We start from the raw sequence: 144,179 nt of genomic DNA, 5'->3' as shown, positions 1-144,179 counted from the left end.
TGAATGAAGAATTGAAAACCCATAGTATGTCCTAATACATTTTTTATTAAAGGTATTATTATATATTATATTCTAAAAATTATTTAATATTGTAAATATATATTTTTCAGTTAGAGAAAATTCATCTAAAAATTTAAAGATCAAATTTATGTGTAAAATGTCTTTATATGCTTTCTCTGTAAGTATATCATCTAAACATTTATATTGTTTTAGTTATTGTTAATTAAAAACGAGAGTCTGATTAATAATTAATAGTACATAGATACTATTTTAATTTGCTTAAACAATTTTAAATTAAAAAATTAAGAACCAATACAAATTATATAAATGTAATAAAAAAAACACGATGGGCCCAATTATTTTGTAATTGATTTAATTTTTAACTTACACTTGGTTTATTCTGGGTTATTATTTTTTAAAGTAAAATACAAATATCTGATGATTCTTTCAAAAAATATTACAATTTTTTCAAATAATAAAGTCAAATACTTAGTTAAAGGAATGTGTTTTACTTAGGTGACTGATTATGTACACGGTTGCTAAATTCCATTATAATATGTTACATTTATTTTAGTCATTCTCTTCCTATAGTATTTCTTCACAAATTATTACTTTTGGCCTCACTCCCCCCCCACCAAAAAAAAAATTGATACAGAATTATAAATTTTAGTATATTATATTATCACTAAGTATAGAGTACTATAGAATTAATAATATACTTTATTAAAAAAAACTTAATATAATTATTTAAAAAATAAATAGGTTGGTTTTTTCCTAGATTCAATTTATTATTTAGTATTAAAAATGTATTTAATATATTCAGAATTCATAAATGTGATATAATTCACATATAATATTATATTTATACTTAAATATATTTTATACTCCACGTATCAAGTATTTAACTTATTTTCATCAAGACAATTATAAATTATGTTTATATTTATATTAGTTATTTATATAATTATTAATAAATTATTATTATTATTTTGTTTCAGGTAATTTTAAATTTTCTATTTGTATATTACAACTATCATAAAACTGTCTTGAGAGAACTTCCAACTAATTGGTTTATACCATTATCTTGGTTAGTTAGATGGCCTTCCTCGCAAGTTGGTACAATGAGTTTTGTCTTTTGGTATAGTATCACTAATTGTGTTGCTAAGGTGACAACTAATAATCTATTATGATTAAAATAATAATTAAAAATATTGTTGAGTGATAACTGATCTTGTGTAAATGAAGCATGTGAATTTACTAGAACATTTAATTTTGTAAAACTATATTAATCGTTAAGGATTTGGGATTTGTTTGTTATATACTATAATTTAATATTTTCCAGTTGTTATATTTGAATATTTCCACTTTATTTGCAATTTTTATAATTGAGATTTATTTATTCTTATATTTATCAGAGGAAAATAATTTTACATGGTATTTTATACAATATCTAGTGTTAATGTATTAAAACTATTTTTTTGATGATTGTATAAAAAAGTATAATAGTTGAATAATTAACTTTATTTAAGTTATTCAATTGAACTGATATGTATAATGTGATTTATTTATTAAATTTAAAGTTTAATCAAACACTTATTTCTGAAATTTGTTAAATTGTATTTAATTTGTTTTCTCATATACTTTAGAATATTATTAAATTACATATTTTACTTAATTTTGTTTAAATTTTAATCAGTAATAATTGTAATTCTTACTCATTTTACTTGAGTTATTGAAAAATTGTACCATGAATATTAACTCAGATCATAGACTCACTTAGGTAAATTCATTGTAGTTATTTTCAAGGTTTAAAAAAAAAAACTTCCTCCAATTATATAAAATTGTTTGTTTCTTAATTAGTAATTACTCATGCTTTTATGCTCTAAGAGATAAATTTATCTATTATATAATATTAATACCTATCTATATGAATTCTATACGGAATAGTACATACTCCATATCAATATTCTTTATTATTTATATTCTTTCAGTAATGCACCTCTTTTATTACAGTATTGATCCAATACTTGTTATTTTCCTTACAATGTAATAATTTTAATGTATGCATTTTATTAAATAAATGTTCATAAATTTATTTTTAATTTTTACCTGAAAAGTTATTAGGTTATTAAAAGGTTAGAATAATATTTTAGTAAATATTTTTTTTTATTGTACCTATTGGTTTTTCATTATTGTATATTATATTCTGTTTAAAGTATTTATTTGTTCAGAGGAGTAAACAACAAAATTGTTATGGAAAATGTATAACTTTTTTAATTGGGCAAAAAAAATGTCATGGATATTGATTGAAAATGGCACTGTACAACAATTTCTATTTAACCTTGATTTCCTTTTTGTTTTTTCCAATTATTTTTAAATTTACTGCGAATTTCAAATGTTAACCTCACAAAAGTTAAATATCAAATTGTTTTTTCAACTATAAATTGTGTACATTAAAAAAAAACCAACAACCAGGGGTGTTCCCATAGGGCAGTGGTTCTTAACCAGTGTTCCGTGGACTTGGAATAAATGTTCCTCAAAAATCTTAAAATCAGTAAGAAAAATATTAAAAAATTAAAAAATGTATATAATTACTGTTGTATTTTACGGCTATGTTCCGCGAAAACCTTATAAAATGTTAAGTGTTCCGTCATTCGAAAAAGGTTAAGAATCACTGCCATAGGGTATGCTACATATACACCGTATACTCTTAAGATTTTTTTTTCAATATTATGGGTATACTGCATATGCTCTCAAATCTCAATCAATTTGCAATTTTAACTCTCGAGATAATTTTACAAAATTATAAGTATAGTGCATATTATCAAATCATGTACAAAGGAAAAACGAAAGTGAATTTGATTAAGTAAATTTATTGGCCTAACTCCTATAAATCATAAAAAAAATATTTTTATTGTATTAAATGTTTATATTTTGGTATTTTATAACATAGTATACTCTCAAAAAAATTAATAAGAACACCTCTGCCAACAACTACATAATTTTAAAATCAATACATTCATTGTTTCATTCAGAATCTGTAATTAATTGATACATTTTTATCATTTTTAATGTCAAGGGTTTTTGAATTAATGTTTGAAATATTTAAAACAACATTTTGAAGCACAGATTATTTTCATAGATCCAAAATATTTTATTTAAAAATCATAATTATTTAATTATATAAAATATTGTTCGCATAAATAAAAAGTACAAAAAAGACAATATAGCTTTATAACAAATAAAGTTGTCCATTGAATTAAAAAAAAAAAATTTAACTTGAATTGTACAATTAACAAACAATATTTAAAAATAAATAAATAAATCAAAAGTAAAAGTACCTATTTGTGTTAACTTTTAAAACATCAAATAAAACAATAATAAATCTTTGAATTGGTTCATACCAACTATACACATTTAAAATAATTTGAAAAACAGGAAAGAGATGATAATTTTATAACTAGGATTAAAACATCTTTATTACAATGTTAATATTTTTGTCATAGGTCAGTCTCATACTCTCAAGGAAATTTCACTAGTATGTGTCTTTCTTATTAATGACCTAGGAATCTACTATTCCTCTAACTTATGCTTTATTCACCACATCAACATAATTGTATGTAGAGTACTAACAGTTCTCCATTTCATCAAACTTGTGTATGGGTTGTTCATTTGAAATCCCTACACTCAATCTTCTCTCTCTCATTTAATGATATACATGATTTTGATTGCTGCCTTATTATTATGATATGTTATTAACATGTAAAGTAATTTAAACATTACTTTTCATTTATATTGTACTTAACTATTTTCAAACTGTATATTGTAGTCTGGGTATTGAATTTAAAAATAAATAAATAAATATATTTTGATAAGTTAAAATATTCAATTTTAGGCTACAGTATCTATTTCAATTAATAATAATCAGCTCCTTTTAAGCATGGTTCCATGTTATCAATCAATTCATCCATTATTTCATCAACTTCCAAAATTTAGTCCTCTTCCTGAATAACACGCTGAATGAAATTAGACCAATGTTGTGGTGTTATGTGTGCTAATGACACATTCAGAAGATTCCTGACATCAGATAGTTTTGATGTTGTATTATTCTGTTTAACATACTGTTTTACCATTGGCCAGGCCAATTCAATAAGATTAAGTTCATAATGGAATGGTGGCAAACGTAATATGACCTGTATTCTGAGCGATGGAATCAATAATATATGTATTAAATTTTGATTTAATATGCCTCACTCGTTCTAATAGCATCGGCCTATCAAATATTTCCCCTTTTGACATAAGCCAGTTAAAGATTAGTAGTGAAACCCATTATTTCTAATGAATTTAATAGTTGCCTTCAAGTTGATTTGATTCAAATGCTGATACATTTTTTAAATTTATAATGGTTTATCAGGACCATTTAATTAAATTTGTCGTCATAAGACGACTGTTCTACAGATTGCCAATTTGTTGTTTATCATTTTATGAAATGCCTAGTTATTTGGACTATATATATATTCCCCCTCCCCTCTATGAAAATTCCTATCCATGTTGCTGCGGTTGGGGTCTGAACTCTACTGTTCCTAACTATATATAATGGTCTTAGGACAAGGGCACATTATTATTTTCAAAAAAGGATAATATCGTTTTAAACGGTATCCTAATGCATAATAAAAATAGAAACACATCGATGAACAAACATTTAATAATATAATTCAAATGTTATTGACACATATTACATTATTTATTGTTTATAATACGTAATAGTTTATAATATTTATTAAAATACGATAAATATATTTTTTTTAAACGGCGCTTTGTGTATGCAATTTTAATGCAATTTGCATGTTTGAGTTATTACTAGAGACTAGACATTTTATTGTACTTATAATTTATGTAAACGTGTTTTACTTAGTCATCAATGTAAAATTATCAAAAGTTTGTTGGATATTTAAAAAAAAGTAGTAGAAGGTATAATAAACTATAAAGAGATTCAAAATATGATTATTAAAACCTAACCTATGGTTTAACAGATTAAAATATTAAATTAAATTATAAATTAATGGAACTAAAATATTGACTACCATATATTTTCTGAATATTTTGAATCCCATCCAATTTATCTCAACAGACAAAACTTTACTCAAACAAAGGTTAGGCTTCTGGGAATTCGCACAAATGAAAAAACGGAATTGGTGTGCCATTTAGCTTCATGGTCAAGCTCTTTCTACTTCCTTATATATATATATATATGGCTACAAAACGATTTTTATTTTATGAATACAAATCATATATTTTAAGTTAAGATGAGTGAACAGAATATATAGATTTTTTCCAGAAATTTAGCTTTGTACCTATATGTAATGATTTCAAACCATTAAAAAAATATATATATTCAGAAATGTAATCTAACCTTAATTTTTCTAGAATATGAGTGTTTACCTTTATAAGAACTATTTTGTATCATAGAAATATTTACAGCTTGCGATGGCTTATATTTTAGCCGTGTAATTTATTTATTAATCTTGCACGTGTAATTATAGTTTTAATTATAATTCGAGACGTTGCTATGCAGTGAGATAATGTTGAGATGCGCTAATAAAACACAAAATATAAACATAATATATACATATCAAAATCCTCGTCTTGGTGGATAAGTATAGAGTGCACAAATATTAACATAATATCGTATGGCCGATGGTTGTTAAACGATTATGTACGTTATTATTATTTTATTGTCTGCCCGCGTGCGGCCCATATGGGTTTGGCGAGCACCATTATAACAGTGACACCTCCACAATACGTTTAATGATATATATCATATACGTATATAATGTGTTCGGATATCCTAATAGGTAATATTTCTACTATATAGGTGTAAGGACACCTCCTGTCGCCGGCGGCTAAATTAGCGATTTTGTAATTGTCGTGTTTTTTTCGTTGTTTTTAATTTCATTATTTACGTGTTACCTACGTATAGAGTACGTCATTGTCTGCGCGTTACTATATAGGTATAATAGTATAATACGCGTTTACACCGTGACCACAATATATTCACAAATCCAGGTATAGTTGTATTCATATAGACATTAGACAATGGTTATGTCAGTTTAATTGTTTAATATTATATAGTATTATATAAACGCGCTGTGGATTAACGCGCTTGTTTAAGGAAGTCGATTCGTGGATTGATTTCTCTTAATGAGCATATATATTATCATAATGACTTATCACTAATCAGATAGGTACACATTAAACACGTAGATGTGTTTGAGTACACTTTTAGGTTTACATCGTACGAGTAAAATTTACCTACCTGATAAAGTCAATGTAAACGAATAATACGTTAAAAATGGACTATTGTAATTTAAAGATGCCAATTTTTTTTGGTATTATTTCATCATTTCTAAAATTAAATGATGTAGTACTACAATAAAACGATTGCATTAAATGTTAAATACGTCATTATCGATATTAATTTAATTTATTAGGTATCATTTATCACTAATATAAACATAGTACCTTTACAGGTTACACTTTAGGTTTTAGTGTTCAATCAAAATTATATAGCTGGTAACGTATATAAGCACAGATGGGACTATACGGTCTACGACTGACTATACCTATATTCAGGCGAATTAAAATTGCTAAATGTATACACCTCTCAGTTTAATATAGCACATGAAATTTACTTTACCTTTATTGAATTATTAAAAAACAAATATATGTATAAATTATTAATTAAAACGAAGAGAATAATTTAATGTATAACACCTACACGGCTTCACCAATACAAAAAAACATTGTACTTTTAAAATTTCGATATGAATCAGATATCGTAATTCGTTATAATATAATACATATATTAACACTACAAAAATAAAAAATTTGTCCTTCATTTAAAATTTTAAAAGATAGATGAGTCGTGACTTCGTGAGTATGATTATCTCTGGATTTATTCAATATCATTATATTCACTGAATTATTACTTATTTTATAATTTAACTAATACACAATTACAATTATTATTATACGCTTACTTTAAATGATTACATTAATTATATCTAGAATAGTAAATGCACTCAATACAAATCACAATTAATTGTTTATATCTATTTGGTTAAACAATCACAATATCTAATATAACATAATACATAAAGGCCATGGCCGTAATTACTAATTTGGAATTGTCTATGTTGGATACGACTATGTACAAAGATGTCACATTTGAATGCACTGCAAATTTGTAATATTTTAAAGGATTACTTAAATATTTGCTAACTGTAATATTAATTAATTTTTCTTTAAAATGTTGAAGTAGACAACTAAAATATAATTGAACATATTGTATTCGACGTTTATATTTTATATTAAAATATTATCTATTAATAAATATTTCTTATATAATATTTTTTTAAGGAATGATGCAATATAATAAATGCTTGATCTATGAATTAATATAAATGTACAATTTCTTACAGCAAATATTGTTTTATTTCAGGATAAACTTGTCTAAATAATTAACATATAGGTAATAGGTATCTGTATTTTAATCTTGCAGTATTTCGCATCAATATTATTTTTATTTAAATACCTACCTGTAATAATATTTGAATAAAATTACATAGTTGTTTTCAAACTAAATTAAACTACTTTTATTTATCTGAAGAAAGACAGTTTGTTAAATATTTATCATTAATTTTTTTTAGCTTTCATGTATAATATGTATGTTGTATCCACTTTATGGAATTGTTCTTTTCATGAACTGCATAACTTTTCATAAAATGGATACTACAATTTCATATTGTGTAATTGTTTTCATCCACTTGGTGAAACAAAATGTAATATACAATTATATAATTATAACATTATACTGCCATTGGTTGTAATAATACATAAATAATGTATCACAATATTTATCTTATTATTATCAATATTTTAATATTATAATAATATCAATGTTGTGATACATAGTTTATGTATTATTGCAACCAATGGAAGTATAATAGTATTATATTTTGTTTCACCAAGTGGATGGTCATTTGATGAAAAAAATTACACAATATGAAATTTTAATATCCGTTTTGTGAAAAGATATCCATTTCGTGAAATTTTTAATTATTACACTAAGTGGAAAAAAACGGATGCGTCATTTACATTTTGTAGTTCCATATGGTATACAAAAACATATTGCAGTGAAACTCGATATAAAGATATTGTTAAAATTCGTTAAATTTTGTTCACATAACATTGATTTTAATTTCTTAATAACATTTTACATTTCATATTGTAATATTATATTGTTTTGTATAGAAAAAAAAACAATAAAACAATTTTAATTTATTAAAAAGTATATATCAGTTTAAATTAGTTAAAAACTAGTTTTCATATTATATTATAGTTTAATATAGTAAATTATATATTTATTTGAAAAAGTTTAAAACATCAAATGTATAATGAAAAAGGCTTGATTTATTATTACGAAATATTATAAACATGATAGGAAAAACAAATGAATGTCTTCAAAATCTATGTATACGATTGGTAATGAAGAAATAATAGTCGTGGAAAGATTTCTCCATAGTTTAGGAAATAGTGTACATTATAGTTATATATATATGTATTATGTACGTTGGTAGTTAAATGTAATAATTATTGATTATAAACATATATTTGTGATTGGTTTGTACTTTTCCCCTCATTACACCCTTGACCCATCGTTATGATATGTTGCTGAATTACCACGGTCGTCGCTGCGGTGATTTTTATAAACTCATTATTCTTCTTCTTTGCTAAAGTAGTCAATTGTATTAAATTTAACTAAAATTGTCTAATGACTGTATGATAAAGGTGAACAAAAAGAAAAAATGATTATGAAATTAAGGTTCCTCAAAAAAAAAGTTTTAGAATAAAAAGTATTTAATAAAAATTTATTAATTATCTTATTTATATCAATGATTACAAAAAGTCTTTACTAACGATTGTGTTCGTGTAATAATTTTTGGTTTTTAACATATAATTTTTAAATGGTGATCAAATAATAAAAAGTAACTACTTAAGTAAAAAACCCCTTCTATAGTTTTCGCTTTCTATTATTTGGTTTGGACATATCTTTTTTTTACTATTTTATTTTTCTATTTTAGATTTTAGAGCATTCTTTTTTCACTTGAAAGTTGAAAGCTGAAAGGATGATCAAACTTTACCGATCGTTGATGACTTCAAAGTTTAAAGTTGATCTTTAGTTAATTTCTAAAATTTAGTACCAATTTTTTGTAAATTGATTGTTTTATAAGATTTCATCAAACATGTGTAATGTAAATTATATATAACTATAGGTATATAAGTCCTACTCGTATGTAGGTATAACTTATATATCTACAAATTACAACCTATTTTTCCCATAAATAACGGGAAATATGTTATCCAAAAACAGCACACTAAAGCTTATTTGACAGAGTTCCACTATAAGTACACAGTACAGTGTACTTTTAGCGTTCAAAAATTTAAAACGAAATTCAAAAACTGTATGCGCAAGCAGAATAACGTTGTTCTTTAGTAGTGCGAACCGATTTTGTAGATGGCGCTGTAGCGAGCTCGTGTTGCACAGCGACCGCGTGCCGCCAAAACCAAACGCGACCAGTTAGTCTGTCTTGCACGCCGGCCGTGTGTCTTTCTATTTTACGTTTATTGTTTGTTTAATTTATTAATTTCCTTTTTTAATTGGTGTAGTCGTGCGTCATCGATCATATTGATAACTATTCATATGCACATATTATATAACATTTTTGTGATAAATTGTGAGTGACCACATGCTGTCGTCAGTATATCTAATAACACAATGGGTTAAATATTGGAATGTGTGCGTGTTACAAGAATAATTTAAATAATTATAATAGTAAATGCGCGAATGTGAAACGATGGTGATATTTGTGCGATTGTAGTGCGTTTTCTCGGATAACTTTTAGCCGGAGCTGCGTAAAAACCATAATGGATACGAGTAATGTCGACCGATAAGATGCAGTGCAAGTGCGGCCTTTGGTGCGCATTCCTCGTAATTTTGGCAGTGTCTGCCATTTCGGCCGCTCAACTAATCAAAGGTATGGTATTTAAGACAATATATTTAATCTAATACTAGTACCTATAGGTACTTACCACTATTTCTTTTAGATAATTTGTTTTGGAGCTAAGAGTGTAAGTCTGGAAAGCTGTACTTATCTCTTTGTTGGTTAGATAGATGTTTTTCAAAACACCTTTTAATAGTGTAATCATTAAACGGTATATATTTTGAATTAGCAATGTAGCATGTAGATTACTGCAGTGGTGTTATACATATATATATATATATATCACATGTGAGAAAGAGCGTCGTTATATTCTTGTCTGTGCATTAGGCATTGATAATATTAGGTAATAATTGTTACTAGTTCTGGATTCGAGTATTAGTATTGATTTCAAAATCAATGGTACACGGTGTACAGTAAAAACACTAAACATAGAAACAATATATCTACTATAATAGCCATTAGGTTTTTTTACTTCATAATTATAGTACATTATAGTATTATACAATATAATTATACTAATAAGTTATATTAATATAGTTTACTATATTATATATTTTTTAAGTACATTTAACCGCCAGGTATGAATATTTTAATATTAGACAAACTTTTTATACAACTATTACGCGGTAAGCCTCGAAGTCTGGGGTGTGGGAAAACACCTAGCGTCATGACTCCCGACGAGTATACCCGTGTTAAGTTGCATTGAAAATAGGTATTTCTTTATATAGGTGTAAAATCTTTATTATAATCAAACACAAGTACTTAAAATAAAACAAACATAAGATATATTTTTTTTCGTTCCGGCTTTAAGATCCCGCATCAAAAATATACATTTTTAGACATAGTTAATTTTTGCATAGAATTGTTCAATTTATATTGACATTATTCTCATAAACTTATTGACAAAAATCTACCATTTATTTTAGATATAAGTTTCGAAATATAAAATAATAAAATCAATGTATTCTGTTGTATAATTGTATGCATATTGACATACCTACTACACTAGTGTCAGTGCCGGCGCTAGGTATTGCGGGGCCCTGGACAAGGTATTAACCATTAGATACCCCAGAGTACCCCATTCTAATATTATACATATGTGATGTGTAGTAATATAGTATAGAATAATACATTTATAGACTTATAATTTGTTAATTTAAATTGTAACTATGTAAAATTTCAATGTGTCTCACGGTATTAAGATGATAATTAAAAATCGCGGGGCCCTTTAATAAGTGCGGGGCCCTGGACATTTATCCCATTTGTCCTCCTCCCCTAGCGCCGGCACTGACTAGTGTAGACTTAATATGAATATTTTATTTATGAAAGGTAATAATATAGAATATAGATTATAGATAGTCAAAATTTTTCAGAAAATACAACTTTTTATAAAAATATGATCTGTGGGTATTGGTTGCAGACAGATTGTTTACTTTTATAAGGAGAAAAATTCAGATGATGCAGTTCTTTTGTAATAATCATATAAAACTATATTAAGCTATTAAAATGTTAAGTATGTGTAGTACAGGTTTTTTAATTTTTCGAAATGTTAAGTTTATTGATTTCACCCATTTCATGAATAATTTATTCATTAATATATATTTTAAAAGGTGAAAATATAGTTAATATAATATTGGCTGTTTAAACTTTAAAGTTAGGTTAGGATAGTCTCAATATTTAAAATAATATTCCGTGATTAATAGTGATTTAACACTCTTACCCAATTCAGAGAGTATCTATTATATGAATACTTAAAATCAACATGGAAAATTTTTAATTACATATAGTTAATATATATATTTGTATTAATAAATGACAAGTACCTATTAGTATTTTAGTCCCATTTGACTTAGCTGTAATTGAATAATATATACTTAATTATTTAATAAATATATTAATCATTCTTAATTTTATTTGGATTATGACTATTACAGCGACATACTATATTATTATGTACTTTTAAATAGTGTAAAGATTAAAGATTAAATCATTTCGTTAGTAAAGATTTATAAAACGTATACAACAATTTTATATTAATTAAAATTCATTGATAAGGATTTTAAACTTGAAAATTAAAATACCTTTTAGTGGTATTAGTAAAAAATCGAGTAAAAATGTATTTTATAAATTATTTGCAAACATTAAAATGTATTTTTGTTACTAATAAAAATATAATGAATTATTATGTATTTATCTACATTTGATTGCTATATAATATAGGTAATATTGTCTTTGGACAATTTTCTATATGTAAATTGTACTGTCACTTTTTTGACTAAAAATTTGAGTGTTTTTTAACCACGATTTTTAGATAAGTTCGTCACGAAATAATAACTGTTCAAAAACTATGTATAGGTGACAGCTACATAATATAATAATAATAAATTATATGTTTACATTATTCTGTACATTCACTACGAGTATAACGGTTCATCAGATTCCATATAAAACGCACATAGAGACTAGAGAGGTTTCTATACAAGAATAGATTTGCTACAGTGTAATGTAATAAGGTTTTCGTACTAGAAACCAAACATTCAAGTTTGTCCGCTGCCGTACCGTAGAAGATGTCACGTCAAAACTAGAGTACAATATTTTTGCAAAGAAAATGACTTGTCAAGTCAGTGCGTGGTAACTGGTAACAACAGATACATATTAGATAGACGTAAAATATGTTAAGAACTAGAAAAAAACGTTTTCGATGAAAGTCAAATACAGTCTCGATTGATAATGGAAAACGACGAGAATTTATGGAAGGCATAAAATATATTACAATACAGTCAATATGCAATACGTACGCTCACACGAATTGTATTCCTTAGTACAATAATATAATGTTACCTTGACAAAACTGATTGTTTTGTCACTAGAACAATGCATTAATTCAGCCCGCAGTGTAGTCTGATTTTATTATCGAACTATTTAAAACTAGCAATGCGTATTTGTGCTTCGTCGAACTAAACTCGTTCAAAGATGGAAACATTCTTCTTTGTCGCTAAAACTATAATATACATTTAATACGAAGCAAAAGAAAATAATGTCCACTGGACAAGACGTTCCTCGCGCATACACTCATAGTATATTCGTTGTAGCTCTAATAAATCTCTTCTTTATCGCAACAACTATTCGACTTCATTATTGAATCGATTTGGTCTGTACCTGCCTACCTACCTGCCTACCTACATACGCCGTGGTAATAAACTACGTATCATTTTTCCATTGAATGTATAGAATATACACATATACTTCCAATAGGAAGTCACAATACCTATCGGTACATATCTCTTGCCATACATCTCGACCGCATTAAGTTCGTCGGCTATGTTCAAAGGAGCATTTCTCTTGCTAGTGATAGGCACGTTCTTGTATGTAATTACACCATGTGTGTATACAAAAGACTTATAAATATAAACACAGATCCGCCAGCTTGATCTGCGAAATGTGTTCAATATAAAACTGTTAAGTTTATAATATTATATCAATAATGGCTAATATGTTAAGCTATCAGCGGGAATCCACGTATGCGTGGCCTAAGAAGTTGTATTATGACAAGTGAAAATTTATTTTTTACCGCTGACTTAATTATACCTGTAATAGCTATTGTTAAAATATTCCATGCACATTATGAGATATCATAGTCGCTTATACGGGCCCTATTGTCTTTTTCATACTTATAATTTTTTAACTATTCCTCCCACATTTTGTCGTTTGCACCCTTGACCAACATGAATTGTATTTGGAGCTATCTTAAAAAATCAAGTGAGTTTCCATAATTTTAAGTTCGAGGTCTTTACAATTGTTTTCAAACTTTTTTTCAAGATTATAAAAAAAAATTATTTTTATGAAATTTATTTAACCTTTAGTTGTATTGATTTAAAGAAATTCCACCAAAGTTCATGAATTTATTTCTAAATTTCAATATTTTTAATGTTATATCATATTATATTTTATATTATATGAGTTATTCACATTTTTCTAAATAATAAGTGCTTTTTAAATTTAAACTTTAAAGTTTAAGATTTAAAAAAAGTTAGTATACATATTCTATTCCCATAGTATAAATAATTCAAAACCAAATATTATAATATTCTTAGTATCTTTGTAGAATATAAAACAGTATAAGGGCATGTTATATATATTACTTATAAATAATAGGTAAAAAATACATGTTTTGTGGAATGATTTCTTTTTTATCGTTATTAACGGGAATTGGAATAATATTTGTTCTTCACATTGAGGAAAACTACTCTTTACTGTACAATTATTTATCGGTTACCTTCAAATGTAATCATCACAGTGTAAGTCAGACTGTGATACGGCCATGATGTTCCTCATTGTATAATCATAGAAAATCCTTGTTTTAGCGACAATTATTGAAGCGATACATTTTAAGCATACAATTAGAAATCTACTTGTCACCAGAAGAAGATTTTTAGTATCGTTTTTTTATAGATATTATTTGTATCGTAGTTTTTACGATCCTGTTGACTGTTATAAACACATTGTTTATGTTGTAATACCAGCAATGTAATTAAAATATAGGACGACCTGATGGTTGTATATATACAGTACATTGAGGTTAATTGCATGATACTTGTATAGTATATGTATTTTATATTATTGTATGTAGTAGGTAGAACCGCTCTTCCATGACCCGTATCCGGAGGCTGAACTGATTCTATGCTTGATATTAAAACAAAATAATATTAGCTATTTAACATTTCGTTTATTAATTGAATTTATACATACCTATAATGTAGTGTGAACTTTTTTGCGTTACACACATTTTTACTCCATTAGCTTATTTCAATCACTTATAAGTTTATAGCTACATAGTTTTTGTACAGTATGCCTAGATAGTGATTGTTCGCTGACCACCTAATAAGTTGATACTTGGTAGGAAAAATCAAATTAAATTTAAGGTTTAAGGCTTTTTGAATTATATTTTATTATAGGTATATCGTAAATTTTTATTGTAAAATACGCCATTTAAATTTTTTGAAATTGTATATCTGGGAATTCGTATCTGTATTTTTCGATGACCATTATTGAACATTATAATATGTAATGCAATTAATAATGACCATCGATAGAAAGACGATGTTATCATTGTATTAATACTCAAACTTGACACTATATTGTATGCATCATTATATATAATATTATAGTTTGGAAAATTCGTGTGGGAAATACTGTGGGTCAAAAACCGATGTTATACCGTACACTTTACCAGCGTCCCTTGTATATTTGAGCGGAGTGATTGTGATGTATATTATATTAGTTTTATAATAATATGTTTTTTTATCTGACGCAGTGGAGAATGGAGAAAGGGTATGTTGATGACGTATCCTCTCATAGGTTTTTTTTAGACAACTAGTATATCAAAAATACTAGGTATGTTTCTTTTGGATTATTTATTTATTGTTTATGCACTAGTACATAATATATAATAATTTTATCACACGTACCCATACATGTTATACGTCAGCCTAAAATAATTGTAAACATTCACGTCTGTCAACTGTCATCAAGATTTGATTTGTATTAAATTAACCGTAATGGATAAAAGCGGGTCTAAACGTTTTAAGCACGATGGCACACATCTATTTTTTTTTAAAGAAGTAAAATTCCTTTGTGGTCTACAAGATTAGTGATAATAGACCTAGAAGTGTAGTATTGTATTTGAAAAAAACTATACAATACAGTAATCAAACTATTAATATTTAGTTACCAGATATTATAATTGATAATTGCCTATAAATAAAATGATAAAATTCATAATAATATAAAACACATAAAAGTTTAAGTTCCAACTGTTTTTAAATTATAACAAAATAATAAGCATCGTTATTTAGAGTTTAAATAAGTAATTTCGTCAAAATTTAAACTTTACATTTTTTAATCTCTGGTTTAAAACAAAAATTTGTATAAATTTTCAACTATAAAATAATTTACTAATTTTTGTAATTTTTATGAATTTTATTTATATTCTAACTTTAAACGTTTATAAAAAAATATTGCGACTATAGATTTTCGATAAAAATATTTTATATTTTATATTTTATATTTTATTTTATATTTTTTTTAATTAAAAAATTAACGACTTATGAGGAGTTTTTTTAAATTTTCAAGCTTTTTTACCAAGCAAATAATTCTTAAACAACATTTGAAAATGTTATAAAAAAACACTAAAAACGTCGAAAATTTCTAATAAAATAAATAGCTCAAAAATAGTCGAAATATTTCGAAAATTGTAATGTAAATAAAGAACAACAATATAAACATTTAATTAAAGAATCCGTACATAAACCGTTCGATGTGTGAAATTTTTCGTACGTTGGTATGGATTTATAAGTTTTAATAACAACTATAAAATTATATATTATTAATTATTATCATTATTTAATATTATTACATTATTATTATATATTATAAATATTTTAATTACAAAAAAAAAATAATTACTATACATTTTTATAGTATTATTATGTTTTATTGATTGCACAATATTTTTAGTGATAAATATTATTCGATATTTTTATGACTTTTATGTAACATCACATCCTGTTTAATTTAAAAACTATATAATACTTTTTTGTACTTTAGTCACCGTCAAAAGCCCTAGCTGCTTACTATATATTTGCTGTGTTACGCATGAACGATATTCCCATAATCAAATATCAATGAAAAACCAATCGTACAGTACTTACTTGCGAAACACAAGCGCAATGACTTGAGGCTAATGGTCTCCTCATTCAATTGTCGTAATAGAGCGGTGTATACGTATATAGTTTCCTTATAGTAATAATAACAATACTTAATGGAAGATACTTTTACGTAGCTCCGAGCCGTTGAATCTGCCTGGCTCATCCATGATTACTTTTCTTTGTGTAATATATTGTCCTTATTTGGTGTTGATAATTACATCACCTACGGGTCTATTGAGTATGTATGGCTGTATATAAATATATGTAGGTACAACTATAATATGTAATATACTAATATGTACAATATATATATATATATATGTATATGTATAATGTTTATAATGAACCTCGATAGTATTATCATGGTTAAGTTTTGACCATATTATAGGTAACATTATTATCGAAGATAATCAAATTATGCTTTGCACGTCAGGAATTTCGATGGAACAATAGACCTCGAGGTGAAAACCAGAGAAATTAAATTGATTTTTCGCCGAGGGTCCGTGCAATGATATTATTTTATATGGAAATTTTTAGTTTTTCAAGGTGACTGTTTATAAATGCATTCCAAAGATCTATACATTGTTTATATGTTAACTTATAAACCTCCAATGAACATGTCAAATACACAGTCTTAGTATACGTGACTAGGATTTTATAATCTACTACAATGGTTATAAATGGACAAAACGATGATTATGGATGCTGTAGGTATTATAATATAAAGATATTACTTAAGTGAAAGGTCGGACATCCGTATTAAAATATATGTATATAGTTGTTTGATCCGCGTTAACATAATAATATAACAAGGTTCTATTGTTAATTTTCATATTGAAATTGACTTCCTCATGAGTATATTATTTAAAATTTTAAGAATTTATGTTTTGAATTTATTTTATGGAGAATTATTTAAATCAATATTTTATAACTATTAAATTTTAGATAATTATATATTTTACAGTAAGCTATATAAAAACTGCGTGCACTGACGCATTGTGTGAACTAAACGATTACCATATTACATTATTATCAAATATTTTATGTAAAGCACATTTTGATAGCGTATTAATCATTTAGTTGTACGATATAGTTGACGTTTATTAGTTTGTGATCACGATTCACTAGCTACAGTTAGTTCAGATAACATGCATTACAGATAGTGGTTATCGTTAGTTTCAAGACATTATAAGTAAATCATTACATAATACAAAATGACAACATAGACTTAACTCGTAAAATAAAAACTTACTATATATATATAATACGTATATATTATTTACAGATATAATGTCATAATCAATGTATATTGTGTATATAATATATATATATAGAGAGAAAAAACATATTTTCTTTAGCTTACTCCTCGACCAACAAACCGCATTCGAAATGAAGTTATAAATATATGAAAATCGTATATGGACAATGTAATTGGAACATAAAAACTAACGTATTTTCTGTATATATTCATCTGTAGATATATAAGTATATAACTATATAAGTATTTTATATGTGACTGGAGCAGTTATATTATATATACTGTAAGTCTGTATCTATATACGATTCTGGTTTAAGAAGCGTCATTTGATTTCATAGAGAAGTTCTACGTAGTTATTTATGGGTTTCTTTTCTGTTGATTTATGCTGTTTTGCTACGTTAAAAAACATTACAAATGGCGAAAAACAACGAACGAAATGATAATGCTCTGACTAAGCGCAAACTATCTAGATTGTGTAGATTGTGATAAATGCATAACTGGTTGTATATATAATACTATGTCTGGTGCTCAACTAATATGATGAGGTAAGGATATTGAAAGAAAATATATTTTGTTTTGGAAGTTATAAAACTAACTTATTCAAATATTTAATTATTTAATGATAATTGCACCCATACTTTAAAAAAATATTAACAAATAAGTGAAATAAATATGAATTAAAACATCGGATACATATTTGTTAACGTAGATTTTATCATCGATATAGTGGTACTTAAATATAATATAAATGTATATAAAATAATTAAGTATATGTAGTTAAATATATTAATTGGTAATTCAACTAAAAAAAGTTAATTATTTACAGTCTTGCAGATATATAATATAATGTATGCATAATCTATATAATAAATGTAAAGATTATAGGATGCCGACTGTTTTAAAGTACGGTTTAGTACTGTCTTATAAATAAGCTTTATATTGTGAAATATTAGGTTTTTTTTTTATTCAAAACTTTTAAATGTACTATACTTTATCTGTTTGAAATTATAATATTGTTCTACTAGTTTCTGATAGCTATATAACTATCTATGTAATCTTTCAATATAAAACCTAAAATAATTTGTAATTTATAAATCATTTGTCTTAGATAGTTTCCCAAGTATAATTTGGAAATATAAAAAAAAAGGAATTTTAACAATACATCTAATAAAATTATTTGTATACATTTTCACGGAGTCTTTAAATCTAGCTAAAATTCATAATAATGTTAGATAATGCAAAAGTTATATGACTACTAGGTATAGTAAGTGACAGAGTTTAAAATTTATCTGGTGGTACCTAAATTTCAGTTAGTAACGCTGTGATTAAAGTATCTATTTATTAAGAACATGTACAAGAGTAGAAAAGGGTATTAAAAAAAATGTTTTTATATTAGTCGAATATTATCGGCAATTTATAATAAGTAAATTAATTTTTTCAGCCAAGTCAATTTGTGATTTAGAGACATTTCATAGCCACCTACATATTGCTATACATAAGGTTTTTATTTGTACGTTGTATGTATCAAATTTTCATAATAGAGTTATATATGTATAAAGATAATATATTAAAAATCAAGAATTATTTAATTATAAGTTTACTGACTTTTTTTGAAACTATTATTAATTATCTAAAGTAAATAAATATTCTTTTATCAGAAAAAAAAACATAAGTTAATTATAAAAGTCAAATGAAAAATTTTTAATATATGGTGTAAAGTTATGTGAGCGAAAGTCAATAGATTTTTCAAATTTAAAAACCAGTAAATAATTTAGTCCACTATCAACTATACTAATATGACGCACCGACGGTACCGTGTTAGTTTACCCACTCAATTTGATCAATTGAACCGGTAGACATGCGTTAATGTGTTCATGTCAAAATATCCCTTTCAGTACTAGACCAAAATTTAATTTTAGTGTTATTTCCTACTAAACCACACATTTGTGTATACAAATCGTTATCGTTTTAAATTCTTATATTATTTTCTATTTTTGTATTTACTGAAAACTAACATGCACAAATGTGTGGTTTAGTTTTGTAAATCGATATAATTGAAACTAAATAAAATAGAGATTTCAGACCTAAACAACACAATTGTGTAGATAACAAACTATATTTGGAAAAAAAAAAAAAGTAATAATATCAAAATAAACCGATAATATTCTATTTATAATGAATTGTAATGGGTTTCTTTGGAACTACATATTTGTCGACAAGCCCAGACGTTTAATTATTAATCAATATTTTATTTTTAAACATGTTTCTGGTTTAGAATTAAGCAAAGAATATAGTAGATACTATGGTAATCGTGTATTTATATTATATTGTAAATAATCACGAATATGTTTAACCCACACGTATGTGTACGTTGGTTTTATAGTATTTATTTTAGTTCGTTCACAACGCTGATCGTGTGTAGTACTTAACGTATTTCTGTTATAGTATTTTTTCGTGTATTAGTTACATTTTTATTTTAAATTATTAAGGTTTATTTTATTATAAATTATGAGACCGAAAACTATAACTGAGGGTGATATTTTATCATTTTTATCTGATGAGTCAGAAATTGATGGTTTTAGTGACGATTCCGATGCTGACAAAACGTGGCAACCTCCAGTTATTAACAAAAATATTGCAGATAATGAAGACGACGAAGAAGAAGAAGATGATGGGTTTGAACAGGTTAGTGATCATGATTTTATTGAAGATACCTCGAAAACACTACCTACTTTACCACTACGTAATCAACCACAAACTCCGATTATTGTAACAACTACTGGTTGGGCTCCAGTACCTTTTAATGGTATTCAATTACCAGATCAGCAATACGGCCCACATAATTTTAAAGTAATCGAATCAGCGTCTAGTTATATTAAAAAATATCTTCCAGACTCGCATTTTGATGAAGCAGCTTTATTTACGAATATGTATGCAATGTCGAAACTAGGAAAAGAACTTAAAACCTGTGCGAATGAAATAAAAGTTCTTTATGGAGCTCATGCCATGATCGGTATAATAAAGTATCCTCGTATTCACATGTACTGGCAAAGAGGTATCCAATTTGATTTAATTGCACAAGCCATAACTAGAGATAGGTTTTTTTTACTACGTTCTTGTTTACATTATGTGGATATCAACAATCGTCCGCCACAAGCAGATCGCTTTTGGAAAATTAAACCAATTATCGACAGCGTACGTAATGCATGTTTAAGTATACCGCGTAATGTAAGTTGTTTTTCGATTGATGAACAAATGATACCATTTTTAGGACGTATTCCATATAGGCAATATGTCAGAAATAAACCTAGACCAGTTGGTCTAAAAAACTTTGTGATCACAACTTCAAAGGGTTTAGTACTGGATTTTGAAATTTACCAAGGAGAAAATACACCATTAGACAGATCTCTTGGATTAGGCCCAGCGGTGGTTTTAAGATTAGCAAAAACTATTCCAGAACATTCTGTATTATTTTTTGACAGATATTTCACCACTGTTCCATTACTAGACCGTTTAAATGCAATTAATATAAAGGCAACAGGTACAATTATGAATAATCGTTTAAAAAATGTACATTTCAATGAAGATAAAAAATTTAAGCAAGGGAAATGGGAAGAACTTACGCGGTCTGATGACCAAATAGTTGCAATAAAATGGAAAGATAGTAAGTGTGTCACTGTTTTGTCAACAGCCACAGGTGCGGAGCCACACACAATGGTAACACGTTGGAGTAAGTCTGAAAAAAAATATTTAGAAGTTCCTTGTCCATCGGTGATCAAAACTTATAACCAAAATATGGGTGGCGTAGACGTGTGCGACCAACAACTCGAAGCTTACCGCACGTGGATAAAAACAAAAAAATGGACGCTAAAAGTTGCCCTACACTTTATCGACTTATCTATTGTTAATGCGTGGATGGAGTATAGACAAGATGCTTTAAATATGGGAATTCAAAAAAAAAATATAAAAGACTTGATGGAATTTAAAATGGAAATAGCACGTGATTGGTTAGCAGCTTCTATCAAAAACAAACGTCCCCTTGCGTTTGACTCTTCATCATCTGGTGAAGATAACCTTGAACCAACTGAACCACAACATAAAATTCAAAATTATAGAACTCCTTTTCCACCTGAGCAAAAAGCGAAGGACAAATATGAACACTGGCCGATTGTTGATGATTTGAAGACTGCGAGAAATTGCAGAAATAAAAAATGTAAAAGTCGTACTCGGGTAAGATGTAGTAAATGTAATATTTATTTGTGTTTAACTACAAAGAACACTTGCTTTAAAGATTTTCACGTATAAAAGAGTACTATATTATTTACTGTATTTATTTTTTTTTGTAATCATGTTATTTTTAAAGTTTGATAAAAAAGTGTATTAAAAAGTTCAATATTTTCTTTTATTAAAATTGTTATTTGTTGATGTGTTATATAAACAATGGATTTATTATTATTATTTTTATTATACTAATACAGTACTAACCTACACAAATGTGTGGGTTGTTTTTTAGCCAAACCGATGATCATTTTTTTTTTTAAATATTTTTCCTATGCATTTCAATACCTAATGAGTCCATTTTGAAACATATAGACCATTTGAAGAAAAAAAATAGTTCAGGATTTAAAGAGGGTAAAAATTTACCTACACAAAAGTGTAGATTAGTTGACAATGGATATAAAATTGAAATAATATTCAGTATGTAGTAACACAATTATTCACCTACACAAAAATGTAGGTCAGTGCTGAAAGGGATATAACTCGGCCATTCATCTAACGGAAGACTTGAGATCTAGGTCGAGCGGCTGTGTCATGCACATACAGCGTGTCTCGACAATCGACAGTACATGGTTTAGCATGTACGCACACATATACATACACACAAATACACATGAAATCCGTTAAGTAAATATGAACAACTTTGCTGGATAGGTACTGTTTACGTAAAAGGAATGCTCATGGTATAGTCAGTTATGATATTTTATGACGCACGTGTATCGGATGTGATATGTAACTGTACCGTGTAGGTACCTATAATACAGCTATACATCATATAACACTATTATCGTATAACATCACTAGAAAAAAAGATCCACAATGTGAATTCCACACACATAACTGTCCGACATCGCAAACTTTCGTGAAGTCTGTGCTGTATGGGTACGCATACGGGTATAGTGTACCTAGTATATGCGGGAGTCTTGTACACCGGATCAAGTTCAACGCCGTTTCAGTCATTTCGATGGGGAACTGGAAAATCGTGTTACGAGTATACCCTCGCAAATTAATAAGTCACTACATCTCAAAATGTCGTAAACCACGTATACAAAACCTGTTTCGGTAGATTTGTATTTATGGATGATGCTTTTTAGCTGGGATAACTCTGTACGGTTCACTATACGCACATAAATATGTCATGCTACTTAACTGTTGCAACACCGCGTGTCACATAGACATCGGTTATATGTATCGAGTGTACAATAAAATATGTGGAGACTATATTATTATGGACTGTGGGACTAGCGCGTGTATTTATAAGAGGGCACACCATCGCCGCTGCCGCCGTCGCATTGGCTCTGCATGATCGAGCGGATGTCGTGGGCTTAGTTATACAGGATGAAATATTGTATATTTACAAGTTGAGCGAACGAAAGAAAGAGTTCAATTGCGACGTGTGCATATACATGGATGTTATATATAGAATTATCTGATTGCATTGTGTATATATACATATACATATATATATTATTTAAACAATAAAATGGATGCTGTGGTTATAAAGGTAACATTTTATATACTGCCAATGATTTGGACTTAGTTATTTATTTGTTATTTTAATATAAAGATGGCGAATGGCTTTGATAAAATATTGATTTTGCTGCTGGTAACTTTTCAAACGGCTATTCAATGAGAAAAATTATATATATATATATAATATATATTCTATCTTGTTTTTAATTGGTAAATATAACATAAAAAAGTTTTCAGTAATTAAAATTTAAGAGGCCTTAATATTTTTCTATTTTAATCTCGGCATATTCATTTTTTCGAGATAAATTAATATATATATATAATATATATATATATATATATATAATATATATATATATATATATATATAATAGTTTTCAAGGATCTAATAAGTAATTATTTTACCATCTTTTAAATATATAGGTAAATATATTATTTAATCAAAATGTATATAATTATTATGATTTATGAATAAAATAATGCACAAATAATTAGTAGTTGAATAAATGTTATTACGAGCATATATACATTATAATTTTGTAAGTTTATAATTATCAGTTAAGAAGTAAAGTGATTATAAAATATAATTTTTAAATTTTGATATCTTTTTTTTTCTATTTTATATGATTTTTTAAAAATTTTGAAAATTTTGAAAATTTCAAATGCAAATATCTCCGGTTTGAAAAAAAAATTCAAAAATCTGGAACGAGATCATCTAGAGGAACTTCTCAAGTTTATTTTGGTGTATAAATCATGTTTCTACGACTATTGAGAGCTGAGGAAAATGGGAAATACGAAAGCATGTTTTTACGGTCGATTTTTCGCTACCAGAACGGCCTCTTAAGTTCGGAAATCGTAATCTTAACTTTTTAAGTTTAATAATATAGCCAATAGAAATTAAAAATCAGGACTTTATTGCACTGGATATTAATTATTAGTATAATATAATTATTGTTTGAAGTTTGAGTTGCTTAGTCTGATATCTCGAGTATCTAAAACATTTATTTTGAGCTTTAAATTCACAAATCTACGCCATTTACGTTTTAGTTTTTGTGAGGAAGTTATAGTGTATATTTAAATTGTGTAGAAATGTTTTTATAAGTTATTTAGACTAGTTCAGTAGCTGTTTTACTTTTAAGTCATTATGTAATGCAGATTTTGATATGTACTAAAGAGCGTGTGTTAGTAACCGCTGTGAAATAAATTGGAATGACTTAATTGGCCTGATATTGGAGAATTTGATTACAGGACCACAGATTGGAATACAATAGAACCAACAGCAGGTCTTATGATTGTTTTGTGTATTAAAGGTTTCTTATGTAGTGCATTTTGGAATTTAAAAGAGGAAATAAGAGATGTTAGCTAATTTTCTTTTTTTCTTTAATAATATACCTAAATATCTAATTTTAAATCGGACAGGGATAAATATAACCTGCTTTTGTATAAATAAAATACTTCTAAGGCAAGTTATATTTATTTATTTAGTTAGTTACATAAGTCCACAAGAGATAAGAAAGAGAGGGAGAAACATATTGGTAACAATTATAATAATACTAACTGGATGCGTTTTATTTTAGAAACATTTTAGCACTATATCTATATGCATGAAATAAAATATAAATATGCAATAGGTTTGTGACATTTCAATGCCCTCTCTCATCCAATAGCTTCTTAAAGCCGCTCACTTTTCTTCTCAGTTATCGTGACGCTTCGCAGGTATATGATAAGTTTTCGTAACCATTCCATTTGATATATACGTATACAGTGGCTGCTGCAGATTTAATAATATAATATGTATTGCCGAATACAATACGAATAGACAGAGAGCATTAGCAGCAATTAAGCGATAATTATTATATTTTCCATCGCTAGGTTAGTTACTCCCCCTTAAGATGACCTCAGAGGTTGCACGTTGGATAGAGTTGCCTCGTTACACAACTGCACGACGTTTGAACGGTTCTTTATTATTTATGTATACATAAGTAAGCACATGCATAAAAAAAATATTCACTTCAGAATTCTCGTGTGGATGTGATCGTGAATAGTATACACTTTTACACATGCCCCTAGGTTTTTAAATCGATCTACCGAGTCCCGTACGCGGTTTTCTGGATATTCATGTTGAAGGAGAAGTGAGTAGTAACTGCAGTTAACCAAACCCGACACGGATCGTAACGGTCGATGGCAAAAACAGGAAAAAACTTTATAGTGTTTAGAAAAGTAAAAAACAGAAAAAACAACAATAAATTCACGGATGAACCCGTGCGTGAAGCAAACTGCTAAAAAATCATATGAAAATTGTAGTGTGTGAGCTGAAGTGTGAAGGTTGAAATTACGATTATTATTACGAATCGACCGTTTATTATGCGAATAATAATATACCATTGATGGATGGATGCACCTGTAATATTTTAATTTTTTTTATAACTTCTATAGACACATTAAGTCTTTAGATTTTAACCACCATATAACTTCGAGTATATTAACATCTTCAAAAATAAAACGATTTTACTAACTAGCCAGCCAGTTTTACTATAAAATCAATAATATTGTTTTTAGATAAATACATTTTAATGTTCTGCGTTTTTTTTGTTTTTGTTAATGATTTAGTGTGAAAATTATTGCTAATTTAATTGAAAGTTTTTAGTTTTATAGATAATTTAAAAAGAATATAATCAATGAATATAAATACTTTATATTGGTGTTTGAGTTAATTATATTGCTAAACATTTACAAATTCATTGCATTTTATTACAAAATTATACATTATTTATTTTAATACGGTAATGTAGAACACAAACAATTAATATATTACGGTACATAAAACATCTTTTGAAATAACTGCTATCTATAACTTATAAGGCATGATGTTTTGATTAGATTCCAAATTTGTTATATTTGTTTATAATTATTTAAATTGTCCATAGAATCATCTTCGAAGAGAGGTTGTAGGTAATTAAATTTAAAATCGATAATAGTGTAATTTTTTTTAAATATCTTATTTATTTACACACCTACTTTTTGTAAATTTAAAATTGTTTGATGCTATTTATTAAATAAATAAGATTAAAAAATAAAAATAATATCAATATAAAAAATAAAATAGACCTACATAGGTACTGAGTAATTAATAAGAGTACATTTTTATTTAACTAAATATTTGTTTTTAATTTAGTGAATTTAATATTTCTAGTTTGTTTAGAATTAGGCATTTATAAATATATATAGGAAAATTTGTGTTTTGATTTATTATTTATTTATTTTTCTTGATGTTATTATACTATAACTAGCAGCCATTATAAGTATATTGTCATACTGATATCAATTTATAAATTGTTATGAAAATTATACATTACACTTTTTCATCATGAAAATGATGCATGTTCACTGTTCAGGTCTAATATTTAATTCAATAAAACTAAAATGAACTGATGCGGACATTTATGCATTAAACGAAGTATGAATCCGTAAAATGTGTAGGAGCTCGCAAAGTTTTATATAATTATTATAATCAATGCATACCGGATTCCCACGATATTAAATTAAAATTCGGAAAAATCTTTCACGTTCCCAGAGTAATCGTATGCGTTTCTTTCCGGTTACGTCGAATGTATCATTTAGTTTTCTTTAAAAATACTTACAGTATAATCGGGTCCATGTATGCTTTCGTAATGTTTTCTAAATACAAATTTATTAGGAGGTACTTGAATTTACGGAAATGTTTGGTTTTGGTATACTAAATATTTTACTCGTCGGAGTAGCGCAGCACTTGGGGCTGTTCAATAGGGTAAGTGGGTAACTATAACTTTACTACACATGTATATTATACTTTATAGAGGGAAACTCTCCAAGGTCATTAGTTGATTTGGTGCTCGTGCAAGACCATCCGGATAGTGCGTATGTTTGGCAATGTACTGTTGTACGCTTGTATTGTTGTTTTCTCTGCTTGGTTTTTTTTTTAGTTCGGTCAAATGAGCGGAAATTCAAATTTTATTCATAAATATCAACTTGGTTATTGAATATTTTGCTATGTACGTGCCTTCCTATTTCAAGGTCTGTATAGTTCGATTGTCAATTTCCTAGCGTTTACAACATACCGTCAAACGATTGTTTCGCACGAATCGATCCGATTCCCTCGATATGTCTGCACAATGCATGTATAAAATTATTTATTCTAATAATAATTATTTTTTTCACACATACATTTGATTTAGATGTAAATATATATAGTTTACGAACTTGTTTTTGAACTCAGTTTACCAAAAAATATCAACTCGAACTCATATTTGAAACTATATGTAAAAATAGTTATAAAATAGGTACTAAAAAGTGAGATAATTAATTTTTGTACATATAAAAAAAATCTTCATTGAGTAAATATAACATGAGATTAATATTTCTTGTTTATAATTCAATGAACCGTTCGACTCATTGGACATTCACACACCCATACACACGGAAACGTATTTTTACTACCTACTAACTACATTTGTAGAAAGTAGCTGCATAAAGATGTGCGAACTGCACTCTTACTTTTTCCGAAGTCAAAATAACACTCACATAATTACGAATACATACTATTATGATGACTATATATATATTATAGTTTAAATATATATGCATATAACATAATAATACATAATATTATATGATAATCCGCTTTACAACTGGTCTAAGCAGGACGTAACTTTGATTTCGTTTCGGACCTCACCTTGTCGCCGATTATCCTTGACGCCATAGTTTTTATTTTTATATTTTTGACGTCGGTCAATCGATTTTCATAATGACGACCCACCTACTTCCGTCATTTTGTTTATCATCCGTGTCAGTAAATCCGATCTGGTCCATCAATGCATGACATGCATAAACCATACATGCGAGTGTAGTGTATTTACATGAACGGTGCGCGACCGTACAATAAACGGGTGGTTGGAAAGAATAAACATTTTACAATACTACCTATTCTATATAATATATATATTAATACTATACCTACGTAGGCTGTAAGTATATGTCACATAAGAGATGTATGATTATTATTTTCACCGTCAAATCTCGTTTAAATATTATGTTGACGGAACGGAACATATTATACTCACAAACTGCCACTAAACGGTGGGGGTGGAAACTTTCGCCTGGTCTCTTTTCATAGTGTTATACGTTGTGATGATTAATGTGATTCATATTATATTCGCGTGTGTGCAGCGCGCGTGCGTGTGTTGCAAATGTAAATGTTTTGCAACCAGCGCAGGATCAGAAGTTAGCATGCACATAACCTTCGCTATCGTTTTCGTGACACACATTCAAATTAATAACGATAATAAACGGGCGCGTCTTACATTTACCAATCGCCCAGCAGACGGACAATGGCCTTCGTGTAAAAGTTTTATTGTCCCCTTTTTATTCTCTCTCTCTCTCTCTCCTAAGTAAAGCTACCATGTCGTAATATTGATATTATTAATAATAATAATAATGGGTATGACTGTTTGATGATATAATACGTAGAATTAGTATATTATGCCGATTTTACAGTGCATCTATATAATAGGCTGTTTTTATACAATTAATATACCGAACGAAATGTTTTAAATTTATCATTAATTGATCAATACACCTCACAACGAGTTAAACTGCATAGTAAATGTATTTTAAACATTAGGGCGTTATTCGTCAAATACTCTTTTAAAACACTAACACAACTCTTCAATCTAGAAACTGTAATAAGGTTAATTAACGAAAAATATTGGTTTTACTTTTACAAATTTATGAAAAATACATTCTTATTAATTAAAATAGAAAGCTCCATAAAAAAATATTAATTTATTATTTAATTAAATTATCTTGAATATATTAGGTAGGTAAATAATAAATTATGTATTAATGTTTGATTTATGTTTATTGATTGTTTCATATATATAATATATTATATTATTATTATGATACTCTAATATTTAGAATTTACGCAAGATTTTTGTTTTTCGATGAAGTATATTCATCGCATAACCTCTATATTATGTAAATATCTATTGGTATAATGTTAAAAATAAAAATTTTTAAAATTGTACTTATATATTATTTACCTCGACCTAACAACCGATTGCTATGAAATTTTACGTAGCATCTCCATTTTAGCATCAAGCATCTGTCAATATAAATTATTAGAAATCAATTCGCGACGCCACCATTAACCGCTGCCCATTTAATAGATTAATAAACTTTTCGTGTCACCCTGTCGTGTACGCATAATACCATTAATTTTAGAATGAAAACTAAAACAAATATTTCGACATATTGTTACAGTTAATATAACATGCTTCATTATTGTTTTAGTGAACATTCTGCGCGGTATCGTTGGATTCAGTAATTCAAAAACGTGGAAACAATCAATTGCGTAAAATTCATTGGCTATTGTATACATTATTTTAACAATAATATAATACCTATATTATTATATTAATAAGCATTGTAGTGTTGCCTTTGAAATAATATTTTGATCGTCATTCGAATAATGTTATGATTTTTGGTTCTGATTACATAAGTACTGGGATTTTAATTTGTGTTATAAAGTACTGTCAATAAACATTGCCATTCACTGAATGATTTTAAATTATAAGAATTGGTAAATTTAAAACTAAAGTATATGAATTTTTAAATAATGTTAATTTTATTATTACGTTGCCGTATTGTCACTTGTAGAATGTGATGCCTTCCGGCTTTCTAGGTTATAGGTTCTGAGCGGACCAAGCAAGCTATAGGTTGTTGGTTGATGTGTATATTTTTTTTATACGTTTTTGGGTAGTCAAAACTTTTATTTAACTTCTTTGAAATTGTTTAGAAAAAAGGACTTTTCAAACTTCATAAATTCACATAAATCATATTTTATGTATACAGTTTGAAACTGTAAAAATTAGAAACATTTCTATAAACATACTCTAAAATTGAGTTATAATTTTGAATTTTATTTACTATATTGTACTCTGGAAAATAACTACTAAAGAACCAAGAACGATGCTTAATATTTGAACTTTATGCGAATAGTATTAATTTATTATATTATATAGGCTGTAGAATTGATTGGTTCCTTCCTAAAAATTTTCCGATTATTATAAATTCATAATGATATGTTGACATTTTGAATAATATTAAAAAATATCTTTAGTTACTCTTCGAAGTACGACACGAATTCTGCGTATTTTATGTAGATTGTAGAGGTCTGTTCATAGAATTGATTTTTAAATACTGGAACTGGATTTTTTAATATAACTTATTATTGTTTACGTTTTGTTACATTGTTTTCATCTTCTTTTTTGGTCACGTACTTGTTGTTGTAATTTGTCATACATTACTTTTAATATTTTAAATTCATAAAATTAGTGAAAACGTCCAAATTAAAACATCAAGTATTCCTATATATGACTATATGTATATTATATTTATATATTATTATACATTTGTTGGTAATTTAAATTACTGAAACATTTTTGACATTTTATTCGATAATGACATTTTTATTGTTTATTAATGTTGAAAATAGCCTCATGTGTAATATGTTATGTGCATTAAAACGTTTGTTTAAACCGATTAAAATGCTTATGATTAAAAAAAAATATTTGTTCATTTAAAGTTATAATCGTTATAATTATTACAAATTAATCTGCTATACTTAAAACAAATACAATATTATAAAATATTGTAATAATATTGTAGTTATTGAATATTTAATATGTTTTATAGTTTTTATAACATACCTGTGGCCCTGTGGGTATTATACTGTTTTACTATAAATTGCAGCAAAGTCTTGTTGATACGTGTATATACATATTAGGTGCCTCAATAAATAATTAATTTTTTTGTTATCCAATATTTAGTAAATCTTTTACGAAAATATAAGTGTGTTATATTTTAGTGAAACGCATTTAACCATATTATATTAATTATAATTTATGATATCGTCACAGGCTATGGTACCAAGCTACTTACGGTGAATATATACGGGCAACTTTTACAATCGTTTAGTGAGCGTTTTGAACCAACTGTGACTACTGCCCTATATGTGTTCCCATCGTCCAAGGTTGTGCCATTGTACGTATTTTGAAAATATTGTAATGATATGTTATTATATTATATATGATATATTATATCGTACATGCGTACATGCAGCATATAGCATTTTTTCACACATCTGTCAATGTCCCCACAACATTCAAACGCATTATAATGCGCTTTATTTTTTTTCCGTTGTTGTTCCCAACAAAAATTCGGCCAATGTCTTATATTGCAATACAGACAAATTTTTAGCTAGCGCAGAAAAAGAAGAAGACAAATAATGATGACTATAATAAAAAACCTAGAGCAACGAAAATATATCTTGTCACGGTCCGCGGCTTCTCGGTCTCGGTCAGCTACCTCTCGCAATGTACTTACGTGTACGTACGAACATCGCGCAGAAAAACCATATAATAATATTTTTGTAATTTACAACTTTTTTCCCCTTTCTCAACCTCGCATACGTGTGTGTATTTAACACAAGGACTTCTGTGACTGTGCGTACAGCTTGGACGCGACCGCACACAATATGATCCGAATGCTAATTAGTTGCAGTAGCATAGTCAGTAGTAGTCTCCGGTTAAATAATAGAAATGATTTTATGCAAATACCTACATGAAATATTCCTATCACTGAATCGAAACAATTCTACCGTTCGCCAATATATTATCGGTGATTAACGGCGAACAAATACAATTACCATATCGCGAGGTATACAAGTATTTTCAATAAATTAATAGTCAGTATTATCCGTGTACATATATGATTGTATTATCTAACGATAATGGTAAAACAGTTTTTAAACTCAATTAAGTGCCTGTTATGATGCTTCAAAGAATGCAAATCGTAATCGTTTATATTCGAATTGGACTAAATGACTGTAATAAACTTTTAAATCAATTCACTATCGTCTATCCTATTAATGTGTAAACACCTATACGTATTTATTATGTGTGTAACTTCAAGTTACTTAATAATTATTTATGTTTATTCGTTTAATATTTAATGAATTTAATTTAATTTATTAGTTTAGTATTCCGTTAAAGAAAGTCTGTATAATATATTATTATATAAACGTATAAAATATGCTCAGGTAAATATTATTATGTACTTATGAATGAATTACTCATTCAAATAAACCTTATTTACTTTTCTTTGAATCAGTGTTAATATTTTTATAAATATTAAATATTTGGTTAGATTGTTTGGAATGAAAATAAATATGTACGCATAATATTTATTTGCATTGACAGATTTGCCTGTATTGATTTGTTTACTTATATATTTAAATCAAATAATCTACAATACTTATTAACGTTATGGACTTGTGGTTGACAAAAATATTTTTATTTGAAGTAGGTGTATCTAAGAATAAATTATGTATTTTATAAATTCAAATTTTATTTCATAAAATTAAATGTCAAGCCGATTCAATAATGTATATTAAATATTGCATTACCCACATCAGAAATTTAATTTTCAATTAGTTTCACGCTGGACAAGTAAAAAAAAATTGATAATAATAATTTACTTATGTGAAACATCACGTACACATTAAATTATAATAATCTTACTAAGTTGATGTTTTCTTTAGGAAGTGAAAGTATTAATAATTGTCACTATATCTATAAACTCACTAGCTACAATGACATTAGCATAAAAGAGGAACAAATGACAATATTATATTATGTAAATGTGAAAAAACACACCTTATACACCCTACGCATGTATACAATGTGAGCATTGGCGTTTGTGTGGTAGACTGCATCGATTAAATTTCACACTTAATATAATTTCTATAATATATGGGACGCTACGAAAACTCAGATGACAATCGCTGTAAAAAAAAAAAGTACACTAAAAAAAATATACGGAAAAAGACGATTCTATTACTAAAAACAGCAATTATAATATACATTTATATGTGTGTGGGTACGGTAGATCCATTGTTCAAGATCAACTTTCTCTCGCATACCTATACACGACAGTATAAAATACGCGTAGGAATTGTAAATGCGATGTGCAAGTGTACATCATTAAAACTACGATTTTAATCTAGAATACCTTTATATATTGTACTATTGGTTAACAGTTATACCTATTCTTTTAATCTCTATAGTCAATAATTCATTATTGTTATTAATATTAATATAGGTGCATAAATATGTTCATTTTTATCGGCATCACATGTGTAATATTATATTATTAAACAGTCGCTGATAACTATAGACATTATTATAAACGTAAGCAGGGTTTTTGGCCGAGGTATCGTCGTGACCGAATAATAAGTTCACAACCGTGAACCAACATTATACAATTATAGTACTTACCCGTACTGACAGAAATATTGATTAAATAACATCTGTTAATTGACTGGGTTTGTGGAGCGAAAAAACCGCAAATTTCGAATAGCCGACTAAGTTTATAATAAACGATAGAGCAATGCGTGCCTAGTTATGTTATCCAATAAAATCGATTACCCATTTACTTATATACTATGATATGGATCATAGACGGACTACCAGGTAGTGAGTTTTGAATTTTTGATACTTATAGTATCTATACATATTATACTATTATAGTGTCAAGCGAAAATAGGGATAGCTTTAAGTGTTAAGCCTCCCCTGAAAAATGTCCTGACATTTTTTTATACTTATTAATTATAGTTATTAATAATCCAAATCTCAAAACACGGATTGTGCCTATTTACAAGTCCCCCACTGCAGTTGTTGATTAAATTCTTGGAAGGAGGGAAATAGGTGTTATTAATTGAGTTTATAGTTTCTATACAATTTTAGTGTTTTTAGAAATTTATTTTATAAAATTATCTTTATTATTAATTTATAATAAACTAAATAATTTTATCTCAATGGCTATACCTATACGTATTTTTTTTTTTTTAGTACGATATGGTTTAATATAAAATAGCCAAATAAAATGTCAACACTATAATTGCATTAAATGTAAGTTTATGTGTATAATAACTAATAAATTACTAATATATGTTCACGATTATCTTAGATAAAGATAAACTATAGTAAAATCACGTTTTTCTTATAGACTAAACCATTCATAGTTGAGAGTAAAATAATATTATTACAATATTCGAAAAAAATAATGGTAAAACGTGTTCCGCGTTTGAGCGAGACATAAATAAACATTTCATTATTTTTTTCCTTAGATTTCGGATTATACTGAGGAATCCGTGAGAGAAATTCCATAGTGATTCCGTGACATTCCTATAGATTTTATATTTATTTTTCATAACATTTTAATATCGACAGCGCGTGTTAATGTCGCAGAGATATATTATTTTCTTCGCTATCTCTTTCGGCGTTGGATTTACGTGCGCCGAACTGCGGAGTCTTAGCGCTGTTTAATAGATATGCCTGCAGTATAATTGGATTACGGTCTTATGTAAATGTTAGAAAGTGACCGATTCCGTCCGTTTACAAACCGACAACTGACAAGTGTGAGCGCGTTTAACTACGCCACGCCACCTGCAAAATAATAGTAATAAACAATAATACAAATAATGTTAGCATGTGGGTTGAAAATCTAAAATCATATGGCACGAAATGGTGATAGAAATCGAATTCAACGGCGTAGCGTAGGGTACATGCCGTATGCGTATTAAACTGTAATAGTATAATCTTTTTCGTCGTATCGATTCCACAAGTGGATAAGGTCGTAAACTTCGTAACACTCGAGATGATCGCTGAGGGCGCAGTACAGCTATAGTTGACAGTTGCGGTCGTTTCATCGCCGAAACGACATTTTTTTTATGACATTATAATATGATATTAAATTATTACATACAACGTATATTTAGATTCTAGGGCTGATGCTATGAAAAAATAATTGTTAAGAGATGAAGGTGGAGCTTGAGTATGACTTCAGACTTCAAGTATCAAATTTATTATCTAAAAAACAGATAACGGATTTTGTAAAATATATTAATATGAAGTTTAACTAGTGCGCAAAAATTAAAACTGGTTTGGTATTAATGTATAAAATATAAAGTTAATTGCCCACAAGTATTTAACGAGTAGATTGACCACCAAAATGTATAATTAATAGTTAATAAAATTATTATTTTCCTCCGTGGGATACGTGTATCTAAGAATAACTATATAGAATAGGGCGCAAATTACAATAAAAAACGGCTGAATTTTTGAGAACTGAAAATCCTGTAAGTATACCGAAATATCCTATTCGATTTAAATGTTAATTCTTATGAAACTAACTGAGATTACAGAAAGGTTTAAGCTCCGTGGTTTTCAGCACATCTCCAGTTCGTTTCAGTTAAGTTTTATAGTGCCTGTAGTCCTCGGTAAGTAGTACCTATATATATTAGAATAACGCGGCTGCCCCGCTGCCCATTAACTGTCGAACCTGAACACCAGTAGTTTTCCAGTATGCACCTACATCATACGAGTATACATGCTTACTATTGAAGTAGACGTCATAATAAAGCATAGGCGGCTGTAAACTGATTAAGCACGACGTCTCGATAGTATGACGTACCAATATATCGTGAATATAATATATGCTGACGAAGAGACGCGTGTTGATCGTATATTATGTTTACAACTGAACACCTATAGCTATATCATCATACTGTGGTGTACAGTATAATACATATTATAGTGTAATATAATGTGTGTAATGGCCAATGGGTATATATAGTAATTTCGCCAACTGTTAGCGCGGGTTTGAATTGTCCTTGGAGAACGTCGATCACGGGTAAGAGTAAATTAAGGAAGGAATACACACCATCTATAATATATAATGGGTATTTATATGTATATATATATACATATGGCAAGAGATGATTTGCCGATCTCACTGATTATGCAGCGATGTATATATATATATATATATATATATATACATCATATATATTGTTTCTGATATAATGACAGGATGATGAACAATAATATATTTGTGTAATTATATACAAACGCATCATACTTGATCGCAATAATGCGATGAAAATTAATATATTATACACTAAATTGCCTACCTGATAATAAAGCAACGAATATATAGGTATACTTTACCGAATTATACTAACAATTATTATAATAAATTATGGTATTTTATCATATCTAGGTATATATACAACTTGCCATAGTATAATACTATTTTATAGTCATGGCCAAGCTGTCTAATGTCTGTCGGAGGTTTATTATAATTTAGTTAACAAACACGTTAGATATTAAACCAAAATTAGAGAATGAAACAACGATCATCATCGGTACCGTGATTGAGAAACATTGTCATTTGTCATCCGACAGTAAAATTTTTGTAATATGGCAGCTGCGTATATACTTTATGATACACATTTTGGTGTCGATGTATATATGATATAATTCATACATAAGTGATAACGTAAGGAAAAATGTGAAGTAAAATTAGGCTTGTGTGTTTATATACAACAAAAAATATATCTTTATATACGGAAAAAAATGCTAACCTAACTCAGTTAAAAATTATTTTTTAATGATTTAGCAATTTTCAACTATTTTATATCTATGTATTTTGTTAAAAATGCATCCAAGTATTCAAATTTGTTTTTTATTTTTGCATACTATAGCTGTGATGGTTTAGGCAATTACATGTTTTGTGTAATCTATAAATTATTAAATTAAGGAATATAACTTAATTGTTTGTGTTAAAAATCATAGTACCTACAGCGTGATGAAACAAAAAAAAATTATTTAATTAATTTTAACTATGCCTACAGTTAAAGACCTATCCATAAACGTTCTTCAATTTAACTGGAAAAAGATAAGTTAATATACTGGATTCTTGAACTAGCTAAGTCAATAAGAAAATTTTAAAAATAAGGTTTTTATTTAGCTCTAAATTTTTAACTGGTTAATGATCACCGTTGCATATTATCGTAAATTTTAGAATATTCTAAATAGAGTATAGTTGTAGTCTACCTACATATTCCTTGCGTAAACGTATTATATCTGCGTTTTTGATTCGTTGTCGGTCACATGTCACTGGCTGCGAAATCGCTACTGACCGTATCGAACTGTTTTTTTTTAAATTAAATTTTTTTTTTATTATATACAACACCGCCTGCCACACGTGGACTACAATAATAATAATAATAATAGTACATATTATTATATATAGTCCGATAATAAATTATTTCGAGTTAGATTAATCGCGTTAGACGGCTCGTGCGTGGATCCGTTATGGGCTTGCTCGGTGACAGGACTCTTAATTCGGGAGAAAACCTCTTACGAAGTTACGACTATATTATTATTATATTATACCACGTACAACACCGCAGAAAACACACCAAACGACCAAGCTATGCCGCGATCGCGTGGTTATTGTGTTTCCGCATACAGAGTTCCAACACGATGTAACTAAGTATATATAAATGAACAAACACAGAAACCATTGCGGTTGCTTGACGTATTCAAACAGTCAATATTGATGATCCATAATCATAATGGAACGTATAGGTTTAGTAATATCTACTATCTCCTTGTCGAGAATCTTTACATAAAGCATTTTATCGAAACAAGCATCATATTGATTATAACTTCCATTTGTAACACAAATTACAAATCGTGGTTGTTTGTTCATAAAATTCTAATATCATTCTAAGTATCTCAGTGGTAAATTAATATAATAGTTTAATGTTAATTTATTAGCAGTAGGTAATAAATAAAAAACTTACTATTGTATGATATAAAAATAAAATTCAAAAAAGAAGTTTTTATGCAATTCAATTTTTTTAAATTGTCCATATTAAACCAGGTTAAGTTTTAAATTTTTGTGTTAAATGAATAACATCATCTTATACCTATTTAACATGTTTTTATAGATTATTGGCGAAAAAACTACATACCTATATTGGTATATTTAGTTGCCACGTACTTGATATAGAACTTCTGTGTCGCGTTATAAAAATGAAAAAAATAATAGTATTGAATGAGCCTTTAATTTTTTTTATAAATATCAATTTAGTTTAAAATAAAACACATATACATATGTGTATAAATATAATATATAAACTCAACTGTGTACCTATGTAATTTGTATATACGAAGCATGTTGTCCAATGTCTCACGCAACGATTTTATGTATTTTTTGAATTTAATTTTTATATCCTCCGCGTAAAAATATTCATTTTTGGTTAATGGTTATAAATTATAATAATATTATATATTTTCTGTAATATTACGATAAATGTTTATGCGCGTGGAAGAAAGTATAAATTACTTGCCTGATACTGTACTACTGTACTACTTATACACGGGGTTGCTATTTGAGGAGGCTATGATGGTAGCAGTGTGTATATTGGTTCTCCTATTTTTTTCATCGTCTTATTGGCATAACATAAATTTACAAACTCTCCGATGGCTGATGCATTATGCATACAATTTAAAATATTTAAATATATCCCTGGTTTTTAACTCAAATGGTACCTTACTGAGTATACAGTAAATACATGTTTGGTCAAGAAGTTGTGTAGACGTTTTCACTGGCCCACAGTCACAGGCAATCGCGCACCATAGCAATCATCCGATTTAGTACCAATGTCGATCACTAATAATGATTATAACAGTACAATATTATTTATACGGTTTAACAGACGAAATGCAATTTGTATTTAACTCGCTGAATTGTTTACGTTTATTTGTACCGTAGTATTATCAATGTATACATATTTCGGGACGTTGACGTTTACACGTATATAAGACATTATAAAAACATATAGTGATTGTTGTTGTTGCTTGTCTACATACTATTATAATAATATTATAACGCTTACTTCGTGTACGCTGCAGGGAATATTATCCAAGTTTCCGGCACATTTCACTTAGGGTACGTATAGAGAGACATATCATTTTAATTAAAGTAATGAAATAATATATTATTTAGTATATAACTATATATGAGTGATAGATCACCGGTACACCACTTTCTAATAGAGCGCTTAACAGTACTTAAATAAACAATTTAATACGTCATACGTATATAAATGAGATTAAATTGTGTGTGCATGTATGTATATAAATTAGACTTTAAGACTTCTACTCAAATCAATAATTATTACATAAGATAATTTCTCCTGTGGGTAAATTGTAAGTATTTTTTAAGAGGCTTAAGTTTCATAGACTGACAATACCAAATATATATTGTGAGCATAGTCGAGTCTGTTGGTTCGTCCCAACTTTCGTTGACGTAATTGCGACGTCAACAGATACCTAAAGCACCCAATAATTTTTATTATCAACTAATTTAAACTTGTTAATTGTTATTGTTTTTATAAATACTTAATGTACATTTTGAATTTTAACGTATTGATTTCGGTATATACAGTTTAATAAAATATGTTTGTTTAACTTCTGGTAGAATTTGATTTTAGATATCATTGCATATTATATAAAAAGTAATATAGAGTTATATAGCTGATACTCATAAATTGTTATTTTCCTTACTCGCGTATACCACCTACGTTTATGAGAATATCAATACAACAACATTAAATAATGAATAATTATATTACTAAAGGTATAAAATGATTTATATTTCGCACTATATTATTATTATGGTATATGAAATGAATAACACACACACACATTAATGCGGTATATACCATCATAAATCGTGAAATAATTCGATACAGATGGATAAGCTATTAATTAATATTAGAAATTGATAAATTAAAAAATGAGATTTTCAAGCGTTAAAAATACTGTAAAATATTTTAGTGTACCATCAAATTTGCATTATATTTTACAAACAGATTTCACTGAGCCTTTATTTTTACATAGGTAGTTAAAACTATTTACATTACGATGACTTGTATTTATTATTTATGGTCAAAATTAATTAAACAATGGGGAAATCGCGTGACACGGTTCTTCTGAATTAGTTTTGGCGTTAAATATTGAGCGAGAATTATAGTTTGGTTTGATTATTGGTCATGGCCAACGACAATGGTAGTACGAAACACAAACATTACCTACACGTTCGTATTAAAATTCGATCTTCTAAACAATAAATTAAAATAGTATTAATTGAAAATCGAAAGTATGATGTTTGGTGATTATATTTTTCACTTTGTCGTTGTAAAAAGAATGACAGTGGATGATTTGATCTAAATAATTTGGACGTTACAGTTTCATTGTTCATCAGGATTTCGCTCGCAGGGATGTTCTGTATTACATAAATTATATAGGATAAGTAAGAAGTTCGAATGTAGAAACTATTCTATTTCTAGAAGACGTGTCGATTTCTATTTATTTATTATATTGAAATGAAAAGAATTAAGCTTTGTAATTACTTTTTAAAACTTATATTCTCGGCGCGGAAGATAGACATATATAAAACTAAAAAGTGTAAAAATAAAAATAATTGAACAGCATAACAAAATCTGACAAATATTCGTTATTTATATGATATGACATTATAATACACCTTTCAGTTGCATTAAACGCCGTTCGTAATATTATTATATACATATACACAAATTATTTGGACGTAATTTTATGTAAATTCCTGATGTCGCATAAACAAAAAACTGTTGGTTATTGAATTGTGTGTTGTTTATCCATCGAATGTAAATAATGTAATAAAATATGTATGTGAATAAAATTGAATACGGTTTAAAGTAAAAATTTCAAGTAATTTAATACGACTACATAATAATATAAAATTATAAGATAAATGTATATTTGTAAACGTAGTGTCTACCTATAGTATATAAATATATAATATAACCGTGTATAATGTTATATATAAATGTGTGAAAAATAAAGATAATTTTGGCCATGTTCCTAAGTATTTACGTAATATGTATTAAATTGATGACAAATGGCAACGTTTTTGGCCTTGAAACATTATTGTCATCGGTAACCGGTATGGTTTTTAGCGCATCCACTAAGTCTTATCGTATTGTAGAACCTACCTACATCAAGGAAAACAAAATATCATCGGGTACGTTTCATTGATTTCAAATATTATATGTATATATAAACGCTCAAATAGTATATCTAACTATTTAATATATTTTGACTTGTAAATGCAATTCTGTAAAATGGCACGATCCACCGTAACATGTTTACTTTATACAATTTGTCTATGTCAACAAATTTGTTGTTTATTAAATATGAATATAATATAAGACATAAGTAGTAAGTAGGTACCATTTAAACCATTCCCGTAACCCCGAAAACCACACATATTATACAAACAGTAAAACAATATATTATATTATTTATCGATTACACTCCGTTTCTTCGGTCCATGATTTCATATTTTTATCAATTCATCCGTATAATGTAATCTGCTTGGCTGAACGTCAGATGTATATAAATGACATTGCATACCCACACGCATTCAAATAATAACTTTTCGTAAAAAAATAAATAAATAAAAACTAATTATCGGTCGTTTATCGAACTGTACACGGTAATATAATAATAACTATATCCGTATCGATGGATCAGATTAAATAGCTAACGTCCCTCCAAATGGCCCATAGTTTGTCAATATGCATAATATATTAGGTATGAATCAAGGGAACTAAGGAGAATTAGCACCTCCCTCTTGGAAATATTATGTATTTATTTATATAAAATAAATAATTCATAAGTACATCTTAAAATCCACAAATTTAAAATATATATACAATTGTTAATATTGTTATCAAATTGTATTTTGCTCAAAAAAAATGTAGCCCCTATTTCAGGTTTCTAGATCCACGATTGTAGTCTGTTATATAAATATATTTTTTAATTTTTAACACGAAATAATTTCGTGATAAGGATAATATTATAATAATATTAGTGAAATATTTGTAGGTACTGTATAATAGTGAGTAGTGATACGATTTAATAAAATGTTTGTTTTTAAGTTGTAGTTTACGTTTATAATTTGTTTCTTGATAAAATATTACTATAGAGATGGATGTTTCATAATTTTACAATATTTGTTTAATATTTATATATAATATATGTCCCTGTCCACCACTTTCCGGGTAATAGTTTCGGCTAAGGAATTTGTAACGCGTTTTTTTTCCGATACACGCGAGGTCTAATATGAATCAGAGGTTTCATATTATTTGTGTGTATAATAATTAATAACTTATAACCATGTGGAAAGTAGGTAATAATTACTTTCTATGTAATGAATTTAGAGTCATTAATTCAATGATAATAAACACCTGCGACGAATAGAATAAAACGACTGCTATAGGCTATTATTCTTCTTGTGGTTTATTAAGTTTGAGTATTAGCTATTATATTGTTATCGGGATAACAAATATATAGAGCAGTCGTAGTCTTGAAATATATAACGATAAAAAATTAGTTTCACATTTTAAAATGATAAACTAGTTATTTAAATTACACTAAACGAAAATTATAGTCTAGTAATAGTTTCGTGAGTATAAAGTAATATAACGTTTTATTATGTAACGTTCAATACCATGGGTTAGACAAAAGAATATCCACATCTAATTGACATACCTAGACTACTTAGATAGAAAATTAAAAACCAAATGTTTGATGCATAATACTATAAATCTTCTCAACCGTTGCAGCTCAACTCTATAAGAGAATGATGCAATTCCTTGCTTGAGAAAATTCATTTATCGAGCTCTGTATTTTATTTTTGTATTCTAATGAAAAGTGACATATATTTTTTTCTGTGCCACGTTGTGTCGTTTATTTTGCTATTGCCCATCATTTGTTTTTGGAAAATCAACAAAAATCTTTTTTCTAATGGATTATACTTACCTAAATTTAAAAAAGTAGATATAGGTAGTCTGTTGCATTGAAAACCAAATAAATATAAAGCTATATAATAATTAATAATATATGTCTAATTATAATATTTCCGCATTTTTTTAAAATTGCATAATTTTATTTCAATAATATTATAGGTATTAGATATTTGATATTAAATCATACATGATACGTTTGAAATATTAAACAAGGACTTTTGTGTTTGAATATTATAATATATTTATTATTTATAGTTATATATTAAATATCAACTCAATAGTAACACAATAGTAATAATATGAAATATGATAATCATTTATGTTTTAAATTATATAATGTTGCTTATCGAAAATATAGGTTGGTATGACAGATACGCGCTGCAGTATTATGTCGACTCAATCAATTTAAAAGTGACAATTTTTGCTGAGTGATAATCGGAAAATCGAAACTGATTCAAATATTAAAGTATGTATTTCGGTTATAATACGTGCAGAGTATCCATAGTACCTACATCGGTTTCCGTGGGCTTTGAAATTGTTTCGAAACGATTATGTTTGCGTTCACGTTTGTGTATACAAAAAATACGAAAATATCTTCGCCGAAGCAATCGAAAAACGCTATGACTATAATTAATGCAGGACCAACAAGCGGTCCACGATCGACCGACACCATATTTTGACCACCACTAGTTATATAAGTACCTTTACGGCATATGCCTAATTTAATACAAGTATTATAATAAATACGCGATAGGCGTTTTCAACGACCGCTATATAGCCGGGCTAGCCGCAAAGCGGAAGAGGAATAAACAATAATAATAATGTATCGTACAGCGATTCCGGCAATAGGTACACCTAACGTGAAAAAAAAACCGAACGGATATACGAAATATGCATAATAAATACAGTTATTGGAATAATATTATAAATTATAATATGTTATATTTTATAACGCGTAAATTATCATCATTCTCATCGGCCGCCTACTCAGCACTGGCAACGAGACCGCGGAGACTCGTGCTATATACACATGGCGACGGACGCGTACAAAATCACATATAATATATAAAGATAAATAAATATATATAGGTACTCCTAAGTATTATATTACTATAGATATATATTGTATATTATATTTTATCTAAGTATATGTGTATATACAATGTACATCCAAAGACGGTCCGTCCGCTTGGCGACAAACGAGAAATAAGAGGACGAAGAGGCTATAACTAATGGACTTTGCCTGTTGTGCAGTGTGCATACATGTAATATATACCGGGTGTCTAGCTGCAGTGCCCTACCTCGTCAGCATAACATTTTTGTAATTAATAATTTTAAAATACGATTTTGGAAAGTTCTTAATTACCATACCTGCATTCGTCATAATTACTATTATTATAGTGCACCTATACATATATGTTTTTGTTTCCCTAAACCGGTAACGAAAAAACGATGTTAAACATTTGGTATTACGTTTCTCAAACACCTACAGAGCTGACCGATTCGTAGAACTATAATATCCTATACCTATAATATACCTATATTTCGTATAGGTCAGTGGTTTTCAAACTTTTATTATACACGGCACACCGTACACTTCAAAAAAATTTCACGGCACACTGACTTTTTTTTTTGATGAACAAAATTGTTTTGAATTAATTATAATTATATATACATTTAATAAGAAATATGTGATTGATGGGCTAACAAATATTTTTAATTCTTGAATGAATAGTTGACACATACCTGCATTTTCTTATATCACAATTTAATGCAATCGGTAATTTATGGAAAAACCATGGCACACTTAGTGGATACTATAGGTGTATACACAGTTGCTGAAAATATTTGAACAGTTTTGACTTTCACTGCATGTATTGTGATGTGAGTTTTTAAATACGAGTAGGCTTTGTCTTCGTTGAGGGCTGAGAGCAGGTTATTTTGGCTAAATCTAAGAAATTTCTACCTAAGTATATATATTTTTATGTAATGTGTTAGTTTTTTTATGGGACTTTTGCTTTTTATGCCTACGCAGGAAACAAATAAAGATACGCGGGTAATAAGTATTCAAATGCAAATATAGTTATAAACACTCTGTAGGTACGTGTACATAAGTATGTACACCGTATACACCGCACATAATAATAATAATAATAATAATAATATTATTAATACTCCTATACTTTAAACACACTTCACTGTAAGTACACGACCCTTTCGCGGTTGCAGCTACAACATTGGATATTACGCATTCTAATCGCGTAACGTTACGTAGTCGTTGTCGTCGGCTGTCGTATCACGCACGAGGGGGGAAATCGCCATTGTTTTACCTGTGCTACGGCGTGACGCCGTGATGAGATTCCTTAATGACTGCTGCGCCGAGCGCGGTCGTCTGTCCGACGCAGAGTCCCTCAATCGCATACATATTTATACCTATAGTATTATATATAACATATCATTATGTTCCTTTGTTGATCCGAAAACACTTTGTTGCACCTACGTCGTGTATATAATGCAGGTATATAAATATCAATATAATAGGTACCTATGTTTATATTATAATTTATATTATATTGTGTTTAACCTTACAGCACATTATGCATTATATTATTATATTTATATACCTACTTATACAGGAGCCACATATGTACTTTCGCCATATATACTATATACTATTTCGCTGATCGCGACATTTAAAACGCTGAAATAGATATAAGCCTTGCAAAATTATATAAGGTATAGGAACTATACGATTTTAAATTTTAAAAATATTGAATATTTGAAAACAAGCAGTAATTTTTTGTTTTATTCTTTTAAATATAGGTATAGTCGTAGTGAATTTTAATACTAAAATAAAATGTTCTAATATATATATATAGAATATACAAAACCATAATATAAATATTTTTTAGATTGGGAACTCTGCAATGATTACGTAGTACCTAGGTATTCCAAAATTCAAACAAATCGTGTTACAATAAATTTTAGTTTTTAAAATGTATAAGTACTTTAGAACATTTTGTGAGGTTGACATATTTTCAAAAATTGTATAAATAACCAGACATAAATAAGTTCAAAAATATTGAAAAACATATAATTTGAATCTCATTTATAGATTGATACCATAAATATATGCAAATGATAAAACTATATTATATTATATAAAAGTATAAGCAAGTTATCGTATATGCGTAACCAATGAAATACTGAATACATAATAGAGGTACGTTGACATCTTTTTACTACTTCTAACCATCACGCTTAGAATATATATAATTATAAATATTAAATAGTATACCTACATATAAACGGTATAGATAATAGGTTAATTAGTTTTATTTAATTAAAGTGTAACGAACCATTTACATTTTCGTTTACAACGAATAGACTCGATAAGTAGGTACAGTAGACATAATTATATATATTATTGTATATATATAATACAGTTTACATAAAACCGTACGCCGCATCAAGAGCCACCAGGTTTGAAGGTGCCAAAAATAAAAAAATATAATAAATAAATAAATATCATCTTACGACAGATTTATTGTCTCTCGGGTATTCTTCGTCGACTATTCGTAGATACTACGTTGTTTTTTAAAAACACAGGTGGTCAGAATAAATAGCGACAAATCAAAATTAGGAGCGGGCGTTGAAGTCTCCCGCTATTCAGCCACATAATATTATAATAATAAATAATATAGTTATTTATTTATTTTATGTTTATATGTTATACAGGAATGTGTTCTCAATTACGTGAATTTACAATGTACAAATTAAAATTTCATATTCTTATTTTTGTTTTTCTAGCTTTTATAACTGTGTGAGAGTTTTTACCACCACACTTGGCATTTTTCCCGATCTCAAATTATATAATATCTTCGATTGCTCACTTTTTAAACTCTTTCCTAGTCCTTTTCAACCACATCCAACCACTTGTTTCTTAAACGTCCTCAGATTTTACATTTCAAATTAAAAAATATTACCTACATGTAATAAATGTAACGTTTTTTTTTATTTCTACAACATTTTATAATTTATACTTGTCGAAATCATCATAAGCGAATTTACTGTAAGAATAATAATTTATGTTTATGAATCGTTTGACGGAAGTAATCACCATTTGATAGCGCTACCTAAACATAAAACTTACAAAGTTATCTTATATCTATTATTTGTTAACAATAGAAATTAGAAATATAAAAGAGTTATATTGATTAGTATTATATATATTATTATTGTCATAAAAATTATATTATACGTAAGCGCACATTTTATTGTTATTGCATGTAAATGGACTAAGAGAGGGCCAAGGCCCGAGGATGTCTTCTTTCGTCAAATGAAATGACTTTAATAAAAGAAAATTATAATTATTAATACATAATATGTAACAAAATATCTTATAATTTCTTAAATATAAGTAAGTTTACGTAAATATACATTATATAATTATAATATATAATATATGAAATATGAATGCTCATCGTATGTTATTCGTAAACCATACATCTTTTCGTTGTCCTATTGGCGTGTAATTATTATAGCGATTAATGTAATTATTAGTACATTATTTTTGTAAACAAAAAAATACTATTGAACGATGACTGACATCAATAAACAATATTTTGGGATTTATAAGAAGCAAAATTATTGTAAAAATATCTGTATAATACTCATGACGTATACTTAAGCTGCAGTGTGCAGTAATACGATATTATAATATTTCTACGTAGGTAGGCATGGTATGGTATAAGTATAAATGATTAGAATAATATTAACTATATAGGCATATAATATAATAACCACCAGCCGGTCTCACCGATGATGCCCGAAAAAACCGGTCACGTGTCGAAACGGAACGATTTCCAAACAACACCCACGGGCTTGCTGCCTGCCCCCGCGGTCAGTCACAAGTAACATCTTCACGGCGGATTATTCGCCGCCGGCGCGCGACCGGAGTTTTCGATGTTTATCAATCCGGCGAATTCGCGACCTGTCACGGTTACTCATTGCGTCATTCGTGTACATCCTGTGCCGATTGCACAAACCCCCCTCAACACCACACCAACACTATTGAGTATAAAAAAATAATATGTATTGGTACACAATGGACGTAAGCTGCACAATTATGTGTATTATACCGCGAGTATACATAGTACTGTAGTGCAGAGAGTATATTATAATATTATAACATAATATATTATTGTAGTTTTGCTTTCTAACCTCAAACGGATATATACCTATGGCAACGCATATGCGCGTATACACGCGACTATAGAACGTCAAAGGTTTCCGCGTCCGCGTCGTGTTGGATAATGATGATGATGAGTATACCTACATATATTATCTACTATATAGGTACATACTTTACACATATCACGCACGTAGAGAATGATAATTGGTCGGGTACGTAATAATATAGGTATACGCAGGCCTGTCCAGAAATATTTAGTGGCCCGAAGCTGCAGAATCATGCAAGCGGACCCTTATTTTTTTATAAATATTTTATTTCAGGATTTCAAATCTGTATACACACTTTTTACAAAAATGTGCTTCCGGTACTCGGTAGCTCTTATTATTGTTACCTTTATTCAGGTAATAAGTCTTTTTTTGTCAAATTAAGTAAAAAAAATTAGAATTGAAATTTTTGCTCGTGATTTTTTGTATTATTAAATACCTAATGATTATTAATGAATCATCATGATTTTTTGTTAATTTTTGAATTAATTTAGTTTTTAAAACTTGGTGGTTTGTAGAGTTTATTTTGGCTTTACTAAACAGATTACCCCAATAATATTTTAGTTGTTTAACATCAGCTTTGAATGACTAAAATACCTAATGCCTTCAGCATTATATATATTATATAGAGAGAATATCAGAAATCTTAGATATTTTTACTTGATGATAATATGTGAAATCTTTTATCTTTGCAATTCATAATGCTCCATTTATAATATCTCATATAAACATATAATATTATATAAACAATATAGTGTTATTTTTATATATTTTTTAAATTTATGCACCCCGTACGAATGTTAAAATTGTGACGGATTGAGGATTTTTGATTAGATAAGGAGAAATGTTTTTGCAGGCTTTAATCGCCTTAAAGCGTATAGGACCCCTTGATTAATTGGTAATCGGGAGTCTGTGGTCAATTTTGACCCAGTAACCTCCTCTTCCCCTCTGAACCGATCTAAGTATCACATAGGTACAGCCGGTACAGGTTAATGTTATATTCTCTATTAGTCTATTACTACACGAGTAGGTATACACTATACATAGTATATGTATCATATTATCGGCATTGCATGTATTGTAAAGGACGATTTTGTTATTTTCTACGTCAGTCCATCGACACGGTTTCGGTTATTACTCCCCCTCTTTTATAGAATATTATTATTCAACCGATTACACCGCGGAGTGCCGTAATCTCCTAATCGATATTTCAATTTTTATTGCATTTCTTACTCTTATTATTAGTAGTATTGCGTCAATGTACCTATATAGACACTTGATTATCATTGAGTCTGTCAAATTCATCGGTACGTCTTTTACCATGCATGCTATTTATTTATAAATTGGTATTTTATTAATTTTATAATGATTTGATTTTAATATAAGTATAGGTAGTATTTATTTTTATTTAATTTTTTTTTATCAAAGTTTGGTTATATGATGAATACATATTACGAGTGCTACGCATCATACTATTACTTTTACTTTAATTAGCTTAGTTTATGATATGTTTAGAGTGTTTTACTACTTATTAGTTATTACATATTTAAACTAGTTATAATATACTTTATAACCGGTTATAAAATAACGTATTCATTCACAACTAAAATATTGAAATTTCGAATCATAGTAATGACATAAAACGATTAAATATTCATTTATTATTACATGATTAGTTATGTTATAAAACAGTCAGGTATAACCAAGGAAGTATACAAATGAATGTATAATATGTTAGTACCTATATGTTATTGTTGCCTGTTGGTTTTTACTTGTTGGCAATATTAATGATAAAATTATTATTGATTACCTTTGCGCGTGACTATACTGATAATTGGGTAATGGTATTATGAAGGAGTTTCAACAATTTTTGTGGTTTTAATTTAGTGTTTCAATCATTAGTTGGGGTTTTCCTTTTATCGTTGTAAGTCACGTTCACGGGAAAAAAAATTGTTGGCTCGATAATTTGCCGAATCTAACATAAAACTATACAATACGGGTATATACTTTGTATACCTACATTATGCATGTATATTTATCTAATAGCTGGTGCGTACATATGGTAGTATATAATATGTATATACTATTTATGCAAATATATTATTATATCCAATTTTAGCACGGAGTTGCACAAACGCAAAATCGAATTTTTTTTTATATTATATGATTAGTATGATTGACCAATTTGCAGCTTACTCCGTAACCGTGTTTCCCGCAGTTTAAAGGTGCAGTTGCAAGTCATAACATATAATATAAAGTCAACGTACTCGATGATAGCTGATTTATCATATGTTATGTATAGACTGTATAGTGTATAGCACAGGAAGAATCATATAGTAAATTCGTACCTAACTTATTATTCTTATAGTACGTTAGTACGTATAATATTACCAAATACGAACAACTAACCGTGTACCAATATCATATTATATATACAGTGTTACTATATTTATATATTATACTGTTATAACGACTCATCACAATGTAGATAAAATATATTTTATTCAATTTTATTCAACTTTAATTATAATAAGCCGGAAGAAATTTGTTTATCCGCAGGCCCAGTCATATATGTTATAATACGGTAGGTAAATCGTGTACATCATGTCCTGTACGCGCACCTATATCTTTGTTTTGGTCGTCGTTAATTATCATTCAAATAATAAGTTAGGTAGGTATAATATTATAATATCGTTTGCTGGTTATAGTCATAATGTGTTTGTATTATTATTTATATTCATGTGGATGTGATGCATTGTTCATTGATTGAAAACATAAATTATGATACGGTGACGAGGTATGGGGACCCATTACCCATTACTCGATAATACGGTAACAACTAACAATGCTTACATCACACCTACAGTATATTATTGAAGCGCGTGAAACCAAATATTAATCAATCGATCTATTGTCGGGTAGACAATAATGTGATGTAGGTATATAATATATGTGTACAATATACATAATATGCATCTGCTGTATACCTTCTGTGCATAGATAATTCTTACGTTGTTCATATTATACCTACACATCGGTTTATTGTTGTTATTGTATCGTACACGCACACTATAGAATCAGACGACAATCACGCGTATATCGATGCCATATATACCTAGCCTGAGACAACAACCCGACGCTAATCTAATAAATCGCAGTGTTGCGCATGATCTACCGTAGCTGCTGCAGGTACACAAGACTTTATAATTTCAATTTTTTTCTTGGGTACTTGTATAGCAATAACGGATCGCGTATTTCACGCAGTCGTCCGTTATATTTTGAATTTACGTAATGTCTCACCGTTATTACGACGCTAATGTGCGAGTTTACACCGACAATTAATTCTATGCAGTCATTCTCTTCTGCTGATTATATTTCCGGTAGTCATCATCAAATACAATATATTATTTCGGAGTTGAGACTTTCGCTGTATGATGGCGTGTACAGTGTGTTGTTGTGTGTGGGCATCGTTACTGAAATTGCCGTGTTAATATTGTTATAATGTCTGTGTAACTATACTTACTATAATTATACTCGAATTTAATGTCTGACAAAGTAATATTGCTTTTCGACATCTAACACAGTTACCCGTGTTCCACAATAATACATTTCAAACAAAGTGCATAAATGCCTAGTAGCATTTTAGAGTGTAAAATCAATTTATTTTAAATAGTCGTGAGTGATACAGTGATAGCTGCAGATGTATTAAACGAACAACATCATTAGTCTGGAATTAAAATTCAAGGTTTTTGAGCATTGCGACGCATAATATAGCAACCAAAGTGGATGCGTTCCTAGAATGTTTTGTAATAACTAATAACTAATAAGACGTATTTATTTACCTAGAAAAAGAAAACTTGTACAAAACGTAAGTATCATAATATTAATATCATGTCGACGATTTCAGTGCGATACATATAATAATAATATGTATCGTAATGACGATATACGAATGATAATCATATACGCAGTCGGTCGTAAGCCAACGTGGTTCTGCACGTTTTGCCCGGGAACCGAATTCTAGCAATTAGAAAACAATAACAAGACTTATACGCGTATATCTACGAGTTTAATTTCTCCGAAAATAATAATTGAATTACTTATAAATTTTTGCGAGAAACAAAAAAAGTCCCGCGTGAGAATCGACGTAAATAAAAAAGATTTTCTCCGCATTTACCCGTTTCCCCCACACGCACGCGTGCACACGTATAGACGTGATATTATTATATTAGTTGACAAACCAGAGACCTTTCTCCTGCCAACAGTCGCCGGTCATCACGACGACGACGACGATGACGACGACTACTACACGATGGTCGTTCACCTGTGTGCCGCTGCAGATATAATAATACGCACTTCGGCGAACGGCGGCGGCGGCGACTATATCACTAAATCGATTAACCGGCTATTTCACCGGGCCGCGTGTCGTAATCCTCAGCCGGGACGGGGCCGTTTCGATATACCGCGCCGTAGTGGGTATTATATATTATTATTATATTATATTATGGATACGCGCGGCGGCGAGGACGACTACCTCTCTACCTACTGCCACATTATTCATACACGCCGCGGTTGCAGTGTACAGGTGTATCTGATATAATACGCGTCGTTATGCGTGCGCCATACCAGCGAACGAGAGAGAGAGTGATGTGGCGTGTTTTCGGACGCGGCCAAGCCGAGTTCTACGGAGAGCGGTTTTTTTCTCCGCATCTATCACATACAGGATGTAACAAATTGCGCGTGTATTTATCGGAGTTTTTAAAGAGTCTTATTCAAATATATGGCCATAACTTTAAATCCGACCATCACGATGATGATAACTTTTGCCGATATTTTTCCCCGCACATCGCCTCGAGCCGTGTATGTCCGCTGTAGGTACCCACTACGCGAGTAACCCTCACGATATCCAACCAATATTCTAGTTCATCTCAAACCCCCCTCCCCCAACATGAGTAAGAGGTAGGTAGTATATCCATAATCGGCGATGACAGTTATAAATGCTGCAGCCATCGACTTTTTATAACTGCACTAAATGTTTAAATTACCACCGTTGACTTTTCCCACGCTCACGTGAAATGCCGTTTCGTTACTTAAAAGTTAAAACTTAATGGTGATCCTCGAACCTAAATTGACGTCGGTTTCGACGCGTAAAATCCGACCGTCGTCGAAACGCCTGAACTAACCGCTGCAGACGCGTGATACGGTTTAATTATTAACCGGTGCTGTGGTGTCATAAGAATGCCTTTCATACATAACGATTTTTTGTTACAACACTGGCCTCATCCCCACCTGACGTTACTTGGTGTGACTTATATTTTCGGGGATATGTAAAAGGCTAGAGTTAAAAACAAAGATCATTGCTGCATTTTTTGTCACCTGATATATTACGTTTGAGAGAATTTAGGATGAACTGGAGTATCAGTTGAATATTAAGACAGTTACTCGTAGAGGAATAACTTTAGACAACGATTAGGAGGAATAAAAGTACAAATTAATCAAAAATGTTTTCAGATTTATAGTTTTCATAGTAAATCATTTTGAAACTGATATTTATTTCGTTACACCCTGTACCTATTTTTCCTACGACTCGTTTAAAAACAAACACGTGCGGCAGACTCGGACGTGAAATGAATTTATCTCGTTTTGTTTTATTAGTGTTATTTTTTTTCCTAGGTTTCTTCTTTGTTATAAAAACCTACCAATAAACCTTTTTTATCGGACGAGTGTTTTTTTTAATAATTGTCGTGCACTTGTAATTTGGAGGTGTACTATACATTAAACGATTAAACGCATATTACTTGTTAACTATATGGTGCTTACAGGCATGTGTTTTAAAATTAGCGGTAGTCATTATTATGGTTCTTTTATTTATAAACAGTCAACGATGTTGGTGTAAATATTTTATGTTCAACGGAAGTGTAAAGAATATTTGTGCTGTATATAATATATAGAATTATTATTATTATCATTTATCACCGTAAAATGTTTGTTTATTTTCCGTGCGTTTTAATAGTTATACGTCTTAACACTCTTAACCGAGAATACCACCCATGTTAGTATAATAGTATGTTACATTCTTTCTATTATATATTATTTGCATATTATTATGAGTTGTTGGATATAAACTATAGACTGTGTTTAGGTGTTACTTCTACTCGTTTTTAAACATACCTATGTATTTGTAAAATAAAAATAAAACTATATTTGGGTTTAAAATACTACCTATACTTATTATAAAAATATTTATGATTATATTTTATCGTCTTAAGTGAAGCTTATAAGTATTCTAATAATTGTAAATATTATCATATAACTATACACGCAAAAATAATTTAATTGACATAAATGAAGAAAAAAAACAAAAATGTTCAACATGTTAATATTTTTCGACAACTCGATGGTGGTCATCGGTATATTTTAGAATAATATATAGGCATTATATATAGGTACATACTTCTTCTTTATATGTATGGCATTATATTTATAATACCGTTCTACCTTGAAGTACCGACGATAATTATTTGATTCCGCTCGCAGATATCATACAAATAAATACACTGATAGTTGGTGGCTGGTGCATATATTATTATTATTATTTTATAGGTAGACCGTTTAATATGTTATATGTATACTACCTACTGTGGTTGAACTGTTTACCGAAACGCGATTGTATTGAACAACGTATAATATCCGCAATAAATAATAATCTCTCGTTCGTTTATATATTATATAATTATGGTAAATAATTGGAAATGTTATGTGTTTATTAATATAGTTGTTATTATTATTATTAGTTACCACTTTAAAAATATTACGGTGCCTATATATTTTACTTTTTATACATAGATATAGAAAATATTAACGTTATAGCGACATAATAATTTCTAAAATATACCATCATTCATCAATTGCTGGCTTGCGTGTGTCCGTATACACCCTAGATTTAAGAAAAACAAACAGGAGAAAACAAATTGGATCAATAATCTAGTGATTGAGAAATATTAATAGAATTATGTATCGAGTCGTCAACGTCCACCGTACGGTGGTTTTTCGATCGATCGAATTAAATTATTCGTAAAACAAGGTCGGCGTAGCTCCATAACAGACTAGGTATATATATATATATATATATATTATATATATCAGTATACTTAGCACAACAGTCGTATCGATCGGACAAATTGATTGTTAACGGAGACTATACAATACAGTGACGGTGGCACTCAAATTCACCAGACGAATTATTATTCAATGGCGATTACTATCGTAAGAACCGATAAGAGAAAATGAATTGCAAAATCGTCGAAAAATGACAGTCGCGTGTGACAACTAAAAAGTGTGTTGTATGTACTATAAAAATGGTATAGTTTTATCAGACTAAACAAAAAGATTGGAATTTAAACGATGTATTCTAATGAAAAGTACATTAAATAACGAAGACATTAAAAATATATCAACTGTGAATTATGATTCATTAGAAATTAGTATAGAAAATACGTTCCCAAATGTTTGGGAATTATTATTATATTACTGCTACTTATAGTGTCTTCTATATAGTACTTTCTACCTATAAATATAATCGTTATAATTTTATAATTCTGATTTGAGTGATACAGATATTTTGTTTTATAATATTCTGAAAACACTTTTTTTGGTAACTTTGATTAAAAATTTTCTCTACTTAAATTTTTTGAAATTTAAATAGGAATTGTAGTTTTTATAATAATATTGTGTGATTTTTTATATTGTCTGAAAATAAAAATGTAAACAACCTTTAAAATTAAATCATGAACATTATAAAATTAATCGAAATCTTCTTGAAATTTTTTATATGAATGTTATAATTACTTTTAGTGGCTTTAAAATTTAAATTAACAAAATATTGACCTTCACCGAGTTGAGTGAAGCGAGACGAGTGCCCAATGTCCAGTTCTGTAACTTGTTCGTATTCAGTTTAATCAAAGCGGAGCGAGCAATACAATGATGTACTGATTTCTTGTTAGAATATAGCTTAATGAAATTTATTTATATTAATGTTATTGGCAGTCACGACTTTTATACATTTTTTTGTCATCAAATATATGTTTTTATGTAAATTAATTTATTAATTATTTATTATTTATACATGACTATATTATAATGCTATATGTATTTTTCGATTCGGTGTATTCAAGGACATTAATCTAGAGCGTTTCAAATCGATCAATCTATACCTACCAAAATGTTATATTAAAAAATAATTTAAGCAAAGTAAATAGACAATGTTGAAAGTATAAACTAATTTATGTTTAGTCATACACTTCAAAATCAATTAAATACTTATTTTGAATTTAGTTCAATAAATAGCCTGATTGCAATGTGTTATTCCACTTTAAATCAAATATTATTACGAATTTAAATATCGAAAAAAAGGCAATTTAACATTTTAACATACTTTTATATAGCATAATAATAAAAAAAAACAGCTCTTAAAACGTATAAACTGGATTTTATGGAACTTGGTAAGCGTTGTTAAAAAAATTTCAGATTTAATGAATATTCTCTTATATAAAATATTATTCGACACAACTTCTATGATTAAGTTAAATGTATATTATTTATGTACAGTAATACAACTTAAATTAGCCTTATGGTTCTTATATAAGTAATGATTTATATATTATATATTAGGCTTATAATTTTATTACATAATAGAGTGCAGATAAACAGTAATATAGAGCTATTGACGCCGTCTTGTTTCTGTCTTACTCAATTTTTATATGTATATAGTAAATATTTATGTATTGTATATTTTGTATGTTCATTAATTTTGCATGACGTCTTTATGATATATAATATATTATATATGTAGTTACTATGATAGCGTTCACTAATTTATTACTACCAAAACTTTCTAAGTATTCTATTTCTGTTTGTTATAGCGTCCTGCATCCCTTTTTGGAGTTGATATTTACACAACTCTAATGTTTACTTTCAAATTGTAGTAAAAAAGATACAATTCATTGTTGCACAATTTTTGAATATATTTTAATGTATTGTATAAAACTTAATATGTGTTTTAAAATTATAGCATACATGATGAACAATTTACAACTTTGTGTAACGTTATTTCGCATGTCATTCTTTATAAATATAGGTATCTCCGTGCCGTCTATAGTATAAATGCGCAAATCATTAAACGCGTGTTTATCTTGCATAATTTTTATGGAAAGAAAAATAACTAAAGAAATGAAGTTAAACCTATTGTTACTCGTGTGCACCCAACTCGTGAACTATTATCGATATCCGGTTATCTGACGATTTTTTAAAAAAAAAACAAATATAATTTGAAATTATGCAATTGGATTTGAGTGCATTAAAACGTGCAATAACAACAATTGTGCGAAACCATTGACATCTGAATCCAGACGACAATTTCTTTTTGTCGCAATATTTATCCAATTCCAATAGTGCACCTATATAGACAGTTTAATACTATATGCAACGCGACGCACGACATCATGAAACTGATTGTATTCGTAGTGTATATGTGGTAGTAGTTGTTCGGTGTACTCACAACTCACAGGACAGGCAATTAAAAAAAAATGACAAGAAGGAAATCGTTAAAATTGAAATTTACTCACATATACCAAGTCGTTAAAATATTCGATTCTTGACAGCATTTGGCGTCTTCGTGGCGTTACTCCGATTTAAGTATATATATTTATAAGCATTATACGTATATATAAAGTTTTCTTGTCATAAAATTCCGGTTTTTTTTTTTGTTCGTGTATTCACTATTTTGACCTGAAAAGAAGATTACAACCAGTCATACATTTTTTTTAAAGAACCGATGGGTGTAAAGTTTTGTATACTTTCTATATCCGTATGTATAATAATAGTATATTATTAATAATAATAAGAAAAAACAGATCGCGGGAGAAAGTGTTATATGAGGCATAAACCGGTCGCACCCAGTCTCGATTTACGCAAAGCGTCACAGACCTGTTATCATCACAGTTGACCAACTAATACGGTTTCATTTGACCTATACGTTATGCATTCACCTTATGTACATTAAAATTGTTCAAATTGTTGAAGTTCCTCGGTTAATTGCTTTTCAACACGATTACTAGCAGTGACGGCTACGGAAGCTCGTATAGATGATGAGACATTTGAATAGGGCTTGTACCAGGTTTAATGACTCCCGCGTCTGTGTATTTTAAATTTATTTCCATAGACCAAACACATAAAAAATAAAATTATATTGATGATTGATTGAAACGATGGCATCGAAAACGACCATAACTAAAAAATGTTGTTCAGGGCCATACAAAACACAGCACCCCGGCCGTCGCCTGCCTGCTACTTACTATGGTCTATAACTAATTTAACGATTTACAAACCATTAGAATTTTTTTCTCACGCGTACGGATGTTTAATTATTTTTATGTTTAAATGCTAGTTATTTTTGTCACACACATTATAAAATACGTGAGTTGTAAGTATATAGAAAACTAGAGAATAGGGGCACATGCAAATATTGTAATGTATATATTAGTATCATCGCGTTTAACGAGTAATTTATTTCGAATGATTCAAAAATTTTATTTTGAACAGCTATATTAGTTTTAAAATGTGTTTTAATGTCTTCATTATATTACTAAAACACCTACTACTATAGTAATACTCGTATTTTCGATTTTCCGACAAAACTGTATTTTACATTAATTCCAGTATTTGAATTAACGAATAAAAGAAACACTTTATAATATCTATATTATTATGTTTATTAGTAGATCGTAACAGTTATGTGATGATTCATGGCGAATATCGTAACCAATTCATAATCTATATAAAGGACTGCGCTCTATAGACAAATACAGCAATAATTAAAATATATGATAATATTATACTACAGCGGATACAAAACTGTTTTTTCAAATATTTAATTGGTTTTTCAGATGATTTGATGGTGGTGATTCCTACCAGCATGCCGGCTGACGATGGGCGAACCACGACCGACTATCGACGGCAGCGCAACGCAACCTCTAAGCCGGTGGTCGGCGCTCTCAGGAGAACACCGATGCCAACACTTCGCCGAGGAGGAACCGGATTGGTTTCGCTGGACACGCTGCCGGACACCGACGAGACGTCGATGCCCCGGGTTAAGAAGAAGATCAAACACAAACGGACGTGGGATGAACCCGAGGCCCAAGGATCGGAAGTGCGAAACGCCACGTCCAAGAGACCGGACCGAATCAAGACCCGTAGGAGGTTATTAGTACCGTCGTCGAGCACAGCCAGGGCACTTCGAACAGCGGCCGTGTCGTCCCTGCAAGAAGACCCGTACTACGACTTCGGCAAAAAGATCAGAGGCCCACCGCAGCCGTCGTCCCCACAATCCACCGTAGACGGACTCGGCACGCCATCTGACTCAGAGACTAGAACGTCGCTCAGGTTGCCGGTGGTCGTCCAGCAAGTGCTGGACGCCACGCCCCGAACCAGAGCGCTACCACCACCTCCACATAACCGCAACCATAGTACTGCGGCAACGACCAGGCGACCCACGGAGAACTCGGCTGCGTCGGCAGCGGCAGCGGAGTGCCTGTATCCTAGATTCACCAGACGGAACAACAAATCGCGAGCTCGAAGAGACGTGCGGTGCTTGCCGGAATCGGACGTCAGGACCACGAGGATATTGTCGACCGTTGTCACGTCCGTGTCGGTGAAGGGTAGCCCGCAGAAAAGAAACGACTCTACTGCCGAGCCCGATCAACATCCCATCGAGAATCACCGTCTGTATACCAACAGTGGCAGCGACGCGACCGGCGCGTACAATTTCGGGCCGACTACGACGAGTTCGGAACCTGCGATCGCCGTGTCGGCGTACCCGAAATACCTCCGAAACCGGTACCGAAACATTTCGCTGCCCGAATACTTGGAGATCACCAAAGTCAACCAGAGACGGTTGAACGGCACGACTTTGGCTGGAATTGCGTCCATAGCATCCACCACTGCTTCCACCACCACCGTATCAACAACAGCCACCACTCTCACAGTTACGACAGCTTCCGATCTGTCGTCCCCGGATCGTCCAGTCGTCGGCACAACAGAAACGTCGGACGCGTCCACTACCGGCGACCGGTCTTCCACCGACACCTCTCAGCCGCCGCCCACCGACTTGCAAGATTTCATCTACCTGAACAACGGTACGTCGGAAGCACCTGTCGACGATATTGCCACCGACGTCGCCGCCACGATCGCCTCCACAATTGCGGTGGACACTGCCGTCGAAGCCCGCCAGAGGAGGCCGCTGCTACAGCGCAGCAACGTCACCAGACCCTCAACCGAACACGACGTTGGCGTGGTGTACCCGGATGGACTAGCCACTTCCGTTTACTTTTTAACGTTTTTAGCCATCGTGCCGTTGGTGTTGGTGATTGTATTCGCGTTCAAGCTGGCTATGCGGCGAAAAAAGAAGAAGGTGTTCGACAGTTCGGAATATTCGTCCGAATACAATCGCAGCCCGCTAGACTTCAATACGATCACTTCATCGCCAATCACCACCAAACTTCCCAGGGTGCCGCAGCACATCGTATGGGACGCTGAGAAGGCGCCCGTCGTCCCGGTGCCCACGGGCAACAGCCACTGGGAGTTCCCCCGGGAAAAGCTGCGGCTCCAGACCATATTGGGCCAAGGCAATTTTGGCCAAGTGTGGAAGGCCGAGGCGGACGACATTAGCGGACACGAGGGCCTAACCAGGCTGGTTGCCGTGAAAATGGTCAAGGAGGACGCAGCGTCCCGAGAGAGAGAAGATCTGATCAGAGAGCTGAGTATTATGCAACATCTCGGGTCGCATCCGAACGTCGTCACGTTGCTGGGATGCTGTACGGAGAAAGGTATACAATACACAGAATATAATCTTATGAATACGTATATTTTATCTTACTGCATGCTATTGCAAGTGAAAACCACGATATTATAATACTATTATCGTTTCGTGTTTGTTGCAGAACCGTATTTACTGATCATGGAGTACGTTATGTACGGTAAACTATTGGCGTTCCTCAGAGACCGACGGACACGATCGCATTATTTTAATTTTAGCGACTCTACTGCTTCGCTCACGTCTAGAGATTTAACCATGTTTGCCTATTGCGTAGCACGAGGAATGGATTTTCTAGTCTCGAAAAAAGTACGAAATGTGTTATTTTACGCTTATATAAAAATCAAAACGTTTACACCTATCGAATCAAAGCATGTATTAATCGGTGTAAATCCTTATCAATTTGTTATTTGATGTAATATGGAACGTATCTATAATGTATAATTTATACTTGATTTTAAAAGACTATGTCATGTAATTAATAGTTAAAGATTAACTTAAACGATTAAAAATATTTGTAAGTGTAATTCCATAATAAGTTATCTGAAGCTAATTAATTATCTCACCTCTTGGTGAGCTAAACTGAGCTTAATAAAACGTAAATTTTATCAAATAAATAATAAATTACATTTTGTTACAAACCGTTGATTCAGCTTACTTATATATTCATTAAGATTATTAATTGATGATATTGTTATAATAGATAGTACACAGAGACTTGGCCGCGAGAAACGTATTGGTTGACCATAATAAATTATGCAAAATAGCCGATTTTGGTATGTCTCGCAATGTTCGCGACACTAACCAGATTTACGAACAAAGGCATACAAAGGTATGACTCCAAAATCTACTAAGAATAATGTTATAACTGTTTTGTATAAAACCATTGTTTATACTAATATTTTCATTTGCAGGGTGCTTTGCCTATCCGTTGGATGGCTCCGGAGTCGTTGCACTATAGTATATTCACATACAAGACTGACGTGTGGAGTTTTGGTGTACTAATGTGGGAAATTGTCACTCTAGGTAAGTAAAAAGTGACGCTTGTGAGCTTAACTGACTACGATATTTTTTTAAAATTATTGGTGACAACTATTTAAAAAAAAATGATTTCCATAATTTAAAATTAGTTAAAAATAAAAATTATTGATAGATGTGAATGTCTTTTAGGCTTTATTGTTATTACTAATTACAGATAAGATGTCTGATATACTACCAAATTAAATGTTTAAATTTATAAAATATTACATTGATTTTGTATAATAATTTTGGGTAAGACAATTTCATTAAATCGGTTATAATATCACACTTATAATTGCAAAAAAAATAATCTTTTTTATAAAAATTAATATGATAATAATCAATCTATGAGAAAATTATTTTTAAACAGGTTTGATCAAAGTAACTCAGAGTATCAGAGTACTCTCAAAAATCAATTAAAAATGTATTTTTATTACCTAATTAATTTTATGTCCCGAGTTATATTCATACTACGTTACTTAATATAATACTCAATAGTCAATATAAAAATAATGTTTGCTCATTTTTTTTTATATATATTTGTTTGCTCATTAAATTATAAATTCTGTTAATGCGTTTTTTTCAAAAAACATCCATTTTGACCCCTTTTGTGTCGTTTGTCAACGCCACTACCATTTTTAGGGACGTATCTGTGACGTAAGACTATTATTATAAACATATTTTCACATCTTTGATACGCTTTAGGTTCAACCCCTTACTGCACAATGGGTGCACGCGAAGTAATGAGACGTGTGCGTGAAGGCTATAGACTTGACAAACCAGCGCATTGTCGATCCGAATTGTTCAGGGTGATCACCAAGTGTTGGGCGGCCGACCCGTCTAAGCGACCCACGTTCGCCGAGTTGAAACAAGAGCTAGGCGCACTCCTGGAAAACCCAGAATTCGAGGGCAGCTACGTGGACCTGGAGAGCCTCGTCGATGAGTCGGACAGTAACGCCAAGGATAGACAATAATAATATTATAGTATCGTGTACGCATATTAATATGTAGGCCGAAGTGATCTCGCTAGCTGGAACGTTTTTATCGATTTCTTCGCAAAAGAATCACAAAAAAATTACATTATTTTTTTATTTGTTATATGTTTTAACAGTTTTTATTAGATTCCTTTTTGATTTACACGGCATTTAAGTAGTTTTATACTTAGAACAAAAATATTGTAGACACACATGATTATTTTAGTCAGTTTGAATATGATTTATTTTCATTTAATCGTAACTGAAAATATCACGATTAAATACATACTTGTAGTATGTTATTTAAAAACCATAATGTTATTTAAATATGATATTGATATATATATTTTTTTTTACCTAAAAGTAGTGAAATGGAAAAGAACTGATTTGTTTTTGATGCAATATAAATTAATATGATTGTAACTTAATAAACATATATATATATATTATATATTATATATGTATATAATATACTACATAGTATTTATATCAATAGATTTTAGATTTAGTTGTTTATACTTTATGTCAGTTGTAAATGTATAGTAAAATTAAAATGTAACATTATTTTTTGTTTAATGATAAATATAACTATCTTTGATGTGTATTTATTGTTTAATTTGTTTCATCTGCTTCATTTCAATATCAAGTTATTCAAATTAATATTGTAATAATGAGAATTTTATTATTGAAGTACTCAAGTACAGAATTTTGATTTATAGTCAAAATTAGATTTTTTTTTTAAATTACATTTCAAATTCTGATCGAAGTAAGAATTGTATTGGTTTTGCTATGTCAAACAACTCAAACATAATTAGTAATAGCATTTTTTTTAAATGATAAATTTTCAAAATATTTTATCTACTTTGAGCTATTTAAAGACATTTTAAATTTTTGAGAGAAAGTACTAAAACAAAGAACAATAATTAAAAAAGCTCATTTTTCTGTACTGTAGGTATGAGGTAAGACTATAATATATACTCGTATAGTCCCGACCTCGTCATTGAGTAGGTTAAATTCAATTCAATTTTAAATCAATACATGCGTAAAACGATTCTATTAGTCTATAGGTACTAAATATATTTAAATTAATTTTAGTAAATTTATTGACTTATTGTTATAGACGTAACTAGAGCCATTCAATTAAGTGGGCTCAAGCCCATAATTAAAATGTTCAACAGAGAGAATGAGTTATGGTAGTTTTCAATTCATATATTTCATTTTAGGTTGGCTTGAGAGGCTGATGGGTGGGCTAAGCACACCTCAACCTCCCTCAACCCCCCTATTTACGTATATGCTTACTGTACATCTAGCTTGAATTTATTTTTGTAAAAAACATCATTATATTATTAATAATTATTATTTATTATTATTTATAGTTTACTATACATTAATATCATATATATTATTATTATTATTAACTTTACTTCTGGACTTACCGTAAAATAGCCACAGTGTGAATAAGTTCTTTTACTTCATAACATCATTAGTCAGTAGCTTAAACTGAATCTAAATATTTTGAAAATTATATTGTATTTAGTAAAATAATAACGTAAAAAAGTTTTGAGTCCTTCCAAGTCATATTTTTTAAATAATAACAGAGTAGTTAAAATCTTTAAAAATATGTGATGATGTTTAGGACACCCTCGAAACAGTCGAAACTACCCGTTAAAAATATTTTATCCACGACTATTAATTACTATTTATCATCGCAAGGTAATATATTTTTTTTTCCTATGCTTAAAAGGATACCAGCGTAGTATTAGTTATCTCCCTCTAACCCACGCGCAACATAGCAAATTTTACGTTCACAAAAATTATTATAACCATATTAATTTCTCAAATTAAAATGAAAATTTAAAGTTAAGAACATTATCTAGGGCATCTCTTAAGCGTTTTATTTTATTTTAATTTTAAAACGAGTTATGAGTATTTTAAAATTATAAATTGCTTATACATCTTAAAAAAACTCATAACTCGCTTTAAAATTAAAATAAAATAAAACGCTTATGAGATGCCCTAGATAATGTTCTTAACTTTAAATTTTATAATAGGTCATTTCACTCTAATTTGATAAATTAATATGGTTATACTGGTTATAGTCATTTTTGTGAACGTAAAATTTGCTATGTTGCGCATGGGTTAGAGAGAGATAACAAATACTACGCTGGCATCCTCTTAAACATGAACATTAGATATTATCCTCTAATGTTCATGCTCTTAAACAATAATTTTTAGATTAATATCCTTTTCCAATACTAATTCCTAATTCTATGTTATACATTATAATGTACCTATGTACTTAACCTAACCATACGGTCTATAGTAAATTAAATGATTAATGGTAGGTATCTATATGTTATATTATTGAAGAAAACTATAAATTGTTAATACTCTCTAGTGTCTGCTGTAAAATAGTAGATATATGGTACTAACATTATAACCAGAATTCGCCAGAAAAAAAATGATCAAATATAAAATACAGTGTTATATATATTATATAGATGTATCTTGATTTTGTGTAACTCAATTCACGGAAAAATCAGCATCGGCGTACCTACCTTACTTAAAGAATTTGGTATATACCTATTTTAAAACTACTTTAAGAACAATTTCTAAAATTTTTGTTAAAATCAGTCGAATAGTTTTTGAGTATATATAAGCTACAAATATATACATAGATACATATTTTATATAATATATAGATTATACGAGTATATGCCTCTTTTATTTCTGTAACCAAAAGCAAAAAAATATATATATATATCCAATTTTCATAAGCCAAAACTAAATTTCTATGTTAGCCACTTAGCCCTATATATGGGTTGAAAAACGAATCTATTACACTTCACGAGTCTTAAAGAATATGTGGTAAAATTTAGTTATAATAAAAGCCTGGATTTATAAAATCTATAAAATTTGCAGATTAATTTCATAAAATCATAACTATTTAAAATGGTTTTTTTTTACTAATTAATAAACTATATAATATACGGTTTTGAATAAAAATATTAGATACTAGCTGTCCCCGTGCACTTCGTCGCCCGTACAAAATGCACCCACGTTAAGTTTGGTTGCCTATAACTATCCCGCCTATATACAGTTGCATTTTTTCAACCGATTAACCGATTATGTATCATTTGTTAAAAATAATATATTATTCGAATAATCCATTCAATAGTCGCACAGCCCTAAACATAATAAAGAAGTAATATATTGAGGTAATTAACCGGGATAAAAACTATCCTATCTAGTATCTTATGAATTATGATGGAGATAAAATTACACACACACACATAGAAATGGGACAGTTGTTTTAACTACATACTATGTTGTCAAGCATTATAATTGAAGTAAACTGCATTTGTAGGTTAAATCAACTGCAATAGAGCGTTAATCTAAATATAATATTTCAACTATTTGAAGGTATTGAAATAACTCGTAAAAATTGTTATTTTGAGAATCCAGGTTATTTAATTTAAGATGTTTTGAGGATTAAAATGACTACAAGTTAATGAGTTATTCTGAATTATTTTTACTCTTAAAATAAACATCGATGCACGTTGTTGTGACTAGCCTAGTTGATATGATAATTGATATTGCACTAATTTAAGTTGTTCTCAATGTTTGTTTTATTTGAATCTAATCGCATAAAAAAGTATGCAATGAAAGATACCTGTTATATTATATTAGGCTTGTTATTTGTTATTTAACTTAATTTGTAACATTAAATTAAATTTTTTATCTGCATTTATTTTTTAACGATACAATTTAAGGTACCTATTATATATTGAGAGGCAATTCGTATTCGTTTAATTTTGCTTTATTAGCATAGGTGAATATTGGGGGCTTAATCCTTCTCAAAATGTAATCAAGCCACACCGCAAGGTTGAAGAGTTTAAAAATATATGTTTACATGGATCAGACAAACATGTTAAGCCCCCCCCAAAATGTGATCAAATATCTGCGTATGTTCATTAGTTAATTATCTACAACAATTTTTTTTATAATATCTTATAATTACATAGGTAAATTGTAGATATGACTTTATTTAGATAACAGTGTTTCCACAACAAATATTAAGATAGGTAGTGGCTCAGTAGGTTAGGCGTTAGGTTAGGAAAACTTAGAAAATTTCCCCAATCGAAGTTCAAATCTCTGACAGTTCTAAAAATTTTTTGCAATAGATGGATAAAAGTAATATTAATTTTAACTCCTTAAAATAGTTGAGATAACATTATTGATGTAGTTATACCGATACTTTTTATGAAGTAAATTAGAACTGAAACTGGCGTTGTATTAACTAACATAGATGAATTAAACCAAGTGGTTACTATTAACTACATAGCGTAGTCAAATTAACACTCCTTCATCCTTAGGCGAAATCTAACGCTCGAATGTGCACGGAATTGACTTATTTGGTGGTTAAAACAACTCCACAGTTTTATGTGTGTAACGGCGTATAAATGTATAATACATAACTTTTTATCGTTGTCGTTATAAAATAATAACGTATACCTCAATCATTTTAATTTTATTATAAATTTACAATACAAAATTCATGCATGAAGCTTAAATATTAGCAAACATAACACATTTTCTCATATACCTATCGGATATTCTGATAAGGAATTACGTTTTACATTTTATAATTTTCGCTAATAAATAACCTTAAAATTCTTGAAAAACTTTAAAATATGTAGGGGGCTAAACTCCCCTAAGTCCCCCCCCCCAATTTACGCCTATGTGTATATATACTCGTATATTTATAGGTATACGATTTATACAATTAACACGTTAATAATACATGTTTATTTTAGTAGATAACTCAGAGGTTTTTTAATTAGACAAATGTTATTGAGATAGAACCCTCCTCCGTGATATACTTTTTCGTTTAAAAAAAAAAAATCAAGAAGATTCATAATATAATTAATATATTATTAGTTGGATTAAGTAATTTTAAAGTAAACACACACAAAAGAAAAAAGATCAGGTTACAGGTAGCTGGAAACCTACTATCGCGGTCGGTCACGGGAATATCCGAAATACACCATGCAAATAAGCATGTAAATTTAAATTTAATATTAAAAAATTAATTCTGAACATTTTCATATTCTCTCACCTTTTAAACCTTCTCTGGACTTCCACAAATAATTTAAGACCAAAATTAGCTAAATCTTTAAATTAGCCGTTCTCGAGTTTTAGCGAGACTAACAAACAGCATTAGATTTTTATATATATAAGATAAGATAAGATACACAATCTAACTGAAAGTTCCTCGTCTTCGTCACATTCTGTTTACTTCGCCGTTGATTAGATATACCTACTATCAATTTTTTTCATTGTAGAATATCCACGATTTTTTGACAAAATATTTGTAAGTTTAGATCTAGCGAAATCTATCCCTAGCCAAATTTACCACTAGAAAATCCGATATTTTTCATCATTCGTTGCTAACGTATGGATGTACATTATAATGGGTTATTCATGATTAGCAGATGGTATTTTTACAGACAGCAGACGTAAATATACCTAATTATTTTAATGAATAAAGATAGAATTATAATAGTTATTATTATTATTATATTTGTAGAATACGCAACTTTTATGCAACTATCCAAAAATATGCAAAAAAAATAATACTTTAAGTTATAACTCACAATTTATTTGTCCGAACTTCAATTTTTATGTATTAACATACTCCAAAAAATATTCTATTTCAGATATGAAATTAAAAGTTAATATTTAAAAAAAAATATATGTGTGTAATATATATTTTAATATTTGTAAATGTCATTCAAAAAAGTAAAAACTTAAAAAATGTTTTATTTTGACTGGAAATTATGTAAAAAAAAGTATTTTAAAAAACATTAATAGATTTTGAAATAATAAATGTTGTTCGATAAAAGAATCACGTGGTATTACATTTATATTTTATACCTAGGTAATACGTCATATACGATATACAATATACATATTTAATAATAAGTTGATAAGTGATCAATTGATCACTCAAGACTTAACACTACTGATCAGTGTAGGTAAATGTGATATTGGATATTTGGATGCAAAATGATCACAAGCGAACAAACTAATGAGACTGGTAAATTGATGAATCGATATGTGTAAATGGGAAATTATTGACGTACCTAGTATTCTATTCTGTGTTAAAACGTATTTATTTTACAGGATTTCAATAAATTAAATTAGTAATTTCAACTGTTTTATAATTTGTACGGAATTTGTGGGGCGGCAGTCACCAGACACCACCATGCGAAAATTCAAAAAAATCATCAGTGCCCAAAATGCACTCCATGGCTAAGTATTTAGCCATGATTCACACGACATACAATTCAATATTGAACAAATTGCCAATATGGAACACCTTTAAAACAATAAAAACACTCATAATAGAATTTATTTCATAAATAATTTCATATTTATGTTGCGATCGTGACCCGGGCACACAGTAACGATTCATACCTAATTTGCATGACCGGTAGATAGCGCTAGTGAGTTATATTTAAAATGATTTTAAGATGATAAAGTGATATCGTTTCCCGCACAAATCATGAAGTAGAATGATGATAATATCTAATACATATATATGGTACAGAAGACTCAAAAGTTTATTTTTGATTAGGTACCGTAATAACATTATTAAATACTGGACAAAAAAAAAATTGACGAATACTCTATTTTGAACTAAATATCAGCAATATCACTTCACTTCTTTCATCGTTATCTGTAATTTTAAACACGCAACAATATGTCGTATTGTATCTTAGACCGATTCATCCGTTGTTTTTCGTAACTCATATTATACTTTCATTAATTATTATTCCGTTACAATAACCGATCAATTTATGTATAATTTTAAATTACATACTTATTTAATATTATTTAAGATTTAGTTATTCATCCTTCATCGCGTACGCAACCACCTTTCTCTTATTTGTTGTTTAGCGGTATTTATTAGTTTATTACAATTATGACATAAATATTTATACATTATTCTACAGTACGATTTAATGGAGTAGTTTAGTAATTTTGTTTAGATTGATAACCGTTCTTACTGCATAACAAAATGGCCAGTATGTCGAGTTTTTCTTCGTCTGTGAACGAATCGCGTTCTGAAGAGGAATTTCAATTATTTAAAGCCCAACTAAAAAAGGTTCAAGATCTCATAGAAGAATACAACAACAAAAGTATGTATACTGTGTTTATATTTTATGGTATTCTGGGTTCATTTGTATTATATTATAATATAATTATTAATTTCTAGTCGTTGACAAGACATTATGTGCAGATGATCTAGCTGACATGAAATCAGAAATGAAATATTTGACAGAACTTGAGCAGCAAGTGACTTCAGAAAAAATGAGTAAGTGCTTATGGTATTCAAATCATAACTTTTTCTTTGATTTCCACCTACAATTTTCAGAGTCCAGTTATGTGTCTTACAAAACTATGTCTTTGAAAATGGTCCAAGAATCTTATCGTATTTGTAGCTGGCTTATGGAAAAGCAATGCAGTGAAATGGATAATATGTTTGATATAGATACATATGTTGATAAAATTGTATGTTCATTTTATTACATTAATCAATCGTTTAACAATGAACATTATAATTATTACATTATTTTAAATTTTAGATTGAATCATGTGCTGATAAAGAAGATCCTTTAAGCCACATAAACACTTTATTCAGTGATGCTTTTAAAAATATAAATTATTTTAATCTAAGTTTCTACGGGACTATTAAATCAGAAGAAACTGCTGAAACCCAAGTATTAACACAAACAAAGAAAGATTACAGAAAATCACAAAAGAGACCCTTAGAAGAACAAGTGGTACCCGATGAGGTATATAGAATATTATTAAAAATAATATTGATTTTACTGTATTTATTTCATTGATTTGTTTTATTTTTATTTAGGTAGGGAGTGAAACTGGTGACAACGAATTACAAATAACTTTATTAAGAGTTAAACGCTGTTTGAAGAAAGCTGTATTTGATAATCAAGGGAATCCAGTATCATTTCATGCATTTGCTATTGATCCATTTAGTTTGACATATACAATAGAAAATTTATTTCATTTGGCTTCATTAGCAAAAGATGGTGTTATCGAAATTGAAAGAATTTTAGGTTACTATGTACATTTAAAAATAACTTATTATATAGGACTAATTTCAATTCACTTTTAAGTTTATTCCCCTACAAGTACTTTTAATATTTGTGTAATATATATGTTATTCTTTTTTTTATATAGATAATGAAAATGATGAGTTTTCAACAATAATATTAGCTAAAAAAAAAAGTACAAATGCTAAACCTAAAACAGATGATATCATATCTTCTTTATTCACAATGAACTATGAACTATGGAAGGTAATAGATGTTTTATTTTTAACTTATTTTCTTTTACCTTTTAAAATATCAACAATAATACTTATGTATTAATATCTTAATTAATGTTTAATTTTAATTTTTCAGTATTATATCAAAAAATATAAAATAACTAATCGAATGATCAAACAAGATGGTGATGAGTAACTATTTAAAATTATTATAAAGATATATTGATGGTTTCCTAAAATAAAAAAAAGTTTGTTTAAAAACCTTTTGTTTTATATTTTAAAGAATCATAGCAAGGTTGAAAATAACAGAATTTCAATTCTCATAAGATTTTTTTTGTTGATCTTGGTCATCCTACTATTTTATAATAAAACTCAAAATAATCTTAGTTAGGTATGAGTTGATAAATTTAAAAAAAAAATGAAATAAATAGCTTTTTATAACAAATATGATATATGAATTAAAATAAATATATTATTTAATAATATATTTATATTTATATACATAATATAATATGCAACATTTTTTAATTTGTTATATTATTTTGTGTCAAAATTCAATAATTCCATTTTTAAGAAAAAACATTATTTCCTACTTAAGTTATTCATGGCATTGTATTAGATATCATAAGTGTCCAACTCAATTTTTTACACAAATTATAATTTTTATAACTGTTTTTGAGAACCAAATTTTAATATCATAATTATTTCATTAAATAAAAAAATATGTTTTTATATTATTGTTATTATCCAAAACTTGAAATATGTATTCTCCACTAATATGAACAGTTTTTATTTAATGATAGTAGTAATTATTCAATTTATTACTTTTTAAATTAATTATAAATTGTAAATCAATATTTTAAGCAATGAGTAGTATTAAGATCTAACTCCAAATTTAATATTTAATAGTGTCAGTCAGGGACGTACACAGGGGGATATTTTGGGTGTTCAAACACTCCCCAAAATACTTGGGTTTTTGCATGGTTATTTTCATATTAATTTTGTTATATTAATGTTTGTATATAAAAAAACTAAAAAGTATTTTAAGTATACCTAATTTTCATAAAAATTCTTTGTATATTTATTAAAAAAAGTTCTACTTTTCATTAACTGATTTTCAAAAACACCCCCCTCCCCCAAACTTTTTTCTGCATACGTCTCTGATGTGAGTGGTGTTATGACTAAATCGATATACCACCAAGTATCTTCAATATTCCTAATTCTATTATTACTAATTCATTTTGCAAACCGCCTAACAAACTCTAGTAACGACCCTCTTTTATATTGTCTTCTCAAAAAGAGTAGTGGTCGTAGACACTCATTGTTATGGCTTAATTGTGGCGATCTCACAATAGCATTATGTATTCTGGTCAATCCTTTTCTATTTGGTATTTAAATGTTTGTGTTTCTAGTTGTCATTTAATTGTGTTGCTATACGTTTTATAAGTGGGTTTTAATATCAGAAATCTATTTGGCACCTATGTAACATTTTCTATATCTGTATGTTATATTAAAATCTAAAAACTAATTCTTTATTAAAAAATGTAACAATTTTTAATGAATTTATTGTTTATCAACTGTATATTCTCAGTATTAAGATTGAGGATTTCAAATACATTTAATCAGTTGCCATTGATTATTGAGGAATGTATTGAAATCTGTAATTTTGACTTGAAAATTCCTAAAAAAAATTTTACTTAGGTTGATATATTGTATAATATTATAAAAATAAAATTGTTTCCAGTTTTTAGTTAGTATGTTGTACATTAATTCATATTTGTACAATTACACTGTAATTAACAATTTAACTTAGTGATTGGTGGGGTGCGGAAATATTGTTTGCCTAGCTACTTACTACCACTGATTATTTAATTTTGATGTGAAATGTCTGAAATAGTTAAATGTGAATTCTCAAGAATTGATGTTTAAAAAAAAAAAAAAATTGATGGGACTCCTCGGATGGAGTCAGTTCGGCATGACAAAATAATTATTTATGCAGTTCGATTTATAAAATTATTATGAATTATAGCTGCTGATAAACGTAATTATACAATTATTTTTGAATTTATAAATACTTAAATTCGAGGAATAAATTGAAATGGGATTTTTATGTTTCGAAGTTAGTAGATCTGCATTTTTTATAGGCCCCGATATCATCGTTTTTTGTCGGTAGACTAAATTTGGTTGTTATCACGGGGCCTCACTGGCTTACGGCCAATATTCCATGTGGTGGGAAAAAGCGCGGGAAACCTTGTGTGTACAATGCATTATATCAATACAATATTATTATTTATGTTGTGTACTTGTGTCCGGTGCCATTCTGCATTTCTGCATCTGCTGTCTATAGTGTGTACCTGCTACTTCGGTGTTCATCGTTGTTGACTATTGTTGTGAATAACTGTTTGTCGTCTGGTCTTTGTTGGATAGCATATTAATTATTGTCCAGAGTATACAACTATTCTAGTTAAACGCCGGCACAAACGTTTTCTAAAAGTGCAAACTATTCCAGAGCCGCGTATTATTGTAATTGACTTTGTGTTGACAAACGCACATATTGGTAATCTATTTTTTTTTATTATTTATATTTTCGTGTTTGGTTACAGCTCAATTCTCTGATCACACGTTGAAGATTTTTAATCAAGTCTATACCTGTGTTTACAAAACTCTATAATCATGTCGAACAACGTTGGAAAAGCTAGCAATAAACTGTTTGTAAAAAAGCGCGGTAAGTCAAATACCTAAATTATGTTTTGTGTTAAAGACAGACAGATGTGGACATAACTGTTCAACATAATAGGTAATATTGCTTGAATATGTGAATTAGCCTCTTTCAGATATCTGTCTAACAATATGCTAACAGTAAAATATTGTTTTAATATATATGTTAACCTTTACATAAGACTAAAATTCTTTATAACATGAAATACCAAGTCATTAAATGTTTAATTTTTTGATTTATTTAGATGGGCGATTAGAAGAAGTAATGATGGACAAGATTACAATGCGAATTGAACAGTTATGTGACGGGCTCAATATGGACTTTATCGATCCGGTTATATGATATTTTATATTATTATTTTATAACATTGATTTAGGTATCATATATTATTTGAATAAATATTTTCAAGGTTATTTTAAACTTAAAAGTGAATCTATTTAATGTTTATTAAGGGTCAATAAGAGAGTGAGAAGATAATGAAAGTCATTGTTTTTTATTTTAAATATTCCTTAAAAATACAAGTGACTAAAGTATAATTTAAGCATTTAACCTCCTACTAAAATGCAATTAGTATAAAATAATAATAATTTTTTTTAATTTTAAGGTCTTATCTGCTGGTTAATATTAATTCAGTAAGAAACTAAGAAAAGTAATAATGTCTAATTATCAATTTATTATTCCCAAGTTTGGTTTATATTTTATTAAAATATGTTACTTATAATATAATTTGTAGTTAGTGTAGGTAATTTATTAAATTGGTAACTTTATTGCAATAAAATATTTATTATAAGAAAAATATAAATATTAATCCATATAAATTATTAAATTATTATTATTATTTTAAATTTTTATATTATCCTGCTCTTAGATTAATGAAGTTTGAAAATTGTTCAATATTTGTTTCAGTATCCTAAACAGAAAATATATTTAATTAGATAAAAAATTATCTAATTATAGATAGCTTATAAGTATTACTATTTATTTAAATTTTTAATTTATTTTTTCTCTTATCTTTATGTTTAAATATCTAATTTTATAATTTTTTTATAGTTTGGTTATAATTAAGTAATTAAAATATTAATTTTAGATAAAATTAAATTTTTCATTTTTAGCCTGAAATTACATTACATGTCATCGGTGATATATGCCCAGGTATAAGTACTGTACAAATTGATAATTTAGCTGCTGAAACGGCTGCTTACTTAACTACAAAACATCCTGATTTTGCTGTGCTTGCTGCACGTATTGCAATATCTAATCTTTATAAAGAAACAAAAAATAATTTCAGCGGTAAATTATTTATTCTGTTAAATAATCAAGTAGATTACAATATTAAATATATAATCAATATTGTTGTACTATTACAGATGTAATTTATGATTTGTATAATATGTCAAATGAACAAAATCAAAGACGCATGAAAATTATTTCTGATTTTCATTATGGTATTGTAATGAAACACGCGGACCGTTTAAATAATGCTATTAAACATGATAGAGATTATACTTACAGTTATTTTGGATTCAAAGTATGTACAAGGCTACTAAGTTGATTCTATATTAAACAATAACTGTTTTGTGTAAATGTAACAATTTTTATTTTTATAATATATTTCAGACACTTGAAAAGTCATATTTATTAAAAATTAATGGTAAAGTTGTGGAACGTCCTCAACATTTATTAATGAGGGTTTCAATTGGAATTCATGGTGAAGATATTGATGCGGCTATTGAAACATATGATTTAATGTCATCAAAGTATTTTACTCATGCTTCTCCAACAATGTTCAATGCTGCTACACCTAGACCTCAACTTTCAAGGTAAAATAATAAGAAGTATTAATAGTTTAAGTAATATTTAAATTAAAAATTTTCAAAATTTTGGTTTAGTTGTTTTTTGGTTGCTAATAAATCAGATTCATTAGAAGACTTTGGTAAAACAGTTAAAACATGTGCCAAAATTTCTCAATCTTCTGGTGGTATAGGTATAAACTTACACAATATTAGTGCGGCTGGTACAACATGGACCAAATATCCAAAACATGAATCACATGGTCTTGTGGAACCGTTAAAAGTCCTTAATGATTTGGCTCAATATGTTGATCAAGGTGGAAAGGTTAGTTTATTTTATTCTAAGTTTAATCTATTACTGTATTATGTTTGTTTTTATTAGAGACCTGGGGCAGTTGCTGTTTATATTGAACCTTGGCACGCTGATGTATATACTTATACGGAGTTACGTAAAAATACTGGTAATAAAGAAGAAAAAACTAGAGATTTATTTTTGGCTCTTTGGATACCTGATGAATTTATGAGACGCGTTGAGGCTGATCAGTCTTGGAGCTTAATGTGTCCCCGTAAATGCCCAGGTCTCTCAGATGTCTGGGGTGATGATTTTGTGAAACTTTACAAAAAGTATGTTTTTAGTATTGATTATTAATATTTATGAATTAATAACATCTACCGTTTGATATTATTAATTACAGTATGCAAAGAATCTATTATACATAAGTAGTATTACAAAGTTGTAGTCACAATTACCAAATAATAGACGTGATAATTTACTATTATTATAATATTTCTAGTCAACACTATATAATTAAACACATGTAAAATAAAACATTTATGTCTTACTATCATAGGTATGAAGATGAAAAACGTTACAATAGACAGGTACCAGCAAGGGAATTATGGTTCCGTATAATAACTTCCCAAATTGAAACTGGTATGCCATATGTACTCTATAAAGATGCTTGCAATGCCAAAAGCAATCAGAAAAATCTTGGTACAATTAAATGTAGTAATCTTTGTACTGAAATCATTCAATACACTTCACCAGAAGAAGTAATCATTTATTATATTTTTATTAGAATTATATTAGGTATATATTACTTGATAATTTGATATTTTTTATTAATATAAAAATAATATTTTAATTTAATAAAAATATAGGTAGCAGTATGTAATCTAGCTTCTATTGCAGTAAATATGTTTGTAAAACCTAATGGAGAATATGATTTTGAAAAGCTCTTAAAAATTACTAAAATTGTCACCAAAAATTTGAATAGAGTTATAGATGTCAACTTTTATCCTGTCAAAGAAGTAATAAAATATACTGTTTTATCTACCTGATGTTTAATAATATATATTTTTATCATAGGCTGAAACTTCAAATAAACGACATCGCCCTATTGGAATTGGTATACAAGGTTTAGCAGATTTATTTTTATTGATGCGTTATCCTTTTGGCTCTCCTGAATCACGAAAGCTAAATTTACAGATATTTGAGACTTTGTATTATGGTGCATTAGAAGCTAGTTGTGAATTAGCTGAAGAGTATGGAACTTATTCATCTTATCAAGGATCACCGATTAGTCAAGGAGTACATATTAGATAAAATTATAGATGTATCATGTTTGTTAAACAATTTTCATGGTTTTAGATTTTGCAGTATGATATGTGGAATGTAAAGCCCACTGACTTATGGAACTGGGATATTTTAAAAGAAAAAATTGCTAAACATGGAGTTCGAAATTCGTTATTATTAGCACCAATGCCTACTGCTTCAACAGCACAAATTCTTGGCAATAATGAATCTATAGAACCATATACAACGAATTTATACTATAGACGTACTCTTAGTGGAGAATTTAGTGTTAGTAAATTGTGTTATTGTATTATTATTTTATTTTAAATTTATTTTTGTACTCTAGGTGGTTAATCGTCATTTATTAAACGATTTAATTAAGCTTAACCTATGGAATGAGGATATGAGAAATAAATTGATTTATTACAAAGGATCAGTACAGGTATAAAATTATTTTAAGAATAATTTAATGATTGATTTTTGAACTTAATTTTGAAATATATTTTGTTATAGAAAATAGACCATATTCCAAATGACATTAAAGAATTATATAAAACAAATTGGGAACTATCACAAAAAATCATATTAGATATGGCTGCAGATCGAGCAGCATACATTGATCAATCCCAGTCATTAAATATTCACATCGAACAACCATCTATTGGTAAAATATCATCTGTACATTTCTACGGATGGAAAAAGGTAAGTTAATTATACATATTTAGAAATTTTTAATATTTTATTAATTTTTTTTTTTTTAACAGGGCTTAAAAACTGGTATGTACTATTTACGTACCAGACCAGCTGCCGATCCTATCCAGTTTACAGTTAATAAAAGTACAATATCTAATAATGTTGCAATTCAAACTGAAAAGAATGATGCATTAAATATGCAACAATTGGTATGTTCGTTAGAGAACAAAGATGCATGTACTATGTGTGGAGCTTAGTTTAATGTATTTGTTTAGTCTGTAAATTATGGATGCATCTAATAGTTTTATGTTAATCATGTATTTTTATTGTAATTCTCTTTTGAACTTTATTTCAAGTATTAACTTTAATTTTTTATTTGATATTAACTAATTTTTATCTATGCTAAATAGATAATTGGGAAATATATATAAAAAATCTCAATTCATAAACAAAATTGTATTTTTATTCTATTATTAGTTATTATTTTTTAAACATTAATACACCACTATTTTGTAATATAACATTTCTAACTAAAAGGATTAAGTTTATTTAACCAACTTTTGTCCTCTTCTACTGTTTCATTACTATTTTTCAACTCCTCTACCAATTCCAATCTGTATTTTGCCTTCAATGGAGCTTTCTTTTCGTTTAATTCATCTATATCTTGCATCTTGAGTAAAGCCTCATCAAATGTTAAACCATACCACTCAATTTCTTCGTGGGTGTAATCCTTCAAATAATGTTTATATTTGTCATATACTTCTTGTTGTTTTACACTATCATCTTCATATAATGTCTTGTCTCTTAGAGCCATTAAAATATGACGTTTAATTTTTAAGCTTAAAGTGGTTCTTAAATCACACGCAGCTGTTTTCAGTAAATAATGATCGAAGCCATAATTCTTATTAATAAGATCTAGGGCTTTTTCAGTCACTGTTGTTGACATATAGGTATTTAAAATTTCACTGTATACCACTGATTTCTTTAGTGTTGGTGTCCAAAAATGTGGTACACGACTCTTATATTTACCACTTTGTTTGAAACCTTGAACTACAGCTTCTCCTCCCCAAATACCAGAGTGCATTGTTTTAGGGTATTTTAAAGGAATTGGTATATTTTGAACGGGAATCACTGCTCCAGTTTTCTCATCTTTAGTCCATTTTCCTGGTTTAGGTTTGAAGTAAACTGGTTCAGGAACCTTATGACGCCATTCCTTATAAAATTTCTTGTATGCCTCGGGAAGCCGATCACCAAGACCAGAACTAATTTTTGTTTTTTTAGGTATGTATAATAATTTTAAGCCATTAGCTAGTTTAGACTCCATTTTGATTCCTAAAAAATTAATTTAATAAAATATATTATAAATCTACAATTTAATGTAAGTTAATAACATACAATCATGATTACAAGTTTGTTATTCAGAAAATTGTTTATTTTTTTGTTGAATTATAATGAAGAAAATATTAATACAATATTACACACATATAATATTGATATTTTTCTATAGTTAAGATCTAAACAATTAAAATTATTAATAATGATTTTGTTAATATGAACAATGGTTAAATATAATAATTATTATATTCTTATTTCTTAATTAGATATCATCATGGTTTAATGTTGTGTATATAATATATATATTTTTAATTTCAACATTTTTATTTAAGTACTTATTGAAAATAAGTGCTTAATGTTAAAAGTGTTTAGTTATGTTTTATTATTTTGTAAATATATTCAAAATAATAGGCATTTTATATTGAAGCTTTAATCAAATATTTTGCTTTTCTAATTAAACTATGTATAACCGTCATACATATTATTTAATGTGACCAGTGCGGTAACTAGATTACTGAAGGCCTGTGTGCAAATCAATATCTTGGGGCCCTGTGTGACTGTTTTTGAGGCCCCACAATATAGTATGAGGTCTGTGGCTCATGAGCGGTGCACACCCGATTTTTACGGCACTGAGTGTAACTTAAAATGTACCTACCTACAATCTATATACTATTAAAGTAAAATGACTAAAAGTTATTGAACAAAATTTTGTGTATATTTATCTGGAACTGTCATATTAATGGAATGATATAATATGAAGAGAAATAAATAAAACTTTTTACCGATTACTTTATATAAATGTATATGATAGACATCAGATGTGACTTTTATATGCAAATCTGTTTTAATAACCTCTAAATATTTATAATATAAAAATATAACGAATACAACAAACATTTTTTTTTTGAAAGATTATTACACGGCATTAATTGCATGTATGCTCTTGAATATTAAACAAAAACATTAGACTTACCTATGTCGTGCTTGGCACTATTCACGAAATATTATAAACTACTCGATAAATATAAAACTATAAAATTTAACTAATTTAAATTAAGTATATTAATGTAATACTCACAGAAAAATTCTTTTTTCCTGTAATGTAATAATATAGTAATAATGTAAAAAAATGTATCACAATAATCACAAATTCACACGATAGGTAGTTAATATTTTGATAACATTTATTTACTATCAGTCCTATGGATTTCTTAAGACTTTTCTTAATTTTAAAATATTGGTTATTCTTTTATTTTTATTTTATTAGATTTATAACCATAACAATTGGTTTTTAACTATTTTATTAAATTTATATAATATACATTAAAAAATATAAAATAAAATTAAGTGTGCCTTGATAAATTGTGAGTACTTAGATAATGTATTAATCTTAGACTCGAACAACAGTCAGGTTGGCCGAGCGGTCTAAGGCGCCAGATTTAAGCTCTGGTTCCCAAACGGGAGCGTGGGTTCGAACCCCACACCTGACAAATTAACAATCAAATTTTTTTGCCGTTTTGTTTTTTAATACTAATAATGTATTTAATTTATCATTCATATGAAACAGTTTGATTTATTTTATAAAACCATTTTATTAAACTTCAGATTTCCATGTTATATTTTAATTTGGTTACAATTATTATAAATCAGAATAATTTTCCAAAATTAAAATGATGTTATTATTAGCAATGGAATTTATTGATGGAAATAATAATAATTGTGATTTACAACAGTATTTTGATTCTGAATACGAAGATCAAATAGTTTACTACTTATATTCAATAATAATTTTCTCATATTATTATAAAATATTTATTTCAAAGATGGTAGAGTATTTGTGACTTATTTTATTATTTATTGTAAAAACGCCAATCGGCAATCGTGTAGGTAAATACAAATATAAAGCGAATATAATTGAAGTACAGTTTGGAATAAAAATAAAATTAAGTAAATATAACAGCAAGGAAAATAGGTAAGGCATAAATAAGTATCGTAAACCAAAAAGTTATAAATTAGAGTAAAAATGTGAGGGAGCTTCATTAAAGGAACGTAGCATTCGGTGCAACGGATGGTTGAAACCATAAAATGCTGACTGCTGAGTGAGGAGGAATATGGAAAAGATTATGGTTTCTAGTATTTTAATGAGAGGGAACACGTAGTATTATATCGGATAACATTTCAGGAACTTCCAAGGAACCATTGAGAACAGCTGAACAGACGAAATGAAATTAAGGTCAGCTTCAGAGCGGCGGTTGAGACTGTTGAGAGTAAGGGTATGTTTAATTTAGAGCGTTTATGTGAATAGCCGTGTTGTTGCTTTGTGAGTAAATATATGTGGCATATGAGAGAAATTTGTTTTGAACACGTTCTAATTTTTTATCATTTTTTGCTAGGTGCCAAATAATTGAGTCATATTCTAGAATAGACCGAACTAAAGAAAAATAGAGGATACCGAGGTATTTGGCAGACTTGAATATTGATGTATTGCGTTTTATAAATCACTACACTTTGAGAGCTTTACTGACAGTGGTATTGATGTGATGATTAAAACTTATTATGGGGAGCATGAAGGATGTAACCCCTCACGGGTTATAGTATGTATATGCATTTACCGATTGACCATCGTAAATATCGTTGTATTAGTAAATAGTAGTAAATAATCATTATAGTGATGATAACTGATGAGTTTAATGTACTGACATCTAATTATCTAAATATTAACAATATAATCTAGCTGTACTACAAAGCACGGTTTTTTTATCACTCAAACATTTTACATTTTAAGCCGAACGATAACGATAGATTTATTGATTTTACAATGGTTTTTAATTTATTTTTGGTAGGAAAATAATCTAGATTTAAAAGTAAAACATTCCTAGTACTTTTATTAGTAAATGTGACCCCCCTTTTTATTTGTCTTGAAGATTTTGTAAAAAAATTACGTCTACGTCTACAATTATCAATTATTAAAAATAAACTATTATATATTGGAATACTATGTCAGTACTCAGTAACTACCTATTGATTAAAATAATTAACAATAGAAATACGTCATTGCCTATAAAATGCCCATACAACACTATAACTAAGGATAACACTATAACTCTTATATTAGATACTTTATACAAACAGCATTAAACCAGCTTAAAAAATATTACAATATATACCTAATTAGGTACGCATTTCATATAGTGCGTATAGTAATATCAAAAAATAATAATGGTCTACGAAAAGTCGAAAAAACAAAACGGTGCAAAATCCAAATGCTGGTTGGCTGGCTACAGTATATACGTAGTACATAGTATAGTATTAGTATAGTGTAGGTAGTATTATAATAGTATATTTAATCTATGATGGTATAACTGATTGTATGCTGATTATATAACATGCCATTTAACTCGATGACTCGGTAACATCAAATGTATTAGGTTGCGCCGAAGAAAGCTACTCGGTGTCGTTCAGCAAGTAATCAGGCACGTTCTCCAAACACAGCTGTAAACGCACCACGCGCGAGCCACTCGTCCAGATCAGCGTCTATAAAAACGCGGTTTGGATGACTACGGTATGACGGTTAGCGGTACAGGCGCAGGCGACGCACAGTATCGATAAAAGTGATGGACGATGGTGATATATTTGTGTTGGAGTGGTTAGAGACAGTACAAGGAAAGTTGGATAAAAAAAAAGTCACAAATGTTGAAAGGGAACAGCTGTTTCCGGGTACGGTATAGATGTACGACGTCAGCGGTGACCGGATACAGACATGAGTACATGGTCGACAAGACGAATATTACGAAGAGTATCAGACAAGTTTCGTAATTAATTACAGTTAATGAAATTTATAATTATGTGATTTTATAAAAATATTTATTTTTTAGGCACCAACTTTTTACTATACGAATATCGAATGCTGCGCGCTCATTATTGGCACATTGTTTGTGTAAACCAGAGGTTACCGTTTTTCTATATTGTATTATTATTATTATTATTATTATAAATTATTATCATCTAAATTATATTAAACTGATGGGCTTTGTTATTATTATTGTTGAGTCGAAAGCCCTAAGGTTCATGTATTATTCCTATTATATTTATTTGTGAATATAATATTTGTTAATGTATTACCATTTACCAATATTACAATAATTTTGTACAGCAACATTACAACCAATTCTTATTTTTTAAAAAACATCACATTATAACTATATTTATATAATAATAATAAAATTAATATATAATATATATATATATATATATATATATATATATATTATGGACGAGCATACATATATTATCATCCACATAACGCTATATTATTTCTCAGGTTAATTCAAAGACTACTAATGATTGAGTTTAGGAATGACAATGACCACACTCACTGTAATTACATTGTAAATAGTATATTTAATGCAGTGCTATCATACCATTCACATACATACATACAGATACAGTCGAAATAATAAATGTAGAGCTATATATATACAACATACAATGTAAATAATGCAAATGAAACTATGTAATTGTAAAATTTATTTTATTTTATAATTTAGTAAGTTACCTGCCGATCAAAGAGCTATAATATCCGTTTCCCGAGTTCACGACATAATGTCTTGTGTTTCAGCACACATCGACACCGTTAGTTACGTATATATAGGTAATAGATCCTTATAGAACCTAAGTACTTTAAAACCACTTTTTTGAAAAAAACTCGTGTGCAAGTTTTTGCGGTGAAGGATTTATTTTTCGACCCTGAAACTTTACACGCATCGTAAGACGGGTTGCTTAAACAGTTTGCGCGCAAAAAAACACGAAATAATCCAGATTTTTATTTTATATTACGGCCCTTGGTCGTTTTTTGCCGTTTTTCACCTAAAAATCTAAATATACGCATTTTTAAGATGGAACCGCGCTCGCGATGAGTCTAAAAACGTAGTAGCGTGCATCAGGGGCCGTCGGACTTTCTTTCTATATCAAAAAAATGTCGAAATTCCAAGTATTAAACACCTAAGTACGAAAAAACCACTTTTTTGATAAATACTCTTCTGCAAGTTTTCGCGGTGAAGGATTTATTTTTCGACCCTGAAACTTTACACGCATCGTAAGACGGGTTGCTAAAACAGTTTGCGCGCAAAAAAACACGAAATAATCTAGATTTTTATTTTATATTACGGCCCCTGATCGTTTTTTCGCCGTTTTTCACCTAAAAATCTAAATATACGCATTTTTAAGATGGAACCGCGCTCGCGATACTTCGCACCGTGAATCCGGTGCTTCACCGCCTATCGACGACGTCGGTCGTCGCAGAGCATTGAGAACGTGCGACTCCGATTGCGATCGTCCGTCTTGTTTCGTCACGAAAAAACGACTGGATACATGTCGTCGCGGAAACCAGAACAAAGGGTATAGTATTTATTTTTTATATTTTAACGCGCGTGTGTTGTGCCTATATATAATCGTACATGCAGTAATAATAATCGCATAACATAATGATAAGCTCATTGAAACCACATAGTTTGTACTTTATTTTGAGCTAAGAACGGCTCAGTTGAATAACTATTTATACATTTAGAACAAACACACACACACACAAAACTAAAAAAAACGACATTTAATTAAAAATTACACACATATAATTAATATACATGTTTGGGAATGTTGATGAAATCATTTTCAGAGACTATGTACTCGATTATGACTAATCAAAATAGCGCACGCTTATTATTATTGCATTAAATCAATATTGATGAAGTGTGTGCCGCCGATTTTCTCGCTTACTCGTGGTCGCAAGCACTGCAAGTACTGCATATACGTTTATTGGTTTATTATCGTCGTCCGGCATCATCGTCGGTTACTGCAGTTCCGTTACCGCGCGCCCGCTTTACCGTCCAATGTCCATATACCATCGAGTCTGTCTCTGTTGGCTCTGTTACCAATTGTACACACGTTTCGCACTGATTAAACCATGTTCCAGGGTGCCGCGTGCCGTTACGTGCTGTTAGCGTTACGTTTTACGCCGTAACGCCGTCGAACTATTACGTAACGATTTATTACCGATCGATTGTACAAAAGTCAATCTGCGTTTAATTGAGATTGCCGCACCGCCGCAGACGACGCCGTTATTACACTTCGATAATAATTTTTTATTTATTATCCAGACATGTACCTACCTGTCAACCTGTGTACACGGACACACGATAATAATATTATATTATAATTATTATTATTGTTATTTCATCGTTAATTAATATTCATATGATATTCTATAAGTATTACGTTTGATACGTATCAAAGGCCCGCGCGCGGGTGCAGCAGGTTTACGTGCTGCGTCTGCGATTAAAATCTGCGAAAATCTGCATATGTTTGGAATGTATGAGAAAATCATAATGATTATTATTTCTTTTTCAAGACAAAAATTTAAACAATTTTACACTAATTTATAACTTTTTGGTTTATGATACTTATTTATGCCTTACCTATTTGCCTTGCTGTTAAATTTACTTCATTTTATTTTTATTCCAAACTGTACAGTGTACATATATTATATTCGCTTTATATTTGTATTTACCTACACAATTGCGGATTGGCGTTTATACAATAATAAAATAAGTCACAAATACTCTACCATCTTTAAAATAAATATTTTATAATAATATATTAATATGAGAAAATTATTATTGAATATAACGCTATATATATGTATATAAGCATTTTTGTTAGTAAACTATTTGAACTTCGTATTCAGAATCAAAATACTGTTGTAAATCACAAATATTATTATTTCCATCAATAAATTCCATTGCTAATAATAACATCATTTTAATTTTGGAAAATTATTCTGATTTATAATAATTTATTGTAACCAAATTAAAATATAACATAGAAATCTGAAGTTTAATTAAATGGTTTTATAAAATAAATCAAACTGTTTCATAAGAATGATAAATTAAATACATCATTAGTATTATAACAAAACGGCAAAAAAAAATTGTTTGTTATTTTGTCAGGTGTGGGGTTCGAACCCACGCTCCCGTTTGGGAACCAGAGCTTAAATCTGGCGCCTTAGACCGCTCGGCCAACCTGACTGATGGATCGATTAATGCTAACATTTAGAGTAAGGATAAAAACTATTTTATTTGGTTTTCTGATTTGGTGTATAGATGATATTTCCGACATATCAAATTTACATAAATGTCCCGCCTAACGTTGCATTTTTTCAATCGATTAACCGATTAGGTTAAAAATTCGTTAAAAATAATCTGTTATATTCGAATTATGGATTAAATAATTGCACAGCCCTAAACATAATAAAGAGATAATATAGATGTAATTATTCGAAATAAAGACTATCATATCTTATGACGAAGACAAAATTACACACATTGATCATAATTTCATCAAAATCGGTTGAGTATAGTTTCGGAATGCATCGAGAACATCATACCCGTCGAACATCAAATTTTTATATATAAGATAGGTATATTAGTTATAATTTTTAAATTAGGGATTTTTAAAATATTTCTACTTACAATAAAATTATTTTAAAAGTATTTTTTTTTTTTTTAGCTGACCCGGCAAACGTTGTTTTGCCATATAAATTAATAGCTAGATTTCTAATGGACTTATGAAAATATGTAAAAATATGTAAAAGACATAATAAACTATATTTTATATCAGTAAGCTATAATATTTTTTTGGTAGACTATACTATCCGTTCTTTGGTAAGGACTAAGGAACATATAATCTCATATTATTATTATTATTTTATTCTTAATTATTATCAATTTATACAATTTACACGTTTATTTCACTCAGGGTTTTTTTAACTAAGACAAATGCTATTGCGATAAAATCTTTCTCCGTGATATACTCTTTCTTTTTTAAAAAAATCAAGAACATCTGATAAGTAGTTCCAGAGTTTACCGTGTCCAAAGATTTTCATTTCACATTTATATAGTAAGATACACATTTCATATAGTATAGTTGTATCAATAATGGTCTTCTGAAAAACAATACGGTGCAAAATCCAAATGCTGGCTGGCTGGTACAGTATATCTATACAGTAATTATACTATAATAGTTTATATTAGTATAGTATAAGCCATAATGTCTATGTTAGTATAGTATATTTAATCCGCGGTATAACAGACTGCATGCTGATTATATATGACGTTTAACTCGATGACTTGAAAACATGAAATTAATTAGGTAATAGCAAGTAATCACGCACATTCTCGAGTACAGCTGTAGACACGCCACGCGCGAGACGCTCGTCCAGATCAGCGTCTTTAAAAATGCATTTTGGACTACTGCGATGTGACGGTTAGCGGTACAATTTTAAGCGATGCGCAGTATCGATTAAGGTGATGGTGATGTATTTGTATTGGAGTGGTTAGAAGGAGATTTGCATGAAAAAAAATGTCACTAATGTTGAAATGGAACAGCTGTTTCCGGGTACGGTGTAGACGTACGATTGTACGACGTCAGCGGCGACCGCGGATACGGACATGAGTATATGGTCGACAAGGCGAGTATTACGAAGCGTATCAGACAAGTTTAGTTACAAGTGAAATTTATATTTATGTGATTTTATATAGATATTTATATTTTAGGCACCAACTTTTTACTATACGAATGTCGAATATTCTTCATATGCTTCTGCGCGCCCATTGACTTATTGTTTGTGTAAACTCGAGGTTACCGTTTTTTATATATTGTATTATTATTATTATTATTAATTATTATCATCTAAATTACATTATACTGATGGGCTTTGTTATTATTATTGTTCAATCATGAACCCTAAAGTTCTTGTATTATTCCTATTATATTTATTTGTGAATAATATTTGTTCGTGCATTAATATATAATGTAAGACAAGGATATAACTTTTTACTCCTAAATTATTAACCTAGTAACTTTCAGTAAAATAGTTAAATTTTGACGAATGATGAGTATGAGAAATAAAAAGTTTGCATAGGTGTGTGTGTGAAAGGCGCAATAAAAATTTAACTAGTTTCAAAACAAAATATATTATCTATATTTATAAAATATATGTATAAATTAACGTGTTGTTCCCGCCTTACATACATAATTTTAGTTCAGTAGAAATTCATAATGTGTTGATATTCGAATGAATTTTCCTATTATCAAAGATAAAGGTTAGAACAATACCAGTATGTAGCCAGCATGGACTGACTGAGATGCTGGGATGCTATATTGCTATATCATACCTTGCTTTAAAATATATTTCCCATTATCGGTATAAATGGGCCTAGATTACTACCTAACATCAATGTAAATTTTTAAGGCGAAAGTTACTATTCTCTGATAAATTTGTAGGTAGCACTATTATTTATAAAATAACTATAACAATCATAATTAAAATAGCCAATAAGGAAATAGGTTAATCAGATTGAGTAGATTTTATTAAATTTGAATTTATTATTAACATAATGTTTAATGTTTATGTTATTATTAATTTTGAAACCAGCACAAGTTTATAATAAAAGTTTATTATTCAAATAAGATAACATTTACTCCATTTGTCGACATAATGTCATAATATATGACTGCAAGCGGGGAATGGGTAGGTCAATCTATTTTGGGTAGTTTTACAGCAGAGTACAACACATTTTGATTTATACACCAATCACTTTCCTTCAGTGAACACTGAACAGAGTGTAGAGTTATCAGTCTTTGAACCGAAATGAAATATTTTTTCTTATTCAAAAGCCAATTTTAAATGGCTATAAAATACATTATTTAGTTTTAAACAATTCATATTAATATTATTGTAGTTACCAAGTGCACAGTTTTGCACAGTAACATAGATAACTTTGGTAGCATCAATCGTCTCAATTTAAGTTCAAATATAATTTGCTTTTCATATTAGAGTGAAAAAAAACGTAATCAAATTAAGAATATTAAAATATTATCTATATGATTGTGTTTTTTTTGTTATTTTTAAAAAAAAATTTAAAAGCAAGTTAAAAATTGTAATATTTTCATATTTACTTATACCTAACTTAGAAATTAAAATATACATTTTAACGGACGAGTGATTAACTTTCAATAATATCAATTTACTTTAATATTGAAAATTTCAAAACTAAAAAGATTGATTATAAATTTGCTATGCTAAGCGTTTGTAAGCCATAGACAATAGGGTTATTTTACTATTGTGTATTGTTTTATTTTATTTCTGTAGTCTTTCATTATTTTTTGCGTTTACTCTTAAGAATTAATAATTGCAAAGAATAGTAAAAGATGTATTCATACAATCATACCATGGTTATCATTCATATTTCGATATTATTTTGAATACAATTATATATTAAAATCAATAATTATTATCATTAAAAAATAGCTTAACTATATTTAATGACTATTATTGAACATTGTCAAAAATATACATATATTGAAATTTGAAATATATATGTTTTTCAAATAACTGAGCTATTTACATGCATAAAATAAATCATTTATTTTTCAAGACAATTTTCCATTTCAAAAGGTAAAAATTTAATTACATTTCACAATATATATGAAATATGTACTTGTATAATATAAAATAGGTATGAGCAAAAAAAGAAAACTAACAAATTTTTAACTGTATCAAAAATATTTGACATTTAAAAAATTTATAACACAAGTGATGTTTATTAATATTTTATAGTTTATAATGCAAACAAGCTGAAAAATATATATTCTCCTCGTCGTTTATTTTATTTACATGATTTAATGTCAAGGAAGCATACTTTCTTTTAGATCATTTTATAGTAATTTTTCCAAATGCTGTGTCTCGGGTCTTTTTGAATTAAAAAACCAAACAATTTTGTTTAGTGTGACATCTAAAACAACAATTAACAAAATATTAATAATAGATAAAGAAAAAAACCTTTTTCTAACCTTTACTTAATGGATCATAGGTAGAAGTGGTTTTTGTCATCTATTTGACTACCCGTGTTATTCAAGCATTCAGTTAATACTTATTTATGTTCTAAAAATATTATTGTAGTATTATTCATTGGTTGAGTTTACATATAGAATTCGTTCGCGTTAATACAATACTGTTAAAAAATGGATACAAGGCACACATTTATCAAACAATTAATTTGTTTTGGCTAAAAAAATGTCTCCATTGCAAAAAAATCTAATTGTTTAAAAAACTTTACTAATGTTCATATAACACAATATGTCTAATAATGCTTGAATAACACGGGTTGTCAATAGCTTCACGCAAATAATGTAACTATGTATAATTATATACAGTATTACCTACTAATATGTTTATAAGCACATACATTTACCCAAAAATTCTGGGGGGGGGCTGAAGCCCACCCAAGCACTCCCCCCACTATTTACGCCTATGCTTCTACTACCTTATACGTTATACATACAGTTCATTAGTTTTATTATATAAATCATTTAAATTCATGTTCATTTTATACTTGAAACTTGAACTCATTATTAGGTGTTTACAAATACTTCGTCCGCAAGCTGTGCGTGGACCTAACTTAAGATATAATTCATTATAGCACCGAAATTCGAAACGTTTACTGTATTTTTCTCTATCGGCTTACGTAGCAATTAAACATATCATGCTTGGTCTAAACAATATGTAATCAAAATTAATTCTAAAAAATCAGCACAAGTCATCTTTAACTAGAAAACATCCCCCATCTTCCAATAATAGTGTCTATAATTGCTCTACAACTCATCATATTATCGTTATGGCAGAATCATTGACACAATGACATATAATGTATAAAGGAAAGGAATTAAAAAAACAAATAAATTATTTTATTGACAGAATAGAACTAATTTAATTTAATCTATTCTGTGATGTTATCCATATTCTTATCTCTTATCAATTTATCATATTCGTTTTCAAAACAGACAATATAATCTATTTTAATAAGTTTCAAAATTAAAAAAGTAAACAAAACTGTATTTATTGACTATTGTTTATTATTACTTCACTTACATGGCTACACGACTATAATCCATTTATATCTATACAGTATATTTACTACTTACTAGCCTTTTTAGTTTAGGTCATATAGGTACCTTTTTACGTACCGGCTATCGCTATCTACATTTTGATACATAATTTGAAACCGCCTTAAATCATTGATTACAAACAGTATCTAAATTATACATTTTTTTGTTATATGCGTTTGAAGTTGATCAGTTAGTGTTAAGTATATGCAAACTACTGTAGGTACTATTTTTAGTGAAAAATAATACAATTTGAAAAACAACACTATAAAACATGAAATATAAGAAAATATCTTTGCCTTTCGATGAAAGTTTTATCAGGTAAAAAATGTGTAATGTAAATAATATATTAAAACAAATTAACAACAGATTAACTAGATAATCATTTTGAACTTTTTATTACTTATAAGTTATAAGTTATAAGTTTATAACTATTAATTAGTAGATTGCAATATTGCTTTTGTTATTACCAAATTTATATTCATATAATAGAATACATTATTATAATCATAATTTGTAATTAAACAAAACATAAAATAAATAATAATGATGTAGAATCATATTTACTTTCTTATATTATTAACATACTAATTACTTTGTAATAAATTAATATAACTTTGTTATAGTTTAAAACTGTTATTAAAATTTGACAACGTTTTACTTCAAATTTTATAAAAATTAATTTTATTAAAATATATGTTTAAGAATGTTGAACTATAAGTTTTAAATAATTTTAATAATTTTTGTTATTATTCCAACAAAATGTTGAGAATCAAATGTTTTCATAAAGATGGTAATACAATTTTAATATTTAGCCTGAAATAGTTACATACATTTTTAGATAATGTTACATTTTTATGTTTGATTAATGCTCTATAACTCGTTTATTAATTTAGATTATCTTTATTTCAGTTCTATCCTAGACAATACCAAACCAATTATTGTTGTTTCTATTTTTGGAAAATCTTCATTAGCCTCTAAATCATGCAAGGCTCGCTTTGTGAATGAGTTCTATGATCGTCCAATATTTAATTCATCTTTAGTACAAGCCACTTCAAATTCAAAACTTCAGGTAACTTATTAATACTTAATATGCTAATATGTAAGTAGGTAAGAAATACTTTACTAGCCTCAAGACTTAATAATTTTCAAGTATATTAAATTTAAATAAGTTTCAATATAATATGTGACATGTATACTATATAGTTATAGATTACTAATTCATTATATTCATTATAACTCTTATTATAGGTTTTTTCAGTGATTTTTCTATGCCATTTGATATTCATATATAAAAATGATTAACATTTTAGTTTTTGATCAGGAATATACAGAATAGTTAGAAAAAAATGCTCCAATTTTCAACTTTGAAATGGTATCTGATAGAAAATTGGATCTAGTTGATACTTTTAAGAGGTAAAAATTGAAAATTACCAATATTTTTCAAAATAATCTAGGGAAAAAAAGAGAATTTATACACAAAACAAGTTTTTGACAAAATTGATTTTGTTTATTTGGTATCTAATGTGTAATACAATTTTTAAAATATTTTATGCATTTGATATTTTGATTTTTTCTATAATGTTGATATAAAATTGTTCGCTTGATCAATAATTTTGAAAATCTTATACCAAATTTTTCTTTTAATCAATAATGATAATTATTCAATATTATAAATAATAACACATTTTAAGTTATTAAAAAAATATTCACTTATAACATACACTTTTATTATTTCAAAAATACACAATAATAATTATTATATGGTTTATTTTCAGTCATCAATTGAGTGTTTTTATGATGATCCAGGCGGGATTGTTTATCTTCACTTAATTGGTTCTTTTGATAGTTATTCAATCACACAAAACATTGATGAATTATCTACAGAAATTGAAGAAAAAGTAAGAGTACTTTTAAATTCAACTTTTATTTTCTCAAATATTTGACTTTATTTTCTACTTTTAGGGTTTTTTGAGAGTTTGGTCATCACTGAAGTACAATTATGCATGTTCATTATTGTTTTTGTTAAATGTTTCACACATTCTTGTACTAACAAATCCTGTTCCTGTATTTGACACTAGCTACTTGAGTTATTTCAAAGCTCTTGATTGTTCACGGTTATTTTTTTCTTTTTATTGCATTTTTTGTTTAATTTCATCATATTTATTATAAATATTCTTTTAGTTATATTTTATTTTTATTACAGATCAAAATTTCTCAACGCAATAAAATCTACTTTGTCAAAAATACCTAATGTATCTACAAGTTGGATAGAGAATACCAGACTGTGTTCACCAAGATTGTTATTTTATTATGAAACATGTCCAGATGAATTTAAAAAAAAAAAGTAATATAAATTATTATAATAGTTTATAGAAATAATATACTTTTTGATTGCTTTACAGGCAATCAAATGGTCCATGTCACCCAGGTTTAAAAAAAGCTGAACATTCTTTAGAGGACCAAATTTATTGTATACTTAGAAAAAGACGAATTATTTCAAATATAAGGTATTTAAAATAGTCAAATTATTTTACAAAATATACACGTTGTACTTATCTATATGTATTACTTTTTAAAAATGCAGCACTCATTCTATATTTGCTATCCCAGCTAATCAAGAATATGTATTTATGGATGATTCGCCTGATCAGGTTTTAGATTGGGATGAATTTTTAACCAACTCTCTGATAAATTTGTGCAATAGTTCATCTGTTGGTTTGTATTCACAACACAAATTAAATATTTTATTTATAGATAGATATTAATAAATTAATTTTTCATAGAAATTAAAGATCGTTTTGTTGATTGCGGACTTAATGAAGATAATATAGAGAAAGACTTTTTAAATAAAAGTTAGTAAAATTAAAATAAAACTATATTTTTAATAAATAATAAGCAATTAAATATAATTTATATTTTAAAAATTTGTTTTAGATCATAATATAAAAAAATTTTTATTTGACCACATTGATGTAGCTTTCAAAAAAGGATTTGATGATAACATTGGTAGAAATTCTGTTACAATTCCAAACTATTTTGAGGTAGTATACTATTTTTTTTGATACAACCTATAAGTTAATTAAGAAGTAGAACAGAACTACTTTTTTGTAGTTAATTTATTGATGTAATATTTCTCCATTATTTTTTATCCATAGCAACTTCTTTTATTTCTTTATATGATTTTCTCCTGTATTTCACATAGTTTGCTTTATATATGGCTGTTTTGGTCGTCATCTTCCTTCAATAATAAATATTACCCATGCATTATTCCTTGTGATATGTCCTATTTGCTTCTCTCTTCTCTCCACGATTATTGTCTGTATTCACAATTTCTTTTTATGCTATGATGTACTTCTTCAATCTGTCCAGGAGATTCTTAACACTTATTGTTAATACCAAGTTTAAATGTATTATTCTTTTGTCTTTAAAGTTTGATCATCTTCTCTATTATTTGGAAAAAAATTTTCCAGCTCACATTTTCAAATGCCTTTTCTATCTAAGTCTATAAAATCTTTGTGTATGGATTTATTTATTCTATAATTAGTCTATGGCAAAGAATTGTTTCCTTGTTTTAAATCTAAATTTATCGTCTATCTGTTATGTAAGTGTACTACTTTTCTTTGAATCTTTGAAGTCAATGTGACATTAGACTTATTTTATGTTCTTCGCGTCTTTCTATTGAACTAGGCTATACCCCCTATATTATATTAACAAATACATAAATGATTTGTAAATTACATCAAATTGACATATTAGTTGTATTCATGTACAATAGAGTCTTATAATTTAACATATATGAAACCAATCAAGATACCTGTATGTTGTTACTTGATAATTTTTATTACTTTGTGAAATCAATAAAATAATGTATAAGTAATATCATTGATTATAAATACTATTTATAATACGTATTTATAATTAATGGTAATATTGTAAATATTACAATTTATTTATTGTTTTATTCTCAATAACTATTTTAGTGTTTATTTTCTATTAATAATTAATATTATTTTAATTTATTTTATTGTTAGTGGTTGTGTATTATTTAATATTTGGATTTTCAATAATTATTGTATTTAAAATTTGTTACTTTAGGCTCCAGCTTTTGGTACTTGGTGTCTAGTAGCAAATGAAATGTATAATTTATTTGTGTTGGCAAATGATCTTGACGAAGAAGCTAAAATTGCAATGGAAACATTAAGATCATTTTTAGATATAGATACAAATTTCAGTGAAAGACGCTGCCGTAAAGTTCAGCCTATTGCCATGGCAGCCTATCAGGAAAATTTACCATCACATTATAACAGAAACTATCATGACACTAAAGTATGATATTATAAGATGTAAATAATTGGTTTCACTAAAATATGTATTATTTCATGTGTTGTATAGGTAGCTCAAGCACTTTCAGTATTTGCTCAACATGCTCGTGGACCTTTACTCGATGATTATATTCAAATTTTAGTTCAAGACTGTGATAAATTTTGGCAATCAGGTCGTCAAATGTGTGAAACTCTATCATTGACTGGAAATCCGTGTACACAGCCTTTACATAAAGGGGGTACTGTCGATGGACCTATCAAGGAGCCAGAACAAGATGACAAGTAGTTTTTATTATTTAAACCAAGATGGTTAATAATGCTTGCTATAATATAATTAATTCTTTAATGTTACTTAGTATTTATACTTGCATGAAGAGTATTTAGAAAATTCAAAATTATATTATTTTTAAAGATATAAGACTCAATATTTTGACATTCAAACATTTTTCCATTATACCTACTAATATTTTCATACCCAGAGCATCTTCCACTCCTTAAATTTATTTACACATAATAATTGAAACACTACAAAATTTATATTTTTACTTGAAACAGGACTATTGTAAATGTTTTCTCTAAGGAGATAACAGTTTCCATTTATTTTATCTCCTATGGATTTATCTATCTCTTACACATAATGCTAAGCCATACAAATAATAATGCTAGGATGTATTTTATTTAGTTATTTCATTAACTATTCATCATAATACAATTAACTCTTCTAATATTATTGTATGTTATTCATGTACAAATATGTCATTGGACACAAAAATCAAGTGCAAATACTAAATGCTTAAAAAAAAACTTTCTACTTTAATTTTACGATGTATCAAGATTTTTTTTATTTAAGGAAAAAACTCGGCGCTGTGGACATTACCCAATATTATACTTATTATTGATCTGACTTTTTTTTTTTAATGTATATAGTGCTGCTATCATATTAAGTTTGATTTGTGAGATACAATATTACATACAAATACACTGATATTAACAACCCAGGTTTTTCCATACCAAATTTCATTATACTTTGTATTCTTTTTTCTGGTTATAAATAATTATTAACATTATTTTTAAATAATGTTATAATCAATTGAGTGTTTAAAAAAATTATATTGTTCACTAACTAAAAATTTGTTATAATATTTATGAGTTTATGACTATTTAAAGTAGTCTATAATTTGAGTTTAGTATTTGCTTAGTATTTACAAGTTTTTAGAACATTCGTTCATAGTAGTTTATTATTATATTTTTATATTATTGAATTTCTTGTTTGTTTGATAAAACTATTTAAATTCAATGTTATAATAAATCAAAAAGTTTTAGTAATTTAAAAATATTTTTTTTTACTTATTTTGCTTTTTTTTTATTAATAATGTTTAACATTTTTTAATTATAAGTAGTGAATAGTAATGGTTTTTTATATTTTAGATAATTTATTTTTATTGTTTATACTTCTTAATAGTTTCTAGTAAATAACATTTAATATTTCAGGGTATTAATATAAAGGCTATACTAAAATAGTATTATGTATTTATGTTTGTTAAAAATAAAACATGAAAAAATGCACAATGAAGTATCCATGTGATTAACATAATAATGAAATCAATATATTTAAATAATTCTTCTTTCTTTCTTTCTGTGCCTTCACAACTCTGTAAGAGTTTTGGCTGCCACCGTCACTACTCTCCAATAATCACGATCTTGTATCCTTTCCTCCCATTCTGTTACTTCTAACCTCTCTAGATCTTGTTGTACTCCATCCATCCATCGTTTCTTTGGTCTGCCTCTGGGTCTTCTGCCTGTTGGCTTGTATTCAATTGCTGCTCTGACTTCGTTTGTTTTCTCTCGTCTCATAGCGTGTCCAAACCATTGTATTCTCTGTCCCTTTATATAACTTGTTATGGGAGGTACTTTGGTGATTTCTCTTAATTCTTTGTTTTTCTTCTATGCCACCTGTTTTCTTCGGTATCAAAAAAAGGTCCACATATTGTTCTTAGAACTCTATTCTCAAAACTTCTGAGTTTTTGTTCAATTTGTACTGTCGTCGGCCATACTTCACACCCATAGGTTAGCGTTGGTCTTACAATACACATATACAGACGTAATTTTGTTCCTCTAGAGAATAGTTTCGATTTAAAAAATTTTATTAGTGAGAAAAAGGTCCTTTCCGCTTTGAGTAAGCGACTAGTTATTTCAATGTTCCAGTCATTGTTACCGGTGATTGTTACACCTAGTTATTTAAAGCTATGTGCTTTCTCGAATACGTAATTGTCTACTGTAAGGTCTTCCTCATCTTTTTCAGGCAACGTTTCCATTACTTTTGTTTTCTCCTCATTTATTTCTAGGCCAATCTTTTTTGCTTCCTGTATGAGTGTTTTGGTATTTCGCACAATCATTTCCTTATTTTCACCTACTAAATTCAGATCGTCTGCAAAGCCTAGTACATCTAGCGTGGTTTTGTCAATATTAATTCCGAGTTTATTACTCTGTACACTGCGTATTACTTTTTCTAATGCTATGTTGAAAAGTATTGGCGATAGTGCGTCACCCTGCTTGAGCCCTGTTATCACTTCAAATTCTTCGGACAGTGTACAATCCACTCTAACTTGATATCTTGTTCCGGTCATACACATTTTTGTCAGTGATATGAGTTTCCTAGGAAAGCCGAACTCATACATTATATTGTACAAGCTGTCACGATGTATGCTATCATAGGCTTTTTTGAAATCCACAAATACTTGCCATATGTTTTGTCTGTACTCATACTTCTTTTCTAGAAGCTGCTCTATAGTTGCGAGCTGGTCTATTGTGGATTTGCCTTTCCGAAAGCCACACTGATAGTTCCCTATACACTCTTCAGCCAGTGGTTCTAGTCGTCCTAATAAGATTTTTGAGAAAACTTTATATACTGTATTTAGTAACGATATCCCCCTATAGTTGTTGCAGTTCATCTTGTCTCCTTTCTTATGTATCGGGATGACTATAGCCTTGTTCCATTCTTCAGGTATTATTTCCTCATTCCATATTCGACTGCATAATTCATAGATCGTTTTGTGTAGTTCTAGGCCACCATACTTTATAAGTTCAGCTGGTATCCCGTCTGACCCGGGAGCTTTCCAGTTTTTCAGTCGGTTTATGGCGCTTAATGTTTCATCTAATGATATATCCTTAACTTCTTGTTCCGCTCTCTGATCTTCCCATGCTGGTATTGGTGTGACTGGTATCTCACCATTCAACAACTCTCCGAAATACTCTTGCCACCTCGATGCTTTCATTTGCGGGTCCAATAATATTCTATTATGTTTATCTCTTATGGCTTTTAATGTTGGGTTGTACTTTTGGTGTCTTTTTATTGCTGTAAAGAAATTTCGGACTCTGCCTTGTGTGTAGTCCTGCTCTGTGTTATGTATGATCTCGTTCATATACTTCCTTTTTTCCCTCTGTATAATTTGTTTGCATCTCTTAAATAATTCACAGTTAAATAATCTATAGCTATAATTTGAAGTTAACAATAAGTTTCAAAATTAATTTCATTGGGAATAATTTTAGTTGTTCATCAGTTGAAAGTAAATTTTTATTGGCTTTACAGTCATATTAATAGGGACGAACTACTCACTATGGAGCATTCAAGTAGTGTCATGTACTTGTCAGCATGTAACTGTGGTCACAAACAAGGCACTCGCGAAGACCCATTTACAATTAGAACAGCAAACTATGATTTTTATCAAATTATGGCCAGTGATTGTGTCTGTGGTTGTTTAGATAGAATTAATTTCCCAGTGTTCCAACCTAGTACACAAGATTATAGGTGAGATTTTTGAGTAAACTTGTACATTAAAAATTATCTATATTGATACAATTTTATATAGAGCGGCACAATTATTTGCAAAGCCTCCTGTGATTGCTGGTAGAAAAAACAGTGCTGGTTTGTTACACACACCAACTCAAATGGGCCACACACAAGTATTAAGTTTAGGAGGTAAATAAAAGTGGTTTTTATTTATAAATTATTTTGAAATCCTAAACTGTTACATTACTTTTAATAAAATATACTTTATGTCCCCACATATACATTCTATGAATAGGAGTTTTTGCCAGTTGTCATTCTGTAGATCCAATAAATGAAATTTTGGGCGAAGCATCTCGAAACAGGGATCTTCCTGACAGACAGGGCCTTACTTCGGTTGAATTGACAAACATGCAAAAGAATGAAGACACTATCTCGGGAAATCAGATTGTTATAAGGGTAACTGATACAGATGGTGACACAAAAGGTAATACATATTTGATAAACTGTTATTTGATATATTGAATATTAATATTTATGATATATTTATCTTTTCAGAAAAATCGTTAGTTCGACAACCAAGCACAACAGAATATTTACCAGGCATGTTACATACCGAATCACCTAATAGTTTGTTGCCTCAGTTCCCATCTTGGTCTTTAGTATGTCTAGGCTCGTCTTGTTTATATTCACATAATATAGGACTTCAAGAAACACAACATCCAGGATTTTTAAATTCTACAGCTTATCTATTACCTTGGGATGTTACCGTTCGATTAGAACATCATCCTAGAGATCGATACTGGAATTCTGATAAAAACAAAATTAATTCATCTCCTATTCAACGAGGAAGAAAGACTAAAGGTTCTCGAGGTGATATTATAAAGCAATAATTGTATTAAATCATTCTAGTATTATATTCTAGTAGTTTAAATAATACAACTGTTGATGTAGAATTTTCTGTTAAAATTTTTATCGGAGTTGAATATGAATGCCCAAGAGGACATCGGTTTATGTGTTCTGCACCTGACAAGATATTAACTACTGCAGGTAATGGTATCGTGAAAGAAAATGGAAATAAAGTTTCTAATTCAGATATGCCATTGTACTTTCCATGCCCTTGCAGGTAATACATTTATCCCAATTTTCACTATATTAAATATTTTGTTTAGCTCATTTAAACATTTGAATTAAAAATAAAATATTATTTATTTTATAGTTCAGCTCCTTTGATGGCTCAGCTAATGAGAATCCATGTTGTAACTCCTAAAGCACCTGTGCATGTAACTTTAAATCCCATGGTGCAACCTGATGAAAATGGTGGTCCTATATTTGTTACTGGATTTGATACACCTATTGAACTTACACAGAGTACTTATTGGGTACTTCGACTACCGTATCCTTTACACTTACAAGTTTTTATGATATTTGTTATTTATATTACAACATTTACAACATAGTGATATTGTAAGAAAAAAACTATTTTATTCTTTAAATTATTTTGAAAATTATTACAATATTTATACATATATTGTAGAGAATACCTTAATTTGATCACGTTTAGTTATGTGTATGCTGGTGATCGAGGTCCTTATCTTCCACCAAAAGAACCATCACAGAATCAAGGAAAGCTGCTTAAAGGGGTTTATAGTGTAGCAGAAGCAACAACAGATAATAACAAACTTAACATTTAAAAAAAATCAATATTTTATTTTTGAAAATATTTTTTTTTATTTGGCACAATAAATTATTAATGGAAGGACTTAATTACATGAATAACACTCAATTTTAAGCTTTTAAATTTTAAGTATAGTAAAACAAACATATTATTATTATTTAAAATTTATAATGTATTAATACTATTTATAGTATTTATAAAATAAACATAATTCAATTTTCAATTAAATATGATAATATTTGTTTTATTATTTTGAAGTGTGTAATGAAATTAAATTTGAATAAATATAGTTATAAATTTATAATGAAAGGTAAATTGTTTTAAATAGTTAAGAAGTTTTCTCCTTTGTATTTCTTGCAAAAAATTTAAAAATTTAAAGAATTATTTTAAGATGAAAATGCTATCTTCATTTAGTTTTATTTGTCATCGGACATAGCAGTTAAAATGCAATCACATGTAGTGCTTTTTGGTATATGCGAATTTTTATAAACTAGTTGTAAATGTTTTGACAGTAAATCAGCATTAGCACTCTCTAACATAGCCACTTTTTTATGTAATACACTAAGATGTCTTGCCATATTTCGTAACTCATTTTCTGACATTGCAATTCTGAAAAAACCAAAATATTTAACTTTAGACATAACATAATATAAAATTGGATTTTGTTATTACCGAAAATCGATATTTCGTTTTTCTTCTTGTAATAATCTATAATCTGTTTCTACTTGTTTGCGAAACTCTTCTTCTGTCTTTAATCTGCGTTTTTGTATACTTAATTGTGTCTTAAGTGACTCCATTTGACACTGACTAGCTTCTAAATTACCCCTGATAAATAAAAGTTATTTATTAAATATAAAATATAAATACATATATGAAGGAAATTAGATAATTCTGGACTGTTTATTATTTACTTTAAAGCTTCGATTTGCATTTTCCTTTTTGATTTGTACTGTAAATGTTTAAGTGCCAGAGCATTATATTTTTCTCCAAGAGATGACACCAAAGTTTTATGCACATCCAAGTCCGCCTTAAATTGTTATATATGTTATTAATATAGTAAGAAATAATCCAATTCCAAATCATTGAAAAAAAAAGAAACATTTCAGCTATTTTTTATTTTTTAACTATTTCTATTTTTTTGTTTTTTTAAATTTTTATATGCTATATTCTATATTCTATAAAATATTAAATGCTTATAATACTTTAATTTTTTTTAGTTCATCTGATTGGCTATTCAACATCCCATCTGTTAAAATAGAAATTTGTCGCGGAGTCGCTAATTCACTAGATAAAAGACTTGGTGGTGTTGATTCTGGGCTATAATTTTCATAAACGATTAATAAATTAATTTTAATTTAATTATCCTTATTTATAAGATAGTTTACTTTAAGGATACTTCTAATCTAAACCGAATAAATTTTTAGATAATTTTTTAGTTCTTATTACTAACAATATAACAATCTATCTTGTATCACTATTGTCTTAAATTATATATGCTAATAACTAAAACTTATGACTTTATTTTGAACAAGTATTCAAAAATATTAAATATATTGAAATACTTAAAACAATAAGCTGTAAAGATGTTTAGACTAAAGAGTGGTATGATTGATGTAAAATTTTAAAACGGTTTTTATTATAAGTACCTTAATATTATTTTAAAAATTAAACTATATACCCAAAAGTTCTTGTTATTTCATTAATATTTTGTTTTTGATTATCACTCTTTTCTTCTTGGTTAAAATCAGTACAAAAATTATTAGCTGACTTGGTTCTATCACTAAAAATAAAAAAAATGAGTAAATTAGACTGGAAACCAAAACCCATATACTAGTTAATTACCTAAATAATTGAATGCTTATACTTGATGTATCATCATTTGTTATATTTCTGTTCCAAGATATTGAATTATCTAAATAAAATTAATTAAAAAATATCAATAGCACATTATTACGTCAAATAAGAAGGTAATATAGTTAAATTGAGATAATATTAAAAACAACATGATTAGTTTTATAAACTAGCTGAAATTTAAAAATTACATGCTCATTAAATATAAGTTAATATAAATATAAATATTAAGTATTATACCATAAGTAATAATAATATACACCTGATTTTTTTTTTTTAGTTCATGCATCTTTTATTCAATACTACATGCTTTATTCAGAGTTCAATAATATCCATGTATTGGATATATCATTCAACAAAATATAATAATACATATAATTGAAGAATTGTAGAATATAAAAAAAGTATTAGTTATTTATTTGAAACTCTTGCTAATTTGATAATTGTACACTACTAAAGAAAAAACACTCGCATAGTAATGTAGTTACATAATTTAAATACCCAGCACAAATCAAAAGACATTATTTCTTATAAGCTTGTATCATGTATTTTTATTTATTATTTATTAACTGTTAAAAATATTTTTTATTACTGAATAATTATATAAATATATTCATGCTCATATTTCAAACATATTATACTTAAAAATTAATCACATATCATGCACAACAAATTAAGATTAAAATTAAAAATTTTTTGTTCAGAAGTTGATTCATATTTTTCCATTTTAATAAAATTTACTAAAATATATTATTAAACATTTTTATTATTCTTACAATTCAACAATGTTTACATTTTCATTCTATATAAAGATACTTTATTTTTAATAAAACTATTATTTTTGTACACAAAATTAAATGATGAAAACAATTTGTCAACTTCCAAACTTTAATAAGTAATAATTAATCTCCTATTACATAAACAACAAATTATTGTATAAAATTTATTTAAAACTCAAAATCAGCAACTTCAAAAATATAAAACTATCAATATTTATTTAACTCATCACAAGAAAGTGGTTGCAAAGGCACATCTAGAAAAAAATATCAATTACCCAATAAAGAATCTTTCCCATCAATTTTGTTTGAACTTTCTGATAGCTAAGATTAGAAAGATTGCATATTAAATAAAATTAATTAATGGCATTATTTAATTTAAAGCCAAAAATTTATGATTAATTTTACTGGTTTATACATTTAATATAATAAGCAATGTTTTAGTTTTTAATTTTATATTTATTTTTTAAGTAATGAAAAAAAAAGTTGTTAATTATTTATAATGTAGTCTTCTATATCTTACTAAGAATATAATTAGGTATTAATAGGTTAAAATTAATATACAAAAATAATACCTCCATAGATATCAGTTGAGTATTATATTCTGTTTTAGCCATTTCATAGACATTTATTCGATCTTCCAATTCTTTAACTTGTCGTTTTAAAGATTCTTTTTCAGCAGAAATCTAAAAGTAAATTAATAAAAAATATACTTATTTTTAATGTTGTAATTATTGGTACATAAAGTCAACTATTTACTTTAATCATTTCAATTATTAAAACATCATCAGATTCTTTACATATTCCATTTGCATCAAAACTTCTAAATTTTTTTAATACATTTACTTCATTTACAAGAGATGTATAACCAAGAATCAAATTTGAAACCTAAAAGCAAAATAAGTATTGTTAACAAAATAATTTTACATTTTATTTAATAAAACTTACTTATTTTTATTCTGATAATTCTAGCTTAAATTTTTTACATTAAAACTTGAAACTTTTTCTTTTCTACTAAAAACTCTTATTTATTAAACTTGTTTATTACCTAGTTATTTATATGGAAAATCAAACGTACAGAAAAAGAATTGCTAAGAAGTAGAAAAGTGATTTATTTATATAAAATTTAATTGAAATATATCCATTAGTTTAGAATATTTAGATGATTATAACTTAATATACTACTTTTCAATTTTTAATTTCATAGGGTTAAGTTAGGTAGAAGAAAATAATATAATGAGTAAACCAGAAATAGAATAAACTTTATAAATAGCAAAAAATACTAATTTCAAACAAATAATAGTAGGAATAAAGGATTTAATAATATTTACTTTGAACCTTTACTTATTTCATTTTTAAATATGCCATTCAAAGTTAAAAATTCTAATAGTAAGTTATTTATCATATAATAAAATGTATTTGCATATTACCTTGTCACAAACATTATCACCATCTATCAATTCTAAACTATTTAATTCACATTCAAGCCGTGCGACTTGCTCTGCAAAAATGGACATTGTTTTTTCCATATCATCAATTCGTTTATCTGCAAGTACTCGTACATGAACCATGTAATTTTCCATATCCTAGTAGTCATTAATTTATTGTTTTTGAAATTCACTATAAAAAATATAATAGAACTTACCTCCAATTCTTCATTTTGCTTTAAACGAAGTTTTTCAATCATTTTCCTTGCGTTCTGTAAATTGATATCAGCATCAACTAACCATCTCCAAACATGAATCAATTTCTCTTCAGTCTTCAGACGACTATAGTCAATACCTTCTTTTTCAAATCGTCTTTCAATATCTGACCATTCATCTTCACACTGGAATTCGTTGTATTAAAATAAAAGTCATTGAAAAATCAAAAAACTTCTTACCATGATATGGTTCCAATGTAACTATATACACAGTTATTTAAATACACTAATAAGCTACGTCTGAAAAAAATATTAGAATTATTTACACAAAGAAATTAAAGTACTAATTAATATTAAAATAATTATTAATATAGGTGGTATAGTTCTAATTATAATATTATCACAGTGATCAGTTTATCACTATTGTATATTTTCACGTCTTGTTTTGTACCTTTTTACTTTTGGTCACAGTTGAAGATACACCTATAACCGTGATTTTAGTCAATAAAAATACTAAATTACCAACCAACCAACCAGCCAATCATCAGTCCCGTCACGGAGCTAGATATTAGGTATATGTTAGTCCGTGTAACCCATGTTTTGGTTATAGATAATAATTGATAACCCTGTGATAATTGGTAGATAATAACGCGTATCACAGTTCATGATTTACGTCTCACTCTCAGACCGCTATACTGTTATACTAGCACGTGCTCTTTTTGTGTTGACGTAATTATTGTTTTTATAATTTAATTTAAAGTATTGTTTTTTTGTTGTACAATTCCATCAATCATGGAATCTCATATTAACTTTCATCAAATGAATATAGACGATCGTATACTCAAAGTGGGTTTTATGTTCACTGTTTACTATTATCCATAGATTCTTTTAAAAATCTATTGGAAACTTACAACAATGATTTATTTTACGACTTATTTTCCAACAGGCAATTGCGAATCAGGGATGGACAGAACCCACACTTGTTCAAGAACGTGGTATTCCGCTCATGTTGGAAGGCAAGGATATGTTGGTGAGAGCTAGAACTGGGTCTGGGAAAACAGCAGCATTTGTTATACCTGTAATACAAAAAATATTAGAATTCAAAGATGTAAGAATACAATTCATTGTCAATAATTATCAATAATTTATAAATTGTCATAAATTTATTACTAATTATTATAATTCTATAACTTACCAAATGTTTAAGATAAATCCTGATGGCTATTGTACACAAGCATTAATATTAGCTCCAAGTAAAGAACTATGTAACCAGATTTTTAAGAATATACTTCAGTTAACCATTAAATGTTCAAGAGTTGTTAAATGTGTTGATATATCTGATCAAGTAAGTAGTATCACAGTTGAAAATTAAAATTAAATTTATAGTTACATATTTTATAATGCAATTTTTTTTTTTTATAACAAAATTACTTTTAGATCTAAGTCAATAATATATAGTAGAACATTAATTATTTGTATTAATTGTGACTGAATGAAGTGCGGATAATTAATCAACTATTAAAAATATACAATTACCACAAATTTAGATGTTTTGCATGATTAAAAATAAAACTAACGTATATATAACATTATAACTATATAAGTATAATATAATAAAGTAAAGTATTATGTTAAAAACAAGAAATATATTTATAAAAAAAATATAAAAATACATATCCCAAATCTAAATATCATAAAGTTAATAAATCTTAAAATTTTGTAGTGTAAATAATCGATGCTTTAATGCTTTAACTGTAGAAGTTGTTCTGCTGTATATAATAAGTGTTGAATATTCTTCTCCAATGAGTAGGTAACCACAATAAATGTATTTAATTTAAATTCAATGATAAATTATTTATACAAAAAACAGTTCTGAATGGAGACAAATTGTTAACCAATAAATTTATTCTTCTATTGATAATTTAAAATATAAACTTACTTTCTTACTTTACTTAGATTGATATGAAAGAACAACAGCCATTATTAAATGTACCACCTGATGTTATTGTGGCTACACCAGCCAGAGCATTGCTCCATTTACAAGCAAAAAACTTTACTCTTAAAAAGCTTCAAACACTGGTTGTCGATGAAGCAGATTTGGTATTTTCATTTGGCTTCGAGGAGGAAATTAAAGAAGTTATAAAGTAAGTAAAAACTAAAAGTAAAATGTTGATTCTATTTTAAAATTTGTATGATTGAATATATCCCTGTTCTGCTATAGATTTTTGCCAAAAACCTATCAAGCTGTTATGGCTAGTGCAACATTATCAGAAGATGTTTTGGAATTAAAAAAGTTGCTTTTACGAAATGCTGTCATATTAAAACTGCAAGAACCTGATTTGGCTCCATTATCACAATTAACTCATTACAAATTGAATGCTGAAGAAGAAGATAAAGCAGTAATTTTATACTGTTGTTTCAAGTTAAAACTTGTGAAAGGAAAAACTATAGTATTTGTTAATTCTGTAGATAAATGCTACAAGTTAGTATACTTTCCAATTTTATTGAAGTTCAATTTTAATAATTTATGTATATATTTTTTTTTGTAAGGTTAAAATTATTTTTGGAACAATTTGGTATTCATACATGCGTCTTAAATTCTGAACTTCCAGCTAGTTGTCGATGTCATACAATTAATCAATTTAATGATAACATATATGACATAATAATAGCATCAGATGAAAAATTTTTAGATGAAGAACATGAAATTACTTCTACTAAGACTAGGTAAAAACAAAATCTAGCTTTTAAAAATTTAAATTTAAAATGCCTACATAAATTTATTTTTATTTTAGTAAACGTAAACATGATAAAGAATTCAGTATAGCAAGAGGAATAGATTTTCAATTTGTATCAATTGTTATTAACTTTGATTTTCCTTTAGATATTTATTCTTACATACACAGAGTTGGTCGTACAGCAAGAGGAAAAAATAAAGTAAGAAAGTCTTTTTTTGATACTTAATTTTCTAAATGATTAATTTCTTGTGTTATTTACTTAGGGCACAGCCATATCTTTTTTAAATATAAGAGAACAAAATTTATTAAAAGATGTGGAAGATTATATAAAACAAGGTATTTCAGAAGAAAACGACATATTCCAAGAATTTAATTTTAAATTAGAAGAAGTTGAGGGATTTAGATATCGAGCTAAAGATGCTTGGCGAGCTGTCACTAAAATTGCTGTTCGAGAAGCTCGACTTAAAGAAATCAAATTTGAAATGTTAAATTCAAAAAAATTAAAAGTAAAATTTTTTTTTTTTTAATATACCCCAATATTATTAAGTTTATCTAATTTATAAATGTACATTGTTTATACAGCGATATTTTCAAGAAAATCCTCGTGATTTATTGTCTTTAAGGCATGACAAAGCTTTACATACAGTGAAATTACAAGATCATATGGCAGATGTCCCTGATTACATGGTTCCTACTTCCTTAAAAGAATATATAAAAGAACAAGAAGAAGAAGACAAAGGGATTAAAAAGAAAGATAAAGCATATTATAAAAAAAAACAAGTTGGATATAAGAAGTATCATGCGAAAAAAGCCAATCCTCTTGTGGGAATGGAATACACTGGATTGAAGAAAACGTAAACAATTTGTAGTATTTATTTAATGTTGTCTTTCTCTTATATATTTTTAATTATTTTAAAGTATTGTTCTACTTTTTATTTAATGATTAATAAAATGGCTATCAATACATATTTTATACTTTTATATTAACATATTTAGTAATTATGATTTGTTATCATTTATTATATCAAGGGTTACCAACTAATTTCTATGAGGGTTCGTTTTGAAACTTACCACCGCCCAAAACACCTTAATGATTTTTCTACACATAAAACATTAATAACCAATAAACATTTTATTTATAAAAATGTAAAAACTACTATGTAACTATAATTACTATAATATAATAGTATAAATTACTATAATTACATGAATATCAGTCTGTTAAAAACGTGTCCACAATCCAGTTTTCAGACCATCAGTTTGTTTACTATCTAATAGTCAGTAGTCACAGCATCTAGGTGTGTGTTATTTGTACTAATTACATACTTGTCTTCTTCTTTAGTAATAAACTAATAATGTGTATGACATAAACTGCACAATTTATTATATCCTTAAATATCATAACCAAATACTGAGTTCGATTAGAATCAGTTACAAATATATTACAGGTAAAGTCTATAAGTCTATTGATTTATACTTAGTCCAAAATAATATTTAAGATTTATTGACTATATTTAATAATAATAGAGAATGATCATATATCATTTTTAATGGTATTTTTAATATAACTCCTTATGTGTAGCAGCATTGCATTGAAACAAAAAAAAATCGATCAAACTATGGAACAGATTCTGTCGAATTTTATTACAGACTTTCTCACTTTATTCCATACTAAGATTCAAGATTCATACCCTTTCACAACGACTTTCAGCCACTAAACCAGCATTTTCAATAGGTACTGCATCTTACAAATATTAAAAAGTATAGTGTACAGTGTACACCATAAATTATTAGTTGATAACCTTTTTGAACTCTTGGGCCACATTCACGAATTAAAAAGTTCGCTGGCCAGACAAAAATAAAATTTTTATATTCTTAAATTATTTACTATGAAAAAAAAAATACTGTCTAGAACTTTAAAATAATGAAATGTATAAAAAAAAAATTTCGTTGTTCTAAAATTTAAAGCGGTCCGTATACAATATTAAGGAGGGGACCGGTTACTGACCACTGCCATAAATGATTTTAAATTAAAAAAATTAAGGTTATAAAATATAATTAAACATCATCAAGAAGAAAATATTGTAGAAAAATTTGATATTATTGGTATCAGTATATATTGGATTAATAAAAATTTGATTGAAATCCAGCGTGATGAAGAAATCTCAGTTACCTATATGAAATCACCTTTATTTGTTTTTTAGTAAAAAAGCGGCTATGACTTAATATTTTGCTTTTTTTTTTTTTTAATATTTATAGTATACAAAAAAAAAATATTCAATAAAATAATCAAGTTGAGTATTGACTGTCAAAATTTATTTTTAAATTATTATAGTTACATAATAAAATGTTAAATACATTAAGATTTATAGACTATTAAGATAATTAAGACTAATTCTAAAATATTTATAAGGATGTACATACATACGTAATGTGAATTATTATTATATTTTTTTATTAATTTAAGAAAATATTTACAATTGGTACCTATTCAAATGATACAATAGGTAAATTTTAAAATATGTACAGCGTACGGAGGCGTGTAGAAGGGGCCATCCATTGATACTACTTCAATAATAATTCTTTATTTTTGTTTTAATTAAAAAAAAATTTTTTTTGGCTTATTATGCAAGTAAATCACGTGACCAGTTACGTTTTAGACGGCGAGGAGGATTATTGGGAATGGTGGCAGAGGAAAGATCAGAAATTAGAGGATTAGGGTGATTATGTGTATGCGCGTGTAAGTTTTAATAATAAATGCGGGCGAGAGTTTGGTATAGTGCAGATGTTAAGGTCGTTATGTAAAGTAAGGTTACTTCTTACTTACATACCAGTATACCACGGAGCTTTAGTTATTATCCTTAAATTAATTGATTGAAAATCTTGAAAAATATTTAGTTTTTGGCAGAGCCCCAGAGTTGGACGCCAATATATCATAGCCAAGCGAATAATTTGTTTGTATATTAGTAATTTGTTAGAGTCTAGAGAGTGAGATGTTGGATCTGAGAAGATGACGTCTAAATTTATGTAATTTGAGGTTTAAGGATTACATTATTTGTATGAAACTGTTGACAATCTGTGTTAATCAAGTATTATACAATTAAATATTAATATTTAAATTATAAACAGTTTGTCAAATATTTGTCATATTATATTATTGTATTGTATTGGCATATCATTTTTGCAGCTTCGACATCTAACACGCGCAACAACACCAGCATGCCGGTCGATAAAACGATATTTCGATCGATAATGACATTTTAAATTTTTAGAAAAGATTAAATGAATTTCAAATGCAATTATTGTTCATCGTTCAATATCTGTAGTAGTAGATGCAAAGCAAGTTTTGGACGAATTATTTACAAATAAACGTCGAGTGGATTTTATTTTATGAAATATTATTTATTATATATAATAAACTAATTACTAATAACTATAGGGCTAAGATTTTTATGTATTTGCATGTTTTTTCCCCATAAGTCCAAATTGATTGATTGTAAGATATCTCCGCGATTTGGCTTGTTCTCAATTAAATAGAACAATTTTTCTTTAAATACAAAATAGTTTTCGATATTTTATGATTTTGACATTAGTTGCTTTAAAATAAATAAATAAAAACAAAAAAAATAACGCAATTTCTGAATAGTTTAAATGAGACAAGCAACAAATAATATTGATTTTGTTAGGTAATTTGTTATTACTAATACTCTATATATTAGCTATAATGAAGTGGACCGTTACGGCTATATATATATAAAAAAAAGATTTGTCCAAAAACTATTTTTTTTTTTATTCATAAAATTCATCTCATCGTGTTTTTTATTTAGTCGTAACGGTACCGTTAGTATATTTGTACTAAATGTACCATTATTTTTTTCAATCTTAGATGAATTTATTATTCATTATTCTTATTTTTATACTATATTTTTAAAGCAGTACTTACCTACCTACACGGTTACACACATTTCCAAATCAATAATAGTTTTATAAGTTATTCGTTATTTATATTTAGTTTGCAATAAACATATACAATGCAATTATATGATGTAGACACTAAACTGTAAAGCATTAAATTATTTGTTCTTCTTTATTAATATGTATGATTGTATAATAATGCAAAAGAAAGAATGTTCTTTATTAAGCATTGGTATCCGACATACCCAAATAATTCATTAGTCTGATATTCTGATCCTAAGCCTTAACATATCGAATACTATTTTGTATTGAATTAGAATATTTGATTTATCTTTAATAAATACATAAGAAGTCGTTATAAATTATAATACATATAAATAGCCATTAGGTATATAATACATTATTATACTATAAAAACAGTCATCACACTGGGCAACTTATTAGGTACTTACTCTCATATGATCAAAAATTCAAAAACTTCAATATATTTTATTGAGATTTGGTATGTAACTACATTTTTTATTAAATTGTTCATGGGCCCCCATCTGCGGCGCCCAAATATTTCTCACTAACCCGTGCAGTAGACAATTTTTAGTTTTGATCACCCACCACCTGCTATCACTCAATAATAAAATAATAATAATTTCACAAATATCTAATTTAGTATATTTGTTTAGCTATTTATAATTCATAATTTTTATTAGGTTTATAGCCTATTGCTTGATGCTTATATACATATTATTTGTATCTAAATGTTGTACACATGCCTGTTAACGGAACCCATCACCCACCGGCCATCATCATTGAGTAATTATTGCGTATTTAAGAATTAAGTGCACTAGTTGGTAAGCCTTGCCCTATTATTCTGTCGGAATAAACAAAAATATGGTACCTAAAGTATGCGTTAATATGAAAAAAAAAATGAAACAATATTGTGTTGTGCGGATAAACAGTAATTTTATTGTTGCACTCATATATAACAAACATGAGTCATGTAAACATGAAAATAAAGTTTTTTTGATTTATTTTAGATGTGGTTCAGACTTTAGAGTGGCTAAGATAGAATTATAGAAAATGTTAGATTTCAGAAGAAATGAGGAAATAGATAATGTCATTAGAACGTGGTTCAAAATTAAAAAAAAAAGACATTTCAGACTTCATTGGGGTAATGCAATATTTGAGCTCAGGTATAGTGGCACATATTATAGGTAAATGGTGTGTCCTAGATTTAGACGTCCATCTAGACGTAACATAAATAATTAATTTAGGTAACATAGGTAATTTTTTACCTATGTAAAAAACCTCGATTCTTCAATACTTTAAACAGTTTTTATTCTTTGCACATATTATTTTTTTTATTCATATAGCGACTATTATCTATAGATATTATTTTGATTAAGTATTTTTCAATCGTGTATCACATGAAAAAAAATTAAAACCAATTGAATTTGGTATTGAATTTTTAATTATGACGTGGCCTAATTAATAGATTTAGGTTATGACAATATTATTGTACGAATTATATCAAGGTTTTTCGTAGAGACCAATTTTATTGGCCGTTTACTGTAGTATATATAGCTGGTATTGTGTTGTTTAATATAGGCTATAGCCTATAGGCCGTATTATAGGGGAAAACTGAAAGGATATAGTTACTATTTTTATGGAGTGCAAACTGGAATATTAATTTTCACATCTTACTACAATAGTACGAACCACGAAGAATAAGAAAGGATTGAAACGTGAGGAAGGTACCTATAATGGAGTCGATAGGCAGTGTCGAATCGTGTGTGGGTCGTTTTCCGCTGGGTGGTATGATACCCCGCGCGTATACTCGGCAGAAATTATATAGATTTTCAGTCTGCGGGATTCAGTAAGTTTGTTCGAAATTGCAAGGGGTTTCCACCTCCCTCAGGTTAGGATTATTTTTTTAAAACAATCGTTTATTTTAAACTTATTGAACAACATAAAACATTTTTAATTTGTCAAGATAACTTTATAAAACCAAAAAATAATCCAAGTAAAGTATAATAATAAATCAGGTGGACACGGCCGGAGCTAGTTAATTCATGGAAAATTGGAAAATCGTATGAATATTAAGCTTATTATTGAAGCCATAGCTTTATGCGGAAGACAAGATCTAGCACTTAGAGGATTTAGAGAAATTTAGAAAAAAACATTTTACGGGAAGATTTTTTACAGTTTGTTTCCACTTATGATTTATCCGGAGCAGGATTATCAGATTTGATCATAGAAAATTTAGATAAAATTGGTATTGAAACAAAATGAAAAGACTTAATGGCCTTGCTTTATTATCAATTCCCCGAAGTTAACATTTGAGATCGAAGAAGTGATTGATGATTTAACAAATAAAAACAGAAAGTTTGATTTTATAATTCGACTAGGTACATTTATATACATAAATATAATATTATAATGTAATAAACTTTTCATTAGAAATAGATATTCGCGCATATTATTATGGGATCTAATAAAGTATGCTATTTTTTTCTAAAACTGTTGTTATCTAAACTTTTTTTTCTATATAGTTATTAATGACGTATATAGAATATAAATGGACTAAGTTATAACTTATAAGACATTTTTCTCTAACAATTTTGGTCTCGTATCTCCTTCTCTGCTAAGTGCTAACAGACGTCTGGCATATTTCTTTGTATAGGTATAGGACTACTAGGACTAGGATGTAGGTGTATTGTGTATATATTAATATATTGTTTACCAATTGACAATTATCTTATTATTATCATGGAATGCATTTCATGTTTACGCCTATTGTACAACACACGATGTAGATTTAAAATTTAAATCACGATTAAAGAATATTGACTCTATAGTCTATAAAGAAATAACCAATTTATTTCTCAATGATTGATACCGTTCATTAACAGAATACCACATTCGGCAGATCCCTTCGGCTGCGCGCAAAAATATTATTATGTTAACAACGTGGGCAAAACTCGGCGGATAGATGGCGTTGGCGCGAGCTATGAAAAACATATGATCGACGGTGGCGGTGTCTCTGTCGCAGTCGTTGCCATCCGTCCGATATTGTTATTTGTTGTCAAGTGTTATTGTTTTGCCCCGTCGGCGACGTCGACTTTCCCGTAGGGATCTAAATAGCAATAAAATATTTAATATAGGTATTATACTTATTATATATTTTTTATATATTTATATGTACGTCGCATATGATATGTACCGGTGAAATGTGAACGTGTTTGTATATTTATGCTTTAGTCGAAAAATCGCACGTCGTCGGTTGTTAGGTAAAAATTTCTCATTTTTTAATTTTCACATTAGTTTTTCTTCTATTTTATATCATCTAGAGCGTATCGTCAAATCATTTTTTTTTTTATTATTATTAATTTATCACATTCTCGACAAATATATAGTGTTGCAGTGTGTTTATTCTTCTTGTGTTAAGAAATCATCAGAAGATGCACTTTACGCTACTTAATGTGTAGATGATCCACTGACACTCCTGCAGGTATTACACTTACATAATAATTAGTCTCACTAACTTGTTATCTGTGGTCTATATTGTCAGGCATATTTTTTACATTTCGATGTTTGTTCATTGTGCATCAATGTACACATTTGTACGCACGCACAAATATTCATTCATATACATTTGTCAACAATGCGATTAATGGTTGTAGTCATATTGATTTTACTTTTCATTGTCACTACATTTCATTGTAGGTACATTATCATATTAGTAGTAGGTATGTACATGTTTAGTTTGATTGATCTGTATCTATAACAAGTTGTGATATATTGTGTATGAAATGTCTGATGATTGTTCGAGTTATTTTGGTTTTATTAACATAATTACTCATGTACAGGGTCAAAATGTCATTCATGGTGAAGAAGAAACGATATAAGTTTACTGTTAATCTCTGCCTAGAAGATTTAACAGCCGTCCCATTTGTCAATGCTGTATTGTTTGCTAAAGTTCGTTTACTGGATGGCGGGAATTTTAGTGATACTTCATCCAGGTAAGAGATTTTTTTTTTTTTTGAAGATTTCAAACATTTATTTTTTGATTAGTAATATAATGTGCATAATAGTGTGTAGGTACATGGTTATAGTATGTATAATGGATAAATATGTTTTATGTTTTTATGTATATTCTTTATACTATATTAACCATTAATGTTTGATTTGAGAAAAATATATTGTTGTTATAAATCATAACATCTTATATACTTTTGGTATAGAAATTTGAACGGTGACTTCCAGTTTTGAAGTTTAGCTAATATTGTTATGATAGATACTGCAATAGTAGTATATATTTTTATAATTTAAAGTTGAAATTTTTTTTTTTTGAGATAAATTGCTGTGATTACTGATTATCTTATTTGGTTAATATGTGTAAGGTAGTATTTTTTTCCTAACATTCTTGGAACCTCTCAAATAGTTGTTACTTTGTTAGAATATAATATAAGTTTAAACGTGAAGATTAGTATTCTTATCAATAATATCTGTTCATGGTTATGGATACAATATGTAGTGTTAAAAATTATTTTTGGTTAGGTTATATATTGACTTTTTTTGTATTATTTATTTTAATACTTGCAGATTTCTATACATTTTTTTAAAGTTATCATTGCAACTATTTATACATTGGTTTTATTCATAATTTAATTTTTAACTTCCATAAACTACAAAGTTAATTGTGTGTTTAACTTAAAGGATGATTCTATTATTTTTAATATCTATGATAAAGTTTAGTCACTAATTACAACTTTTAAGGCGTTGTTAGTAAGTAATAACCAATAGGTAACAATATTGTTTATTTTTTTTATTAATTATAATTTCTTTATTATTAGCTTCAATTTAGTAAATAAATAGTGTAAATTTAATGTTGTGTTAAAAACTTATAAGTTAACAGTATTACTTTTAGCGAGTTTCTAATATAAGAATAAGTAAAATAAAAGTTTGTTCTGTAAGTTTATTAAAACTATACTATACTGCCATTTAAAATATTATAGCTTATAAGTTATAACTATAAAGGTATTTATTTAACTTTTTTTTTCAAGTACCCCAGGACTGTATTATTTAAAAGACCCAAAAGTCTTTATAAATATGTTTAACAATTATATATATTTTACATCATAGATAATATCTAGTGTATATTATACACCAATTTTTAAATAAAGATATTAATATAGCATACATTTATTAACAATATTGAAAATAAATGGTTTAAAAAAATAATGATTGAAAACATTTTAAATGATAAAATATCATTAAAGAAATGACTTAAAGTATTGGCCAAATGGCTAATTGGCTTATAATGGAGTTATAATTTTAAACAAGTAATAATATAATATGTATTAAAATGTTTATTAATTTATAATTATTATATACATAATGTATTATTTAAAGAATAATCAGTAGGTTTAATAGTAATATGTAATATTATAATTCACCACGTCAACAGATGATGATGACCAACTTATAAAAAAAATACTTATATATAATGGTAGTAGATAATTCATATAATAAAGATGTATTATAAGATTTTTGATGTCTTATTTAAGCATTTATAGAAAAATCAGCTATTAAATATTAATACAATTGATTATTATAATATCATTAACAATAATTAATTTCAGATTTATTACAAGTTAGTTTATTAAATTTAAAATTATTAAGTGTTTGGAAATTTAAACTCAAAACATTTATATAATTACTGATTTTGCTATACATTTTTATCTCAATTTTAATGTTTATAATTTGTACACTGCAATCAAGAATGAAATTTGTGATCTGTGATTAATTTTTTTAATATAATCAGTCTTTTGGATTATAATTTGGTACTTTTCCAAATAATGATTAAAGTTATACAAATAATTTCAAGTATAAAATATATAAAAATATTTTTTTTTAATTTGTGTTACTATTAAAATATAGTAATTATTTACATATTAATATTAATATTTTGAGTATATACAGGTACCTATTATTTTTATTTTCTACATTTTAGATTCTCACATTATTTAATTTTTAGATAAATATAATTTTATATTATATCATTAATACCTAACTTTTAAGATCTGTGAATGATTTGGTTATTGCAACTATATTATGATATTTTTAATTTAAATGGTATGAATAGTTAAGAGGACGTGGTACCTGCATATGTTGTCGACGTCTTAAATTAATGTACATTGTAACAAATTTGCATTCAACAGAATCTATTTTATGTTAATTTTAATATTAGAGTTAATTTAGCTATTATCAAACTTAAAGGTACGATTATTATCTAGATTCATGATGATACACGATGTTCTCTTAGATTAGATAATGGGTAAATTGATTTTGCTGAATGTAAATTTGGTATGTTTTACATTAGTAAGATGGATAAAACATATACTGGTATATAATTTATTATATATTTTATATTATAATATACAATAAATTTATGTTCAAGGTTATGAAAACAAAACATTTTGTATCAGGTTATAAATAATTTAATTTAAACAAATATGTCAGCTCATCTGAATTAATGACATCTGCAAAATTAATATTCATATTTACACTTATGTTTTAAATCTACAATTTTTTTGATTATTGTAAAAGAAAAAGAACATTTATTTCAATTGTATAATCTTAAAATAAGTTGCAGAATGTAATAATATTGGTGGTTGATAAGTTAAAATAATTTATATCAATATTTCTAGCACTAGCTTAACAAAAAATAAAATATAATTAAAGGTTAGTTAAAATTATATTTGTTTGAAATTCTTGTATAGTTTTCCCTATGTTGGGAATCTTCCTTAGAAAATCAAAATACATCCTTTTAATATTTAAAAGATGATAGGTGAAGTACTTTTTGGGCTTAAAAAAGCGTCAATTAAAATAATAATAATAATAAAAAAATATTAAAAAATCAAAAGTAATTGTTAACCCAAATCTGTGTTTTGTCAAAAATTTGAAACTAAAATTAAAATAAATAATATGTTATAATACTAATACTAAATTAACTTAAAATTAATTAATTTATTTATTATTAGTATTTTTTTACATACATTTTGTTTTTTTTATTTTTAAGTTTAATTTATACCTATCTATATATTCAATATTTTTGTTTTAAAAACTATTGGCGTGCCTTTATCAATTTCTTTTTCTATTTAAAGACGAATTACATTTTTGGTAGAAATAGTTGTTCTAGAAACAATATATGAATGAATTATAGAAATATAGGACCAATTTTATTTTTTTATCACAGATATATTATTTATTTTGATAAATCTAAAGATGTTTTCTGTGGCCTAGAATGTTTTTTAAATTGTGTTTAATATTATGACTGACTCACACTAAATTACATCATTACATCATAGTGGTCATTAGACACATAGTTTTATCATTTACATTATCTTGTATTGTTATAAAATGTAGCTATTTAAAAATCTTGTATTCATCATTAGGTTAATCTTTTTTTTCATTTTAAATCGTTGACATTGGAAGAGGAAATTGTGTTAGTACTACATGTATCATCTTTTTTGTTATTATATATTTATTATCTCTAGTAATGAGACTACCTTGTGATTATTTATTTGTATCATATACAAATTGTATATACAGTCGGATAATTTGTATTAATACATATGTTTCAAAAAGTAGTAAATACATATTTAATGTTAGGTAGAATATGAATTATATAACAGTGTTACACTGTTACTATAGCTATTCTTAACCAGTATGAATTTGATGAATTTTATTTACTTTTTTATAATATAATTTCACGGAAGTGATAATTAATTAATGATTTTTTATTAAGTAACGGAATTACTAATTTTAGTATGTATTTTGAGATAAATTTTTAAGTAACCATACTCAGAACAAAAATCTATAGCCAAAATATACATTTGATTATAAAAATCTAATTTTATAATTATATTTCGTTTTTAGTTTTAGTATTATAATATAATAATAATTATATTTTTCAAAACTTTCTCTGGTTAAGACCGTCTTCCATGTGTAGCAAATATTAAATCTAGAATTTAATTTAATTATATGTATAATTTACTTCTAAAATGATAATAATAATTCCATAAGTTTTTAATTTGTATGAACATACACAAAAACCATTAGTGACGGGAAATTAGTTGCTACGTAAATTGTCTAAACAAAGAATGTGTGGCAAATGTTTTTGAACTTCACTGAGCTCTGTTTGTATCTGTGTGTATGAAAATAATTTAAAAAGTGTGTTTAATTAAGTCGTTAAGCAGCAAACAATAATGTATATTACGCACGCGTTACATATAGATATAAATTAACAAGTGCCATGGGAGTATGAGACAATTATTAGTCTATCTAAATGCGGTTTTTTATGGTTATAATTTTTTTATAACAGTACTAAACGATTTTTTCTCTTCAAATTGTTATATTGTAACTGACGTAAACGAATAATATAAACTATACATAATTATACCATAATATAGATTTTAATATTAACGATTTTTTATTAGTGGGAGTATCGAATTTAAAATTTTGTATACAATATTTAATACAAATAATAAATCCCGTTGAGAATATTATAAATAAAAACGGTTTTTATTATTTACTGTAATTCACCAACCATCATTAATAATTATATTGAATATGTATACTCCAATTTCTCTAATGTTTTTGTTGAACTGATACCTTGGTAGTAGGTTTTCATTCAAACTGTACTATAATATGTACGTATATAAGTAATATATTAGGTTTGTCTGTCAGTCTGAAAACAAGAAATATAAAAATATCAGGTGTATATTTTTCATTGTATTGATTTTCCGTGAAAAACTTTACTTTCTCATGAAAAACGTATTTAATTAATTAAATAATATATAACTCATGACTACCGCATGATACAAGTAAAGCTAAATATTCAATATTCAATATATAATATGTATAATATAGATAAATGACAAGAATGTAGTTTTTTTTATTAAAAGCTATCTACGACATCTAAGGCCATTGAATGTAACTTTGGTGTAAAGTTGTTTATTATATACACGGTTGTCCATTTATATTCTATAGATGTGTTTTGATGTACACACATAGGTAACAGTGTTAAATACAATATGTACATACGATATTAATTAAGTTAACAATAACAGCAGACTGTGTTATCGTCCCTATATTATATTTATTATTATTATATAGGTATACAAAAACAATATATTAGATATAATTTATACATTTTGAGCTTCAATGAAACTATATAAATGTAATTTAGATTTTTCTTTAATATAAATTATTTACGTAGCAGTGGACAAGTGTTCCATAGGTACATTTGAAATGTTTATTCGCATGCAAACGAGCAGTATTTTTTTCACACGACAGCTGTGTTTAAATTAAAATACGTAAATGGGGATTAATGGCGTTTCATTTTTACGGGAGTAATGGTCTTCGTGCCGTACTGTCGATTCGATTGAAATTTACTCACGGAGGAAACGCACAATTTAAATATACCCGCGCAATACAGCTGTATGATATTCGCACACAACGTCTAAAATCTAGGCCACGCGCTAGTCATGGATCATAATTATTACAAACGAATTACTATAGAGTCAGAAAAAAAGTACCATTGCCATCACTACCTCATATTCCCAATTCAATTGTACCCAACCGACCGACATTCCGGTTCTCTATACTATGATATAATATAAGAAACTACGCGCGGCGCACGATTAATGTACAATATTATATCTACGAGGAATTTAATCTCAATTAATAACAATATTAACGAATATCTTTCCTCTATATTGTCAAAACGTTTTTGTGGTTATTGCTTGCGTTTGTAAATTGTTTTACAATCACAGTCGTGCGAAATAATATTTTTATTTAATGCACACGAGTATGACGGGATTGGATGAGGCGAGTGGCAGCAGGTGGACGCCGACGTGTTTATATCTTGTGCTATTATGTGAGTGCTAGTCCCGTAAATATTTTACATATTAAATACATGATATTTATATGTATAGTGTGTGTGTATTATGCTTAGAAGCAGACTAATATACTTCACTTTTAAAAACAATTTATTTTTCGTAAAATTCATCGGAAGCGTTAATTTTTAAACCGATTTATTGGTATATAATAATATACTTATATATGTATATAGACATATAGTGCTAGTATGTGCTACGCACGCGTGTTCAACTAGATGATTTTTAATTTTTGTTGTTACCATTGAACAATTATGTTTGTTGTTACTATAGTTACTATTTAAACATATTATTTAGAGTAGTTTTTTTTTAACTCAAAACATCATTTTCTTAATTAATTCTTGTCTTTTTTTGAAGAATGTTGATTTTTTTATTGATTTTTAACATTTAATTTCCAAAGTTATGATGTTATAAAAAAGTACTTATTTAAAACTATATTTAAACTTGTATTTTTATATAAAAAAGTTTCTACTTCTAAATAATTACCTTTATACCTTTAATTACATTTATAAAATAACATTTAGTATACAATTAATATATATCCACTTGATGGGTAGATTATAGATAAATATAATATAATATAATATAATAATATAATATATTATAATATAATATAGTATTTAGGCGGTGGTGGCGCGGCGTTTGTACACATAAATAATCTGTTTCAGTATGAGTTTAATCAGATCCATTTCTTATTGTTTTAAAAAATTTTGAAATACCTTTTTATTTTATTCTATAAGTCTCACAAAGAAATCTAGTGTATTGTTCACAGAGCGTATAAAAAATGAATTTAGGAGTATTAGAATACTTAATTGGTAAACATTTTTTACTTATTTTATTTTATTTTTGTATTGTCTTAAGTTGTTTTAAGTGACCCCTAAAAAAATAGCCCTCATTAGAATATCCAACCGATATTCCAGTTAATCTCAAATCCTTTCTAACATACAAGGACTGACAATTTGAAATGCAGCGCATATCCTTGTTTTCTAACCACCTAATTCTTACGTTATGAAAACTGACTATTCGGATTTCCTATATTTAATTGAAATGTTGTTTTGGCACTAACGCTAATTCGTGAACAGTAATGTTTGATCTCTAAAACTTTGAAATGTGAACTTTAATCGTTGAGTATTATCTACTCGTCCAAATATCGTTTAACTATATGTAACTGCAGACGTCCAGTTTCATAATGTGGCGCTTGTAGAGAAATCTTACAACTATAATGATCTGTTACTTAATCACTGGGTTCCCAGATTATTTGACATAACTTCATTTGACTTCTTTTTTATAGTTATGGGAAAGGATGTGTGTTAAAATCACCAATGCCTTAGAATGTGGATGCATTTTTTAAACAAATATCGTTACATTTCAAGCTGTCTCCCTGTTTGATGAGAGAGTTTTGGATAATATCAGTTGGCTATTATGAGAGTTAGCTAATTGCGGGGGTCTATTGAACAATTTAAGTCAATGTTAATTTTACAAATTATTAAAACTACCATTTTCTAAACACAGTATTTTAATATTTGTGTAAACAATAAAACTTTAATAACCACGATCTTAGAAGACCTTCTAAGACCAGAGTTACAACTTATTTTTGCATTTGAAGTTAGTTCCCATATTTATGTGCTTATGTATTTCTTATCCGGTATTTTTCAATCGTCTTATCTTTTTTATATTAGCATTTTTTGTCACTATTTATTTTTTATCACAACCTCTTATTTTAATCTATGTATTGGTCTATTTGATTTATTTTTAGTATTTGTCTACTTTCAGACTTAAGTATAGTTTAATAATCATTAGTTGATTGTTTTCTATGCATATTGTTTTGTTATTTGAATTGCTAAAACGGCATTCTTTTTGGAGGGGGGGGGGGTCTATCACTTTAATCACCTCCCTTATTACGCCCTTGCGAGGAAACCCTGCAAAATATTATTTTACTGCTCTCCTCTCCTAAATTTTAAATATTTACAACTCGTACAGTACACTACTAGCCCGAAATTCAATTTTTATTTATCAAAATATTTTGAAAAATATTATGTTTTATAATATGAAATTAAAAACATATGTTGTCATTCAAATATGTAAAAACTTAAAACATTATATCGATAAAAATATAATTTTTTTTGAAAGAATGTTGTTTTATTTTGACTGAAAATTATGTAAAAAAAATATTTTCAAAAACATTTATATATTTTTAAATAATGAGTTTTATTTGATAAAAGAATCATCCTTTATAGTAGTGGTATTATACGAATGGCTCGTGTCATAGTTGCGGTTTTATTCACTAACTCACAAAAAAAAAAAAATTGCGTTTACATAATATATGAAATGTATTGTTATTTTTCTCAGGTTTAAAATTTAAATATTTTTTTAATAATTTGTAGAATAATATAGGTAATAAATTAGTTTATTTCGTTTTAAAAATATTTTTAAATAATTTACGAATAATAAATATGTCCCCATAACACCTACTAATTATTTTAACTATACCTATATCCTATTAAAATAATAAAATACCGATAATACTTTTACAAGACTATTTGGAGCTTAGTAAAACCTAATCTACAGGTGAATTCAAAATGTATGTTACAGTCATTTTATCATAATATATTGTATATTCAAAATAAAGAAAAATGTATAGTACGAAAATTATTTAATTCAGAAATAATTTACAATATAATTTGTATACATTATTTTATAGGGGGGGGGTTCAACTTTTAAAAATATTTATGGGAAATTCTCAAAGATAGAGTTTTGCATTAATTAATGTTCACACTAAAGTTTATGACATTTTTTTCACATTATGTTTGCAAAAAGTATTCCCATTTGAATTTTTAAAGTTGACCCCAGATCCTCTCCTTAAAATAATGTAAACAAATATCAAATAAAAATAATTATATAGTTGTTTTTAAATAAAAATAACCTCGTGTTATACATTTTTCTCTATCTTTTGAATTTATTATATAATACAATGGTTAGGTATAACATACATTTTAAATTATTTTGTATAATATAGTGATATTACGATTCATTTTTTGGTTCTGCGTTGCATTTATTAGTGTGCGGTCACTCACACAAGGTATTTATTATTGGCCACTCCCGATCTATAGCGTATTTAGTCGATGTGTATTTTTATGGTATAGGTACCTTGTGTGCACTAGTTTGTTTCGACTTTATCTATTCACTAAAGCAAATATATTATAATTTATATAATATACATATGCATTATGTATATATATTTAGAGAAAGAGGTATACTGAAGTAAAGGTAAACCTATAAGTAATATAAAAGTAGACGCAACCACGGGACTATTATAATAAACTCTCTGGTTTGATGATGTGTGTGCCTAATATTTAATATATAGAACGTAGATAGTTTAATTGATAGAACGTACCCGAAACTTGGAAATTGCATGTATTGATTATAATTTATACGTTTGAATTGTAAAGATACGCGCGCGCGTCGTCGGTGCATTTACAGAAGTAATAGTCTAAATATTTATAAAATTGATTTTTATTATAAAGCTTTAATAATAATAATGATTATAATTAATAATTATTTTTGTAAGATAACATAACAGTTTTTTTAGTGGAAGAAAACATTTCTTAAAAAATATACTGTTCATGCACGTATGAAATATTTTTTTTTATCCATTTTTAAGTAAACACATGCATATATTATGTGTAATATTCATATATTTTAATGCTATTATATACTTTTACGACACTAATTTAATTTTAGAGCAAATATTACTACGAATATCGTATCAATAATAAATAATAATAATAATAATAATTATTGTGTTATGTTAGGTTATAGGTACGTTACACATCACAGTTTTGTAAATAGTTATGATTTCCGTTAAATTATGAAAAAATTGGCATGACGAATTTAATGTCTAGTGTTTATGATCTATGTAAATATAATAAAAGCATATTATTAGTAATTACCTTACCTGCAGATAATGTGTATGATACGTACAAATAACTTTTGCCTTTCGTCGCAAGAACGAAGTCGTAATACCTTCTAATACTATCTACCTACGTGTTAAGATACTGTAGGTCGTTAAATTATTTAATGTATTATCAGGTTCATACCTATTTGAAAATTTTTATTTTTATTTTTATCTATAGACTGTGTATGCTTTATTATTTTTTATCGTTGTTGCAAGTGCAATTTAGTTAAAACCTAAACATGATATACATTTTTAAATTATCTTTTTTGTCATTATTTATTATCAAAAATGCATTTGTCAATTGAACTGGGGAGGAACTTAAATATTACAGAAAATGGATTGGTTTAAGATTATTATGAGATCATTGATTTTATTATTCAAACAACATATTTAAATGTATTGTTGTTTAATGGTAACAATTGATTTTTAAATACTACCGACTTACAGCATTTATAATACCACTATACATAATTATATGAATTTCCGCCCTTCAATTTCCATTTTAATCAATACGAGTCAAACGATTCTACCGCTTAGTGTATAACGGATATTTTATGTCGTTTTAGCGTTGAAATTTGTAGTTTATAATATAGAATTATATTATTAACATTTTACGTTTTCACGTGACGTGTATATAGAAGATGAGATAAACGCACCGGGGATACTAAACTTTTCTGTAGAACAATGATTTTTATTTGTCATAAATACTGTACAGGGTATCAACTATCAGTTATGAAACAAACAAGATAATATATTTTATAGGTACCTATAGGTACGTGTATAATATGAGCTTCGTAACGATGATACTCATGCATAACATTTCTATAGCTTATAATTTTATATACATTATAATATATTATTATTTTTAATATTTAGTTTTAAATCTGAACCTTGGATGGATGTGTTGCTTTCACATATGGAATCGAATAACTTAATCCTTTTACTCTGATGTTTTATTCAGATCGTATGTGGTGGTAGTATATTATGGCATATATTATAGTTTAGCAGTTTAGTTCGAAACAATACCACACTTAACACAGTAATCATTTAAATTGTCCTTGATGATGACGCGGTAGGTTGGTTTTGTTTTTATATACTTGGTATCAGACGAAAAAAAATTAATATATAATAATATAATTTGTAAAAACGACATTGACCACACCGCGTATAATTAGAAGTACGACACCAATGCCTAGTTCTATGTTTACGATTTACTTAAATGTATTAATAATACTACTTTTATTGTGGCATATACTTATATTTTGCAGATAGGTATATGGCGCATAACCTACACGCTTGTAACCTAACTAGAACGAATACATTTGTAACGCTTTGGGGGAAAATAAACTCGTACAAATAAAAATTTCATACAGTATATACCTAGTGATCTACTCCCGAGTGCCGGACACAACAGTATATTATTATAATTGTGGATATCTTTAATAACGGACTTAACCGCCATGGTGATTTTTTCCAATAACATGATCATAATGCTGTATTATTGTTTATACTAATTTTCATTGTAAGGATTCGTAATTCGATTTATATCCGGGTGGGTTCAATAATATTTGTAATATAGGTTTAACCATTTATAACGAGATAATAATGTAGGTATTATTCATTTAATGTAAATATACTGCGGCAATAAAGATTTACACGGTGGACGTAATTTAACACGACTATAATAATTTATAATATTATATACAGTAAAATTCCGTTAAAACGAACTCCAGGGGACCGAATTTTTTTTCGTTATAACGGAAATTTCGTTGTAACAAAAATTCGAATAAGCTCTTTATAAGCCCTGCTTTTCGGCAGGGAACTTCTATGACTTTCGTTATAACGGGAATTTACTGTATATATATATTATATGCGGGAAGTATAATAAATAATAATTAATATCATTTATGGAAAAATTGGTTAACAGATTATTATTGGTAATTATTTAACCATTTATTAATAAACTTAATCAATTTGTGTCGCTTAAAAAACACACTGAAAAGTTTGAAGATTATTGTCGGTGCTTTACTGCTTTACTGCACCTAATTAGTATGCTCGTTTAAAGGCCCAGTGTACGTGAATGACATAATCAATGTGCTCTGTTTAATTGAACTCACTATTTTTTGTGAACAGAACGTTGGAATGAGATTTATTCGTGTTTTTATTAGTAACTTTTGTTAGAATGACCAATAATTTGACTATCTTTTAAAACAGTCTTTTTTTTTCCAAAAAATGAAATTTATTAGATATTGTTTTCGAGTGGAAAATTTGATATATGTCTAATTATATTATTACGTTGTCGAGTTAGGTTTCTGTTTAATAACTTTTTGCCCCAACGAACACTGAACAAGTGAATCCTAATATTATTATATAGATTCACTTAAACAGTTAATCTAATTAGTAATTATAATCGTCTCTCAAATGAAAACTTATGCGTTTTGTTATTTGTTCGTTCCTCACGTACTTACATTGTTTTGTCTGGCAAATTATTTAAAATACTTATTACGTTTGAGTATATTTGCAGAAAATCTGAATCGATGCTGTCATAAAATAAATCTGATAATCAATAATAGTGTGTATTATTGTGTAAATTAAATTTATCGTATGTTCCTGCCGAATATCTAAGTACCTACGCTATTTCATACAATTTCCGATTGTATATGTATACGACGAATATACTTAATATCTTTCATCGATTTTTACAATATTTAAATCTATATACTTTTATCATGTTATAATAACGGTTCATAGTGTTTGAATAAGCTGTCGTTTTAATTTGATGCATTGAAAAAAAAAACTGGAAACCGTCCAAACTGTCGAAATCCTTCCATAGTAAACAGTTTTTTCTCGGCGAACGGTAGCCAATTTCGTTGGCGCTAAATTCCTTTCATCGTCTCCTCAACTAAAGTGTACTGCACACGTAAATATACGCATGTGCTGCTGAGGAGCCAACAAACGAGAAACATGTGTCTACGCAGTATTCGTGTAGTTTTGCGGAATGTCTGCCGGAAAGTATATGGTAGTGTACTGTCAAACACGTTTCAAGTGACTGATTTGGAGGAAAAAAGAGTGTATTTATAGTATAGATGCTGTAAAATATTATATAAGGCACGCGTAGTATATTGACGAACCTGCAGCTAAAAGAAAAATAGATAGAAAGATGACTTGGTATATAATATAATAATATATACCTAGATGTTTTAATTATTATTATAATTTATAATATGATAATAAGTATACATACCTTTTTAGTTGTTTAGTTTTTTCTCTCATATTCATCCAATATTTACGATAGAATTATAGCTATGGCTTTATTTGTTTAATATATTCCCATCTTATGGCATATTTATGTATTACTCGTATTGAGTCGTGTGCATCTGTACCTATATTATACAGTATTTTTCGGGAGAATTTATTTTAATCAATATAAATACATTATCAAATATATATATATAGACAATAGACATATACATTATACATAAACATATACAATATACATATAATTGTTTAGGTAAAATTGAAGTTGTAAATAACATAAACATTCATAGTGATGACTGCAAAGTCAATGATCCAATTCTCTTGCCAAATGTCTGTTTTAAAGTTTTCGCACTATCATTGTACAAAGCAATATAGTATAGTCTAATTGCCAAGTATTTAAAGTTTACGATGTTTTAAAATTATAAAAGAACAGAAACATAATAGTAATAACGTACTTAATTTTTTTTTGTGTGTATTATTATTATTTTTTTATGGTGTTAATAATACTCTACTTATTTGTTATAACATAGGTACTTATATTATAAATACGTAATATGTACCTAAATTATTTTTTATACTAACCTCGGCATGTGTTGGTTACAGAGAGGAGGTTCGAGATCACACTGTTCGGTGGGGTGCTAAATTCGAGTTCGTCTGTAAGATGAGCGCCAATGCGTCCACCGGAATATTGGACCCGTGTAACCTTCGGATATCTGTTCGCAAAGTATAAAAAACTCGTAGATGCAGAAATACCGACTTGGCAATATAAAAATTATTTTTATCATTTGTATCGTATAGGAACTGAAAGGCGGTCGCAGCTTTCAAAAACTCGGTTTCACCGACGTTAATTTAGCTGAACTGGCTGGAGCTGGGTTGAGTTATAGGCGCTGCTTGTTGGAAGGGTACGACACCAGGCACCACCGACAGGACAACTCGATGCTCAGGATATCCGTGTCTATGAACATGTTAGCCGGAGACATATTGTTCAAAGTGTAAGTATATATTACTTTTACTATATTAAGTCTACATTTAGGCATACATAGTGAATTTCACAATATATTTTGGAAGCACTCAGTCAATTTATCAGTCATACAATTTACTTTGTTTTCGAGAATATTTTACGAGTACAGGTTTGAATTATTTTGTTTTAAACTATTAAAATTATATTTTGAATTTTTCATAGGCCAACGTCCGCCTTAAATCAAAAACCCACTACCAATGGCGATATCCCGCAACGTGAAGATACTGAATACCCTAGCAGCGGATTCGGCAGTTTGCCGAATACACGGTCGTTGTTTCCATCAGGTATATTTGATTTATACTATAAAATACAATACGTACATCTATATAGTTGATCTATATACATATATTACAGTTATTTTTTAAAAATAATTAAAATTAGTTTCTGCTGAGTTAGGTCTCTTTCCATAATGTAATATAATTATTTAATTTGAATTATTTTTTCAAACTATACGAAAAACTTGTTACAATATACGATTTATGATAATGTAGACATTTATACATCCAAAATATCTCAGTGGGAGGAAACTGATTTTGTAATACAGTTGTTTTTCAACATATTTTTTTTTGTTTTAAAATAATGATGCGTAATTCTGTAATTCTTGTGTAACGATTAAGCAACGTGGGTATAATTAAATCGATTTTATGTTTTTTCCACTTTTGAATGTTTAATTTGTGTACTTAAATAATATTATTCAAACCTGTATATTATATATACAGCGAGTTAAATTCGACTCGCTGACCTACATCTGGAATGCTCTATAGTTATTTAATACTATATTCAAATTTTGGTCTTTCTCTATAGTTCCTCCTTACTGCCTAATAAGTATGCCTATACTAGAATGGTGTTAGAAAACAGGAGATCCCTTTATTATTAACCAACAATCAACATTACATGTTTTATTGTTTTTGTGTATCCCTATAATATCGTTATTTTAATGTAATTTTATTTGACTAATTTTTTTAATATATTTTGGCTTTTGCTAAAAGTACTTCTATAATATAGGAAACTATATCGCTTATAATTACCATCAAACAATATTCATCAGACTGTATATTTAAATCGTATTGTTACAAAATGAAAATCATTTCTGTAAAGAATAAAACAGTAATAAATAAATATTTTCTTAATTTTTTCTGAAAAATACAACTTTATTATACGAATAACAATTATTAGTATATCATTTTAAGAGCTGACGTTTTAAATTAGTAAATATTAATGATTTTTTCGAATTTAGAAAAAGCAATTCATTTCAACGTAATAATAAATATTTTACAGCGACAGGAAAAAAAATATAGTGTTTAAAGCCATAGAAATTGTTTTAATTGAATTTTCATAATATATGGTTATCTGCACGTTAAAAACCACACGGGACGTCAAATTAAACAGTTTTTTTCTTTAAAATATAAACATTATGTTTAGTACATTTTATAATCGTATAGTTATAAATTACAATACACAATACACTGCAGTGGTCTTGGAAAATAAAGCGTCACGTAGTGCGTTTTCGCCTGTGTATATTGTTTGTAACCTGTGTACGGACCGCGTATTATCAGTTTATCTGCGATGTATTATAATTCATAATGTACATTTAATGATACTGGATATATCGCATGTTAACAGACATTCCATCCATGGGTGCTTTAGAAAAACACGACGCCGTGTCTGAGTCGAATCAAAATCATTCGGAACAATTAGAAGACGACGCGATGGTAGTACACGACAACCCTACTGCGCCCACTGCCACTAATCACGTAACCGGTTCGAGCGGACATTCCCGTAACTCTTCGAACACTAGTAAAGGCTCTAGTTCTCACAACTCTCATTCGAGGCATAGCAGTTCCGGTGACAGCGGGCACGTCCGGTAATATAATAATCATTATGTTGAGTAAAATAATTCAATATCCTTGAAAAAATATCGGATGTGTATCGCGTTGTGCGATATAAAATGGTACTACTATAAGTTGCAGTATATTATGTAATTGTACATGTGTATATTATATTGTTATGGCGTAGCATTATCACTTATTAGTTGTATGAATGAATGTATTTTAAACGTTTTCTCTCAGTCAAATGATGCATACAACCAACGCGTACTATAATACTGGTCTCATATAAAATTGATACATTCGTTTTTCGTCCCACTTGAACTGCAATATACTGTGCAGGTATAATATATGCGGGCGTATATAACCTGCGTAGAATTTTATTGTTCTCCTCTGTCCGTCGACCATCGCAGAGCTATTTTTTTCATGTGTTATTATATATTATCACAAATTTATTGTAGACATGATAGTAATATTATAAATTATGTTCGAACGCGAACGAAGAATATTATATAATCATAGTATTACTAATTATTACTACGTTCCTATGCGAATGTCAAAATCGCAATATATCTATCTACTATTGTGATATACCTACATCAGGTCGCCGTCCTGGCCCGTGTGGTCGCCTACTTTGTTGCCACCGCCGGCCACCCCGCCACCGTCGCCGCCGCATCAACAGCATCCACAGCAGCCCCCCACTACGCCTCTGTGGAGCAGCCCTCGGTCCAGATTCTGGTCGCTGCGCCAGGCCAAACACCAGCAGCCGTCGCCTCAAGTGTGCACCCATCAGGACCCATTTCGGACACCGGACAACAAGCATGCCGGAGGGTTCCGGTTTCCGCCGTGGTCCGGACCGTCTCCCCGGACCAACTCGTCGCCTGGCCTGTTGCCCCTGACCCCTGATTCCCCTAATAGGTAACGACCCTCCTGCCCACCCCGCACCTACGAGCTACGCTACCGCTGTCTTCCTATTGAAATAATACGCTTCTGCCTTCACTTTAATTACCTCTACCTGCGTATACTGTCTCAATTCTCATCATCATGGATACGGATCTATACAATAAAGTATAATATATATTTTCACGCCGACTTCCGTCATATACTATTGCTGCAATACTTTTAATTACATTTTATATTCACCTATATAAACTGTTTAACACGGGATGTGTGTTTCTGGCGTCTTAGGTATTCTTGTTTGCCCTGGCGGATTTTGTTTTTGAATAAGTGTTAATTCAAAATTTTAATTATATTATATTAAACTAATTTAACAATACTTTATTTTAATTATTTTGTTAATACGCTGTGGAAATGTTCCTGATTACCCAAACTAACAGCTTATAGTAACCTGATTAGTATAGGTAATATATATAGGTATACATAGCCATCGAATATTGGATCAATTACTTATTATTCGTGAATTTAGACGATTGGAGTAGATAGTGTAGAAAATATTTCGTGCGATAGAGCCGGCAGTTGTTACAATTACTTATTTATAATTAAATTTTAATTGTTCGCAAATAATAAATAATTGTTTCAATAATCAATGTTTGCATTTAACAATACAAATTATTTCAGTATATGAAATTACAAACAATATATAGTTGTCGTTTCAAAAAGTTATCTATAGATTATATTACCTACTATCTATAAGACAAAATATATATTGCCAATTTGAATATTTTTTATATGAAATATTTCAAAAATTACATCGATAAATTAGGAGGTTTCTTAATTTTTTCATTTATGATTTCTAATTATGTTTATTAATAGAACTCGTCAAAATTAGGTACCTACGTTGAATTTTATTTAATCACTCAATTCCTTCATGTGCATCACGGTCGTTGTTGATTTTAATAAAACATATTATATAAGGTGGTGTGTTCACTGTTCAGTCATAGTTGTTAATATTTTGTTTGGTATAATATGTATTTATATATTGTCAGAGCCGTGCCGTTAAGATTTGGTGCCCAGGGAAAAATTAAAAATATTCGCCCCCTATTTTATTTATCATTATATGCATTTCAATTTTATTGGCGCTCCTTTAAACCATGCGCCCTGGGCGCATGCCCCCTAGGCCTCCCCACGGCACGGCTCTTTATATTATTATATTTTGGCTGCGTATGTGTTTATTTTACCAACCAAAAATATACACCAACGATCTTCGATTACAGTAAATCTGTCCAAATGTATAGTAATATAGTATATTTACGTAAGTTTTCCGTACGCAGTATAATAGATGATTCTTTTATCTAACAACACTCATTATTGTACAATTTTAATTAAAATATGTTAATAGATTTTAAAATAATGAGTGTTATTCGATAAAAGAATCACTTTATATAACGTATATGTACCTACGTAAAACGTAATATATATCGGGTAATGACGTCGAAGCAGATAGAAAAAATATGACGCCTTTATTTTTACATGTATCGTGTACAGTATTTATATGTTGAGTAAATCTAGTGCGTTGTAAATGGCATTAATTCAGTTGAAATTCATATTTTTGAATATGAATATATTGTAAGATAACAAGATCTATACCCGCAGGCCGCATATATCCAAAACTTATAAATTGTAAAAGTGTTAATTTAAACTAGATTTACGATATAGGTATTTATATTGTGATAGACTGATATTAATTTCATACTGTATAGTGTACACAATGTGTATAATTTATGCTTACAAACGATTTTAAGAGACTGGGGGTAGGGGGTTCTTTAGTTTCATAAGAGGTTTTGGGTTACGTATCTACTTATATATATATCTATATGCACTTAACTCTTGTATATCGTCGTGTTTGTGGTGTGTGTTGTGCGTGTTCAGGGGCAGTTGTATGCACCACCGTAAACTGCTGTTGGACAGCACGGCTGCGGGTAGTTGCGGCGTGGTGCTCCCGGGAATTGCTCAACATGAACTCGCTTCAGAAGCTTCCGGAACTGGACAAATCGCTCAGCACTTCCGACACCTTAGTGTCGTCTCCGTTTAGGCGGCCGAGCCAAATGTTAGTCGATTGACCATTCACGTGTGTTTGTACTGTGTGTGCAATGTGCATGACAGTCTGCGTCGTTTTTTACAGCTTGTATTTCCATCGAGTTAGGCTTTTCGAATTTTTTTTCGTTTTGAATATTGTATTGCATGAATTTTCTTTATTAACCGTTTTATTCTGTTTTCTATCAGTCGGATGATTTGAAATAACGCTTACATATATACGGTATCTATTTACTTATACCATGTTTATAACGTCGCGCGTCGTTTCAGTATATATGTATATTCAGTATTGTATATTCGCTATATAATATTATGTATATATTTTTTTTAAGTAAATTATTATGACTTTGAAAAAAAATTATTCCGTATAAATTGAAGTAATTTTTATAATACTCGGCTTTAAAGAAAAAATATGTTTTTTCTATTTTAATTTGGATTTTATGTTATTTAATATTTTTAATGACAACTTATTTTGTTATTTCATAATCAGATGTAGAATATTTGTATACAACTTTTTTTATTTATCAAATATTGAATAAATAGTTTTTATTCGATTAATTTCTGATTATGAAATAAAAAATGTAGGTTATTATTAAAACTATATGGAAATATTTTATTTCAAAACTACTACAACTGACTTCGAAGTTAGTATAGCCGTGTAATTAGATCATCAGGTATATAATAATATTATGGTATTATATTATAATACATGTAATATTATGATATGTCACAACTTAATCACTGTTATTGTTTTATATATATAATGTGAGCAATGTTAATTAATATAATACGATGTATGTTATATAATATTATAATGACACCGTGCAATACCTATGCTGTTATGTTATTGTCTTATCGGTATTACTAAAAACGATTTGTTAATATAATGCAAAAAAAAAGAATCGAGTAAAGATAAACTTATCATAATAACTGTAAATAATTTAATTTAATTTTTTATTATTTTTTTTCTCACATTTTTTTAATTTGAGTTAATCCGTCGAGCATGAACATCAACACGATTAATGAACTGTAAAAACTAATTATTCTTCTTAAATTTTTTTTATTATTTATAATTGTTTAACACGATCGTTACGGGGTGTTTAATACAGAGGTTTTAGAAAATCTGTTAATTAACATTATAGGTATTATAATATCTTTGAAAAGTGAAAACGCGGTAGTGTACAATATTCATGTTGTATGGAATTAATCATCCTCGAAACGCTTATTGTTTTATATTGCATGAATTATTATTAATATTTTGCTTTTATATTTTATACTCGTACTTGTACAACGTAGTACTTTTCAAAAATTATTAATGATACTATAATAGTGTTTATATCCCTGTCGCCTCTTTCACTGCTGCATATTTATGGTGTAAAGTTTTTTGAAAATTATCGATTTTAATCATTTTACGCAGTCGTAAATTTACCAAAAATGAAATAAAACTCATAAAGAAGTAACATTTATAATTCATGATGGAGCCGTTCCGCTGTTGTTCTTCGCTGTTAATAATAATAATATTTTGTTTTTTTCAGTTCACGACGAAATAATTAAATTTAAGCTTTATAAATTTTCGCATCAAGTTTCCTTATTTGGCTTAATAATAATAATATAGTGACATTTAACGATATTTTATGCACGCGCATTTCGCTTTATAGCATCTGTAGTAGGCTCATTACACTCATATCACTTCATATTATATTGCACATAGTATATGTATTATGTATATATCTACTAAAGGTATATTGTATTATGTGGCGCTTCCGTCACATGTATTAATTTAAATATATACGTAATATTATATATACGGATTATTTCAAATTGCGTGCGTGAAAAAAATTGGTTGGGATTGTGTTCAATTGGCCAAGTCCTCGCTTTTAGGTCTTATATTTTCACAAGTTACGGTAATAATGACAAATGTTAAATTTATACAATTTTATTTTTATTAATTTGATAATTTTAAATTAATTCTAAACTTGTAAATGATTGATACAGACATGTAAAAATGTCCAAAATTAAATTAAATTTGAAAATTTATATTTAATCGATTAGCATATATATGGTATAAACGTGAATCTGTATATGTAGTGGTAGAATAATTTAACATTTATTTAAATATTTTATAGAAAAACGCATAATTTTTTTTTAAAAATTCTCAATTGAACTTTCATCTATTGTCACTATAATAATCTTACAACACACAAAACATTTGAAACTCCTGTATATTTTTTACGTGATCAAATATGCTTGCATGCCTCATACATATATACATACATACATATATATATATTATGCGCTTACATACACCGTGTTAGTTCTTCATGTATTTCTTATTGATTTGTATCTGCGTATTCTTTTCAGTCTGACGTCTAGTGGTACGGCAATATCCGCGTCCCAAGCCTCACCTGTGCTCAGTGGTGTCGAGACCGGTTCGTTGGATCGCGGCAAAGCTGCTCTGGAACGGCGTAATAAGAAGTCGGCCGCGACGGGTGGCAGCGTCATTGACGATAGCTGCGCAAAGGCTACCGGGCGTGTGGAGGTGACCAGGGTCAACCCGGACAGTCTCATTGACCAACTGCTCAAGGCAACTAACTTGGACGATCATTCAGCTGACGAGGAAAATAAGCACAGTAAGTTTAATTTACTTATATTAATTTATATCCTGTTATTGCTGTTGTGTCGTTATTGTTTGTGATGTTATTAATACTTATCAGAAAAATTACAAAATTGGTTTAGGCTGAAAATATTTTTTTTTTATTAAGTTTCAAATGTAAAAAAGCATAACTTTTGCACTTTCAGATTCAGTGCCTTTGTACACATATTTTGATATAAATTAAAAATTTAGAAATAGGAAGGGTACCACTAAAATCAAATTGCTACTATTTAATTCAATATTTTGATCCTAAAGATATTTTTTCTTATAAATACTTTATGATGTTTATTGCTTTTGGATAAAATTTATTTTATACACTTTACCATTATTTTTATTTGGATTTTGTAGTATTCAAGTACGTTAAACTATTTATTATAATTTATTCAATTAAACAAATATGAATAAATTAACAACTAATGAAATAAAAACTATAAAAAAAGGTATTTACTTTTTATCATGTTGAAATGCATAATTATTTATACATATGAAATATGTTACTTTAACAAATTGATAATATGCATATTAAATTACAAAACACAAAGATATGCAAGTATTAAATTTAAAATTGTAAATGTGTATATTATTATAAACAATAATTAAGTGTTTTTAAAATAGTTACTGTTAATGATTGTAAATTCAATTTAAGCTCAAGGAAAATCGAAGTTGTACATATTAAATTATAATAATGTTACTAGCTGTTGTTGATTTACATCGAATTTATATGTTTATTTTTTTGTTTCATAGGATCGGGGCTACAGTTGTTCATAGCCAAAGACGGTACGACTACGCTCGGCAGTCAGGACGTCAAGTGTCACATGTCTAACAGTCTATTTAAACAGGTGGTGATGGAAGACAATAGATAACGCCCAGAGTGTGTAAATCTACGATTATATTATATTTAGTGAGTTAAAGAAAATTAATAATGTGAGAATAATATACACTTGTAATCCAAATCCAAATTCTTTATTTTTACAGAGTATTCACGAGCTTAATGCTTTTTTTGTTTTATGAAAAAGCTTATTTTGACTGAACACCCTTTACGGTTCGGTTGTGGTGCTGCTTTCCATTCGTCGCACGGCACATGCATTGCCACTAATAGTCATACTATTACAGATCTACTGTTGTAAAATGCCACCGTCGACGTTGTTATCTACTGTTCCGACCGACAAATTTTTATATATTTATTATACACACATCCAAATTATATAACAATTCAATTCTTTTACAATATTATTTATATAAATATTAATTTATATATTGTATAATGTATATTGTTAAGTGCTGTTCTCCTCGTATGACGTACATTAACAATCCTCAAAACCATAACACTGTTAATTATATATTTTGGTGTCTGGATTATGTTGGTCCTTATGTAGCCTGTTATCAAAAATTCTTATATTTTTTATCTCTCCACGTATCATCGTGTCATGTTAATCAGTAATTTATTCGAGTATTCGACAGTCCATCGTGTAACAAACGATTAAGTCACAAAATAATGTTCCTATAAAAGTCATAGACGTGCGCAATGACATTAGCGTTGACATCTGTTATCAAGTATATATTTTTTAATAACATTCAAGTGAAATTTATTATGATATCCGAACTGTTGTACATTTATTGCACGCCTCAAGTATTTCAATCGTTTTCGCCCAATGGACTTTGATACGGGACGATTAAGACTCCCTATATAACCTCGTCAATTTGGAAACGATTTTCATTTCATCATCATATATATTTATATTTATTTATTTTTTGTCATTGTTATGAACAACACCATTGATCTCTCTCAGATAAATTAATCAGTGAAACATCCAGTCACGTCATTAATTACGCACCGCATATTATATTGTAATACGTAAGCATTATCTTGTATTATTATTTATTTATTGTTTTTTTTATTTTTAAATGGTTTGAAAGCCGCTTTGTCGCACTGAAAATTAAAAAATGATTTGGTCAATTGTATTAAAACAATTAAAAATTATTATTTATATTTTTTGACAATTTTATTATATCTTTGTCTTGTGTTATTATTATTATTATTTTCTGTTTGTTGAGCTCAAAATGGACTATACGACTTGAAAAAATCATTGTTGTTATTTACTTTTACTTATAATATACATTATTATTATTTTATTATATTCTTTTGTCATTTTGAATTGTTACAATTAATAGATATTTGTTTGATTTGTAAACAATAATAATTATAGTTAGGTTTCTAATCAATTTTATATTGTTACATAACTACTATGTGCGCAACTAGTCATTCACACATTATATATTACACGTATAATAAAAGAAAGAGATAATTTGTTCGGAATTTAAAAATAATAAGATTAACTATAAATTATAATACATTTATTTAATGTAATTCAATACTATGAATAGTAAAGCAGACATATTTTTATTTGTCCATTAATTTTTTCAATGTTTTGCAGTTGCTTGTATTGAAACGTTTTCACAAATTTTAAATTATACTATTTTAAATTATATAATTTTGATAATCTTCGATAATTGTTTAATTACCATTATTGTTTGTACTCAAAATGTATATTAATATTGTGCTCACACGTTGTAAAAACGTGATATAATTAAAATAATAATTTTGAAATAATTTTGTTCATTGTGTTAGCGCAAACTGATTTACAAAATAATTATTTTAAAACCAGACAGAATTTAACAGAATTTGACATTCAAGTATTACAGTTCCCTCAATTATGATACATTATTCAATATGTCATTGTGTTTACCTAATCGGTTTGAATGATTAAAAGTGTTATTTGTTTTTGAAAATTATTATTTATTTTTAACGTTTTCATTATTTTATTGTTTTACTCTATTTGAATATGCTCTACATGAACAATGTGTTGGACATTGACATAATTTATGAACATTACAATAGAAAAACAAAAATCAAATTATGTTTTATTCAAAATATGTGCCAAATTTATATTGGACAATATTGGCCAATTACTGCTATCATCACTGTTAAATTGCTCTAATTTAAGTAGTATACATCTGCAATAAGTTCCAGATGTTTTAATAAAGTACACTATGTCACTATGAACCCACTACTCACCATCTAATGGAATTTAGCTGTTGAAGATAATGATATTTTCTCTGTGATTTGTCGTATGAAATAAAAAAAGTTACTCTGCTATATAGTAGGCGATTTGAATGTATTTAATTTCCATTGAGTAGGTAACTTTGTAGATGTATTAAATTGCTAAATGCATTGCATGTATTATGCAACAAATACAATAATATACGTATTAATATCATAAATTGTTGTTAATAATTTATGAGTAATTAGTCAATTACTGACGTATAATAGAACATTGTAAATATGTTCATGGTAAAATAATGTATAATTATTAGTCTAAATATTTTACAAATTTCTTTGTGTTTAGAGTGTATAGAACATGCGATGGTGAAAAGTTTCAAATCCTTACGATTAGTGTTTTATTTTATCTATAAATCCTGTTTTGTCAAAATAAGAACTTCAAATGTCTAAAACAAAAATTTGTATACCTATGTCTATTTTTGATATTTTTAGAATGCTTTTAAAATTAAAAACTTCAAATTATAAATTTTAATTACAAAATAATTATGAAATGTTCGTTATTTTTTAAAATATGAAATGTTGCTTAAAATAATTGTATTAATCTATTTTCGGTATTTGTAAATTGCTATAAATATAGTATATGAGGAACTTTGTGTTACATTTTCAAGCTTTTTAATCAAACATATATTATATCAATATTTATAAAAAAAATGCATAAATATAAAACATTTTAAATGCTTCTTAATAGCTAAAAATAATTGCTATTACACTTCGTAAAATTGCTTGTACACTTCATTGTGTATAGAAAATGATAGTTTAAGTAATAGTTGAATATTTCACTTTCATACATTGTTAAAGAACTTTGTGTTACATTTTCAAGCTTTTTAATCAAACATATATTATATCAATATTTATAAAAAAAATGCATAAATATAAAACATTTTAAATGCTTCTTAATAGCTAAAAATAATTGCTATTACACTTCGTAAAATTGCTTGTACACTTCATTGTGTATAGAAAATGATAGTTTAAGTAATAGTTGAATATTTCACTTTCATACATTGTTTATCTCCTGTAAAATTAATATCATATATAATGTCATTTTTTTATAATGTCATATTAATTTAATGGTTTTAATTAATTTATCAATTGTAATTATTTATGGTCAATTGATCTGACTTTTTTGTCCTATAATTATAATTGTTAATGAGTTTTATATTTTTAATAACTAATTTTAAGAATAAGAAGTTAAAAACAAAAACAGTTATTTGCTTTATTAGGTATACTGTTTTAAAAATGTTTTTTTTAGCTGAATAAAATAGTATTTCATAATAAATAATGATTAATGAATAATAAACTTAAGTCCTGCTTTACGGCACATGTTTGATTGTAAATAAAATGATAAAAAAAAAGTATGTTATTCACTTAAGTACAATATATTTATTTATAATAGGTTATTTAGGTACCTATATTATATTTCACAATTCAATTACTATATTTAGTGGATTTGATCACTTAAATAATATTACACTGAATCGACTTATAAATTATATAAGTAGGTACTATAAATAAATATATACGTATTATTATTGTTTTTGTTGAATAGCTAAAAAAGGTAGCTTTGGGGATATTTTTGTTGCAAATAGTTTTAAAAAATAAAATTTAAGAAAAACATTATTGTCTTACCTATAATACCTATTAGGAAATACACCTAAAATTATATCAGATCATCACCTGAAAACATATTCATACATATTTAACGGCTATAAACAAAATACGAGTATAAGTTTGTAATTATACGGTTAAACAGTGATGGTGTGTATCCACTACCCAGCACAGTTTTTAGATAGTTTATTAAATTCTGTCATTGTATAACCAATATTGCATTCAGAAAATATCAATTTGTTAATGCTGGAAATATTTAACGATATGGTAAGTATTATAAATTATAATAATATAATCGTTAACTATGTTCAAGCTGATGTCATTTTATTTAAAAAACTTGCGACTTGCCACACAAGAAAAATTATAAATTTTGTAAAATAGCTGTATTTTTTTTCAATAGAAAGTTGAAGATTACAGGACACGGGTTGAAATAGACTGTAATTAAAAAAAATTATATTTTCAAAAGTTGTAAATTATAATTAACGTACAAGGGCGCCCGCGGAAATATAAATCAGGGGGGGGGCAAAGTTAAAAGTATAAATACTTAAGCCACGCAAGTAGGTAATAAAACAATTGTTATTTTATATTAACTAAAATAGCGGGGGGGGGGGGTGCCATCTGCGGGCGCCATTGTTAACGTAAGTTATAATATTTAATATTTCTAGTTTTTCAGGTATTATTTAAAACGAATTAAAAAATTTAAGTTTAAATTGTTAAATTTGATCTGAATACATAGGAATATGTTAATATTTTTATTATATTGGCCGCCTAAATCGTGGTGATTGGAAACTCCGAAGTTATTCCTATTATTATTTACCTAGGTAGCAAATATTATAATAATTAACTAATATTTGATATCAACTATTTATAAAGAAATAGACAATGTCAAATAACATGCATATTGCATACACGTAAC

At 28.0% G+C, this 144,179-nt stretch overlaps 9 protein-coding genes and 2 non-coding genes across 23 annotated transcripts in view; 8 read left to right on the top strand and 3 right to left on the bottom strand.

The window, feature by feature from the left end:
- Positions 1 to 2,261, top strand: part of LOC132923023 (guided entry of tail-anchored proteins factor 1-like) — a 2,749-nt gene extending 488 nt beyond the window's left edge. Inside the window, exons 2-4 of the mRNA XM_060986812.1 lie at positions 1 to 24; positions 111 to 178; positions 999 to 2,261. The exon at positions 1 to 24 is cut by the window's left edge and continues 142 nt beyond it. Of these exons, the coding sequence (XP_060842795.1) occupies positions 1 to 24; positions 111 to 178; positions 999 to 1,190 (284 nt within the window). The 3' untranslated portion in view covers positions 1,191 to 2,261. The remainder of the gene's footprint in view (positions 25 to 110; positions 179 to 998) is intronic.
- Positions 2,262 to 9,645: 7,384 nt separating this feature from the next.
- Positions 9,646 to 64,294, top strand: LOC132920302 (ephrin type-A receptor 2-like). Its single transcript, XM_060982575.1, has 6 exons — positions 9,646 to 10,097; positions 59,772 to 61,709; positions 61,824 to 62,005; positions 62,400 to 62,528; positions 62,611 to 62,722; positions 63,422 to 64,294. Exons 1-6 carry the CDS (start codon positions 10,001 to 10,003, stop codon positions 63,688 to 63,690), a joined length of 2,727 nt encoding a protein of 908 aa, XP_060838558.1. The 5' UTR covers positions 9,646 to 10,000; the 3' UTR covers positions 63,691 to 64,294.
- A 5,937-nt stretch (positions 64,295 to 70,231) lies between these two features.
- On the top strand, positions 70,232 to 72,310 carry LOC132920485 (uncharacterized). 4 transcript variants are annotated; one of them, XM_060982909.1, is made up of 8 exons: positions 70,232 to 70,330; positions 70,746 to 70,895; positions 70,973 to 71,071; positions 71,132 to 71,268; positions 71,343 to 71,552; positions 71,627 to 71,837; positions 71,962 to 72,080; positions 72,186 to 72,310. In XM_060982909.1, the coding sequence occupies exons 2-8, from the start codon at positions 70,775 to 70,777 to the stop codon at positions 72,243 to 72,245; spliced, it is 957 nt and encodes a 318-aa protein (XP_060838892.1). In that variant the 5' UTR covers positions 70,232 to 70,330; positions 70,746 to 70,774; the 3' UTR covers positions 72,246 to 72,310. The 4 variants fall into 4 exon arrangements, with proteins under 4 accessions (XP_060838892.1, XP_060838891.1, XP_060838890.1 ...); XM_060982908.1 differs by having other exon boundaries at positions 70,306 to 70,330; positions 70,733 to 70,895; XM_060982907.1 differs by lacking the exon at positions 70,232 to 70,330 and adding an exon at positions 70,337 to 70,655.
- Positions 72,311 to 74,317: 2,007 nt separating this feature from the next.
- LOC132920419 (ribonucleoside-diphosphate reductase large subunit-like) lies at positions 74,318 to 79,363 on the top strand. Its single transcript, XM_060982808.1, has 15 exons — positions 74,318 to 74,572; positions 74,653 to 74,774; positions 75,013 to 75,101; positions 75,881 to 76,058; positions 76,136 to 76,296; positions 76,386 to 76,588; positions 76,658 to 76,883; positions 76,941 to 77,182; positions 77,410 to 77,611; positions 77,720 to 77,869; positions 77,928 to 78,149; positions 78,210 to 78,422; positions 78,481 to 78,576; positions 78,648 to 78,836; positions 78,899 to 79,363. Exons 2-15 carry the CDS (start codon positions 74,723 to 74,725, stop codon positions 79,082 to 79,084), a joined length of 2,409 nt encoding a protein of 802 aa, XP_060838791.1. The 5' UTR covers positions 74,318 to 74,572; positions 74,653 to 74,722; the 3' UTR covers positions 79,085 to 79,363.
- Positions 79,269 to 81,345, bottom strand: LOC132920420 (large ribosomal subunit protein bL28m). 2 transcript variants are annotated; one of them, XM_060982810.1, is made up of 2 exons: positions 81,241 to 81,345; positions 79,269 to 80,159 (listed from the first exon to the last, which is right to left on the bottom strand). In XM_060982810.1, the coding sequence occupies exon 2, from the start codon at positions 80,149 to 80,151 to the stop codon at positions 79,354 to 79,356; it is 798 nt and encodes a 265-aa protein (XP_060838793.1). In that variant the 5' UTR covers positions 80,152 to 80,159; positions 81,241 to 81,345; the 3' UTR covers positions 79,269 to 79,353. The 2 variants fall into 2 exon arrangements, with proteins under 2 accessions (XP_060838793.1, XP_060838792.1); XM_060982809.1 differs by having other exon boundaries at positions 81,136 to 81,312.
- A 223-nt stretch (positions 81,346 to 81,568) lies between these two features.
- Trnal-uaa (transfer RNA leucine (anticodon UAA)) lies at positions 81,569 to 81,652 on the top strand. The gene has a single exon. It is a non-coding gene; the product is annotated as a tRNA-Leu (tRNA).
- Positions 81,653 to 87,157: 5,505 nt separating this feature from the next.
- On the bottom strand, positions 87,158 to 87,241 carry Trnal-uaa (transfer RNA leucine (anticodon UAA)). The gene has a single exon. It is a non-coding gene; the product is annotated as a tRNA-Leu (tRNA).
- Positions 87,242 to 92,072: 4,831 nt separating this feature from the next.
- On the top strand, positions 92,073 to 102,264 carry LOC132920744 (nonsense-mediated mRNA decay factor SMG8). 4 transcript variants are annotated; one of them, XM_060983386.1, is made up of 18 exons: positions 92,073 to 92,480; positions 93,072 to 93,231; positions 93,938 to 94,060; positions 94,125 to 94,276; positions 94,366 to 94,506; positions 94,565 to 94,669; positions 94,747 to 94,877; positions 94,946 to 95,014; positions 95,097 to 95,203; positions 96,258 to 96,488; positions 96,555 to 96,766; positions 100,074 to 100,292; positions 100,354 to 100,463; positions 100,570 to 100,758; positions 100,830 to 101,144; positions 101,226 to 101,397; positions 101,491 to 101,667; positions 101,836 to 102,264. In XM_060983386.1, the coding sequence occupies exons 1-18, from the start codon at positions 92,434 to 92,436 to the stop codon at positions 101,963 to 101,965; spliced, it is 2,790 nt and encodes a 929-aa protein (XP_060839369.1). In that variant the 5' UTR covers positions 92,073 to 92,433; the 3' UTR covers positions 101,966 to 102,264. The 4 variants fall into 4 exon arrangements, with proteins under 4 accessions (XP_060839369.1, XP_060839370.1, XP_060839371.1 ...); XM_060983388.1 differs by lacking the exons at positions 92,073 to 92,480; positions 94,125 to 94,276 and adding an exon at positions 93,484 to 93,575 and having other exon boundaries at positions 93,103 to 93,231; XM_060983387.1 differs by lacking the exons at positions 92,073 to 92,480; positions 94,125 to 94,276 and having other exon boundaries at positions 93,091 to 93,231.
- Positions 102,265 to 102,293: 29 nt separating this feature from the next.
- LOC132920745 (cytadherence high molecular weight protein 2-like) lies at positions 102,294 to 106,688 on the bottom strand. Of its 3 annotated transcripts, XM_060983391.1 has the most exons (13): positions 106,670 to 106,688; positions 106,459 to 106,518; positions 106,222 to 106,404; positions 106,007 to 106,162; positions 105,336 to 105,464; positions 105,152 to 105,262; positions 104,855 to 104,900; positions 103,792 to 103,861; positions 103,628 to 103,729; positions 103,152 to 103,266; positions 102,861 to 102,976; positions 102,622 to 102,774; positions 102,294 to 102,558 (listed from the first exon to the last, which is right to left on the bottom strand). In XM_060983391.1, exons 2-13 carry the CDS (start codon positions 106,459 to 106,461, stop codon positions 102,366 to 102,368), a joined length of 1,377 nt encoding a protein of 458 aa, XP_060839374.1. In that variant the 5' UTR covers positions 106,462 to 106,518; positions 106,670 to 106,688; the 3' UTR covers positions 102,294 to 102,365. The 3 variants fall into 3 exon arrangements, with proteins under 3 accessions (XP_060839374.1, XP_060839373.1, XP_060839375.1); XM_060983390.1 differs by lacking the exon at positions 106,670 to 106,688 and having other exon boundaries at positions 106,459 to 106,627; XM_060983392.1 differs by lacking the exons at positions 106,459 to 106,518; positions 106,670 to 106,688 and having other exon boundaries at positions 106,007 to 106,122; positions 106,222 to 106,354.
- Positions 106,689 to 106,891: 203 nt separating this feature from the next.
- On the top strand, positions 106,892 to 109,924 carry LOC132922070 (probable ATP-dependent RNA helicase DDX56). The gene is made up of 9 exons (XM_060985392.1): positions 106,892 to 107,064; positions 107,165 to 107,326; positions 107,426 to 107,563; positions 108,175 to 108,362; positions 108,440 to 108,700; positions 108,769 to 108,945; positions 109,014 to 109,155; positions 109,220 to 109,462; positions 109,539 to 109,924. Exons 1-9 carry the CDS (start codon positions 107,011 to 107,013, stop codon positions 109,812 to 109,814), a joined length of 1,641 nt encoding a protein of 546 aa, XP_060841375.1. The 5' UTR covers positions 106,892 to 107,010; the 3' UTR covers positions 109,815 to 109,924.
- Positions 109,925 to 115,910: 5,986 nt separating this feature from the next.
- LOC132920028 (early estrogen-induced gene 1 protein) lies at positions 115,911 to 141,327 on the top strand. 4 transcript variants are annotated; one of them, XM_060982045.1, is made up of 11 exons: positions 115,924 to 116,155; positions 116,282 to 116,376; positions 116,735 to 116,887; positions 130,647 to 130,767; positions 130,842 to 131,035; positions 131,227 to 131,348; positions 132,688 to 132,928; positions 133,494 to 133,808; positions 138,246 to 138,514; positions 139,282 to 139,438; positions 139,513 to 141,327. In XM_060982045.1, the coding sequence occupies exons 3-10, from the start codon at positions 116,742 to 116,744 to the stop codon at positions 139,398 to 139,400; spliced, it is 1,527 nt and encodes a 508-aa protein (XP_060838028.1). In that variant the 5' UTR covers positions 115,924 to 116,155; positions 116,282 to 116,376; positions 116,735 to 116,741; the 3' UTR covers positions 139,401 to 139,438; positions 139,513 to 141,327. The 4 variants fall into 4 exon arrangements, with proteins under 4 accessions (XP_060838030.1, XP_060838028.1, XP_060838027.1 ...); XM_060982047.1 differs by lacking the exon at positions 116,282 to 116,376 and having other exon boundaries at positions 115,911 to 116,029; XM_060982044.1 differs by having other exon boundaries at positions 115,924 to 116,376.
- The last annotated feature ends 2,852 nt before the right edge of the window (positions 141,328 to 144,179 follow it).

Source organism: Rhopalosiphum padi, chromosome 2 (genome assembly GCF_020882245.1).
Source record: "Rhopalosiphum padi isolate XX-2018 chromosome 2, ASM2088224v1, whole genome shotgun sequence".
Lineage (NCBI taxonomy): Eukaryota > Metazoa > Arthropoda > Insecta > Hemiptera > Aphididae > Rhopalosiphum > Rhopalosiphum padi.
The sequence above is the reverse complement of the archived record's forward strand: the minus strand, read 5'-3'. Positions and strand labels throughout refer to the sequence as shown.

Excerpts from the sequence above, each read along its gene's own strand:
- LOC132920302 (XM_060982575.1), top strand. The coding sequence starts at position 10,001 with ATGTCGACCGATAAGATGCAGTGCAAGTGCGGCCTTTGGTGCGCATTC. Across the intron at positions 10,098-59,771 it reads GGCCGCTCAACTAATCAAAG|ATGATTTGATGGTGGTGATT; the intron begins GTATGGTATTTA and ends TTGGTTTTTCAG. Across the intron at positions 62,006-62,399 it reads ATTTTCTAGTCTCGAAAAAA|ATAGTACACAGAGACTTGGC; the intron begins GTACGAAATGTG and ends TTGTTATAATAG.
- LOC132920485 (XM_060982909.1), top strand. The coding sequence starts at position 70,775 with ATGGCCAGTATGTCGAGTTTTTCTTCGTCTGTGAACGAATCGCGTTCT. Across the intron at positions 71,269-71,342 it reads ATACATATGTTGATAAAATT|ATTGAATCATGTGCTGATAA; the intron begins GTATGTTCATTT and ends TTTAAATTTTAG. Across the intron at positions 71,553-71,626 it reads AACAAGTGGTACCCGATGAG|GTAGGGAGTGAAACTGGTGA; the intron begins GTATATAGAATA and ends ATTTTTATTTAG.
- LOC132920028 (XM_060982047.1), top strand. The coding sequence starts at position 116,742 with ATGTCATTCATGGTGAAGAAGAAACGATATAAGTTTACTGTTAATCTC. Across the intron at positions 130,768-130,841 it reads TTCGGATATCTGTTCGCAAA|GAACTGAAAGGCGGTCGCAG; the intron begins GTATAAAAAACT and ends TGTATCGTATAG. Across the intron at positions 132,929-133,493 it reads GGTGACAGCGGGCACGTCCG|GTCGCCGTCCTGGCCCGTGT; the intron begins GTAATATAATAA and ends TACCTACATCAG.
- LOC132920744 (XM_060983386.1), top strand. The coding sequence starts at position 92,434 with ATGAAATATAAGAAAATATCTTTGCCTTTCGATGAAAGTTTTATCAG. Across the intron at positions 94,507-94,564 it reads GATGAATTTAAAAAAAAAAA|GCAATCAAATGGTCCATGTC; the intron begins GTAATATAAATT and ends ATTGCTTTACAG. Across the intron at positions 94,878-94,945 it reads GTGCAATAGTTCATCTGTTG|AAATTAAAGATCGTTTTGTT; the intron begins GTTTGTATTCAC and ends AATTTTTCATAG.
- LOC132922070 (XM_060985392.1), top strand. The coding sequence starts at position 107,011 with ATGGAATCTCATATTAACTTTCATCAAATGAATATAGACGATCGTATA. Across the intron at positions 108,946-109,013 it reads ATTACTTCTACTAAGACTAG|TAAACGTAAACATGATAAAG; the intron begins GTAAAAACAAAA and ends TTTTTATTTTAG. Across the intron at positions 109,463-109,538 it reads TAAATTCAAAAAAATTAAAA|CGATATTTTCAAGAAAATCC; the intron begins GTAAAATTTTTT and ends TTGTTTATACAG.
- LOC132920420 (XM_060982810.1), bottom strand. The coding sequence starts at position 80,151 with ATGGAGTCTAAACTAGCTAATGGCTTAAAATTATTATACATACCTAAA.
- LOC132920745 (XM_060983391.1), bottom strand. Across the intron at positions 103,730-103,791 it reads ATAAGCATTCAATTATTTAG|TGATAGAACCAAGTCAGCTA; the intron begins GTAATTAACTAG and ends TTTTATTTTTAG. Across the intron at positions 102,775-102,860 it reads ATGCAAATCGAAGCTTTAAA|GGGTAATTTAGAAGCTAGTC; the intron begins GTAAATAATAAA and ends TTTATTTATCAG.
- LOC132920419 (XM_060982808.1), top strand. The coding sequence starts at position 74,723 with ATGTCGAACAACGTTGGAAAAGCTAGCAATAAACTGTTTGTAAAAAAG. Across the intron at positions 76,297-76,385 it reads ACAGTTATTTTGGATTCAAA|ACACTTGAAAAGTCATATTT; the intron begins GTATGTACAAGG and ends AATATATTTCAG. Across the intron at positions 76,884-76,940 it reads ATGTTGATCAAGGTGGAAAG|AGACCTGGGGCAGTTGCTGT; the intron begins GTTAGTTTATTT and ends TGTTTTTATTAG.